At 44.8% G+C, this 144,179-nt stretch overlaps 3 protein-coding genes and 1 long non-coding RNA gene across 14 annotated transcripts; 2 read left to right on the forward strand and 2 right to left on the reverse strand.

Moving 5' to 3' along the window:
- Positions 1-8,330: 8,330 nt before the first annotated feature.
- Positions 8,331-40,195, reverse strand: POMGNT2 (protein O-linked mannose N-acetylglucosaminyltransferase 2 (beta 1,4-)). 8 transcript variants are annotated; one of them, XM_061373169.1, is made up of 5 exons: positions 40,128-40,195; positions 37,825-37,944; positions 19,572-19,646; positions 18,602-18,730; positions 8,331-10,631 (listed from the first exon to the last, which is right to left on the reverse strand). In XM_061373169.1, exon 5 carries the CDS (start codon positions 10,537-10,539, stop codon positions 8,803-8,805), a length of 1,737 nt encoding a protein of 578 aa, XP_061229153.1. In that variant the 5' UTR covers positions 10,540-10,631; positions 18,602-18,730; positions 19,572-19,646; positions 37,825-37,944; positions 40,128-40,195; the 3' UTR covers positions 8,331-8,802. The 8 variants fall into 8 exon arrangements, with proteins under 8 accessions (XP_061229153.1, XP_061229152.1, XP_061229155.1 ...); XM_061373168.1 differs by lacking the exon at positions 19,572-19,646; XM_061373171.1 differs by lacking the exons at positions 18,602-18,730; positions 19,572-19,646.
- A 33,783-nt stretch (positions 40,196-73,978) lies between these two features.
- Positions 73,979-83,419, forward strand: GGCT (gamma-glutamylcyclotransferase). Its single transcript, XM_061373176.1, has 4 exons — positions 73,979-74,131; positions 76,869-77,014; positions 80,062-80,197; positions 82,147-83,419. The coding sequence occupies exons 1-4, from the start codon at positions 73,979-73,981 to the stop codon at positions 82,294-82,296; spliced, it is 585 nt and encodes a 194-aa protein (XP_061229160.1). The 3' UTR covers positions 82,297-83,419.
- A 7,452-nt stretch (positions 83,420-90,871) lies between these two features.
- On the forward strand, positions 90,872-109,964 carry NOD1 (nucleotide binding oligomerization domain containing 1). 3 transcript variants are annotated; one of them, XM_061373179.1, is made up of 12 exons: positions 90,881-91,846; positions 93,710-93,884; positions 95,057-96,067; positions 96,254-96,860; positions 98,896-98,979; positions 99,988-100,071; positions 101,351-101,434; positions 103,318-103,401; positions 105,475-105,558; positions 106,160-106,243; positions 107,721-107,804; positions 109,237-109,964. In XM_061373179.1, exons 1-12 carry the CDS (start codon positions 91,631-91,633, stop codon positions 109,307-109,309), a joined length of 2,670 nt encoding a protein of 889 aa, XP_061229163.1. In that variant the 5' UTR covers positions 90,881-91,630; the 3' UTR covers positions 109,310-109,964. The 3 variants fall into 3 exon arrangements, with proteins under 3 accessions (XP_061229162.1, XP_061229163.1, XP_061229161.1); XM_061373177.1 differs by having other exon boundaries at positions 90,887-91,846; positions 95,057-96,860; positions 109,237-109,963; XM_061373178.1 differs by lacking the exon at positions 103,318-103,401 and having other exon boundaries at positions 90,872-91,846; positions 95,057-96,860.
- LOC133222961 (uncharacterized) lies at positions 106,238-113,557 on the reverse strand. 2 transcript variants are annotated; one of them, XR_009728423.1, is made up of 6 exons: positions 113,453-113,557; positions 110,772-110,913; positions 109,873-110,008; positions 107,130-107,290; positions 106,859-106,991; positions 106,238-106,358 (listed from the first exon to the last, which is right to left on the reverse strand). It is a non-coding gene; the product is annotated as an uncharacterized LOC133222961 (long non-coding RNA). The 2 variants fall into 2 exon arrangements; XR_009728424.1 differs by having other exon boundaries at positions 106,859-107,015.
- Between the last annotated feature and the right edge of the window lie 30,622 nt (positions 113,558-144,179).

A 144,179-nucleotide genomic window follows, 5' to 3' on the forward strand; every position in this document is an offset into this window, starting at 1 on the left:
TGCTTGGCAAAAGCCCAGTCCCAAAGCATCACGTTTTCCAGCACCGGGGTGGTGTGTGCTGCTGGGGCATCTGAAACACAAAGCCTGGGGACCAGCCTCATGCACTGCTCCAAGGGCATCTCTCTCCCAGAGCCTCTTCACCAAGGTAACTCCTGGTTTCCTCTATCTCCTGTCAGCCCCTTGGTCCTTCTCCTTGCTTGCTGCTGCTCTGCTGGCACCAGGGGGGTGGCTGATGAGAGCTGGCAGGAGCGTGGGCATCAGTCTGAAAGCTGGAGAGAAACGGGAGCGACGCAGCATTAATTATGATGGCTTGGGACCAGCTGGAGCTGCCGCACCGAGTTAACTGGGGAGAAAACAGCTCATGGCTCAGGGACGAGGTGGCCTGGGGGGGGGGGCTGAGCAGGGGGGATGCCAGATGAAAACCACCACTGCATGCCAGCCCCCTGCACTTCCCCAGCCTGGGCCCTGGAGCATCGCCCTGGTGTCACCACGGATGCAGCTCGGGTAGCGGGAAAAGGGAGGCAGCTCACTGGCCACAGTGCTTTCCTTTGAAGCCCAGCCATTGCGTGTGGGCTCCCAGGTTGGCAGGGAGCCCTTCTCAGCTAAAGCTGCCTTCTTAACTGAAGTGGGAAATTAATTACCCTGAGCTGCACCTCCGAGTGAATGATGGGCAGCAGCGCCTGGTCTCAAGCACCTAAATCAAGCTCAGCGAAGCAGCCCGGAGCCTCGTTGCTTAGTGTGCTACAGGACCATGGCTTTCAGTAGGCAGGACCTTAAGGGAAATACCCTGCATCAAGGTGCAAAACACCTGGAGCTCTTGGTAGCTCTGGGCTGGGGTAACAGCAGACGCACATCAAGTGGGGGCTTCTGCTGGAGATACCAGTGTGGTTGTTTCAACTCTTTAACTGAAAATGGACAAAACCTGTTAGTAAATGACACTGGGTTTATGCTTCTTGCTGCCTCTGCTTCGAGCTGTTGATTTACAGTTTAAGGGTAGTTTGCATTTTTGGAGCCTTTCCCTTTGGAATCATAAAAGGTCAGTCTAAAAGGGTGTGTTTCGAAGCTCTCTTGATTCCAAGGCAAGGTATGGGCCCTCCTGTGAGTCAGGCAGCTTCAGAGTTAAGCAATAAATGGGGCCCTTTCATAGCCACTTCCAGATTTTCCCTTCTACTCTAAATGCATGTAAAGGTAAGTGTGCTCCTAGGGCAGCCTATGCAGCAGGACCCCCTTATTTCACAGCCCCAACAAACCTGGCTCTGCCTGCACTCCTGTGCACTGATTTTGTGGCTCTCTGCTTTGGTCTTTTTCCCAGTAAGCAATTGCATTCAGGGGCCTGATTTGTGTTTATTCCTCTGCAACCTGCGTGGTTGTTTCCATGAAAGCCATCAAACCAGAACAGGGGAAAGCAGGGGAAAGCGCTCTGGAGCTGCAGCTGGATGCACTCACTGCACCTGGTTGGCTTCAGGCCTGTTTGCTTGCTCCTGAAGCTGTTGGTCACCCGATGGTGGTAATGTTTTCCTGCAGATTATATGGGATTGGGTGTAAGGGGTTGCTTTTCTTTCCACCAAGCAGATAAATGTTTGCAGGTAAATGGCTTATGTGGCTCAAAGCAGCACTGCTGCTCCACATGGATAATTTTGTGGGTTTGGTGTGTTTGTGTGTTTGTTTTCCTCCCTGAAATGTTATTGCTTTGAAAGAGCTGAGGAAGCAGAGATAAAATCCTTGCCTGGAACTGCCTGGTTGGTTTGTGTGCAGCACTAACCTAGGCGGCCCTCATCTGAGCTAGTGGTGAGGATGCATCAAAGTGGTCACTGATAGCATAGAACCACAGAATGGTTTGAGTTGGAAGCCACTGTAAAGCCCATCCAGTTCCAACCACTGCCATGGGCAGGGACACCTTCCACTAGAGCAGCTTGCGCCAAGTCCCATCCAGCCTGGCCTTGAACACTGCCAGGGATGCTCTGCTCTTGGTTTATATGAGATAAGGATTGGCTCAGCAGGAGCAGGGTAAGAACAGTGGCCACACAGGCAGCTGTGTCCATCACTGGCCTGGTGCTATATACCTGCCACCCTCACCTACACCACTGCTATATTGTGAGTGTAATCTGCCAGCTAGCCACCTCCTGAACCTGGGCCATAAGGAATCCTGTCTTTCTGAAGGAGAACACGCTTAACTTAGAAAGGTGATGGCACCCAGAAGAGGAACACACAGTATAGAGAAGGAAGACAACTGTTCCTTGATGGGTTTCTTTCTGCCTACAGGCTTTGCAGCACAGCTGTGGAGGAAAATGCTGCCCTGGGATTTGCACCAAATATTCTGTGCTGTAGGCAGGGACTCTCAGGTCAGCCCCATTGGTTTCCCAGCCCTTCCTCTAACCTGGCAAAAGGAAAATGGTCTAAATAACACACTTTAACCAGAAACTACCCTCTAACCCCAAAGCAATTGTTGATAGTTTCAAAGCTAGTTTTCAATGGGAACGTAGCACTGGATTTTTCAGTTAAAAAAGCGTTTTTCTCCTTAATAAGTGTTTTGGGGTTGTTTGATTCTTTCTGTTTGTTCACATTTGTTTTTTTGGGTTTTGGTTCATGTTTTGTGTTGTTTTGGGGGTTGGTTTTTTGCTGTCAGTGGGTTTTTGGTTTTTCTTCTGGTCCACACTCTGGCCAAGCTGGAGGAGGTGACTGCTACTGCTAACCAGAAAGCCATCAAAGGGAGGGAGGACAAAGGAACAGGGGCTGTCTAGGATGGAGAAGAGAGATGCTAAATGGGTAGGTTTGTCTGTGGGAGGGAGGACAAAGGAACAGGGGCTGTCTAGGGTGGAGAAGAGAGATGCTAAATGGGTAGGTTTGTCTGTGGATGCTGCATTAGGCATCCAGGGACACAGCTAACCCAGAAGGTAAATCAGGCAATTGGAGCGAGCCTGTTTGAATAAACACCAAACAAAGGGAGACTCAATTAAACTTTAAAGGCAACACGTTTTCAAATGGCAGGACTAAGCAGCGTTTAAAGGTGATGATCGCTGCCAAGTTATTTCAAGCAGACAGGAGGCTATTCCTGCCTCCTATGAACGTGCCAACAATTAATTTAGTAATCAGCACGCTCTGAAGGGACCATTTGAAAGGGTGACAAGGAGGGCCAGGCCTTCCATCAGTGTAAATTCACATTGGCTTGCTACATCGCAGCCAGCCCTGTGTTAGCAGAGGGTTTAGCTCAAGCCCCTTTTGGGGGGGATATGTTTCGGGGGGGAGGGTGACTTCACTAGCATAAGGGTGGTGATGTGCCTCATACACATGCAGATGGTGATGCTTCTCATACCACCCACAGCACAGATGGACTGTCAGTCATCACATTGAAAGCCATTCCAAGAGCATGCCTACCCCAAGTCCAGCAGGGAAAAATTAAGTCCTGTTTTATCCACTAAACCTACACTGCCTTACTCCACACAAACACCAAGAAGCAAAAATACTATAGAAATAAGTCTCCTATTTATAGAGCTCAGCAGATGAGATTTAACAATAAAGATGCTGAAGTCACCCTTTTGTTTAATATAAATTAAATGATGTTGTGCTTATAGAGTCCTTTTCATCCAGGGATCCTGGAGAGCAGCAACACCTTTGCTGTGCAGAGGACCAACTTCTGCCCTTAAAGAGGTTAAAGGCTTGAGTCAGAGCCCTGCAGTAAACGTGGCTCTGCCTCAGAGCCATCTACACCAACAGCCTGTGGGGTAGGGTTTTAAAACACATCATTTCCTAAGTGTCTTAACTGCGTGTGGGTCCAGTGTGGTGCTGCTGTCTTGGGACAAGCCATCCACATACCTGGAGCGGTGGGTATGCAGAGCCTTAGAGACAGGGGCAAAAAGATGGCCTGCAATGGAACTAAAAAGAGATACATAAAAATCAATAGACACCTGTGAAAAACACTCCTGTCACACATTTATCTTGAGTAACGTAGTTAGTTGTTAGAGACTAAGGTGGGGGAGCCAAAAAACGGCACTTTGTGTTATTCCTCATCAAATCTTCTAATAAATGGCTTGGTTTCTCCTGCAAACATATTTTCTAAGCTGTCTTTTAAAGGGTTTGTTTTTCCTATTTATTTTCCTTCCCTCCACAGCAGCTCTTAGAAGTCCCAAGTTATTGCTTTTAAGAATTATTATTTCTTTAAGAAAAGGATCTGTCCAAAAGAATCAGGGGAGAGGGGAAGAAGGAGACAGAAAAGTTGCAATCTGAACTCTGCAAAACCAGTTATTACCTATCACTTTCTGGAGGTGTAACACCTGCACCAGATGCTAGTCTAGATTGCAGCTAGCCCATCCCAGCCTGCCCCTACCACCCACAAGCAGAGCCAGAGGAGAAAGAAGCCAAGAGCAGAAGAAATCTATGGGGCTAGTGAGAAAAGGTGTGATAATTTTGCTAAGCCAAATCTAGGCAGTAATAATCTATGACAGGCACGGGTTTTCTGGATGGTGTTGAGGATTCTGCATCCTTTCAAGGGCTACCTGTGTGGCACAAGCGCTAGAGCATCCCAAGATGCCCCATGGGCTGTGCAGAGGGAGATGAGGAGGAGCTGGGTTACACCCAGATGAGGACATTGCTCCCAGGGCATCAGCATCCTCACTGCTTCTCGCTTGGCCAACAGCTCAGTGATGTCTTCATGTGGCTCATCCACCTCTAAGCCACTCACCCTCATGTAGAGGACAATTCCTGCTTGGAATAAGGGCTTAGAACGCACGCAGAGGATGTGGATAGTCACTTAGCAGGACAATCTCCAAAGGGCTCTTGCATCATCTGTGTATTTTCACAGAGAACATAGGATTTCGTTATTTCCCAGTGTGTGAGGTTCCTGAGAAGCTGTCGAGAAAGCACTCTAGAAACTTCCTGAGAGCTCCCCATGCAAATGCCACCTGCTAGGCTGCTTGGAACAAGTCCCTCCCACCACTCCATAGCCCTGGAGATGGTCTGACTGGCTTTTTAGCCCTCACTTTGTGCTACTCTCACCTGCTCGCTGCTCTTCCAGGCTATGCCTCCAGAGCAACCGGTCTTTCACTGCGTTGAGCAAGGGGCAGTCTATCTAAGTCTCAGCTCTCCACAGCCCTGATGGCTGCATGTCCTTCTGAAGAATCACACCCAAGCCATGTTGGAGCCTCTCCAGGAATGTTTCTATTCTTGGATATTGATTTTTGGGGTGAGTTTTGGCTATAAGATACAGAAAATAACAGTAGCGTGAATTGCTCTGGCTCTGTTAAGGTCACCACCACACTTGGGAAGTCCCATTGGGAACTGTTGCCATACAGCCTGCAGCTCCCTCTCCCATACTTCACACGTCCAAGCTGGTAAGTGCCCTGTCTGGTCCTTCATCCTCATACATGCGGGTAAGCAGCCCTCCTGCAGCAGCTGCCTGCTCCTTGCGCTTGGGCTAATTAAAAGGAGAGATGAAACTGCAGCCAGGGGAAATCCTCCTCCATGATCCATCTCTGAGAGCACGGCCAAGTCTGGCAGCAGCGAGTTGGAGACCAGCTTGCTATTAGCATCCTCCTCTGCCCCCAGAGGGTTTTGGATTTAATCCCAGCTTTTTCCCTTCTTCGAGGACAGTGGGCCCAGACAGCACCACAGAGCTAAATGTATTTGCCCTGGGAACAAAACCAAATGATGCAGTGGTTGAAGGTGCAAGTGTCTTGCACAGCACAACTTGTCAAACCCATCCCCATACGCTTGCCTTGGAAATGCAGTAACCAAGGTCCAGCCCTGCCTTCCAGCATGTGTGAGAGATGCAGCCCCAGCCCCTGCACACAGAGGGACCACATTCATTCCAGGATGAAACTATAAGCAATGACAGGCAGGCATTCCTTCTGATCAGTGAAGAAGTGGCACTGACAAAGTCCCAACGGGATCTTAACTGTGAAGGCTGGAGGCTGTGAGAGAGGATACTCATGTGAAGCATGGGAATCAAGCAGCCTGTGGGTCAGGGGAGGATCGGGGGCGAAAAATGGAACAGGCCTGCAGAGCATTGATGGCAGGTATTAAAAGGAAAGGAAAATTCACTACAGGAAGGTAATAGCACTCCAGAGCAGCTCCTGAGGTAGTATAAATCAGCATAACATTACCATGCCCAATTTATGACAGCTACAGGCTGGCCCACATCCTCTCAGTGCTGCATGCTCTAGCAGAGAAGGAATTCAGTCTAGCAGTGAGGCTCTGGTACAGACATTCTTACACTGGACAGGTGATGGAGGCAACCAGCAGCATCAGCATCACTGCTCCAGCGTTCAGCTACCTCAGCATTCAAAAAGGAAAACCCCTTTGTTTCCACCTCATAAAATACTCACAGCACTGATGAGGAAGACAGAACCTGAATACACACTTTTGGAAAGCACATTTGATTATCTTCTGGAAAAGAAGTGAGTTTCTGAATGCAAGAGACTGCTTCACACTGGAGTTCAGAGCGTGGAAACCCACGTGTATGATACTTCATTGCCCCTTAGCCAATTTTGTTGATTGGAATCATTAGGGTGTGAGAAGAAAATAGTCAATGTGCTGTAACCAATCTGCAAATGTTAGAAAACGTGCAATCACATGCAACTAATTTTAAGTGAAATGGGATGGGCTCCAAATTACGGGGCAAAGGATTGCTATGAAAGGCTGAGAGTAAGGCAAACAGGAAAGCAACACACAGAGCAATACCTGCCCAGTATGAAGGGTGCTTAGGAATAGGAAACCACAGGCAGCTCACGCACCCAAAGAACATTCCTTCTGAGAACTGATGCAAAATGGATGCTGACTCACTCAATACTGACCTTGTCAAGTGCCACCATTACCACCTTTGCAACATCCAGGAGGAGGATGGCCACTGGGATACCTTTGGCTTGAATGATGTGGGGATGCAACATAGCTGTAAACCCCTTCCGTGAGTGGGAGCTGATCAGCCAGTGAGGTCCTGGGGAGCTATAGATCCCTGTGCCTTCCCTAAACAGCCTGCTCTCATGTGTGTCACCTGCTGGTGAAGTTTTCCTTCACCTCTGATATATGTGGTATGTGAAGTGCAGCCACCTGGAGACACTGGGGCATAGCTTGAATACTCCCTTCAGCAAGAAGCCCATTTTGTCCTACAAAACAACAGTGGGAGTAATCACATGCACCTTTAAAATACCATGGCAAAGATTATTAGCTAGCAGGGCTACAATGACAAAGGAAACACAGACTTTGGGATTGTTGTTCTGTTCCTCTCCCTCCCCTTAAATCATAACCGTGTCTGAAACAAAGTGAGAACAGAAATGAATATTCAGAAGCAGCACTTGCCTGAAGGTCCAATGTTGTGCTGTGACGTTCCACTCATTTTTCAACCCTGTTTCTTGTCTGATTTGTACAGCAAGGTTTTTCTCCCCCCCTCTCTAGAACTCAACTTATAAACCTGCCTTTGGATGCTCATCCATCAGCCCATCACTCAAAAAGCAAGCCATTCATCGTACTGTTCAAGCATCCACCCAGACATTGGGAGGATGGTGCGAAATGGGAAGGGAAAGCAGAAAAAAGCACTTTTCCTGTGGCTTTAAGGCTGGTTATAAACTACAGAGGATGTGAACATCCATCAGGGAAACACCTCACGCTCCTGCCCCTTTTTCCCTCTCTTCCCCAAGAGCAGTAATTTTGACACAGAGCTGTTCTTCAAAGACAGCATCATTTAGGGTCTCCACCTAAAGGAGAACTGTGTGGGATGAGGTCCTAAGCAGTCAGTGTGTGACCCCAGCAATGAAGCCAGGTTCTGATCTCAGGGAAAAACTACTCCCCTCAATGGAGGGTCATCAGCCCAACCCCTGCCCAACGCCATGGCACCCACCTACCTGTCCCCTGCCTGACTCTGCTTCCTCGCACCAACATGCAGGAAAACCTGTGCACAGGAGGCTCCCCTTTGCGACCACCTGCCTGTTCCTGAGCAAATATGTAGCTGTTAGCAGCTATTATCAACAGATTATTCTGATCAAACACCAAAATAAAGGATTTCCTTGAGCAGGTTGCTGTAAGTGCTATCTCTTCCCCCATCGCCTCTTCCAAACCATCCCCTTCCTTTTCCACAGATCTGTACATAATTCACAAAATGAAAACACGTTAAAACCCTGTAAATAGTTTTATCTCCTCCATCCCTCCTATTTCCTATCTGCTACTCCAGCCTTTTGCTATTGGGGTGCAGTAAGGTCTAATTTTAAACATGATGTTGACACTGTAGTCTCACTCTCTTCAGCCAAAATGAAGAGTAAAAAGGCACCCATATACACAGTTTATCACAGCAATAGATAAATCTATCACAATAACAATTCTGACATAATAAAAAGCAGAATATATCGAGGGGGTTTACAGCAGTTTAATGAAGGCTCTCGTACCAAAACCTGAACTCAAAGTTACAGAGTTATTGAAAGAAAAATAACTTACAATGGAAAAGCTGATGAGAATTGCCCACCTAGCCATGGAATCAACTGTGGCTTAACGCTGTGCTTAAATACTCACCACACAATAGGAACGCATTTAAATCACGACCAAGGTACACACAATTCATTTCCATTGTTTTCAATTACATGTATGCAGCATGTAATTTAACCTCTGGAAGTTACTCTGAAGAACACAGAGGCTTCTTCTTTTTTAACACTCACTGGAAATAAATACCATTTAAAGAATACACATTGAGTGCAGTAAAATGGACACTTAGGCACTGGTACAGTCTGGTCCTTGTCAGCCCTCTACAAACTACAAGACAAGAAGTTTTAAACCACAGATGGGGTGGAGAGCAGGTTAGAGCTGTACAGGGAGTGCAGCAGGCTATGTACTGCACAAGAGCACATCTGCAAAAGGTCCCAGAAGGTTTTTGTTGAAGATGCAGCGTATCCACACCAGGTATATCGTGAAGGGTTTAATGTTTTCTGAGAAGGTATGATTCTGATGGGACAATATATAAGGCATGTAAGTGTTTTCCCCTTGCTCTTGTATCCACACTTCATATTTCACTTCTCTGACCTTGAGATACTTCAGGTTCCAGGGGATCTGCCACGATACGGCAAGTTTAGCTTCGCTCGTGCCCTGGACAGAGGCTTGACACTTGGCATCCCTCACTTTGCCAGGGTAGAGGCTACCAGACCATTTCTGCTTCTTGGGTCCAGGCTTAGACTTGACAGTCTGCCTGATCACGTGGATGAGAGAAGGGATGTTCACCTTCGTGTCCTGATAGGCACGGAACAGCCACTCGGGGTTGCGGCAGCAGAGGTGCCGTGGCACCTCTGTGTTCTTAATGATGCGCTCTTGCTCTGCTTTGTCCAGATGAGCAATCCCACCCTGGTCCCACGGTCTGTCCGGGTAGGTAACAGTGTCTTCCCTGTCAGTGTTCTGCCAGGCAATGTACTGAAGGTCCATGCCAGGAAGGGTTGCCAGGGTTTTGTAAGGGGTGTAGTGCTCAGGGTTGATAGCATAAGGAAAGAGCTCCACCACTGTGGCACCTCTTGGCAGGAAGAGAGACATGACTAACTGGGCCCCATGCATACTGACCAGCATGGACGCATTGCTGATCAACCGGACGATGTCAGAAAACGAATGCTCCTCCAGAGAGACAGTAATGGTTTTCATCTGAAACTCCTGAGCGAGAGCCAGGATTAGTTCTGCCTCATTTAGGATAAGTCTGTTGATTGTTCGGCTGAACACTACGATGTACTCCTCACTGGAGCTTTCCTCCATGCTGACGTTCAGCTTCTCCATCATGAATTTGGTGAACTGCCTGATCTCGTTACCAGAAACCAAGATGTTAGCCTTCGGCCCTTGTGGCTGGACAAATCCGTACTGGTACCAGGTGGTGATTTTGGACAGTCCCACATATGCTTTGGTAAAGCAGATGAGCCTGCCCAGGGTTTTAAGCTGCTCCCTGAGGAGCGGCTGCTTGTTACTCAGTAACTTGTAGAGGTCAAAGTGAACACCTTCACTCCACCCTTCCATGAAGAAGAGCCTTGCCTCTAGATCTAAATCAGAGAACTGCTGCATGGTGTAATAAATGGGGAGGAGGTCGTCATGAAAGACGTGCATCAGGTTGTCTGGGTTGAACCTGTTAGCGATCAGCGCCACGTCAGGCACGAAGACCGGCTTTGGCATGAATGTGAGCGCAGCAGCTGGCAGCTCCACGAAGTTGAAGTACTGGGTGTTGTGGTCTTCCACCGAGGAGAGGTCGAGCAGAGCCGGCTGGAACCTCCGGGAGCCCAGGTTGGGCAGCATGACCGAGGAGTTGCTGTGAAAGTAGATAAACTCCTCAGCCTCAGTAGAGTAGCAGAGGGACTCAAAGCGGCAGATGCGGTCAGTGTGCATCCTGCCAGTGCACACCATCCTGGTACCGTCCTCCACCAGTGCCTCCAGAGCCGCATGGTAGTCAATCTGAACCTGAGAGAGCTCCTGAGACTGACGTGTGAGGACCAGCTCCTCTTCGACCATGAAGGCATGCTCTCGCAGTTTGAAGTATTTCCACAGCACGGCAGCGAGGACAGACACGAGCAGGGCATTAAACACAGCTGCTATGTTCATTCTGTTGTTAGATCCTAGCAAGATGACAGGCGGGGAATGCAATGGAGAGGGAACACATCATTAATGCTCCTTGACATGGTGAGGGTGAAGACCTGTGGAAAATAAAACAAGAAAGGAACTGTTTCAACACTGGGTTGATTGGGTTTATAGCTCCACCATGAATTACATTTTATGGACTATTCAAGAGAGTTTCAGTAATTTTTCCCTCTTCCAGGGAACAAGGAAAAAGGGGAAAAGAGTGCCAGAACACAACCTGGTGTGTTCCCTGGGACTCTGGCTCACTGCTTTTTGCAGACCACTCCAAAAGTGAGAGGAAAGAGTGCCCTGCAATTACTGGGCCACTTGCACAGGGCTTGGGAGACTTTGTTCCTTGATCTGTCATAGGCCTTTTGCATAGCTGTGAGTATGCAACTCTGCCTCTTGCATTTATTGCACAGACAATAATAGCACAAGGAGCACTGCCAAGGACAGATTTTGCTACATTCCGTTTCAATACAAAATGTGAACTAGTGAAGGTAACGCTCAATTTGATTTTACTGGGGGGGGGGCCCAGTCCATAGGCACAGGTCTATGAACTGCCCTGTGAGAGACTCCCAAGTCACTCAAGTCACTTTGGCTCTAATCACATATGATCAAAGGCTAAGAACTGCCATTGTCTTCCAAAAGAAATACTGGTATGGGAGAGAGAAGAACTCTACTCTTTATGCGAGGAACTGATGTTTCATTAAAGCAATCAAACCTTCATTCATTGAGAATGAAGTGACTTGCACCAGCAGAGCCAGCCCTTACACAAATGGGAAGGCAATATATCTGAAGTGTTTCCACTGTTGCTGTTTTCCCATCCCAACCTGAGAATCTTCTCTATGCTGCTCCAAGGCCACCTTGTTTCTTTTTCCATTATGGGAAAGATCCTGCCATGACTTGCTTCCTGTGCAGAAACACTACTGGATTACATCAGAGTATTGATTGTATTTTCAGCTGTGAACTTCAATTCAGATATTGATTAACCTACAGTACTTACGGGCTTCAATTTTCATTATGCATCAAGGTCCACAGCTCGTCAGGCTGTGAGTAATTGCAGCCATGGGGAACTTTTGGAAGGGAAATTTCTGACTGGTATATACCTGGTTAGACTGTTTCTAGCTGCAGATTTTTAAAGGTAGCATTTTAAAGTCCCTTTGATGGAAGCATGCAGGGAGGGGAAAAAAAGCAGTGTCTCAAGCACATGCTTTGACATCCCAAGCAATAGTCCCTTAGCATTTTAACCCAGAGATGCTTGTTACCCTGTGGCACAGTGGAGGAAGACAGCAAAGCATGTTTAGGACCAGTGTGAGCACTTCCTATACCACCAAGGGAGTCATTTTCAAAACAGAGGTTGCAGCCTAAAAGCTTGATGCTGCAATCTGGTTCATACAGCCTGAAATTGAATGGAGAATCATTCATGGGATTCATTGAAGTTAGAAGGGATCCCTGCAGCTTGTGAGATCCCAACAGCCTGCAGGATCCCTGTTTTAGGAAGAAATGAAGGTATGTGGGAGACTGAATAATGTCAAAGAAGCGAGTGCTAGCCGTAAGCCACACAGATTTAAAGGTGGTCTCTGGAGATTTGAGCAACAAATTCATTTCAATTTCAGAGCAGCTCCAGCTACTCAAATAAACCAGAAATGAAGTCCACCTCCTCTGGCAAGTGGTCTAAAAAGCTGCCTCATTTAGGAGCTCCCTAAAAGCAAGCAGCAAATTAAAAAGGTGTTGTTCTCACTTCAACCATGGAAAAGGAAATGGGAAGGGACCCACAGTGGTCATCTAATTACCAGGGCAGGATCAGCTCTCACTAAACCACTCCCAAAAGATCTTTATCTCATTCTTAACACTTATGCATGTCCTGCAAGTTTCTAGCAATAAAGGCATGAAGGACTGTAATAAACCACTTCCTAACACTCACCCTTTGTTTCCACCACAGCAATTTAAGCCTGTTCTTGTCCCAGGTGCCACAGATATCCTGCACAGACAAATGATGGCTGTCACATCACCTCTCAATCTTTCCTTCCCTCTAACAAGGGATGACTGCTGCTCCTGATGGCTTTGCAACTCTCAAACATGGCTGTTCCATAGACAGCTTTGAATGCAAACCTACTGGGGACAGCAATACATCATTTGGTTAGACTCTGGTAATGCAAACAAACTGGTTTTCAGGAAAAGAAATTTTTGATGGGGCCAGATCTTCAGTTATTTTGTTGGTACCAGACTTCGAAAGCTTCATTTTACTTCTTTACTATCTTTGAAAGATGCCTAATGATACCACACACCCTCTCCACCACAGACCTCTCACCTTGTGAGCACAGCTTTAAATGACTTCTGCAGCATCCCCAGGGAGCGGACTGAGCCCAGGGACCCACGTGCGAAGCCTGCTAGTCAGTAGGAGAGGGAAACCTTTAACAGTTGAGTCCTCTGCCCCAAGCACACGCTTCAAATGAAGGCCAGTCTGCAGGCATTGTGGAAGTTAACTACTGCAGGTCAGACGAGTTCAACAGCCCAGGCAATGCAAGCTTCAAGAACGCTGCAGAGGGGGAAAACCACATGGCCTCTACTATTGCAGTGCAGCAGAAGGAGTGTGTACGTGTAGGTGTTTCAAAGGCATCAGAAGCCCACAAAAACACCACTTGATACCACCTGCATTTCACAGGCATCTCAGTGGTGGAGAGTTCTGCCGACCATTACAAACCCCTTGAGCTGAACAGGCCTCCTTGGAAACAGCCTGCTCTAATATTTCACCCCTGGTTTGTCCTCTCCCCTCCAGCCCCAAGGGAAGGGCATACGAGGCACTTCAGAGAGGCAGCCTGATGGATGCAGCTCATGTTCCCAGGTTAGCAATTTTCATTTCAGACTCTGCTACAGCAGTACCCACTAAATGGCTACCAATGAACAACGCTTTTAATAGAAATCACCTGTAAGGCTCTCCTCTGTCTCTTCCCTCACTGCACTTTCCCTCTTGCACTTAGCTCAAGAGAGTGCATGTACTTCAGCCAACCAGGTGTCAGGAACGAATGGTAAAAGCTAGCAATGCTAAAGGAATCCATCTACATGCCTGTTCCTCGTTGCCAATTTGTAATTCCTGGTTCATGCTGCTTGGCTGAAAGCTGCTTTTGATGGAAGTGAACAAGGGGATGTGGATAGGAAGGGGTGTCATAGGCAGAACTGAAAGGAGAATTCCACAGGTACTCGGGGAACTGTCTTAATCCTTTGCCAGTTTTCCCACATTTTATCATCCACCTTTTTTTAAATGTGGTGCTTTCAGTGAACACAGACCTTGCAGAACTAAAGTTTGGTGCTTCAGGGAGTGACAGAACACAAATAGCAACAAACCATCCCACTCTTTGCTTTTATATACCCAGGAGAGGCTGCACTAAGGGGGTAAAGGCAAACAGTCACTCTCCATGTCCCCTGGTTCCTCAATCCCCCAAGCTGAGATCAGTCATTAAGTGTTGTCACCAACAGAGGTCCTAAAATGGGCAACTTCCCCAGGAGGCCGCAGGTAACTCTGAAAGAGGCGAGAGCATTTAGACTTCCATCTGAAGAGATCTACTTCACAATAAAGGAAACTATCATTTGCAAATCTGCCTCACAAAATGGGTCTGGAGCTGCCACTCTCCTCCCGTGGTGCCATCTCAGAACATCTTAAGAACTGAAAGGCACTTGGAAAGTGTCAGGCCAGACCCACTGCTACTTTCCTTATGAGCAGACTCCTCTGTGCTGTTTCTTTCTACAAAGAGGTCAGCATCTAGGCTCTTCACACCCCCAGTTGCCCACAGATTATCCCCTTCCCACCCCTACCATGCTCACTTCCCAGTGACACTGGGATAACCACAGCTTTGCTCCACATGAGCAATACATCCCAGTTACCAGGGAAATTGCATGGACTGACTTTTTTTTACTCTCAGCTTTGAAATGCCAAAGCATCATCCTTCAGCAACAGAAGATGCAACAGCTGATAGACCAGAGCATAGCCAGAAGAGACATGCATGTAAAAGCATCACATTGCTTCTTGCTGTCAAGCTAGCAGAGGGCAACGATGCCCTATGGGAGGGAATGGGATGTGCCCTTGCTGACTCCTGACAGGAGCAGCACCCAGGGAAGGTGCAGGAGGGAGAAAGGGAGACAAAGGCAGCAGATTTCCCTGGCAGGGATGCTAGCAGGGCAGCTGAGGTGCAGCACTGCACGGTCAAAGATGGGGAGCTCAACACACACAGTGGCGTAAGGGCAGCTCAAGACTTTACAGTGGAAATAAGAGCACATCCTGAGGCTTGCAGCTGAGCCACAGTGGATGCTGCTCCAGAGGCTAAAAGCCTGTGGGAGGGACTCTATTTTTGGTCAGCTCCTCTTTGCTCTTTTGCCAAAAGCAATCACAGACATGAAGAGCTTACCCCTTCTTTTCCTCCTCCTCCACTTGCTTAGTAAAAAGGTCGCAGCTTCATCCTCCCAGCCCAGCTACTGCTTCTCTAACTAGCACTGACCACTGGTGAGCAGGTCAAGGCTTCAGCAGCACGCATCCCGTGCGCTCAGCAGGCACCTCTGGCAGAGACCTTGAGCATCCTGCAGCATCTATGGTACTCTCATGGACATTCGGACACTGTAGCGCCTTCTGGTCATCTGATGTTTTAAACATCCTCAGGAGTGGGAAAACAACAGGAAGCATCAACGGAGACACTGTTCTTGTTAACATGTCGAGGGCATCAGAGTGGGTGGGATGGGAGAGATTAATTTCTACTAATAAGCAGTTGGCATAAAGGGCTGTTTGGATTAATTTAAGAGACTAGTTCTGTTGTTCTTTTGTTTTAATTGTGAAGCTAGAGTAGGATGAATCACTGCTTTGAGGCTATTAATATAATGGACAATGCTTTAAATCTCTTCTCCATTTTAAAATTTACTATCTATTTAGGTAAGAAATTGGGAGAAAAGCTACAAAGCCCACACAATAAAACCCATGAACATTACTAAATCCCCCAAAGGAAGAGACCAACAGCTTGATTAGGGTGAAGAAGGGTCATGGAAGTGAACAGCGCATCTAATAGTGACCACCAAGTTCTGCAGGTATTAACAAAATGAGAAGTGCTGGTTTTGTCTACTTAGGCCTTACCAAGCGTTTATTACCAACTGCCCAAGCACTTTCCAAGCCAATGCTCAGCTTTCCAGAGCTAGAGCAGGATAAAAAATCCCCACAAAATGGGGAAAAAAAGCATGAAGGACACACACATCCAGAGAGCCTCACAGTTCTGTGCACAGAGGGAAATGCCTCCACATGGAAGCCAACTTGGGTTTGGCTCTGCTGACCAGCTCCCGTGCAGAGCCTGCCAGCTGTGGCAGCAGTATCCAAGCAGAACTGTCCTTGCACTTCCCAGGAAAGTGGTGCAACTGGAAGTGGACTGGAGCTGCTCCTGCCACAGGACAGGGAATGGGCAGGGAGCCCTTACCCTTCTCCTTATTACAGCAACACAGTGAGAGGGGTGGGAGCAGATGCTCCCTCCTCAAGGCCATTTTGCCCATGAGCACTCTCTACCCCCAGATCCATCTCTCACTACACTGGCTTTCCAGGACAAGCACAGGAAGATAAAAGCATGTAAACATGGCATTTCACATCCCCCCTACAAAATGTCTCCTGTTCTTCCTCCCATCCCTGATGCAAGAGGCTTAGCGAAGGATGCGGTATATGTAATACATGCAGTTTTAAATACCTACTTCATTCATGCTCAAAGCAGAAGTTGCTAGAAGGCAACTTTCCCAATTGGAAGGAGGGGGAGTTAGGATTCAGCAGCCAAGAACTGGCTTTTATTCTTATCTCTGTCACAGATTCCCACAGAACTATACAAGCAAGTCAATCCCCACAGCCCAAAAGGCTGTTATCATCTTATTCACTGATTTAATGAGATACATATATTTTCACAGTACATGCCACATTAAAGAAAGGATGGTACGCTGAATGAACATTTGCTTTGTAAAAAGCAACCAAGTGTAGAAGTGCTGACTTTTTAAGCAGGAAAAGAGCAGGTTCTTGAAGGAAGCAAACCCAATGCTTAAAGGCACAAATATCATTAACGAAGGCTGATCCAAAGGAGGGATATGAAAAATAAGAATACCTTAAATCTGCAGCCTTGAGAATGTTAAAAATAAAACTTTCTGCAGAAAAAAAAAAAATCAAAATATAGCAATATATTTGAAAAGCATCTGTGTCACAAAACCCTTAGGTATCTATAGACAGTTGAGATCAAAATTAGGTTTACCTTCAGTTTTTATGCTTTAATGTAAATGATGAATAGAAAGCAAAACCTCCTATACAAGACTACAACCAAAGAGCCTGAGGCTCTGTGCAATGGCCCCTACTGCAAACATACCTTCACGTACAGGAGGATACTGGTGGCCACAGGTCACCTACCAGTTGTGCTTATAGGTAGGAAATCTGAGTTTTCTTCCATTTAGTTTTAGAGTCTGTGAGCCCTGGAACAGGAAGAGATCCAACCTGACTTTCAAGCTGTCTAGCAGAACATTGATTTAATACTTGTGGATGCTGCTGTCCTGATCTTCCAAAAACAGGTAAAAAAATTCCAACACTAAGCAGTCAATGCATATAAGCTAGCCATAAAACTGAGCTAAAAGTATGAAACTAAACAGAATACTTCTTGGCCTTTTAAGGTCCCCATTTCCAAGATCTTTTCTCCATCCAGAATTGCATGCGGTTTGAAATCCTTTCCCCAGACAAAAAACTAACCCTCATCTCCATAAAAGTGCCCCAAATCAGATGCATTTCTAATAAACAAGCCTGAGGCGAGAGATGTACTGAAAAATGAGCTTAAAAAGAAAGAAAAAAGTATTTTTCTCAGCCCTCAAGTCTTTACCTTCTGACAGTCCCAAGCCTAAAGATGAAAACCTAATGTACTCAACCATGGCTAGACAGAAGGGGAAGCGTAACAGGGTTCATTCCAGCCAATCTTTGTTCACCCGAGTATCCCACTGAAACCTATCAGGTTATATTGGCATTAACAGCACTGATTTAGGAGTAAAAAGACCCTCCTTTTGCCTGGGCTCTTGCTTTTAGCCTGCAAGCAAGCTACCTTTGTCAGAAACAAAGACTTGTTAGAGAGCAGCATGTTCCTCTTACTTCAGTGGTCTACCTAAAGCAAAGATGGAGCTGGGTTAGCTTAAGGGAAAACTTAGTAATGCTGCAAAAGTAAATTTAAAAGGACATGATGTGAAATCCCAAAGTACTGAACAAGATGAACTTAGCCACTCCAATTATGCCTTTGGGCTTTAGCTGCCTTTTGTTATTCTCTGTATTTTATCTATCCTTTCTTTTCCTAATCTGACAGGAAGAGTACCTGTGTTATTTGGATACTGGGACTGGTGCTTAGCAGCGTTTACAGCCTGAGCTTTCCCTGCTTCCCATCAGCATGGTGCCTGAGACCATTCCTGTGTGCTGCAAATTCTAAGCAGGAGCTGAAATTGTTCGGAGCACAGAGCAGCCAATAAGGGCAGCAAAAATCCCTCCTTGGTTACCACAAGCTCTACATTAGCATGTTTTCAGCAAGGGTAAAGAAAATAAAGTAATCCCAAAGCAGCACCTGCCCGGTAAGAAATCCATCTCTGAAAAACCACAGAATTTAGTTCAGATCAAAGATGTTTTCCCCACGAGACTTTTGTTTAAAAATGATAAAGCAAAACACCAGTCAAACAAAGATGGACTACAAAGACGTGGGATTACAACTGAACTACTGACCTCCTTCCCACACATACACAGCCACAGGGGAGAGACTCCAAGTGAAGTTGGGGAGGGGGGCAAAGAGCATGGAGATAGCATCAAAAGCAAGGCAACAACCCCCTCCCCCTGAAGTACGCTGCAGCCAGGAGCGCTAACAGAACTGAATCCAGAGCCCTATGTGATCAGCACAGCAAACAGAGCACAGTTACAGGAACACTCAGCAGAGAAACACGGTTAATTCAGAGCACCTGCAACCTTTTCCATCTTGGAAGTACTACCACAGGTACATCAGTGCTCCAGCACATGCATGCATACCTGGTGTTGCTAAATAACAGCAAATGCTATCCGGCGCCTCTCTTTCACGGGTGAAAGAAAAAAGAAGACACCTTAAAGCTATGCTCTGCAGGGGAACAAACACTCTCCAGTCCTCTTCTTTCCCCACCACTATAAAGCAAAAGAAAGAGACGTACCTAACAGCTCTCAGCACAGTAACCCGTGCACCATCTGCAGACTGAACTACCTTTCTCCCCCAGGTCTGAGCATGCTCTGTCTGTCGGCAGTGTCCTGTCGCTCCAGCTGGCTCACCTCAATTTGTTAGCCTCCCGGAGGTCAGCCTTGCATGCAGGATGATTTGCTGCAGTATTCCTGCAAATCCCCAACGGGCGGCCACACTCGAACAACCAGCAGCGTGTGGCTTCACCAAGCTGAGCGTGCCTTGGGAGACAGGCAGCAAACTGGTTTTTAAGGGGGAGGGGGGGATGCATTCAGAAATCCTGCTTCTGAATGTCATCCCAAATACTTCATACAAAAGAACAAAACAATAGGAGAGAAAAGAAATAAAATGCCCCTTGCTAGAGGATGTGAAACCCAACCAGCATGCTTTCTAGCAATTCCCTTGGCACCAGGGAAGCGATTTCCCAGCTGTGATGGTCAGGAAAAGGCTCAGTATTGAACAAGGCTGTGAGTGCTCTCCTTCAGAGATCCAGGGAATGGTATTTTCAAAATGAAGTTACCTTTTTTCAGTGGAAACAAGTAATCCCTAAATACAAAGACACAGAAGGGAGCCAGGAGCTTACAAGAGTGCCCCTTACTGCATACAAGCTGAAGGTCACAAAGGCAAAAAGTGCCTCGCAGCAATCTCAGCAGAGCTTGAACTGTGAGGACTGAGCAGCTTCTTGAGGATGGCAAACCAAGCAGTACTGACTGGGAACATTTCCAGTCCTAATCCTACAACTGGATGTACACGAGATCAGAAGAGAAACCCAGTTCTGACCACAGCATGCACCAAAAAGCTCATAGCTGAAGTCTCACTACTCAACACAGTTATGAGGAGTGAGATCCCAGCCCTGTAGGGACATATCTGCAAGCAGATCACAAGCAAACATATAAGGCTTGCTGCAAATCTGTTTTGTATATTGGCAGGATACATCTTGATTACCTGGGAGGCTTCTTCCCTTTAAGTGAGACCTAGCAGGTGAAATAAGAATGATGACAAAGAGGTAAAGCTCTCTAACACCCACATGTACACCTCTCTATACATGTGTCTAGTCTATACATTTAGTCTATTTCAGTTGTAAGGGACCTACAACAATCATTGTAACTGTCATACTGATACTCCCAGATGAAGAGCAACCATTTTACATAAGGAAAAAGCAAAGAGAATCCCTAGGGTGTTACTCATGGCAGGAATTATCCTCACTACCAAAATGAAGAAGATCAAGTGGTTCTGCACTAAAAAAAAATGCAATTAGCTAAGATATGGGTATCAAAACCTCTCACCTAGGAGAGCCTGGCAGCATGTTACCTAAACTCTTGCTCTAAATACACATCACAGATAAGCGGGTATCTCCAGCTTCTTACCCTCCCTGAATCATGCTGGAAGTCATCTGAGGGAGGGGACAAATGGACTGCTGACTGGTACTGTTGACCTTATCTGCCATCACTCTGTCAAGGAATAACCCCTGCTTACTGTGTGACCCCAGCCCTAAAAAACCTTTTATTTCCAAGCAAGAAGGCAAAGCAGCCCTGCCAAATCAATCTGTGGTGAGAGGCTGAAGCCTTTGCAGGGCAATGAGAGGTGATATATTTTGAATCACAGGAGCAATAGAGCACAATACAAAATACTGATGAAAACAGGGTAGTCCTGAGGCAAAGATCTGGCAGAACTGGGGGGTGCACAGCAGTCCCAAGAACATGACTTGTCCTGTGCAGGATGTAAGGCTGCTAGCCTGAATACAGCCACCATCAGAGCTGAGAAATGTGGGTGTCATTCAGCATCACACGTGCTTCTAAACACAGTAATACCACAGAGTTTATAACCCTGCGTTTCTGACTGCCAGATACAAGCCAAATAGAGAAGAAAAATAAGCTGAAAGAAACAAAGAATAAACCCTAATAACATTCTGCAGAATCGACAAAAGATTCTTGACAAAGCTAGACCTTCAAAAATGAACCTGCCAACATGATGAATAAACACAACTGTTGTATCTCCTAAACTAGGGCATCACGGAAGTAAACCAGACATTTTCTCATCCCCTGCTCTGGAGTGATGCTTTAATACCTCTGCCTTCTTGGCACAGAACAAGCAAAATGGTTCTGGCCCACCTGGAAACACTAAAAACCACCAGGATTGACAGGACAAGGTGCCATCTACCTCAGTTCCCTCCTTTCCAGGCCTGTGCCACCTCTTCCCACCAACCCAAGGTGGACTTTGAACTACATCACGAGCCTATGCCTGTCCTGAGAAGATCTCAAAGGGATACTCAGTGCCCCCAGCCTGCCCTGGTGGGACAAAGGATATCCAGAGTCACCCTTCACTCTTTAGCTCATCTCATTGCCCTCTGGAAGCACTGAATGCAAAGGTGATGTCTTGTATGGAACAAGACAGCTGGTTTACCTCAATTCAAAAAGGTGAGGAGCAGAGTTAGATTTGTAGCTGACTTCACTTGAGAAAACACATCCTGACTGTGTTTTCCATGCTTTGGAAAGATCCACTGCACGGCCTAGCTTCCACTGATGCTCACAGGAGCCTTTCCACTGGCTCCATGGACCTCAGCTTATGGACTTTATCAGAGGGACCCCTGACAACCCAGAGATATCATGCCAGGCTCTTTACCTTAGTCCAACTTTGATTTTAAAGAAGAAGAAAGTACAATATTTAAAGACTGGTCTTCTATTTATGAATAAGCTTCTTCTCTACCCCTGGAATAAGGTATATGGATAGATTTCACAGGCACAGTTTATCACATCACATAGTGTTAGACAGTTTAATCAAAGTCCTGAAGAGGGTTCTATTGTCAATCTGCTACACCACAAAGTAACTGAACAAAACTACATCATTAAAGAGAGTAAAACCCCATAAACCAATAAATGCAGCAACTCTGAAATAACAACTACCTGTTACTTCTGCACCACAAGGCACTAAGTGTGGTGGTCCCAACCTGCTTTCAAACAGCACCACCATTTCACTGCACGTTGGTGAGGTTTGAATAGGTTGTTTTGGCTCAGAACTAAGACTTTGATAAATATTTAATTCTCCTCATAAAGCTGCAGCCTCCAAAAACAGCACCACAAAAGAAATACACTTAACATTTTTAGAACTCCTAAACCAGCACAAACAAAAGTCATTATGGTAGCAAAGAAGTCTGAATACATCCCTCTTGGTTTAGGCTGACAAAGAGCAGATAAATCATTATTTACTGAATCTTTGCCTTGCATATATATGTTGCAGGGGTGCCTGCATCACTCTGAATCACAGCATTTATTATTTATAGTCCCAGAAGAATGTTCTATAAGAAATTGTTCTTCCTGCAGTGCTTTTGAACCGAAAGTGCATCTCAGTTTGAGCACAAAAACATTTTATGCCTGAACTGACAAAGAAGTGTCCCTGTATTGAAAGACAAACAAGGAGATAAAGGAAGCACGGGGTTTCTGGACACCAAGACGGGGACTCCACACATAGAGGATGGCATTTTGCTTCTGCAGAAGCTAACATTAAAACTGATGCTGAAAGGGTCAGCACTTCAGCCAAAGTGAAAGTTCCTATGCAAGAATATACTGACAGGGAAGAGGTGTTTTTTGAAGAGTATCTCAATGGCCAAACCCCACTTTGCTCAAATGTTTCAAGCATGATATACTCCTAGGCTTAACAGATGTAGGACACAAGTTTTACATAAATAATAGGTTTACAAAGCATGATCAGACACATTTTACACACACACTCACTTAGGTTACATGTCTTTACATCAACCTGAAAAATTCATAGATACTATTCCCCACAGAAATGTGCACATTTTATACATGTAAAATACCTGTGATGGAAAAGCACACTAGCTATCCATATTTGTCATACGCTGAACTGATCACTCTAACAATCCCTCCATGCCCATCAGGAACCACCCTAGCAGCACTGCAGGGATATACCACCCTGTTCCTGCAGCTGTGTGCAATGTGTGTTCAGATGATCACATGAGAGACTCACCTCCTTGTTCCCAAGGCAGGAGATGGCTTCAGTAGCTGTTCTGACTCAAGCCACGTGTCACTTGTGCTCTTTCAGGTTTCCATTAACGACAGGTCAGCAGGGAGACAGAGAGAAACCAACTCCCTCTCCTACAGCTATGCCAACTGTGTACCTGCAAATGTAATTAGTGCCAATGTGTCTGTGAAGGAAGCAGAGATAATCCATGCTCATAAGAGCAGCCTGGTAAGTAAATGATGTTCACCTAGACTGACATGAGAAACCAAAGGTAAAACACTGCCTGTAAGACCCCTAGGTATTGCTCATGGCCTCACCACAGTGCTTCCCACAGCCTTGTTAACTGTTTTTGCCAGTAAGAGCATCTGCCCTCTCTCAGATGACACTTTAATATTAGGCCTTTATCACTACAGCAACACCTAAAGAAACACATCTCCCATTTTACAGAGGAAAACATTGGCAGTGTCAAGGGGATCAGGGTAGGACACACCACACCAGCACCCACAAATATAGTAGAAGCTTCCTGTGAAAAACCCACCAACAGTCAAACCCTCTTGTGTACCCCAAGGCAGTAGTCATCTCCAAGGACTCCAAGACTGAAGACAGGAGCCAGAGCCTCCAAGATCAAAGTTGACAGTTTAAACATGATAAAGGAGAGGGAGGATTAAGTTATCAGTTCTGTCTCTGTTGCTCTGAAAGGGCTGCTGGTTGAGCAGCCTAAACCTGACATGCTCTGCTCCCAGCACACCTTCCTCTCATCTCTTATCCCCATCCACACTTGCTGTGCAGAGGGCCATGCATACCCCTCCTGGAAGTCCTCCTGCAGCCACAACTTAACCTGAAGCTGGAGGTCCTGTCCACATGGTCTTGTCCTGAGAAGGGTGGAAGAAAAGGAAGAGAGCTCCTTTTGCTGTCTGAGGAGACAAACATGGTAATCACAACCAGCAAGTCTCATAGACATCTTATGAAATTAAAATGCGAGTACCACAGCAAAATACAGCTGCTATAAGGAAAAACATCCTCAAACGTGAACATCATTGAGGTACTAAGGTATGTAAAAGAAGAGAAATAACAGGAATACAAAATTTGCATTTTAGGCTAAACAACAGAAATGTCAGGCACTTTGACAGATCTGTATGGGTGAATGGCTAACAAGTGTGTGGGAGTATCCAAAGAACAAGGCTTAAGATGTCCAAGCATTTCATCGCCTTCACTGGATTATGCACCCGTTTGCACGTGGGCTGCAGTTGCTCAAGAACTGACGAGAACATGTCAATTCACAAGCAGAATTAAGCAGGACTGTTCCCCACAGCTGCCTTTGCCTTAAGCTTCTACTTTCTGGTACCCTCAGAGATTTTGTGCTTTCCTAAAAACCCTGAGAAGCAAACCCAACAAACCAAAGACCTAGTGCTTCATGGAAAGAACTCCACAAGGAAGGCGCAGCAGCATCTACAATCCTGATCTAAACAGCAGTTTCGATCCAAGTCGGAGTGTGTGTTTCAATTAGCCAGGCTCTGACAAATGCCCTGAGGTACCTAGCACAGCAGCATGACAAGAATGTAGTTCAGAGCCAAAGTAAAGGAGAAACTAAATCAAATCAGAGGAAATAAAAAAGGTCTACTGCCATTTTGAGTACCAAAATTGCAAACAGAGTGGTTTACCTTCAACACCTTCTTCAGCCACATCTGTGCAGCATAGCCTAGCATTTAAAGGGATGCAGCCAGCATACCACTCAACCCTATTCATGAGATAGTAGTGTAGTATTACCAACTGATAGGAGCACAGTATTTCTGGATACACCACCACCCCACACTGTAACCACTTAGACTGACACTAAGGGAGCACAAAACACAGAATCGTGGAATCACAGAATGGTTTAGGTTGGAAGACACCTTAAAGCTTGTCCATTTCCAACCCACTGCCATGGGCAGGGACACCTTCCACTAGACCAGATTGCTCAAAGCCCTGTCCAATCTGGCCCTGATCACTTCCAGGGATGGCGCAGCCACAGCTTCTCTGGGCAACATCCATGTTCTGGATGCCAATATTCACATGAAAACTCAGAACAGAGCACAAAGTCTCACTAATAATCCAAACTTACACCGGAGTTAAAAAATAGGGTGCTTCCTGACAGCACAGGCCCTAGGAGTGAAAAATGCCTGTTGGCCAATGTAAACACTTCCTTAAAACTGTTTTTCGATTAGTACTTAAATACCCTGGTCTCATTTTCCCTGTGGAAAAGAACAATTACTGTTGCCTATCATCTGATTACAGTATCATCAGAGGGCCCAGCAGAGCAGTTGTAACACATGGCAGTGGGCCAGGCACTTACTGTTTCAAATGTTGCTCTGAGGGCTACCACTGCTACTGACAGAAAAGCAGTATGAATCATCTTGCTCAGCTTCAATGTGATCCACTGCATGCAATAGGAAAAGTGTGACGAATCCACTGAGTTACTTGTACAAAACCATTCCAACTCCTCCAGGTGTCATACGCAACAATTCTGTTCAATAGCTACGAAGAACTTCTTCATGCCCTTGGCAGCTTGAGAATTCACAGAAGGACTATTGAATTTAGGCATATTTATCAAGGGCACAGCAGCAAGAGGAGGAGGTTCAAGACTGACTTGATTTATTTATATATATATATATACACACACACATATTTTTTTGCATAAGACTTGCTATTATATTTATTTGAATAGCAATATAAAAATAAGGTGGTTAATCTTTGTCTCATAAATCCCACCAATACATCAATGCATCATCTCCCTACACCCCCCCTTTTCAGCCATCCCCACCCCATGGAGGTTGCAATACCCCCATGAATAGCTGATATGACATTTAATACATACAGAAGGACACAAAAAGCAGAAAGTACCTTTTGGGATAGGAACATCTGCAAACCTACTAACACAGTTGTTATTCACTGGTGGCCCTTCAATGATGGGAGATTCCTTACCCAACCCTGCCACAGTAGCTCTCTTCTGTTTGCTTTCTTCCCACTGGCAAGACCTGCTGCCTCTGTTCAGTCAAATGCTGAGTCAAGTGTTTGGCAATGAGAATCTCTTCAAATAACTGAAGTGTAACTTGACTGTCACTGAGAGAAGAGCAACATCAGTTCGATAAACCAACTGCTGTTTAAAACAGCTCCACTTAAAAACATCTGTCCCTGTTCATTGTGTACAGGTCTGGATCCACGCACAGATATTTCCACCACTAGATTTCTGTTAGCACTGTTGCTGATGCAGCCATTCCCCACAAAAGCCATCTAGCCATTATGACAGCCCTGCAGCATTACCCAAGGACTGGAGGGTTGGAGCAAGTCTGAACCCTCTCACTTGCAAAGAACTCCCAAGATGAGCCACAGTAAAAACATATGTGCTGTCATACTCTTCATCCTCATAGAGGAAGGTTCTTGTGACCTTGGAGGAAAGACTAAAATGCAGATATTTATCAGGCATAGGCAGTGAGACCCACCCCAAGTCTGGAAGGGTCAGAGGTGGAGGACATACACCATCCCATGCAGAACCTTCCTGCCTTGGCTCATGCAATTCCGCCCTCTCCAAAGCTGAACAATGTGCTTATAATGAGTCCTGGAGGCTGACAGTCACAGTCTGTTGAGGTAGTCAACCCTTCTTCCCAGGAAATGGATTAAAGCTACAGCCACACAAAGCTCCTCTTGCAACAATGAAGCCTCAAATCTGCACATGTATTAATGCAGCAAGTACGTGAAAGGAGAAAGCACCCAAGTCTGGGGCTGAGGACTGGCTAGAAAAGAGCCCCTTGCTAAGGGGTTTAAGGGTACACAAAATAACCACCATTTCTTTAAGATTGAGGTGATGAAATATATTCATATAAATCCCCTCTTCTCTAATTTGCTTGAATATATACAATGCTTAAAGACAAGCATGTACCTAAGAGCCCTGCGCTTCAATATGACAGACATGCACAGAAATTAAGATTGACTAGACAAGTTTTTGTATAACTTGACTTTGTAACCCCTGTGCTAAATATATGTAGGTATATAATACATATGTATGACTACAACATTAATAGAAAAGATTACAATTAATACATAGACTATGTATCACTCTTAAGTTTATACCTGTATTAGAAGATGATTAATCAGTGGCTTTATAAATTTAATGACATTATTTTCAATAAGGTGGTAGCTTCCCAGCTGTAGCTTTATACCTTTGACACAATCTTAACACAATCAGAAGCCAAGATGCTGCAAAGCTGTATATAAATGTGTGTGAAGCTGTCCCAGATAACCTTACAGGAGAAGGGAAGGAGAGAGCAACCCCAATCTTCATTTTCTATTAACTCTCAGGTCTCTGCATGAGCATGAGTAATAACCTAAGTAGTAAAGTACAAACAGCCAGAAGCAAGGAGCAGTGGTAAGAACAAATCATTAAACAGTGATAAGCACCAAGGGCCCTAACTTAGCTAAGGGCAGTAAAAATGCACACGCAGAGGAAGCCATCTCATGTCTCCTCAAAATGAATCTGGTCATATAGTTTTAGTGCTGAGCAGGGGACTGCCTCAGTGCAACACCAGAGTGTCTATTAAAAAGGAAAGTATTTTATCTATGTGCTTAAAGGTCTGATAACCTACTCTCCCAGGTGTGTCTCTCCTCCTTCTAAAAGAGGAAACCACAAAGCAAATTAATCTTTGTGCACCTTTTCATTTTCCACCCCTCCTCCTCTTCCCTCCCTCCACTCTTCCCACCCATTGTGAAAGATCAGCAGGAAAATACTGAAATAAAAACTGAAATAAGCTCAAAACAGCAGAAACAGCCTAACTCTGGTTAGTGAGTTTATGATATGTGAGCTTATGATAGGGTGAGTCAGTCAAAAACAAAAGAGGTCATGAAACTGCTGACACACCTTTCTGGAGGGGCCTCTTTGTCCACGCAGGCATGGGTAAAAGGCTTATCTGCCCAGGAAAGAAATCCTGCAAAGTAATCTTGCCATTGCAAAGGGATTTTGATTCACAAACCACCACCATTTCACTCTATTTACATTCCAGGTGACCAGCTGGGAGAGGGGAAAGAAACAGCAAAGTAAAGCAGAAAGCAATTCACAACTAACTCATTCCCAGTGCATCCAAGGCTCATCAGTGACTGTCCCATCCAATGGACTGTGGTCATCCTGTAACTACATCTGACTGCCTGCTTGGCAAAACCCCAGCACATCCAGGAAATCCCTGATGATACGAAGCATTCCTCTTCAGAAGAGGGATCAGCAAACTAAGGAGGGCTTTTTCCTGGGACAAAAGAAGGGACAGAGCCAGATAGTTTCAGATTCCTTCAAGGCATTTGTAATTGCCAAGGTATTATACACAGACTGTGCTTAGGTGTTTTCACTGGTCATCAGTGACTCAAAATTCACATACTGCTTAAAACTACTCATGGGTTTCTGAGCTTAAAGAAATCAGCATCTAAAAACTCTCAGCTGGGCACCACTCTTAAACCACATTCACACTAGTGCACCACTGAAGGGAATCAAACCATCAAGAGTAAGTGTTATTCAGAGAAAGGTATGCAAAAATGGCCCACAAAACGTAATGAGTGTAATTCTAGCTCCAAAAGCAATGAAAAACTCAGAGCATGGCTTTAAGAAGAACATAGCAAAAACAGGCTGATTTTGAAGACAGGAAGCTTTGAGAACAGAGAGCAAAGCTAGTTACAAAGACTTCAGAAAGGAATCTTAAAAGACTGTATGTATCAGGGAGCATAACTTGATGAACAAGAAAGATCTGTGTGCAAGCCCACTTCATACAAGAGGAAGATAAAGCACAGCTAGTAGGAAACTCATAGTAACTCCTTAACTTCAAGCATCTAGGCAGCTCTAAGCTGAGGAAAGAGATAGTTCTCTGGAAGAGAAGTAGCCTATGCCAAATTTACACAAGGACTTCGAATCAAAGACCCAAATCCCAGAATTCAGCTCCTCTTTTCTCCTTGTGCAACAGAGCAGCAGGCAGGTCAGGCTTTAGAGACATCTTTCTCTGCTAATCACATAGTAACAGTTTAAAACAGATTTTATCACACCCAGTGTCACTGAAAAGCAAGAAAGACATGTGAAATTGAATTGTTCAGGTAAACCAGTAAAAAGATGGAAATTAACACCATATATGCAAAAGAATCTTTGCAACCAAAAAATGAAACAGTTTTTACTGAGAATCACATTTTCTCAATTGAACCTTGGCAGATTAGCTGGATGGCACAAACCCCACCCTTTTCACAGATACAGAAAACCCTTCTGTTATCAAACAAATTCTTATTCCTCTCATCTTTAACCCCAACCTCAATACATGCCATCTCCACACAAGAACCAAACAATCCCTATTTAACATCAAAATGCCTCTTGGACTCTTTTTAGATGTGTGGTCTTTAGAGCACCTAGCAGCTGAAGAAAGGGCTCCTGCATGAAACTGTGCAGAGATATACAGCTGTCAATACTTACCTTGATCTCTATTTCAGTTTTATAAGGCAGAGTCAAAGGCCAGGGCAGAGGAGCACACTTGCATGTGTGTTTTGAAAGGAAAAGGTGAAATATTTCACTATGGAAAAGGGAAACCTCAGTTGGTTCATATGTAAGAACTGTGCAGCACAGCCTCTCACGGGTATAACAAAGCAAGCTGTGGTGCACAGCAGCCAAATGGCAATGAAAGCTGCAGGCAGGATGGGAAAAGTTGGTGATGCTTTTCAGCTGTTGGTGGAAAAAGCTTTAACTGATGAAGGGGCAAATACTGAGCCCTGTGCTTACAAAGCCCTCCTAAGGAAAACTTCCAAGTTGAATCCAAACAGCCAGCTACACTTAAACACAGGTGTGTCTCTCTTCAAATATAAACAAAGCAAACAAAAAGACCAAAAGACTGAAGGACTGAAACAAAACCAAGGAAGAAAAACAAGTAAGATGGGAATAGAAGACAAAAAAGAAGACACACTTGGACAAAGGATGTACAGCAGAAGAATGTGCAGCCTTCAAAGACTGCTCCAGAGGAAGCAGACTGGGAGATTGTCTTTCTGATCTGTGCTTATCAGTTAAGCACCAAGGAATTCCCAAGGATGAGCCCGAGACCTCGCTGCAGTGTATGAAATGAACAAAACCACTTAAAACCCAGGAGATGGATGCGAGAATTACCATGCCAGCTGCAATGCTGTTAGACCAGTTGGAGATGCTATAAAATCAGTGCATCAGGAAAACTCAGCCCCCATCTCTCTTATAGAGTCTGAAGAATACAGGGAGAATGACATCTAATTCAGCACCCAAAAAAACCCACAAACCAATCAAAACATTTCCATCCATACACAAAACTGATGTCTTCCCCTCCCAGTCAGAATGCAAGCTAAAACCCATCAGGAAGACAACTTCACACCACCAGGAGCACATGGACAGCAACCAGAGCAGAGAATACACTGCCTCCTCAAAAACCACACATGCCATCACTCTTCAAGGAGAAAGGAACATGGCATGAAAATGAACTAAGGAAAGAAAACAGAGCCAAAAAGAGTGCATCCACTAAAGGACAACCAGGAATAGGAAACAGATGAAGAAAAGATCTAGATCATTCTGCCTCCTGCACACTGCCATCAGCAGACGGTAAAAAGTCCCAACCATTTTTAGCCACTTTTCCAAGAAGTTTTTCTTTCTCAGGCTGGCAGAGGACAAGGCAAGGTACAGAGCTTTGGTCCAGAGACTTCTGCACAGGAGGGAAAAGGGATGGATTGTAAATGACTGAAAATGTCTACATATTTCCCTGTTTGCAAGAGAAGACATGTTCTGCGCTCCCTTGTAACATCCTTCTAACGCTTCGACCCTTCTAGGCAGAGCTACTACACTATGTATTACCTACTACAGACAAGGTGCTGTTCTGCTCATGGTTAGCAGACACAGGCAGGGTGTGAAAAGTGAGAAGGGGAAGCGGACAGATGTACTGTAAGGTAGAAAATGGCAAACCATCAGGGTTTCCATCTCCATCAGTTCAGCTGTAGGGTCAAGGACAGTAACACAGAAGAGCAACACCTGCAGTATTTAGAGACTGCTCTTCCAGGTGACTGGAAAAGGCTCATTTCCTACTTCAAGCCATTAAAACAAATCAATCCTCCTTTCACAGTAAAGAGCTTTGCTTACCCCACACAGCATGATGCAGGGTAGTACACTCAATGGAAGCAAGGCTTGTGCTTAGATTGAAGCACATGCTTAACTCCTGGCTGGATCAGCACTTTTAACCACACATCCTTGTGGGCCAAGGATTTGCATTCTTACACATCTTGAAACTTCCCAGGACATGTAATTTATCATTCAGCCTGTGATAAAGCATGGCAACACCTTGCTTGTTTCTCTTGCTCTCAGTACACTGCACAAGGCAGAAATACAGATTTCTCCCCAGCAAGGTGGAGGACACTGATATCCTCTTTCCCTCCCTGATAATTTAACTACAGCATAACCTCACCAGGCTTGAACTGGAAAAAAACACTCAAAGGGAGAAAGGGAAAAAGCAAGGGGAAGGACGCTTTCTGCAGTAGAAACAAACAGCAAAATCCATTTGCAGATCACATATAAAAAGAACATCTATATTAAATGTCATCTCAGAAGAACCGTCAAGGATAAATCCATGTTCAGTTGAGGCATTTCAGCCTAAATATGGAAAACACACATTTCTCTGAGTTTATGAAGGGCTTAGTTTTATCAGTACTATTTACATACACTTGGTTCATTTTAGACATATTGCTTATACTGTACGCACACTATAAATACAAAATGCATAGCAGTGCATTTATGTGCCACAGAAACAAGATTTTAAACCAACAGACTTGAGTGCTCACTGATTATAAAAGACAACAGCTCCCTATATTTTTAACGTGTTTCTAAATTATATATGTGCTGTGTATCCCTCCAGACAAATGAACACTGATAAATTACGTTCTGTCTCTAGCCAGGCACTCCAAGTAATCTCCACCCTCCCACCTCCTCATCACATGAAATAAAGATGAAGCACCCGCACCCCGTCAGTCACACTGCAGATCCATTCAGCAGCCACCTCTACCTGAAACATGAGAATAGAAATGTCAAGATCTTCATCAGTCTCCAATGCCAGGAGCTGATTTTTTTGCTGCAATAGTCTCAGGCAACCCCTGAGATGATGCTGCCTGGTACATGCCCTTCGCAGCCAGCATTACACCAGACTGCATCCAACTCCACTCACAAGTTTCTCCCTGTGGGATTGCTCTGCTTCCTAACAGACTTTATCTGTTATGCCTGGACAAGGGATTTTGGCTGCATCCGTGGGCTGTGATACGTTTAACGAACAGCACAGTGGGCTCCATGACCTGGCTGCTCCCCAGCCATGTGCCTGCAGGAATGCCCCCTGGAGTACTAAGCCCACTGCATGTGCTTGAGTACACACATCCCGTTTCTGACCTGCTTCATTACCCTTTTCCCAGCAAGATCACCCAGAGTTAATTTAATGCATTTAAGGGCTGAAGACCAGCCTCACTTCCCTGCTGTGCTATCAGAGATGTCAGAGGCAGAGAATTTGTCCATATTCCATTTATGGGGTTTCTTCCAAAGTCCACTTCTTCTGACAGTATCTGAGCTGATGCTTGATCAGTATGAGAACGGTGCTCCATCCAACACAACCCATCACCACCACGGAGAGCCGCTGTACTCTCACACTGACCCTTGCATATCCCAGTTTCTCCTCTACTACAGCACAGGAGCTGGGTGATTTCCAAGTCTCCTTACCCGATACTCACAAAGTATGGAACTGCAGAAGATCAGGGGACAAAACGGTGGCTACTCTTTCCTGTGTTCAGACTCTGCTGGCCCAGTCAGCTTAACACAACATCTTTCTACAGCCACAGAAGGGTATGTAGTGTCCACAGGCCAGGATGCAGCACTGAGGAGACACAGCTGTAAGCAGAGGCGAGTAAATGCTTTCTAGCTTCTTCCTTAGCAAACTGCAACAAGAGGTCCCTGAGCTTGGGGACCGTCATCTTCAGCTTCAACCCCCCCATGGGAGAAAACTCTTTTCCTTTCCAGCTTCAACGCTCCCAATATAACCACCATGGTCTGAGAGGGAGAGAGGGCAGCGCCTGCTCTCAGAACCACACCTCAAGGTGCTGTTGCAGTGCAATCCTATCTCTGTTTACAAACAGGCTTCCTTCCAACCCATTCATAAGTACCTGTAACATGCTTTCTACCAGCACTATACGAACTAAAAACCTTTAAATTTCAAACACAAATGCCTCCTTTACTAATCTGGCCAATTAAAAAATGAAGAATGATAATAAGTTGTGAAATTTATCTTGTCACCAGCCTAATTACTACTCCAGGCTTCAAATTATGGCAGAAAAAATGAGGAACAAACCTGAACTGCTTATAGCTTGTTTGGATTCTGGTTTACAATGTAAGGCATTATTTTTATCCATGTGTGAGGAAATGCAATTGCACTGTGGACCTCTACATCAAAAGCCCTACTTTAATTAATTATTTGAGTATTAAACTAGCAAGAAAAGAATTACCGGAGTTATTTCAGAGTTGCTTATTGCTTTCATACATGTGATCTGTCTGCAAAAGTTAGTATTAATCTGCCAAAAATCTTAGTTCGTTTTACTACAGAATTATTATGGTATTAGGATTAGGATACTGGGATACTATAATTATTAGGATACCTAGTAGTTTCCTAATAAAAACAGAAAGGTTTTGAGATCTCCTTTCTAAAGAGGAACTGCTGAAGGATTGAGGAGTAAAGGACAAAGGAAAGGCTGCATTTTAAGTTAAGTCTGAGTATCTACGGATGGTCACAGAGGAAAGACAGAGAAAGACTGAAGTGAGGAGCCCAGTGTTAAAGAGAGAGTGGACTGTAAACCTTCCAAGTTTAATTACAGTACATTGGGTGCCCTTGGTTCACTCTTTCACCTTTCTTTCCTGAACAAGTCAACCATAGGTACCAGAAACACCACCAATCAAGAGCAATCAAGGGTACATTTTTAAAGCTAACTCTGCCCCTCTCTTCTTTCCCCCAAGCTTCCAACTTCCCATCTCAGGGCTGTCAGTAGTTGTCAGCACATCGTATGTGAACATACAATACAACTTGACAGGCAATACATCAGAAAACCTAGATGTGACAACGGCAAATTCCACCAGATGGTCCTGGATCATATCCATCCATAAAAAAAAAAAAAAAGGACAAAAATTGAAAGACAAAAACCCCACACCACAGAAAATCAGAACTTGTAGGAAAAAAAAGAAAAAGGGAAAATCTGGGATATGCACTGCTTCAGCCTTTGTTCTATCCATGATGGAAAAGGAGAGACACAACGGCTCCACCTCTTGTCCTAACTGGCTCGTCCTGTCATTGATATCAATGTATATATTTCATCCTCCTACCCTAAGAAAAGGCTTCTAAGTAAGGATGCCACTCTGTTAAAAGGCAGTATGTACTATATGTACTAGTAGTAACAGTGCTTGCTCCCAATGACTCTGGAGCCTGGTCTTGCTTCACCATCAACATGGTCTCCAAACCCAAGTGGGTAGTCCTGGGAGTAGCTGTGAACTTGGAGCACTTTCAAGACTCCCTGTTTGCCATCCTTCCCCTATTGCACTTATGGGCAGCACAGACTCTGTTTGGGTTCAGGCTGCCTACAAACCTCACCAGCCTTTGCAATGGCCCATCTGGGAGAGACCTCGGATTGTCTTGTCCGGTGTCAGCCACACAATCCTATGAAGGCAGGTCCAACACTGACTGTCCAGGCCTAACCTCAATGCAGGCAAAAACGCCTTTGATACATGCAAAGCTCAAACCACCTTCCAGCAGGTAGAGAGCACAATCTGCTCCCAATTCTGGTCTCAAGCCCATCCAAAACAGACAGCGGAGGCAGGCACGGGATCAGGACTCTGTGCCACTATCTGGGAGGTCAGCGCAGCCCCATGGCACAAAGCACCAGGCTGAGAAGCAGCTCTGGGGTAATTCACTGCCAGGAAAACACTGAAGCTGTCATTGTTCTTCAGGTGAGTGTCACCAGACTGGCCACAGCAGCTGGAACAAAAGTGACAGGCCTATGATACGTATCAAACCAGTGCCGGCTGCCACTGCTCAAACAAGACCTTCAGGGACACCATGCCTTGCTCCTGTTCTGCCCCTGCCTTTAATAGCTCTGTGCAGATGTACATGGTTTTCTCTGTGAAAATTGTGTGGAACTGGAAAGAAATACTGTGTACCCCTGTCCTCACAGTTACACATGTTCTGAAGTAAAAGGTATTCGGTCAACCGTATTTTAACTTGGTAAAATGAGCAGATATGAATGTGAATGCAGAGAGTGCATGCGGATGGTGAGTGACATGATGTTATTTTACCAAATATTTAATAGGATAGGATATTGCTTCAAAATTCTTTGCAAATCTGAGAACTTCTCTGAACACAAATCTGTGATGATGGTAGAAAGCAGATCTACTCCCTGCCAGTGCACAAGCTGCACTCCACAGTTTAGGACTGGAGAAATCTCTCTTCAGGCCATCATGGCACTGAGAAGCCAGAGAGAGCCTTTAACAAAGGAGTATATTTTATTATATAGAATATATTCTATTCTATTATAAATCCCTGTTTTCCTTCCCCTAAATAAAGATCCTTCCATTATAAACTCTCTTTTGCTGTTAAACAAAGCGCCCCCATTTCCTGAGCGAGAAACTCCTATAAGGGGGAATACTCCAGCGCACTGGTGTGGGACTGTGCACTCTAGTTGGACTGGGCTCCAGAGATGAAAAGGGCTCTTTTAGCAGAGGCTGATGGCTACTTGCTGACTTCTGAGGAAGCAGTTCATTGTCTCCATCCAATCCATTTTACAATTATCACCTTTAGCACAGAGAGGAAGCTACTTCTACACCACAGACCTGAGAACAAAAAGCTTACAAAAAAGTCAATTCTTCCTTCCTCCTCAGACTTCAATAAGGAATATCCCATTTTTTACTCTGCCTTTGTGGTTTTAACACAAAAGAAAAAGCCAGTGACATTTCCAAGTTTTGCTGTTGTGCACAAGTGGGGTTTCAAACACTGCAGAAGAACATAATTACATTTACAGACACTTTTGACTGGAAATTAAGTGTTGTGACAGCACATAATAGTCTCTTAGATATAAGAAAAACAGGCATTTACCTCCAAATGTGTTTTCTGATTAAACTTAAAATGGGCACCACCTTTTTAGTGGAGTGGCTTTTGACATCTCAAGGTTTTTCTATAAATACTAGACCACAACTTTTCAAAACCTGAACTTGCTCCAGAGAGAAGAAGAAACAGCTTGCTATTTAATTCCTCTCAGCAGAAATGCTGTAAAAGAGAAGGCACAAGAATAATATGTATATAACAAAATTGGTAAAATGTCACCTCCTCCCATTTTGATATTTAATTATATCTCATTAGAAAAGCAAAAATACTGCAAATCAAAGTCCAGGAGTCAGCTGATTATTTATTTATAGGCATTTATATAGCACTCATCACCATAGCAACAAGGAACCCTTTTTTCTTCTCCTTCAAAGCAAAAGTTGTAATTTTGAAATGTGATCCTTTGATGCTGCAGTGCAAATAGGTACTTATGTCCTATGCTGCAAACACTTAGGCAGGTGCTTAAAGTACATGAACAGACCTAAGTCAAAGGCATGGTGAAAGAGACAGAAGCAGAGAAAAGAAAAAGGAAAAGATCAGAGAAGCAAGTGAGAATAAGGAGAAAAGGGAAACAGTAAAGGGCTTTTGTACAAGAATTAACAATGCACTGGGTCCTACAATAAGCCATGATCTCGCTGGTGCTTTTTGCCTGTGAGTGACTGGTTCATGGAGCACAGTTCAGTTCAAGAGTAATCAACAAGTTCCCAATTTATGCTGAGGACACCGGTGAATACACTTGAGTAAGGATTTCTAAGAGGATACAAACAGATAGAGGATACAAATGAGGCTGCAGAGAGCTGCCTCCCTTTTGAAAGCAGAGAAGTCAGGAGCCTCATTTTGACTGCTACTCTCCTCTGATCCCCCAAGCAATTAGCCATTATCAAATTCCCACAGAATTAATAGACCTTTTTAAAAATGCCATCTGCTCACAAAACATCAAGTAAATGAGTAAATTAGAACACTGCTCCTGCATACACCTTACAGAACAAATTACTAGGTGTGTCATAAAACTGTACTCTTCCCACAATGCTCCCTCCCAGTGTGCATAAGCACAGGACTACTTTTCAGACCCTCAGACTGAAACTGGTTTTATCCTATTTCATCCGCTTGCTTCCCACCATCACATAGATTATACACATGCATGCACAGTGTAGTACTTCAGATCCTTTTAGATGTTAATGGTAACTGAAAGAAAAAAAGAAATCTTTGGCCTATTGTCACTCTGTTATATGAAAGATCTTAACATCAAGATTTCCTCAAGGCACAGGTATATGAAGTTATTACCTCCAACTGTGCATTTAGTTTGATCCTATCTTCTTCATAAACCAATACCATCCAAAGCAGCTGAGTAAGATGTGCTCAGTTGCTCCTAATCCAAACACACAAATCTTTACACAAGACCGGTGGTTATTTTGTAGTCTTTTTTTAAGCTGTATTCTAAAAAGAGAGAAGCTGCATGTATGACAGCAGGAAAAGTGACAAGCTCCTTATCTGGAAAAGCACAAGCAGGCACTGTTATCAGAGCAGAGCAGCTCTTTGAAAGTGGACTGATGAAGCTATTTCTGAAAACATCTAATAACATCACGGAGGAGAATCTGATCTCTGCAAAAGGTGAGCTGTGCAGCTCGATACTCCTGGGAGGCAGCTAATGAAACTGAAGCTTGTCAGACACAGGCTGCGTCCAGTAATTGGCTTTGAAAACTCACAGTTTAAATTCCACCACGCTGAGCTCAATGCCCTGCTCACAGCTTGCTCCAAATGCAGCCAGAGATGAGGGCTGTCTAGCATGACCAAATGTGAGCAGCCACCTCCCTGCTGCTTGTGCCACCAGGACCAGTATGAGTACTGAGAGGACAAAGAGAGAAACCTACTTTCTTCCAGCACCTTACACCTACCAGTTAACTTCAGGAAAGGGTGAGAAGGCAGTGGGAAGAAGGCAGAACGCTGCTGGAGCAGGTGGTGTGCTGATGGAGGAGGAGGGAACATGTTCTATCACAGAAGGTGAAGGTGAAGACCTAAAAGGAGAAAGAAGAGGGTTCCACGTCATTTATTTCACAAGCAGAAACACCAAACAATGCTACATCTCTGCACTGACTGTGCAAAGTCCCTTAGGAACAGCCACTGGCTCTCCCAGGAAGGTAGCCAGCAAAACAGGGGAAGTATCACCCATTTTCCCTGAAACTCCACTTACCCTTCCTAGCTCCCTCCTGCCCAAGCTTTACGGACCCATAGATCCATTCTACCCCTCACCATGAACCACATAACTGAATTGTGTGACCATCTTGACAACCAGAGAAATCATTGTCCCACAGCACAAGAAGGCAAATTGCTGTCTGCACAGCTGAGAACCTCTGATCTGGTCCTAGCTCTGTGGTTTAAACACTGTCCATTGCGCCACCTTCTTTACCATGATTCTTCCTGCCTCCCACTGCTTCCTAGAAAAATCTGCTCCTTCACAGCCTAGATAACACTCTGGAAAAGCCATTTTAAATAGAAAGACTTCTGCTGAGGGAAGTTATCTAGGGCTCTGCTTGTTTGAGCCTAAGAGTCTGTCTGAGCTCTAAGTCTTTGTGTTTTAAAACACATTGCTGTGTTAGAGCACAGGCCAAACAGATATAAATATGTTAAAACCTCTGGGGAACAGAAACTGGATGTCACAGGGAACTGCTCAAACCAATAGCACTTACAGAAGACTCTGAAGCAGCAATTTTTAGGAGAAGTGGGGTGAGAATAAGGGGATTGAAAACACGTAATTTGCAGATGACTGAATTAAACCTTGATAAGTTCCTAGTGAGCCACGAGTAAAGAGACTGGAAATCTAACTGGAAAAAGATATCCATATAGTCCATCCATTTCGTACATTGCTTAACAGAGATGGGCTCCAGGTAATTAGTCCCAAAACATTAACCAGGTACCTAGAGTGCATGTTCATGGCATGCTTCACAAGTGTGGGTGGCTGAACTTCAGCTTCGATGACAGCTAATTAAAGTGAGACTCCAAGTAAAGCTCTTATTCCACGACCATAACCCGCTCCGCATGCACTCCTGCAGCAAAGCAGACTGCAAAGCAGGTTTCCTGTATCCGCTCATGCATTTGGCATCTACCACGTTTTGGAAAATGACACTGCAAACTAAACACCCTCCTTTGCAGCTGATATGTTCTGCATAGGTCAGATTCGGCTGGGGGGGAGAAGATCCTCCCGGAGAATAAAAGCTCTGCTGGTTCTCAGCTAAGTCAAGGCTGGAGCCAACAAGCCAATCCATCGGTTCAAGTGTTTCGAGATGGCAATTAAAAGGAGCCGTCACAGTTTCATTACCAAAGTCAGCAGATTCTCCTGAATCAGCGGGCACCGTTTAAAAGTCAGCATTTGTCAATAGTTATCCAACTACGGTACTGGTGTGAAAACACCAATATGTTCCCTTGCCTTTACCAGTTGTTCAGACACAGTCATCATCCTCATCACCAGAGAAGAGTGTGCCTCTACACTTTAATGACTCTGTTCTCTCCCAAAGCAGCATCTATTATCTTAATAACCCATTAAAAAGTGGGGTTAATTGAGAGGGGCTGGAAGGAAGCAAGGAGACCGGTAAGTGTGACCTCGGAACATGCATGTTCAACGCACTCAGTGCTGACATACACAAGAGAAACTTTTCCACCATGCTTACTCAGCACACAGTAATTATAAGGGGCAGGATGCTACAGTTTCAGCATCTGTACCCACTGGGGCCAAGTACACCAGGACTGTTATGCTTTCAAAGTGGAAGACAGGCACCTAGGGGGGTTCCCAAGGCACTCAGCCATCAAGGAAAACTGTCAGGAGAACGCAATTCCATCTTGACTCGCCCTGCTAGCCTCTAAACCTGCACCGCGTCTTTGACCTCTAGGGAGGTTATTAGAGTTTTAATCGAGCGGCGCAGGCAGCAGCGCTACCCCGCACAGCACCGCCTGCCCCTGCTGCCTGCTTCGGAGAACGGCTTCCACTCCTATGGTGTCACCTCCGCTCTCTGCAAACCCCGGGGGAGGGGGATGCTCCGTGGGTTATTCCCCTCCTCACCCCCCGCACTGCGGACTCTCCGCCGATCACAACAGACACCGCCGGTGCCCCCCCGCCTCCATTCACCCACTTCCCCCTCTGAGAAGAGGCGGCAGCAGCCGGCCCCCACGAACCGCCCCCTGCGGGTGCCCGGCCCAGCCTCACCTGCCGCCCGCGGCTCCACGCCCGCCACCGCCCCCTCCGCTCCGCTCCGCTCCGCCCGGCCCCGCTGCCGCCACCACCTCCTCGCAGGCGGGCGCTGTCCGAGGGGCCGGGGCGGGGCGGCACCGCCTCCCCCTCTCTCCGGCGGCGGCGGGCGGTGATGGGGAGGAGGGCTGCCGGCCTACCCATGCCCCCCCCCCCCGCCGCCATGCTCGGGAGCGCGGCGGGCGCTGCGCACGCTCGGTGCCGACGCCGCGAAAGGCATCCTGGGAGTTGTAGTTTAGGGGTGCCCCTGAGGGTGGTCCCTTTGAGGTGCAGCGCCGCCGGTCCCAAACAGCGCTGCTCCCACCTCAGCGCCGCGGTTTCCCCTCGCAGCTTTCTCCCCAGGCTGCCCAGTCCTTGCCTCCTCACCCGGGCAATGCCCTTAGCCCCTCCGCGGCGCTCGGTCGGCTGCATTGCTCACACCCTGGTCCTCATCTCTTCCCCACATCTCCATCAATCACTGCTGCTTCCTCCTGCCACCTTCCCATCCTGACCTTCCCATGTCCCTCCCTCTCAGCTTTCCTCTGCCTGCAGCCTCCTCGCTTGCTGCCCGTGCCCCCCTGGCCTCTCGATTTCTTCCACGCAAAAGGTGACCATCCTTATCATTATCATGAGTACTTGGCTTCAAGTTCACCACAAAAACAGGCACCTGGCACCTGCATCTTCACTGCTCCTTCACGTCACGTCACGTTCACATGGTGGGGTTTGGCCAGAGCAGCCCTCAGGTTATTACGGCCTGAATAAATCACTGTGAACATGAAGCTGGTACAAGCAGGGGGGTTGGAACTGGATGATGTTAAGGTCCTTTCCAACCCTAAGTACTCTAAGAGGCTGAATGGACTGAGTACATGGACATGTGCGTGTACAGCACCTGTGCTTGACCCAGCCTCTCCCAAAGACAGCAGGGCTTTTCCCAGCCGCTGCACTGAAGCTTTCGATCTCCCGTGAGAGCTTTCCATTTCCACGCCCGCACAGCATTCTCGGTCAATGGGAAGGACAAATAACGGTTTGGCAGCATCTTTCACATTAGCTCGTGCTCGTACTCGTAATTAACTGCTCACAGAGTGACAGGACTGCTAAACATGTGCAGGAAACCGGTGTGAAAGTTTAACCGCTTAAATGTTTGCCCCTGAAGAGCTGAGGATCATTTGGGAGAAACCAAACTTCATCGCTTCAGCGCTCCTTCCTCCAGCTTCCTTTTCTGTCTTGCAGATTCCATAGCTAATGATCCAGAGAACTTGCGTAGTAAGGCATTCACACAAGAACAGAGGGTTTTCGGGAACGCTCATTGCAGCTCTAACTCAATTTCCTTATGGTCTCTATGAGTTTTAGCGTTGAGCTCCCATGGACTGGTAAAACAAATGTCAGGCTTCTGAGGTGTGTTTTCCAGAGTCTGATCAAGAGTTTTATGCTGATGAAATCTACTGCAACAGATCCCATCTACTCCGTTTCTCATAAGGGTTGTGAGTTATACTCCAGTGTCAGAGAAACTTCAGGATGCTGGACCTGTGTCCTTATAACTCAAGCAACAGTGCAAAATAATCATCACTGTTTCCATTAACATCTCTTGAAACAAAAAGTCACTTTTTCAACCGCATTTAGAGATCTCCATTAATTTCCCCAAAGCATTTGTGAGTAGAAATCTTGACTAGGATTTCATGAATACCTGTTGGCGTATTCACATCCATGTCATTTGCAGTGCTACTTTTCCTCCTTGTTATGAGATATTTAATGAACCAGTCAAGAAGGCAGACATTACAGTAATCTGAATTAGGTGGCCAGTCACATATCAGAGACGATGAATGACCAAAGGCACAGACACATGTGCTCGAGAACAAAAAGAACATCCATAAGCTCAAATGTGTTCCTATGCAATATTCATAGGATTGTGGTGATTTATCATTATGTCTGCTTCAGAATAGCCTGCAGTGGGAAAAGAGCATAATCTGATAAACTTTTCATGCAAAATAGCTCATTCATTATTACCGGAGTAACAAGTTTGTAGACCCACAGCTAAGCCTACCTCCTGTATGGGATGGATAGGGAAGTGTTCCCCTTAATTCAAGGTTTTACAGGGGATACCTAGTGAAAGCAGTTTGAATACGCTAACGGAAGAGACGGTCACTTCAGGTGCTCAGGAATAGCTGCCTAGTGCCATGCAGGCAGTTCAGGTTGCCCAAGACATCTGCACAAGGCTGGTAGATACCACATGTGACCTATAAGACAGTCTCGATCAGTGTAATGACAGATAGAGGCCTCGCCCGAACTTGAGTTTCAACATGATTCCACGCACTTACATTGCCTAAACCACTTTGGATGTGACTGTTCAGGAAATAGATCAACTTTTAGAGAGACAGGCAGAGGATGGGATCACAATCAGGAGCTAGAACAGTTGAGCCACCTTTTACAGCCCAATAAATGGACAGAACTGTATCTCCAACCTCAAGCAAACATTGAAGTGATTCCACCTGATAACTCCTCACCTCCCCTTCTGCACTTGGGTTATAGCTCTCTTTGTATGTGCAACCTCTTTGAATGGAAAAATATCAGAGGACTTGATGTTAGAATGCTGTCCCTCTGCTAGGGATGCTGGAAGCTGTCCCTCTTCTAGCAGAGCCAAGGATGCGCCTGCTCATGAACACCCAACACACTGGACTGCTGCACTCCAAGCCTTGCTCACCTGAAGTTACCTGGATCCACCAGCTTCTTTGTTGTGTGTTTCTGTGTGATGCTGCCTCAGGTCCTTTGTCTCTTTACCTAATGGCTCTGCTCTCCCTTGGTTTTCACTATATCTGTGTGTGCTGCACAAACAAACATTTGGTGGACCTTTGCACTCTTACCTTTCTATACCAGGACAGACAGAAGCATCCATATGAGATGTTGGCAGGATCTTGCTGGGATTAAGGGGGGATAAGGGAACGCACAAGCCCAGGGTTTGCTTGTGGTGTAGTCACAGCTCAGGAGAGCTGGTGGGCCAACCAGCCACTATGTACAACGGGATGAGTATCAGTGATTCAGGCATTGTAAAAGGTAATAAGCGACATCCATGGAGTGTGCTGCTGTCTGATCATCCTACCAAGGAGCACCGTTTCAGCCAAAAACATCAGTGAAGCCATTTGGGACTAAAGGCAGCATGTAGCTCTGCACATCGACTTGGCATACCCTAAATGTGGGCAGCGGAGAGAGCTGAACAAGGGGTTTTGAAAGTGCTACACGCCTCTCTTACCACTTAATGTAATTCACTAAAGAAATTATACATATTCATACCATCCTACCTCAGGTGCATTTGTGTGCAGGGGGGTGATGCTTTGTTGCCTCCAAAGAGCAAGATTTCATTAAACTGTCTCTCATTTGGAAAACGCAAGCAGTGACCCCACTCTCTGGAGTACCAGACAGCCAGTAATAGCTGTATCATCATTAGTCCCTACCCCTGGTATCACCTTTTCACATGCTGATGCTGAACACATGCAAGAGTAAGAAAAGAGATTATTAAAAACCTGCTGCTGAGCAACACTGCCACTGAAGTGACTCGAGCCTGAGAGGCGGTGAAGGCACTTGGTGTTCTGAAAGCACAGCTCTCATCTCAGTGCTTTGCTCCTTGAGGCCAAAGGCTGGGTAATTGCTGGTGTTGCCAAGGATGGTTAAGGCTTGGTTTTTTCTCTTTTGGCAGGTAAAACAAGGTGAAATGAGCACATGTGCTGTTAAGCAAGCAAGCAAACATGACTATTCTATAGACAGAGATAGGAAAAACATCTACAAATTAAAGCTATCCAGGAGTTTCATGCTGGTACTAGAATAAAGAGTCAGCAGCCCCTCAACGAGGGCACTGACCCCTGCTTTCTGCCACCACCAATTGGATCCCACTGAGCACAGAAACGAGCAGCATATAGCAATCAGTGCTAGTGCAACAGCAAAGGGACTGAGGTGGCTCTTTTCTAGCTCCTTGTGGAGTGGCGACAGCTCCGCTTGGATTTGGAGTGGTCTGCTTAGTTTGGAATGCAGGGCAGTTAGATAAGCAAATACCTCATTTATTTATCCCTTCATTTATTTAACAACATGGAACAGGCAAGCTACTGAGGGACTTGAGAAATAAGGAATTGTACCTGGTAACAACATCGCAGAGATTCATGTGTGGACTTTACGTAGGTATTCCTTTTACATAAAGACAAAGATCTGTACTAATACTGTGACTAAATATGAACCTCCACAGTAAAAAGAAGGAATAGGTAGTTCCTGGTGACAATGAATAAAAAAGTCAAGAAAATGGAGAAATTCAGTGACAGTCGGTATTAACAGATGTGCCAAAAGCTCGCGAACGCTCCCTTGTTTGATAAAGTGACTGTCTCATGAAATATTAGCAGCTATCCAAAACTGGAGAAGTGTGAAAATCTTGTTGCTGTGTAAATTATTGGAGGCACTCCTGCCAATTATAGACTTGCTGTGAGGAAGAGAGACATTGGTAATCATGGCAGGGACTGTGCTCGAGTGCCATGTGAATGTTCTTGGGCAATTATTCAAACCAACCATTTCTCGTCCGATGCATCACTCTTAGTATCTCACGTCATTCAGCGACTGAATTGATGATGCTCTGCTGTTTCTGGTGTTCTGTAATCCACTAGTATAACACAACAACGCTGTCATGCATTTAACTGCTGAGGTGGAGAGCTGTCCAGCAGAAAATGGGAGACTATGGGCCCAGATCCTGTAAGAAGCATTACAAAAGTCCTAAGAGACCAGTTCCTTCTGTACTGAGCAATGTCCAACCCAGAGGTGTTTTGGACGTGTCAGAAGCAAAGCTGGCCATTGCCACTGGCTGGGTGTGAGAAGGGGAATCAACTGAACACAGGGGGAATGAGACATGTTTGATTTGAAGATAGGCTGAGAAAGTTGGGGCTGTTCAGCCTGGAGAAGAGAAGGCTGCGTGGAGACCACATAGCAGCCTTTCAGTATCTGAAGGGGGCCTCTAGGGATGCTGGGGAGGGACTCTTCATTAGGGACTGTAGTGACAGGACAAGGGGTAACGGGTTCAAACTGAAACAGGGGAAGTTTAGATTGGATATAAGGAGGAAATTCTTTACTGTGAGGGTGGTGAGGCACTGGAATGGGTTGCCCAGGGAGGTTGTGAATGCTCCATCCCTGGCAGTGTTCAAGGCCAGGTTGGATGAGGACTTGGGTGCCATGGTTTAGTGTGAGGTATCCCTGCCCATGGCAGGGGCTTGGAACTGGATGATCTTAAGGTCCTTTCCAACCCTAACTCTTCTATGATTCTATGATCACTTTTCTTTCATATAGGATGGAAATGATACCTGCTAACCATCTCTTATCATTACAAGCCCTCCAACTTCAGTGCTTAGTGTCCCTTTCACTGAGAATGACCCCCACATTCAATGATGTTCCTGCCTCTCTGACTCAGTTTCCCCAGCACTGTGTGCCTTGACCTACCCTCTCACATCTGCTGCTCTCCATAGAGAGGGGCTCCTAACAGCCCAAATTCTTTCCTAGAATCACCAGAGAATCATGGAGTGGTTTGGGATGAAAGGGACCTTAAATCTCACCCAGTCCCAACCCCTGCCACGGGCAGGGACAGCTTCCACTAGAGCACCTTGCTCCAAGCCCCTTTGTCCAACCTGGCCTTGAACACTGCCAGGGATGGGGCAGGCACAGCTTCTCTGGGCACCCTGTTGCAATGTCTCACGGCCCTCATAGCGATCCTCCTGTCCTTGTTGGCAGGAATTACTCTAACATGGGGATGTGTCCTGCTTGCACGAGAACTCCTGTTGGTAAGAGACATCACTAAAAATGTGCCATCTGTGGACTGCTGTGACCCAAACTGTGACCACAAAATCTGGACCTTTGCTTTGACCTGGTACAGCTGGTCTTGCCTTCTTATTTATACATCATGAAGTATAATTTCTCAATTCACTTGTTCTTCTCTGGTTTTTCTAATATGCCCCATCTATTCCTTCCGCCTCTTCCTGCAAACTGAGCATGGATAAAGGCTGATTCCACTCTGTAGTCACAAGGGGATGGATTAAGGCTGCAGATCTGCATTCCTTAAGCACCAGATTTTGTAAACTAAATAAAATACCACTTACATGTTACAGCTAAAAATACCAGTGAGGCATCAGCTGGGTTTCAGTACCACGGGGCTTCCTGCTACTGTTTGAGAGACAAAACTAACACCAGTAAGTCATAACCTGAAATGGTAGTTATTCTGTAATAAAATAGCACTACAAAGTCTTCAGAGAGGATTAGTTTCCTTTTTTTCTGCATGCAACTTCTTTCCTTTATTCACGACCTCTTCTGGGACAGGCTTTTTAACAGTTCTTTCTGCCAGCTTGTGCTTAGCAGGATATTTGCTTTCCATTGTTTTCAAGCCTGTGTTGTGGCTCCCAAGTACCCATCTGTACCTCCGGAAGATTCCTCATAGCTTGCGGCTAGGGGGTATTTTAGGATGGAGGTGACCATGTCACTGTTTAGCTCAGGTGCTAAGGTTTAACCTACCAGAGTCTGAGGCTCACTGAGATGAGCCATCCTTTGGGAAGCTTCTCTTCAGCCATCTCTTCCAGGTCACCCATCTGAAATCCTGAGCGATTATTGCCATTAGTATGAAGACATCACATAGGAGAGAATATTTTCTGTTAGGAGTATTTATCCTGCAGATCATCCCCACTTCCTGGATCCTTCTGCATCTCTCATGAGCTATAGTGCCCTTCATTCACAAAGAGGTTTTGGGGGTGCATATCCTATTCTTAGGAAATCATTGTAGAGGTAAGGAAACCAGTGTTATGTCTTGCACCTCTATAGCAAGGGGAAGAGGTCTGGCCATAGAAGATAACCATTCCTGCTTCACTCGATCGTTGAGCTGTGTCAGCAGGCCAGCCTGTTGTGCTGTACCTGCTTTTTGTATGATGTGAGCTTTGTCCCAGTGTAGCAAAGCCTAATGCCTGTTAATGACACATGGCTATGAAAGTCAGGAGGTGCTCCCACCGCTTCTCCAGCAGATCCCATCTGTAGAGGAGGCTGGACTGGCTGCATCCAGCCTGAAAGAGTCCAGGTCTTTCACCTCATGTACCCAAAGCAACCATGAATCAAGTGCTCTTCTCCTCTGAGCAACCATGACTGAGACAAGAAACCATGTCCTGCTTTTATATACAATCCTGATGCAGGCCAGCCAGAATGCAAGCATGCCCACTGCTGATCCCTGCATTGCATTGCTTTGAAGTGGGAATGTGTGGTCGCTGTGAACTTACACACAACTTCCTAGACCTGTGCCCTCCTCAGCAGCAGCCCTAGGTACTGCAGAAGATGAAGAGTGAATTGGGAAGGCTAGGCCAGCTAACACACGTTTTGTTATTAAAGCTGGCTCCCCTTGTTGGATTCTGCCTGCCCCAGGGACTATGTTCCTAGGAGCTCCATTTTCGACTAACACCACCAAATAAATGAAAACAAGACAAAAAATAAGGCTCTGCTCCACTGGGAACACCAGACCTCCAGGTTGTAACATGAATTCAGCACCTGTCTGTTTACCGGAGGATTTACACATAGCATGCATGGGGAGTCTCCAGGGTGACAGCAACCGGGAACTCTGTTTTCTTTTTTCTCCCCCTCTCACCCTTTTATAAATTTTTCCTTATTTTTCTTTAATTTTCCCTTTCTTTTTTTTTTTTTCCTTGTAGCCAGAACCATGTGACATTTGTCCAGGTATTTTGGGCAGGGAATTTGGCTCCTTGCATTCATCTCATGGAAAGGCAAGAACGTCTCTCAGAGAGCATCATTCCCCTCCTCTCTCAAAGCACTGCTGTCTGCATGTGCCCTGTATCTCCTCTCCTGCACTTTATGATGACAGAAAAATCATCCCCAGCCAAAGCCTCTCTATCTCCTTGCAGCTCCACTCCCCTCTGAACCATAGCTGCCTTCCCCCTGCTCCCTCACTCAGATGATATATATCCCATCTCATTCATGTCATTAAAATGATTTCCATGCGGTCACCTTCTGCTCCACGCCCGAAGTGATGCAGAAAATGAAGCTCTTCCTTTTGTGCCATTTGGATTTAAACTGTAAATGTTAAACCTGTCCTCTCTCCTCGATCCTTTTATTTTCCACAGGCAGCACCACCGCAGTGGCAACTCCTAGCGATTGCATGAGACGTTCAGAAAGAAAGAGGAATCGCAAACACATTGACTCCTATGATGCTCCGATGAGCGAGGTGGATAATAACAAACACGTGGTACTCCAGGCACCCACTGGGCCTCTTTCCATTTTCTTCCCAGAAAACCTAAACAGCCTGCTGTGTGGGTGCAAAAAAGGTCGTCTCCAAAGAACATCTGCACATCAGCGTAGTGATTAGCTTACAGAGTAGCATCCAGTGGTGAAACAGCTTTAATCTTCCCTGCACAAAACTGATGTGTCACATGGAGGGATGCTCACACTGAAGTCAGGCCTGATGGCTGTCGCAACTTGTCAAACTTGTCATCAAAACTAGTTCCTTGCAGGTGAGTTTGGCAAAAGGCATTTGGGCTGTTTAAGGCAAAGTGCTGGACTTCTTTAGGAAGTGTAATTGGAATGACCGTGCTTCACAGGCAAGAATGCTGCCAAGAATGAGTAATCCTTTGTATGGGGTACGTACAATGCAGTAAATATGTGAAATAGTACTTTGGAAAATGCTTCTTTCACTTGGGCTTGATTTAAATGTGTGAATTCTTTGCAGCTTTCTAGTATTCCCCGGTCTTTACCATTGGATTTCTTTGTTATTGGTTGGAAAGAAGCTGCTGCCATATGGAGAGCTGGAACAGCCAAGAATTACATTCACCAGCAATGCACCATTGAAAGCATTTAGAAGCTGCCAATCTTCATGGTCTCAGACCAAAGCTAACCTCTGTAGCAGCACTATTAGGTTTCCTTTCTTCTTTTTCCAAGCCAGATGGTGTTGGCCTCTCTCTCTTGGGAAGAGCACCAGATGAGGGAGGCAATGAGGGGTTACTCCTGATGGCAATTCCTGTGCTACCCTAGATGAGGCTGGCGTCTGCAGCTATATTCCAGTTTAAGAGGAAGAATAATCTTCTGCACTTCTTCACTGTGCATGGTGCAGATCTGATGGGTCTCACCTGAGTACTGCAGCCGGGATGGAGGGCTGGAGGAGTCTTTGCTCCTTGGAGCGAATGATTGAGCTATTCCATAGAGAAGGCTATGCAACAAAAATAGATCCAAGTTTTTCACAGTGGCTAATGGCTTAAATACACAACTGCTTAAAGAAGCACTGGGCCATTTGTTCAGCCTCCCTTGCAATGTATCCTTTTACCCAGAGATGACCCCAGAATATGGCTGGGGAGTGAGATGGAACAGACTCTATAAAGAAGAAAATCATAGGATTAGCATTTTTGTCCTGGGGTTTAATAGAAATCTTTACTCAGTAAAGCCCAGGAGTGTAAATCCCACTGTAGCTGAAAAATGAAGTCCAATTTTGAGTAGAAATTCACCCCCCTTAGTGGTCTTCAGGACAAAGTATGTACATCCTATTTTCAGGCTGTTAGCAGCACACAGATCCCTCTGTACATGAATGAATTGAATTTAGAGCTCAAGCTCATGTCAGAGCGCTGCTGCAGGCCATGTTTGAAGATGACTTTATTAGTTCTGAAGCCAAAGATTAGCGAAAGAAAATCTGACCAGAGGAGAAACACTGAATGCTGACCCATTGTGAAAACTGGGAGGTGAATTGGATCTGGGCTCTCTTTAAAAGTCTAATTGTTATCAGAGTCAAATTGTAAATACAAGTTTTCCATATGGAAACCTTGAGCTGCATTCCCATCTTTGAATCTTAACTTGCAGTAGACTATACTCTTCTTCTGTTCCTTCTTAGGAGACATAGTGGTATTTAGCCTAGCAAAGAAGGTACACGGGAAACTCCTGTGAGCTATAACCACCTGATGGGAGTATTATAGACACATTTATGCTACAGATTCCTTCTTCAAATAGTAGATTTAATGTGTGAGTAGGACTGTTACGGTCCCAGCCTTTCAACTGTGGCTTTGGTGCTGGGATCATTAGCCCCTGGTAGGATTACCCACCAAACCAGCTTTAGTTCTCTGGTCAGCATGCAATGTGTTCACCGACAGTCTTCATCAGGGTGAAAGAAGGAATCACAGGCAGCACTCTGAGTCTAGGCAGCCACGGACAATAATGCCCCCTACTGCTACCTAAACAATTCCAGGGGCATGAGGTGTCTCAAACGGGCAGCAAAGGCAAAGAGAACAACAGATGCAGCTTGGACGTGCATAAGCAGCACAGACAGGCAGCTTGATGCTCCAGACAGTTAATTGAGTGGTTAGCACAGAGGAAAGTAACTGCTCAGAACAGTGAAGGTATTGTGAAAAGGCTGTTTCCAAGACATTATTCTTCAGGGTGAAGGAGCCCCAGTTAAACTCTCAGCATCCGTTTCAGCTGCCACAGAAGCCCATGGATTGTCCCATCCAGGCCAAGGGAACTGTGTGCATGGGAGCTGGCACAGCTCACACTGAAAGGCTCACAGACACACATCACAGCAGGTATTACAGACCCTGGTCACCTCACTGCCAGGGAAATTGAGCTGAAACAGCGGTGTGACACAGCTAAGACAGAATCACGTATGGGAGGCAAATGGCTCCCTTTCTAATTAGGGTTTATTTTATGCCTGAGTCCTGTTGCCAGCCCAGCAGTTATAATCCTTTACAGCCACATTCTGCCAGGAATTTCATTGCCTACAGACCACTACTTGTACCACGTTTACTGCAGTTCGGTGTCTGAAACTCAGATTGCTCTGCATTATGATGCACTAAACTGCTGGTGAGATGCAATCGACTCGGTGGCTCAGTGCAAGTTGCCATACCTCCATCCCTGCACCTTCAGCAAGCCTTAAATCATAGCTAGGAGCCAAACCTGGGTATGTATGAGCATGTAATTTGCTTGTCCCACATGTATCCATGCTCAAGGAGGGGAGGAACAGCCTCCTCACTACCACTGGAAAGCTGCTTGCTCTCCAGTGAGCACGACAAGGAAGGAGGGTCAAAATAGTCCTGTGGACTGGGAGCCTTAGGGCAACATAGGACCTGGCTCTGGTCCTACCTTAGGTGAGTTATTTCCTACTGTAGACACCGGTTATGTTTCCAGGCAGCTTCCTCCTCCCTCGAGGCTTGCTTAATAGTCAAAATGCTGCCCACTGTTTGCTGTGGCAGTCCTTCAGCATCAGGTGAAATCAGTGTGTGGAAAAACAGCAAGACACCTTAGGAAGCCTGAAGAGTGAGGTTGGGTTTTACTACCACTACCCTAAAACCATGTCTGAGTGTGCCCTCGGAAATGCATTCACACAGTGAAATCCAGTTTCCTTATCATGGGCAGTAAACACCGTGATGTTGAAACCCTTGGTGGCTTCTTATGCTTTTATCACTAGGATTTATGCCAGCAGAATAGGGTGGAAAGTGCATTCAACTGATTGCTGTATACCTGTCCTTCCATTCTCACCGGGCCCCATGAGGTTTACCTGGTACCCTTCTGCATGCACAAAGGAAATCTGCTTTTGATGGAAACTAATGTATGGGTAATTTGCTATAATAGCATGTGATAATTAGTATGTAGGGTTTATGGTGTATTACAACTGCATCTCAGTACACATGCACACAAATACACACATACTACATCAGTGTGTTAAATGCAGGCACCTCTAGGGCAGAATGTGATATAAACAAATCTAAGCAGAAGAGTTGGACATGGAACGAGGACTGCATAATGAATGCCTCAATTTACAGATCAACAACACAACACCTATTCCTCCCCAAACCCTGAGCAGAGTGCATATATTAAAGTCTCTTCTCTAATCTGTCTGCTTTTATATCACTGAATATATCAGGACTTTTTGGGGTTCCTCCTTTTTGAATTTCATAATCCAGGGCCTATTAGACCGTCACAGCTCGAAGATGCAGTCTGTGGCCCTGGCAGAGCAGGACATCTCATCACCCTCAGCTTTGAGCATCTGTAACCATGGCGACTTTGTGGCTGCAGCTTTCCCCAGGCTTCCTGTAACCTGGGGTAGGTAAAGCCACGCTTTTCTGCCTGCTGCAGATGCCACGTACAGGATCTCTTAGGATGCCTTTCTAATTACTATGTTCTCTTAATTACTGCTGTTGATTTCCCTGGTGAACTGCCTTTCTGGAGTTTTAGTGACTCATTGTGGAGCCAAGTGATACCTGCAGCATCTTCAGCCTGCGTTCAGGGGGATTCATCCCAGACCTCTGCACCTTCTCAAGGGCAGCTCTCACCCAAAATGTGATGCATCCCGGTGCTTTGAGCTCGTGGCTCCGGACCAAATGTGGTGTATTACAAGCACAGATTTCCTTCCCTTGGCTGCTGGCCTTGCCAGACCATGCTGTCTGAATCAGCCTCAGGGCTGCAGGCAGGTTACCTGCTCCCCTGTAGCATCTCATGGTAGGGAAGTGAAAGGTCTGCACATTGGTGACCCCAGGAGCAGTGAAGAGGTGACACATGTCAGGATACAAGGAGAAGGGAGGCCCTCATCACCCTTGTGGCCATTCAATCCCCTCCACAGCTGTCATGCACTCAAGTGCCTGTGGGACACGGTGCCAGACAAAAGGTGTCTTGGATGCGCTTAGAGGGCAGCTGTGGGGTGCCTGGCACACACACACTGATCCCTGGGGGTTTCAGGCAGCAATCTGTATGCTTGCAGTGTGTAAACCTCACCATCCCACTTCAAGAGGTTACTTAGGCAGTCATTGTCTTCATAAGAACACTCCTTTTCTGATTGCTTTGCTATGGAACAGTGTGCTGGGACCAAACAACTGTGGGTTTAACCATTTATTTGATAGATACGGTGCTGAGAGCTGTAATTTATCCCTTTAAAGGCAATCACTTCTCCTGGTGTGTTAAGCCCACCCCTGGGCAGAGGTGCAGGCAGCACAAGCCCTGCATGGGAGGGACACCACCAACATGAGCACATTTTACAGCCACACTGCATGGGGCTGAGCTACACCAGCTCAAGGGGCTGTGTCAGACTTGGGGAGGGGTGTCTTTATACCGGGGGGCTTGTCCTCAACTTGGCCTTCAGGCAATGGGAAGTTATCCTGCACCATAGGTTAACTGGCATTTAATGGAGCGCCTGTGTGTTATTCTGCTTTAACTGCACTATACACAAGCAGTAACAGCACTATTTCTTCTTTTACCTGGGCAGTCATATATCTTGTTTTCATTAAGTCATCCTTAGGTTAGCCGTCGCTGTAAGCCACTGAGGTACACTACTGATCACCATCAGATGTTTAGCACATGAAATAGCGCAGCGGAAAGCAATTGGGTCACCTCCTTGCCTTCATGAGCAGGCTCGGGTACGATGAAGGGGATCTGCAGTGTAAAGCTGCACCACGGAAAGAACACAAAGCACTTAGAATCATAGAATGGTTTGGGTTGGAAAGGACCTTCAGAGCATCCAGTTCCAACCCCCTGCCATGGGCAGGGACACCTCACACTAAACCATCTCACCCAAGGCTCTGTCCAACCTGGCCTTGAACACTGTCAGGGATGGAGCATTCACAACCTCCCTGGGCAACCCATTCCAGTGCCTCACCACCCTTACAATAAAGAACTTCTTCCTTATATCCAATCTAAACTTCCCCTGTTTCAGTTTTAACTCATTACCCCTTGTCCCTAATGAAGAGCCCCTCTCCAGCATCCTTATAAGCCCCTTCAGATACTGTTAATTAAGGACAAGCAATTTAAGACCAGTACTGCTGCATTCCTGACAGAGGGCAGCATTGAGGTTTTTAGACTTTGTAGCTCTTCGGTGAGAAAGAAAATGAAGGGAAACTGGTTTTCGGTCACAACAGAAGCAGCAATCATATTGCTGCTTGCTGCAACTGATACTCAAAGCATTCTAGGAGCAGACGACCCTGAAGCAGGGCTGCTAACATAGTCAGAGAAGGGGAAATGCTTACATACAAAGCACGAGCCAACCGACACTGCTTAGCTGTGCCTTCTGCAAGGACTTGGCAACCTCTTGCTGCTTGAGTACCAGCCTCGCAGGGGTAACGCAAGGACTGGTTTGCAAGAGAGCGAGCATCTCCTGCCTGCCCTTCTGTGCTCCCCCCGCCCACTGACATGCTCCTGCAACCTCCTGCTTATGCCTGGAGCCGTAAGAGCTGCATTTACCCACACAGCCGACCTCACACTTAGAGCAGATGTGATGGCAGCAAGCATTTGGATGAGAGAAGTGGAAAGGCCAGCTGGCAAGAGCCTGTGTGTGCACTGACTCCCTGGTAGAGCCTCTGCTATCATCCCCTGGGCTCCTTTGCTGGTCCTCCCTCCCCAAAAAGCTCTTTTATCCCTCTTTCAGCAGCACCATGACCCTTTGCACCAGCCACCAGCAAGCTTCTGTGTTGTACTTCATGGCTCCTAACTCCCCTCCTGGTAGCCCAGCTCATTGCTGCCTGCTAACCCGCTGCTCAGCCCTCTTTTCCCCTCACACCCTCAAACCCTACATGCATGTGGTACCCATGTCTGTGCTTGCTGCGGGTGTAGCCTTGCCAGAGGCCCCTGTCTTACCAAAAGACTCCGTTTCCTCTTGGTTTTTAACACAATTGGAGAGCTGCAAGCACATCCCTGCAGTGGCAGCAAGAGGGGATGATGCTGAAAGGCATCCTAGGGCAACGGCTGGGCTTGGACACAGTGCGAGCAGAAAGCTTTGAAGGAAGGATTTAGCTGGTGCAGTGCTCATGATGGGATAGGATAACATCCCCTGTCTTTGTCCTCTGTTAGAAACACAGCTCTCTCTCTTCTCCCTGCCAGCTGAATACCTGAGTAATGCATTTCATAATTAGAAAGCATCCTGGGTTTGAGAGCTCACAGCAAAGCATGTGTCTGGCTTCCTGGTGTCTACAGGCTGTTGCATCCCTGGGCTCTGGCTGCAGCTCTGTAACAGAAAGGAGGCAATGGCTGTATGTTATTGCTAGAAGAGTCTGATATAAGGAAAGCAAGTGCCCGGAAAACATAGGGTTAAGATACTTTTAACTTAACTTAGGTCTAAGAGAACAATGTGTTGCAAGTCTGTGGTGTGACAGCAGAATTTAGTAGTCTTACTAACAAGAATGAATTATTTCTTTCCATCCTTCTAATGAGTGAACTATTTCTTACCATCCTTCTAATTATCAGTTAGTTTGGAGACAGTGACTCCCGAACATCTGCTGGCTGAGGATACTCCGTGTCTGCCCATCCTGTTCTGCTTGCAGTAACTTTTGTATGAAGATCACACTGTCCTATATCTGCCAGCTATCAGAAACTTACAGATATGGCTGGTTTCAGCTGGGTTTGTGACTACTGGGGCATCCAACCGTGCCAAAGGGGAAAAGTGCACCATGAGGAAGACCACTTACTTCATCTTAAAGACCCCTGACCACCACCATCAGACGGCATTTTGCAAGCACCAAAAGGGAGGAGATTTATGATAATGAGCACCTAAACTAATTGTAATATCCCCACCGCTGTCAAGGGAACCTAATGAATATGCATGATTGTGTGTCATAAATATCCACTTGCTTAACCCCTCGGGGTGCAAGTTAGGAGGAGCGATCCCCCTTGCACCCAGTGCCGTAATAAATATCCCTGCTTTATAACTCCCTCTGAGCTGTAGAATCCTATTCCGTGCTTCAAATCTGTGCACCATGAACTTGAATGGACATTGTGAAACTTGCCCACATAGAAGGTATTTGTCAGTAAATGTGGATGTTTCCCAGCACTGGTTGGTGTGTGTGTGTGTTACCTGCTGCAATTCCACCGTCCTGGAGGCGTTTTCATTATAACTTTGGGAAAGAAGTGCAGCGTGTTCCATCGTTGCCCTCTCTCATTGATATTCATTCATTCTCTAGGGGGCTTAATGCTGCTGTCTGCATGGGGAGAAAATCTGAATAACAAGACAGGGAAATAATAGAAGAAGGAGGTGAAGCTTTTTAAACCCTTCTCTGAAGTGAAGACAAGGATTCATTTGTCCTGAGCCTTTGTACAGGGAGCCCTTGGCACAGCAACCATCAGAGCAGGTAGCAGGAGCAAGGCAGCTGGCTGGAACTATTCAAATAGCTTGGAATACCTCTATAAATCATGTCACCACTTCCCTCTGCAGGGGCTGAAGAGGAGGAGGAAAGAGGGATAAGAACAGCGAACGGATCAAACAAGCGACCTTCAGATGAGATGTCAGCCCCACAAAGATCCTTGGCAGGATGTGAGCTTCTCTGAGGGACCCTATAGTTGTTTTGTCTAAAACATGGCTGACCAGACCCAAATACTTATGTGCCTCTGGAATGGCTTTAAACATATTAAAGGAGCACAAGCCAAGCACAGGTTCAAAGGAGCACAAGTCCTGTAGACTCGCACGGTGATATGAGTATCCATGTCACTTGGAAATACTCCCCCCAGCACAGCCAAGGCAGGCTGATGGATATTGGCCTGCTGTCCCAGCAGGCAGGCATTGTGCAGCCTCTCCAAGGCAAAGGATATTTGGACAATGAAAGGGAAATGAGGGCAATCCTGCCTCACCAGTTCCCTCATTGCCTTCAGGAGGATGCAAGCCTCTGTATAGCTTTACTTGGAGGTCAGATTGGACCTGATGAGGCCAGGGTCTGCAGAGGGACATTCAGCTAAGCTGTCAGGAACTACCCTTGTGTAGTTCCTGCTTGAAAACAACTGGCACTAAACAGCTTGTTTGTTCACCAACTGAATAAATAGATATTTAGTAAAATAAAAGTTCTCATTCTAACAGATTGAAAAGCTTTTTCTTATCCAATACAAGGGAAGAGAACACCTTGCTAACCAGAAAGCAAAGCTGGGTCTGGTGGATGGTGTGAGGTGCACGTTGATTGGGATGCTCCTACAATCTTCACTGTGTTTCATCATCTTCATTCTCCTTTGCAGTCACAAGTACAGTAACATCTCTCCAGTTCATGATAGCAGTGGTAAACATGCATCTGACATGAACAATACATCCAGTTTTGGTGTATCTGTGATTTCTCCTTTTGATCATTCCTTTTATCTCTGTTTTGGTGCCCTGAACCTGCATAAGGGCACATCACACACACCATTTCAGCATCAGCTGCTGGGTTTATGAACCCCCTTCAAGGCGGTGCTTCTGGCTTATGTCAGGCAGGTTTGTGCCTTGAGTCAGCCCTGGGTGCAAGTAGAGTGCCAGAAACAGCATAAAATCTAAGTGACAGAGATCCTGCTTGCGATTTAAGTGTGTTAAGTCAGGTGTAAGCAATAGGTGCTGTCAACCATAGGATTTGTTGTACATGAACAGTAAAGCTAGGCATATTAAAGGCAGCCAATGTACACCCAGGAGTGCTCTCAAACACTTCAGTTACTCACTTGGCCATATGAGCAGTATAAGCACAAAGTAAGGAGGGTGACAATTTCATATGAACACCTTGAAGGTTGGTGTCAGTCTACCCAGGTATTCATCTCTCCCTCTGTCTCCTCAGGTCAGGTTTCTTAATGGTATCCTGTCCCACTGGTTCTCCTCCAAAGCTAAATACACTTTTTGGCCCCTTGGCATGACAGTCATCCTGCACCTCCTTACTTGTCTTGCCTTGCTCCTCACTCAGTCTTCTTCAGCTTTTCCCACTGGTTGTGCTGTTTTGGAGGAGGGAACCATTGGAATGGTTTTCCTCCTCCAAAGACTCACACCTAAAACCTCTCTCCAGAACGTCTCCATCTACCATTGGTGGCAGATTCCTTTAAATAAATCCAGGACAAAAAAACCCTCTCCTTAAAACAGCACATGTGCTCACTGAATACCTTGTGACAACAGACATGGCACTGTCCTCTCCTCTACCCCCTGTCATGGTCTGTGCTGTGAGCTCTCTGAGGAAGGGATTATCTCTGAAGTGGAAGAGGACAGGCCAGGGTACAGGACAGAACTGTGACAAAAGACATTAATCATCATAAACCAGGAACAGGGCTCCATGAAGCCACATATGCTTATAGTGCGGCTGACTTTGATTAATAGCCATGAGCACATAACCTGACCTCCCTGGGGTCGCTTCACATCAGTGCAAATGATTATCACCCCCAGGAAAATGAACCACTTCTCTATGGTTTCCAAGCTATTTATTTGCCCAGGACAAATTAAGTTCATCTTGTAGTGCATACATATAGCTTTTTCCATAAACCTCTACATGCAAAGTTCTACACATGAGGAACTGCCAGACAGGCATTTGACTTCTACCTGTTGAGCATGGTTAACTGCATTTTAGGAGCATGCCTATGTACCCTATAATGTTGTACCTTTCAGTTTGCTCTCTCCCTTCACCTCAATAATTCAACCCTGCCTTCCCAAGACGAATACAAAAGAGCTATCAAACATACAAGATCAGACAGAAGGAGGATGCTCCTTCTCGCACAGTAGGAGCAGATGTCTATGAGAAGGCTGTTGGGACTCGGCTACCACACACAGGTAAATCCTCTGCAATACCCTCTCAGTTTCTGCCATCTCAGGCCTTGGAGGCTTTTTGAGCCAGATGTCAGCTCCACTCTAATAGCCCCTAATGGATCTCTCTCTATTTGATGGCTTTCTGAGCACATGCATTTGCAGCAGGCAAATCCACAAGGTGCCTGTCTGCTTCTTTAAAGTCCAACAGCAGCTTGAACGCCAGAGTTTAATCTGGTTTAATCAGCTTGGCTCTCTCAGTAAGTTCCAGACCTGCACAGAGAAACCTTGTCCAAAAATGTCTTGGTTTAATTCTCTGGGGCATACTTAATTCTTTTATAAGCTGAGGTATATTTATGCAGTGCTACAATGCTTGGGGGGTTTCTTAGGGTTTATTTGTGCTTGCCTGCTCTTTAGGACTAAATTATTAGTTTTAGTGTAATGCTGAAAAATAAAAACATGAAATGCTCTAATGTTACTGCTTCAAATTTCTAATTCTGCATGTGAAAGCCCAAGAAGAGCCTGGATAGTAATAATGGTAATAATAATGATTATTAAAGTTGCAGGCACCCAGCCTTCGTCCTGTTTTGCACCAGGAGGTGCAGGTCCATTCTGGTAACATTAGAAACAGCACAAAGACTCTGTAGGGTATAATTTAAAATGTTATTCATTAAAGCTATCTCTGTACAGAGAGAATGGTACAGATGATCTTATGTCCCATTAGCTGGTGGGAACTGCAGGTGGTGGAACTGCACCTTCCATAAAGGGGATATTCCCCCACTTCAGTCACTGGAGCTACTATAGGATCTTCTTGCATGAACCAACTCTATTGATCATTTCCACTGCCAACAGAAAGGATGTCCCCATGAGAACTTGCTGCTGCACACCCAGATCACAGCATGGGCACAGACTTTTAGAATAACCTGACCTTATGAGGAAATTGCATCCATTCCTCCATACAGCTATAAGAAAAATCTAGAAGAAGAATCATAGGATCAACTAGGTTGGAAAAGACCTTTAGGATCATCAAGTCAAACCATTACCTCAGGACTGTCAAGACCACCATCAAAACATATCACTGAGGGCCTCATCTGCATGGTTTTGAGACCTCATAGCAGCCTTCCAGTAACTGAAGGGGGCCTATAGGGATGCTGGGGAGGGACTCTTCATTAGGGACTGTAGTGACAGGACAAGAGGTAATGGGTTAAAACTTAAGCAGGGGAAGTTTAGATTGGATCTAAGGAAGAAGCTCTTCACTGTTAGGGTGGTGAGGCACTGGAATGGGTTGCCCAAGGAAGTTGTGAATGCTCCATCCCTGGCAGTGTTCAAGGCCAGGTTGGACAGAGCCTTGGGTGACATGGTTTAGTGTGAGGTGTCCCTGCCCATGGCATGGGGGAGGAACTGGCTGATCTTAGGGTCCCTTCCAACCCTAACCATTCTGTGATTCTAAGTGACTGTTAGTGCCACCCCATCCTAATCACAAACCAAAAAACATGGAGAGAGAAAGTTGAGGCATTTAAGCAAAACCACAATTATTCCATTCTGGTCTCTTTCAAAACAGAGGCTTCCTGCTGTCACCTGGGAAGGTGAGACCTTCTGCTGACAAACGTGACACCTACTGCTGTCATATCTGCCCACAGGGGCTGTCCACATTCCAGCCACTAATCACCAAAGGTGATAGACTGGAAATTAAGGGACCACTCAAATGAAAAGTGCTCTCCTGAATTGCCAGGCTCCTCAGTGAGATATACTGAGACACACAGAGAGGCAGCTTTCAGAAATGATCAGAAATGAGGCCAGTGCAAGTTCTCTGTAGCTGACACAATACATACATTTACCAAAGAAACAAGTGGGAATAGAAGTAGAGCATGTCCAGGGTGAAGAACAGCGTGTCTGTGTTCGGCACATCACAGAGGTCACTAAGAATTGCTCTGTGTGAATGTATGACATCTGTCTTGCTGTCAAGAGCATGGAAAGGTGGTGTTATGAGAGGCAGCTTTCATTAAGCACCTCATATTTCTAAGATAAAAACCACAGAAAATACACAACAAATTTGTTGCACTCAGCTATTTCACCTCTTTTCCCTCCTCTTAAGTAATACCCAGCTCATCTCTTTTACCTGGAGACATCAATATGCTTTTCAAGTCAGGAGGGCAATTTTGCCTAATTCATCCCATGATGAAACAGAAAAAACAGGCAAGAAAGAGAACTGAAAGAAAATGGTGGCTTTTTAAAGCTTCTGCTAGAGATGTTCACAGTTATTCCTGTTTTCCAGAGCAAATGCAGTTGACTCCTAGGAACTGAGAGCCTGCTAACAAAGTGCTCTATTGAGACCATAAGAGAGATTATAGAATAGTTTGGGTTGGAAAGGAGCTTAAGCTCATCCAGTTCCAACCCCCTGCCATGGGCAGAGACACCTCACACTAAACCATGTCACCCAAGATTTATTCCTTTGAGGTCAAATTCTCTATGGTCTCAACTCCACCAACTGTAACTGAATTCTGTGGTCATGAATTTAACAAAGCTAAAATTCAAAGCCAAAACTCACTCATTCTTTGCAGAACCCTTTCATACATCGAAGCTAACGATGCAAACGGATTAGTGTGTGCAACAGATACATAGAACTGGTTTTCTTTAGTGATAGTTAAGGTTGTTTCCAGGCACAGTCTCTCCTTCCATGGTTGGAAATGAGATACAAAGGAAGAGTCTCATGTATTCTTCACATCTCTCTTTAACAAGAATAACTCTCCATAATTAGGAAATTCAGTTATTGACTTGGAAACCACTTCCTGCATTTTCCCACAAGCTCTTGGGAGCCTCTGCTGACCTCATGCCAATGGCACTTTAAAATATAAACCAACCCTACCCCTTCTAGGAAGGGACAGGAGATTTAAATCAGAACAGGGGCTGTGATGGGAGACAATATTGCATTAGCACAGAGACAACTACTTATGGTTTGGCAGCTTCTGATTAATACCAAACTTAGTCCACCTCCCAAGAAAGATATTTTCCAATTTGATTTCTATGGGGTTTGGCCAAGACCTACACTGTGTATAATGTGAATTACCCTTCTCATCCTAGGCTCTCAAATGTGAAATAAATAGGAATTAGGTTAAAAGTGGGAAGAACAGTCCCAGTTTTGCCTCTTTTTCTGCATGGAGAGGCTCAATGGGACTTTCAGGGGGTAAATAACTACCTGATGTTTTCTGATCTGATGTCCTTTTTGACAGTTTTGAGAGTAGTATCATGATATACTTGCAACATCCATTCTCCCATGCCTGACTGGCTTAGTAATCCTAACATTGTTCCATTGAGAAGCAGTAAAAATATACAAAAGCTGCAATTTCTCTGATCACCCCCACTGTTAAAATACCAAAAAGACCAAAATCTCCTATAGAAAACAAGAATAAAATAATTCCAGGGTTTCTATACTGCTGCTGCTCACTGAAATGTCTTTCTGATACCGGTTCAATAGTAACAGAATTGAGCAATATGCTCCACAGGAAAAGATAATGCAGAATCAATCTCTAAGCAATTTCAGGATCATCTTTGAATTTGATGTCCAGCTGATTAGTTTATATCATAATGGTTCCTTGGTCCTATTTTAAGCATCTTAGAGAAGAACACTTTGTAACCCAGTTAAAATGTTTCCTCCTTGGACAGGAATCAATATCCAGCAAGGCAGCAATGACCTTTCTCAGGTTTTGTTATACTCACTACAGGAGGGCTTAAAATCTCAATCCCAGGGAACCTACAGCAGAATTGAACAGGTTTTTAATAGTCCATCATAGCAAAAAGAACCTCTAACAATTCACCCAGCAAAGAGAAGATTACCTACTCCTCCTTCCTTCACCCAGATTCACCAAGTCTGGGTGGCTGTGCCTATTTGACTTGGTCTTGAGACAAGGCAACTCTCAACACCTGTGTGTCATAGAGGGAGGCAAGGCAAGGCATTCTTGAGAGCACATTTCTCCTGTGTCAGTGCTGCACAGTTTGGGGTGGAAAGGATGAAGAATTTCATTGCTCCACTGTCTTTAATTCTCTGTAGTCCCTTTGATCTTCACACAATCTCTGTTCTTGGAAATATAAGAAAATAGCTTGTATATATCCCATACACACATATACATATATATTTATATACACATATATGTATATATACACACACATATATTCTTCATATAGATATATATATTCCTGTGTGCACTGGGTCTCCTCACCTGTGAATACAGCTCAGACAGTGTTATGCTAGGTGCAATGCTTGACACATAGGCTTGAATCTTTGTTATCCTGGCTAGACATGTTATTAGTACACACCCAATAATACTAACACATATAATCCAAGCTATCCTTTTACTTCTCTTGTTAAAATGGTTATGCACAGACTTCCTGGTGGTCAGGCCTTTCTCTGTTGTTAATCCTTTTCCATGGCCTCCTGGGTCCTAAGGTTGATGGTGCCAGTCTTTAAAAGGGAAGGTTTAAAGTGAGTCACCAGTGTTCCAAGTGTTTTGTTGGGAGGTATAGACACAATATATGTGTGCACACAGAGCATCCATTCCTCCTTGCTTTGGTGCCCACTTGGAACTGCTTTTACACACTCTGGTTTTTGGTGGGCATTCATTCTTCCTTTACCGCCCCACAGGTTACTTACAACAACTACTTAGTTTCATTAAACTTTCCCTTAGGTTTGTTAGACTTTTACCACAAATGCCCAATCATACCACTGCAGAATCAGCATTAAGCCATAGCGGAAGGGCCCTGAGTGGAGCATCAGCTGCCTCTCAGATAATTTTCCAGTCCTAGCAAAAGCCAGTATAGGAACAAAAAATCAAAGCAAGCTGGAAGAGAGGGATTTGAGCCGAGTCAGGCATAAAGCAGCTCACAGTGACTTAAAGAATGGAAGAAATTAACTGCTTTTCTAATTTAATGGACCAAAAATTATCAATCTGGAATCATGTTTGCACAGTAAAGTGTTCACAAAGGGAATGTTTCTCATCCCTTTCCCTCTCTAAGACAGAATGAATCAGGACAATCTCCTGCAAACACTGCAGGAACAAAAATGGGGTTTTCCAGTCCTGATCAGTCAAGAACACTTCATCTGTGGCAGTAGAAAGAAAAGGAGTGCTGGAGAAAGCATCACACAACCTAGGACTTAGAGGGCTTCACAATCACTCTTGTTCAGTACCAACTGTTTTAAGTATCCACTGGATGGAAAGGGGAATTAAAAGGATGGTTTGGTCACTTGTTTGAGAGATAAAAGGGACATAGATTCATCTGTTCTCACCTGGTGTTCCAGGACAGGCACTGAGAAATGTGCTTGCTTAAATTAGAAACAGACAGACTCTGGTTGCTTTCCCCAATTGCAAGGGTGATTAAGTTCTCTGCTAATTAAATGGAATAGTAATTATTCTGCTCATTCTAATGTGCTCTCTAAAAACTACACCATTGTAGGTATTAGATCGATGAGTGCTTATAACATACTTCTCTTTTGCTGTTGGTGGTCAGAAGGAGCTCCTGGAGGCTCTGACATTGCATCCATCACTGCTCAGACCCACCTCTGTCAGGAGCCAGATGTACCTGGGCAGCAGAGAAGCAGCAAGCATCAGGCATCAAGGAACAGAGAAACCCGCAGGAAACCTGAAAAGAAGGAAGCTCATCGACCAGATAAAGTTCTCCTGTTCAGCTGGTGAATCTGGAAACAGCAAGACAACAGTATTGTCTCCACGGGGAGGCAAGTGTGCAAGTGCTATTGTAAAGTCAGCTTGTGACTTCAACTGCCTGGCCCATGCAGCTGCAGGGCTCACACGGGGGTTATCTGGGTGGCACCATTGTCCTTCACACGTTGTGCCTGGAACAAGCACCTGAGCAAGGGACAGCCATGGCTTGCCCCTGTCCTCCTCCTTGTCATCACTGACCCCACTGATGACCACAGGGCTGGGAGGGCAGAGGGGGGGATGCCAGCCACTTCCAGGGCATTACCCTCTTGCTCTTCATGCACTGAAGTGAACAGTACTGCTTTCACAATCCCCTGCTTATATCCTGGCTTGCATTACTTCCACAAGCCATCCCACACAAACCCATTCTTTCCTTTGGTAACACCACTCTGCCTTCACTGGGAGTTTGAGTGGAAATGGAATAACTATCTGGAAAAAACAACTTAATCCTTACAAGAGTTTGGTTATAACCACATTGCATAGTAGCAAGCTATTTAAAGCATAAGAGAAAACATCTGTCTTCTGCTTGGCTCCTGTATCTTATTCTGTGTTCCAGCCAAGGAGTGCCTGTTATCAGACTTAGTATTTTCCCATTAAGATGCTTTAATTAGGTGGGACAGCTAATTTAAATTAGCTCTAGGAATAGGTGTAACCCTCAAGAGAGCAAAGGACAATGACTGCAGTTAATTCAGAATGGTTTGAGGGGAGCTCTGCTTTAGGAAAGCCATTCATCCAGGTAAACCAAGACATCACTGGATGCACAACTGGTTATTTAAATGTGTGAGCTTTTGCTGGGGGTTTTGTTGCAGACGGTGCTTATTGCTCCTTTCTGGAGCTACAGCCACAGGGCTTTCATTTCCCCTATGATATGAAGCCAGCTGGATTTTTTGCCTGCCAAAAAATGATGGTTTTGACAACCCTGTACTACCTTCCTGCAATGTGAGAACTCGAAAGAATACCTCAGCTGTGTCTGTCCAGTGGTGGCATCCTGCATGTCCCCAGCCCTGAGACAGTCAGGCCATGAGCAATCCTTTCTATTGCTTCCTTTCTTTCACCACAGTGAGTGGCCATGATATATGAAAAACCAACATGCTGATGGCACATATCAGGGCTGGTTCCCCCAGCATGAAGCAGGGTGGAAGAGGAGATCAGAAGCCTAAAAAGAAGCAGGAAATCCAGGGCTGACACTACATAAAATCACCTGGTTCCTGATTCAGAATGGGCAAAGAGCCTTTCCAAGGAGGCAAGCTGGACTAGGGATACAGAAAACAGTATCAAATATGTTTTCTTTCTTCTTTACACAAGCAAGCTTCTATTGACAAAGGAGGGAAGTGGGGAAAACAAGGTCCAGATTTTGATCAGCTGTTGTGATTGTTCTAGCAATAAGCTTTGCATTTTAAATCCGTGATGTGTTTATCACTGCAGGAAGAACTTGTTCTACAGAACAGGTAGGGCCATCTGCACGTGTAGATAAATGTACAGATAACTGTTCTCTGCATTGAAACATGTCAGCAGGCTGGCCTGATACCTGGGAATAAAGGGTTAACACTTGTTTAAGCAGTCATTGTGCTTGGTGAAGCAGAACCGTAGGAGTCACAGCTGCTAGGCAGAACTGTAGTAGGTAAGATTCATAACTTGTGTGATGAACATTTAAGACATTCTTGTTTAAATAGTATCCATAGAAAGAAAAAGGAACAAAAGATAGCCAGAGTAACAAAATTTGCAAGCTTGACAAGTTTCTGCTTTAAGAGACATAAAACTGGCTTGTACCGAACCTGAGGTTTGGATAGGAGATAAAGCTCTATTGAGTCTGTGTGGAAGCAAGAGGTTACTTGTGGTGATGAAGAGGAACTACAGGCCTTCATCCTCATGATCCCGTAACAACCACCACCTGGAGGCACTGCGCAAGCGCATCAATGGGACAAGTGCCAGCAAACCAATTATAATACTAGACAAGAATAGGTTTTGCATATGTATTAGGCATGAAGCAATCTCATGTTTAGGTAATCATTATATGTAATATAAACAAACTGATAGGCAAAGGAAAGGTGTGCATGCCTTTGGAGAAGTGATCCCCATGCGTCTCAGTGCTGAATAAAGCATACCTACTTTACAACTTTAACGAGATGTGGAGTCTATCTGCATATCAGGCCTGTGGAAGGACTTTGACACTGGGTCAGGAAACAAGTGTTCACTGAAGAGTGAAATGTTCCAGCTAACCAAAACCTGCCAGCACCAGGTTGGAATCCTTATCACGAGCACAGATATGCCTCCAAACCCAACAAAATATAGCTGGTTTAGAAACAGCAGCAGCTTCTCATCCTTGCACAAACAGCTGCGGTTGGACACTGTTGGAAAGGCCACAACACATTCGCTTTGTGTTGACGTGAATCCTTCACATCAGATGTGAAGCAAGATCCCAAGCCAGTGACTTGGACTTCTTGAGCCCATGCTTCTCTTTTTTCCCTAGGAAATACCACTTTGAGCTTAACAAACATCACGCTGTCCAGAAAGACACACATGTAAACCAAATCACAGCAGATGAGGTTTGTTTCTGCATATCCAAAGCTCATCCACTTTCCTCCAGGGAGCACATCAGAACAGGGACATGAAAACAGGCTTGCAAAAGTCTCCACTAGCCACCCTACATTCATATTGTGTTGCATTCCCCACTCTCCACTCTGTCAAACGTACAACCCTATCAGCCCCATACGAGGTACCTCACTCACCACTTGAAGAACCCTAAAGAGCTGGCCAGCATTAATGTAAGGCTGATATATTATAACACCTTTTTCAGCATTTTTTCAGTAAATCAGGACTTTTGGGAGGATTTCTTTGTTGGTTTTTGGTTGTGGGTTTTTTTTCCTACCTCTTTTGTTTTCAAATGTTAATCTGCTGAAAAACCCAAGTGCTACCAAATACACCAGGAAGGCATCATCAAGCAAACAATTAAAGGAAGATATTAAAATAAGGCTTCTGGAATATGATGGGATTGATTTAAGAGGGTTACAGGAAGCTGCTGTTCCATGACAAATGATTTTCCTGAGAAAACCCAGTAAGTGAAACATAATCACATAAGGAAATTGGTCTTGAAATATTGCTAGCTCCAGGGTTTGGAAACTGTCAGTCTCCTGTGACCTTGTATTTAACATCTTTATTCACGATTTAGGAAAAGAAAAGGTAAAAAGCATAAACTAGTAGACAAGAAGGGCCTTCACCTGAAGCAGAAGTTGGCAATGTCAGGCTTGTCTAGTGCATGGGGAACTCAAATGAAAGATCTGATTAGAGAAGTCAAGTGAGATGGTGCAGGCTACATCAAAAAACAAGTCCAATGAGTCATTAAAGGGCAGGACAGAATGGAGGGGTGCAGAAAGGGAGAGCAAGGCAGGCAGAAGCAGAGCCAAAACTGAGCTTACTGATGTGATTTAGGGTCACATGAGAAGTAGACGTGGTGCCCACACGGTGCTAAGAGGTCTGGAAGCCCTTTGGTTCCCAAACACCGCTGCACGCAAGCATCAGCCCAGATCACCAAGAGCAGCAAACCAGGAGTGGAAGCGCAGGCGGTGCCTTCCCAACCCCTCCTGCTTGACATGAAAGCAGCTACAGAACATCACAAGGCACCTCCTAGAGCCGCCGGGAACAGCAGTCAGCCTCCAGGGCAGCTCTCACAGTGGCAGGCAGGTAGGAAAGCCTCGGGTGGAACTGGGTGATTTTAAGGTCCCTTCAACCCAAACCATTCTGTGATTCTATTATTTCATTCACAAGGAAATGCCAGGTCCCTGTTCCCTGGGACACAGAAAACTGTGCCCAGAAGATGAGCAAATCCAGGGAGGCTGCAGTGTGGAAACCTCAGGCTTGAATTCCATGGCCACAACAGAAGGGGTAACTCTTGCACTGAAAGCAAGTACAAACTGTTCCGTGCTGAATAACACCATAAGGTCCCGGAGGGGACATGTGCTGGAGGCAGCACCACCTCTTCCCATGTACAGCAGAATGAGGAGATGCTGAAAGCGGCCACAGCCTTCTCAGGCAGCAACTTTCCATCCACAGCTCCCTTCCGAAGCAGAAACACTGCCGGCAAAGCTGAAACTTAGCCCCGGGCTGAGTGGTACCCACGGGTTTCCAGCGTCGGGAGCTTCCCAGTGTCCCCCTGTGGGAATACCCAGGGATGGACAAAACCCCTCCGCTTTTCCTGCGATCTCTGACCGTCCCTGCAGCCTCCCCGTATTCCCCGTGGAGCGAGAGTGGCACCTGGTGGTCACATCCCCCCGCACCAGCCGCAACCTGGTTTTAGTGCTGCTGGTTTGAACGCTGCGGGCAGTGGCAATGACGGGGGAGCCCTTTGGGTACCGCAGTCCTGGTTAACCAGGCCCGTGAGAGCTGCTCCCTGCAGTGAGCCCTGAACCTCACTGCTCTTGGTGCCCCTGGGCGGGCAGGCAGCTCCAGTTCACAGTTTGTGCTCACAGCATGAACGCTGCATGAGCCTCCCTACCCACTCATTCTGCTCCTGTGAGTGGAAGGAAGGAAGCAATGAGGACCTGTTCTAGGTCTCATTCTGCTCCTGTGAGTGGAAGGAAGCAATGAGGACCTGTTCAAGCTGCTGGAAACAAGCATTAATTTTTTCCTGACTGCTAAAAGAATATATATATATACACACACACATATATATATATTCAGGGCTTCCAATGCAGGCAGAGATAAAATGAGCCTGTTTCCAACCAGCTCCCAAATGTGCATCCCTAGAGATGCTTAAGGCCACATGTGCCTTGGAAGAAAATGTTATTCTCCTTCTGTCTGTCTCTGAGACATTCTGTGCCTCAGTAAGATGTGACTTCTGTAACTCCCTGCACTCCTCAAACCCTGTGAATAATACATGTGCTCTGAGGTAGAACTACTGCCCCGGTGCTCCTCATTCACTGACTTGCTTGGCAAGCTGAATGTTTGATGCATAAGGGCTATTTCTGGGAGATGAACAGGAGAACAGTCCCCCACACAGCACTGAACCCGGGACAGGCTGTTCCACTGCGTTCAGAACTTGCTGCTCAGTGGTTTCTGCATGGCTGGAGGGCTTCATTAGAAATCAGAGACCTCTCAGAGGGGTTGTCTGTCCCCTTACCTCTGACAAACATCTGTCTCTGTCCTGGGCAAGGTCCTCGCTGTCTAAGAGCAGCTGTACTCAGGCTGCTGCCTTTCCCTATGTGAGACTTGTTTCTTTGCCCAGATGCCCCCTCTCCTAAAACCCACAGGAATGCATTGTCTCAGAGACTGGTACCTCTCTGCAGGCTCATTAGGAGCTACCCAACATGTTGAGCAGTCAGGAGGATGGGCAGTGAAGGATGTGCACACAGCGGTGTAAGCACATGATTTGATAGCATGGGCTGCACTTCCTTAGGAAAACAGTCTACAAAGTCTAGGGATGCATAAAACAAAATCCATCTCTCCATAGCTGCTGTTCTGCAAAGAAAAAGCTCATCACGGTCTGTACAGACCTGGGATCCAGGAGGTACGAGCAAAAGCATGACACAGATACGCACCCTCCTCCTTCCAGTGTCAGATTTGGAAGGGGAATTCACATGGCTATTCTTTTCCTTTGCCCCGGTTTTCACCCTGAATGGTACAGACCGTACACTGACATCTCAGGACCATATTGAGTGCGGAGCAGGGAGAGCTCGAGGCTGCCTCAGGAAAGGCCTAAAACTCACTTTGGTGTTGTCCAGAGCCAAAAAAACCCACATGTAGATACATGCACAGACGTAGCTCCTTTAATAGCTCATCTCTCCTAAATGATTGCACATACTGTTTGCAGAAACATGTGAAAACAGAACTGCAAAACAAATGATGGCTATTCCTCCTGGTCAGTGGTGTTACAAGCCCCATAGGTCAGTGGCTATTCCATCAGGCAAGGCAAGGAAGGAGACTGGGTTTCTGCAGGACATCATGGTCACTGTTCTGTACAGAAGGAACAAGCTGTTGCGGTTTAAGCCCAGCCGATAACTCAGAACCATGCAGTTGCTCACTCACTCCCTCCCTTCTTCCCCCCGACCCCTGTTCTCTGAGGTGTTTTCACCTTAACAGGTCATGAAGCAGCAGAAGTGTGAAAGCCCGCAGTACCACCAGAGACCTGCAGGATTGTACTCAAATTGCTACGGGAAAGGTCCTCTCATCCTCCTTCTTCTTCCAACCAGAAATACGATTTCAAAGCAAGGTTGTCTTTGAAAGAGCATCCAAGTGCCTTCCTACGCACATACACCCATTTGGCCACAATTTGAGTGTACATCACCAGAAAGACTTGCAAGGCTTTCTCTCCAGACCAAACTCCCGTTCTGCTTCGTGACTGTCCGCACTGTAGCCGCAGCATGCATCAGCAGACCTGCCTGGGGCTTTCTTGTCCCTTTTCTGGCCCATGGCACAACTGGTTTTCTTCCATCTCAGACCTAAGAGCATGAAAACAAAGAACAATCTAAGCTGTGCCACCTCACAGTGCTATGGTGAGAAGCTACAGGCAATGCAGAGGCTGATTCCTAAGGAGCATGAACACTGGCCTCTGCATCTTTATTAGCAATGAAAACTTTATCCTCTGTCTGACAGTAAGTTCCAAAGTTAATATTCTGCCTTTAAAGTATGCTTTGTATGCTCTGCAGATGCAGGAGGCCTCATTTCTATGAGCTGTTCAGTGCTCTGCAGTAGATATGACCATTTCACTGCCCACGGGCTCAGAGCATGCAGTGCACATTTGGGTGCTCGATCAATTACGGTTTTAATAAAGGCTTTCATTAAAAAGTGCTTAATCAAAGCTATTGGGATTAAAGGTTTGTATTTTCCAGGCAGTTTAAAGCAAAAGTTTACTGTGACACTGACACACACGAGCAGTGCTGGCCCTTCCAATTCAACTCTCAGATCTATCTTCCTCAATGTGCTCTTTCTAAATTGCTGTGGGCCACGCTGGGGAAGCAATGGGCTTCAGAAGTGCAAACTGATTGACTTGGTTTGATTAAATATTAACCTAAACAGCATAAATCAAGGTTTTACCCCAATACCATCTGAATGAGCATCATGCTGTATCTAGAACAAGCAAGAACGACATATACCATGCAGACCAAAGTGATGCTCCTGGAAATACTAGCTACTGCTCCTTGGTCATAGAATTAGCTTGGTATTCAGTAGACTATAAAAATAAAGCCTCTAAAAAACACTTTCATTTAAAAATGCCTTTTTGAGGGATTAATACTTAAAATTGTGAGTGGCAGTGTTTTAAACTGACTCTTCCCATGAATCTGACTGTAATTTGACTGTAAACTGCCTTTGCTAACAACGGCTTCCACATGCACAAAATCAGCCACGAGATCAAAGACTCAGGTTCTCCTTTGTCAATCCCCTGGCTTTCTTTGTAACATTGAAGTCTAGATTTGAATAGCATGAAAAAGGACACTAGTTTTAAGGGAAAACTTTCCCCTCCTTCAAAGTATTCATGCTTTTTGAATGGAAAATCATCACATCTGTTGCTGAAATTCTTAGTATTGGGATCCCCACTGTCTCACAGTCAGCTCTGCCTCTTCTCTTGAGACCAGCAGAAACTTAGTTCTATCTTTGAAACCTCCTGCTTGCTGACTGAAATTATCCAATAGTCCAGATACTGCTGGAGAAGGAGAGACACTTCTCATGGAGTTCACATTTCCTTAGGAAAAGGGGAGTAAAAGCATGTATGAGAAGATGTGTTCAGCTACTAGCTGTTGTAAAGAGTGAGAGTGAGGAACTCTTGCTATATAAGCCTATGAATTGTGAAACAAGTGAACACGTTCCCTCTCACACCAAAGTATTTATTCCTACCTAAGCAGAAACCAAGACAACTGCTGTTCAAGAAGGACTAGAGCCACATTGATCGCTTTATGTGTTTTATGATGAATCTGACTTTGCCCACGCCTTGTGTCAGGAAAACTAAAGCTGGGATCCAAACGCAGCACTGCGCCCATCATTAAAGGAAGGAATAGCTCCAGTTCTCCAGCTGCTTTCCCCTCCGTATTGCATATTGTGCAGGTGAGGACGTGCCCGAAGAGGCCAGATCTGATGCTGAATCCTGCATGAGCTGCCTCTGCTCAGCAGGCTGACACTGGCCAAGGGCTATTTTAACAGCACTAATGAATGGCGCCTCTCCATTAATTGTTATGCTGTTGTTAATTACAGCCTTCTGTGGCAGTTTTGCTGTATTATAAGTTTATATTGGTTCAACAGCTTATGGTTAGGGGTAGCTGCAATAAAGCTTCTTCCCATCTCATTTGAGCATTGCTTACATTAGGGTTGGAACTGCCTCTGTGCACAGGTCTGCAGTCCTGCTGGCCTGCACGTCTGCATCTTCTCGCCTTTTATTCATGCATATTAGCAGCTTACTCTGCTCTGAGCACTCCCAGCTGGGACAAGTTGCATTGTTTTACTTCTCAGGGAATGTATTTACAATTAATCACTGTTTAATTTCTCTCAGAGGCAGACAGGATACTCCCAAGTGAAATGCATTGGCTTGATTTGTGAGACCTCACTTGGAGTATTGTGTACAGTTCTGGTGTCCTCAACATAAAAAGGACATGGATCTGTTGGAACAAGTCCAGGGGAGGCCCATGAGGATGATCAGGGGCTGGAGCACCTCCCGTATGAAGATTGGTTGAGAAAGTTGGGGCTGTTCAGCCTGGAGAAGAGAAGGCTGCGTGGAGACCTCATAGCAGCCTTCCAGTACCTGAAGGGGGCCTATAGGGATGCTGGGGAGGGACTCTTCATTAGGGACTGTAGTGATAGGACAAAGGGTAACGAGTTCAAACTGAAACAGGGGAAGTTTAGATTGGATATAAGGAAGAAGTTCTTTACTGTGAGGGTGTTGAGGCACTGGAATGGGCTGCCCAGGGAAGTTGTGAATGCTCCATCCCTGGCAGTGTTCAAGGCCAGGTTGGACAGAGCCTTGGGTGATATGGTTTAGTGTGAGGTGTCCCTGCCCATGGCAGGGGGTTTGGAACTGGATGATCTTAAGGTCCTTTCCAACCCAAACTATTCTGTGATATGACTTTAGCAGGGGGGCTGTAACCCTTCCCAGTTCAGTATAACAGGCTACAGGCTCTGCTTATTGACAGTGTGTTCCCCCCCCACAGGAAGCAGCTGCCACCTGCTGCCATGGCTAATGCACTTTAAAACATTTCCTGCCCATGGTGTGGTGCTGAGGCTGCAGGGACCCAGGGCAGCTTGCTCCAAGCCCCTGTGTCCAACCTGGCCTTGAACACTGCCAGGGATGGGGCAGCCACAGCTTCTCTGGGCACCCTCATAGTGAAATATTTCTTCCTGCTGTCCAACCTCAATCTCCCCTCGGGCAGGTTAAAGCCATTCCCCGTGTTCTGTCCTTACAGGCCCTTGTCCCAAGCCCCTCTCCAGGTTTCCTGTAGCTGCTCGAAGGTCTCCCCAGGACGACGGGAACGCGCCTCGCTCTCCATCACTGCCCGCGGGGAGCGCGCACGCCACAACCCAAACCCACTGCCACCGCCATGCTGCGAACCGGCTCTCACGTGACTAGGGTAGCGGCGATGGGGGCGTGGCACCCGGTGACTCGCCAATGGCGAGCGGCGGGAAGGGGGGGGCTTAAAGCGGCAGCGCGGCGGGGCCGGGGTGGCAGCGCAGCGATGGAGTCGGGTACCGGTATCGGTACCGGGCAGGGGAAGAGCGGCTCCTCCTCTTCTTGCTTCCTGTACTACGCGTACGGCAGCAACTTGCTGCGGGAGCGGCTGCTGCTGAGCAACCCCTCGGCGGCGCTGTACGGCCTGGCACGCCTGCAGGTGTGTGTGGGGAGCGGGGCCTGGCTCTGGCTCTGCTGCGGGGGGTCCGGGGCTGCGGGACAGCCGATCCCTCCCACCGGTGATGGGGGGGGACCATCAGCGGTAGCGTCACTGGGCTGCCGGGCCCGCGCAAGTGGTGGCGTTAGTCCCGCCTCTGGGGGTATCTCCCTGCGTTTAGGCACGTCTGTCATGGTGTAGAGAGCTGTGAACCCGAGCGCGTTGAATTGCAGGTGGTAGCTGGGTTCATGGGATGAGTTTCTGGCACTTCTGAAAGGATGCTGTTTCACTTATAAACCAGGAGTCCTCCTTCCCGTCTGCTACACTAGGTACAAGTGCGAATCCTTTCCCGTGCTGTGTGTCGAGTGGGATGCAAGCTGCCCTCAGCAGATGGCTCCTTCCTATGCCCTGGCAGTTCTCCCCCTGCCTGGGGTTATTAAGTGACAGTACCTCAGTTTGGCTTTAGGAGACTTGGAAATAGGAGCTTATGGTTGTTAAGTTGATGCAGAGATTTGTACAACTGGAAGGATCCTTAGGGAAGCAGAACATCAATTGATACCACTTAAGGATGACTTGAACGTTCTCTTGGGGTAACTCATAGGAAATGATCTATGTGAGAGTGCATGAAGACGTTCCAAAAGCTTGTCATTAATAACCTCCCTGTAGTCAGGTACTTGGTGTCTCTTGGAACTATCAACCGGGCAACTGAGGCATGTTCCTATGAAGTGTGAGGTGCATAGAGGTATCACTGAGGAACTGAGCACATTGAGAGCCCAGCACCTTCCAGGATCAGATGTGGAAGGTGAGGAGGAAAGCAGTCACAGTAGTGTGTGCTTACCCTAGAATAAAAGAAAGCCCTATGCTTCGTCTTTCCTTTTGGGTTTTGGGTGGATTTTCAGGTGACACATTTGTCACACTGCAGGACAGCCAGGCATTTCTTTTTTGGCCAGCCTCTGATTGCCATGCTCCCTGTTAACACCAGGTGATTTTGCTCCCTTGCTTCGAGCTGGAAAGCCACTGAGGTTTGGGAGTGAGAAAGTGTGCAAAGGCTGGAGCTGATTTCTATTAATTGCCCTACGATAGGGCTGTGTTGGCTTTAAAAAGGAAAACCAACCTGTAAACAGAATATTTTTGCTGCTGAACTACAGTATTAAATTAACTTCCCTCTGGTTTTACTTCTTAAAGCTTTGTTAATCTTCAGCCAAAAGTTGTAAGGAATGGGATGCATAACATGCACGGAAAGGGTATTACACTGGTACTTAGAAGAAGGGCCAAAGACCAAGCTCTTGACCCAAGGAAGTATGTAGTGTGTTTGTTCCCTCTGCCCTGCGGTGCTTGCTGCGGTTGCTGCACAGCATAACATCAAGTTTCCTGCTTCTGGAACCAGAGTTAACCGCTCTGTTCCTGTGCGGTCTCTGTCCCCCTTTTTGGGTGTAACCTGATGGTTTATACACCCCCTTGCAGGTATTCAGTGTGGGTCAGGCCAGGAAAATGTCACTGAAAGGATAAAACAAAAATGGTTGCTGATCAGTGCTGTTCTGTGTGTGAGCCTCCAACTTGTGCAAACTTCTTTCGTGTATCTCGTAGGCAACATGTCTCAGAAAGCAAATGTTAATATGTACAAACATGTATTTCAAATTAAATTTCTAACTCAAAGAGGGTAAATATGAGAAATAAAGCTGTGGGGTTGTGAAGGTTTGGGTTTATTTTTGCTGTCATTGTGGTTAAGCAGGAAGTCTTCTGTAAAAGTTGTTGGTTTGGGGTTTCTTTTGCTTTCCCTTTTCTACTGCTAGGGAAGGATCCACAAACTGGCTAACAAGTAGGAGAGGAAAGGTAGTGTATGGAGCCAGATGGGAAATTACTCTGGTAAAATGCAAGAACCCATTACTCTCTTTTGTCTCTACAGTAATATGCGATATTACCTGTAAGAAAGAGATACTCCATTTCTAAAAGAAGGTTTCAACTTCAGGTGTTGTTTAAATAGTGTAGAATTGCAGAATAAACTCACTCAAGAAGGTGGGCTTATTGTTTATTCAAGGAATGCAGAATAAGCTCATTACACCATCATATAGAAATACCCAGGAACATTTCAGTGGAGTGATGGCACAAACACTGGAAAATGCACAGGATGGTGCATGAAGACAAGATCCAAAGTTCACCATCTTGTGGGCTTCTTTACCCCTGCTCTTTTCCTGGACCCTGCATGGTAGCATTTAAGTCTTGTAACTGCACCAGAAGCTGCACAGGGGTGGGCAGTAGGTGGGCATGCCTTTTGGGGAATGAGAAGAATGCAGTAGCCAGTTCCTTGCATCATGGCATACCTCAGCTGAGGGCCCTTTAGATTGCCTAATGGGAAGAACATCAGCAATCCTGTCACTGCCAACTTGGACAAAAGTCAAGCTGACTTCAGCGGTACTGTGTTTACTGCGCAATGGGGTGTGTGTGCTGCTCCTGATAAAGGGCTACTAAAAAGGCTTTCTTCTCATTAGCTCGTATTTAGGCCAGGCTATAGAGAGGTTTGCATTGATCCAAGTCTTGGCAGGCCAAGACTTTTATCAGCAGTGCTGTCTGCAAGATCTCTCTCCCCTTTGTCCTAAGGATGTTCTTTCTTATGGGGAAGTAAAAAAGGGTCCAACTGACTAGTTGCAGATTCTCCTTTAGCTGCCCCATTCATGTCAAGATTAGCCAACAGCCCTTGCCTTAAGTGGAAATTGATTCTCTGCATTGGTTTCATTTGCAGGATTTTAAGCTCGAGTTTGGCCATCATCAAGGCAGGACGAGTTCTGTCTGGCATGGAGGTACAGCTACCATTGTTCAGAGCCCTGGAGACGAAGTATGGGGAATAGTGTGGAAAATGAACACTAGCAATTTAAGTTCACTGGATAAGTAGGTGACTTAACTTTTGCTGTCTTCTACTTTAGAGAGCAATTGAAAAGTGGTAGTTTATTTTTGGTGAAGAGCTGTGTGGAAGCATTGGTGTGGGAATCAAAAAGGTGCTTTGGACTTTAATATGTGAATTTCAATTCATAGTACGTTTATTGACTTCTAATTCAACTGGGGTTAAAATGGCTTTGTTTTCAACATAGGGGTGTTTTCATAAGATGTGGACCTTGATTTGGAGCTGATACATTGGTCAGGCTCCTTTTTTTAACCCCTGACCTCACAATGTCCTGTCCCATAAATGACTCTTAACTCTTTATTTGTGGTGCAGGACTTCTCCCATTGCTTTAGGGAGAGTTTCCTTTGAGACTGATGTCAATTCCTATCTCTATACATGTGTAATCTCCAGATGTAGTGAAAAGGAAGGGCTGAGGACAAGGCTTTGCAGAAGAGAAGGGGATCTTTAATAAAGGTAGTGGGACCTTTTGAGGAGTTTTATTTTACATGTCTTCTAAGGAATCAGACTTTTGTGAACTCGAGGTATATCCAAGCAGTGAGCTGTTTCTCCCATTGAATGGGAGAGGCTGCCTTCACCATTGCAGTGCATGGTGGAGAATGTTCTGCCTGTGCCTGATAATTAAAACAAGTTTTGGGCAACCTGAGCAAGTTGCTCCCAGGCTGAAGTCTAGAGGACCACCTGGGCAAACAAATCCAGGTGTAGCATAATTTCTTGCAGGATTTAGAACTTAATCCCCAAAATTTTAGCTGGTGTCATGTGCTTATTGCAGCTTTTGGGACGCGCCTGCCCAGCACAATGCTTCTGGTGTACAAAGATAGTTTGTTCAGAGCCGTTCATCACCATCAGTTAAATCCAGTAAAAATCTGGGCTTGTGAGGCTAAGAAAGCAGGGCATGTTAAACCCACTGAAAGCACTACATTAATACAGTTCTCCTGCCTGCGGTACTGTTGCAGTTTTGGTTATGGCTGTACCATGCTGTGTAGACATGTCCTTATAACCTTGGCCATGGAACTTGGAAGTTCCAGCTTGCTTTTGATAGCCTACAGTGAACCTGAAATACAACAGAAACTGTTGCCCAAGTTCTGTTAGCACACCATGGGAATGGGAAGTCTCAGCACTCTCATGTCCTGGTTGGGAGTGTTAGTCCTAAGCAGGAGGGCATCTACTTGGTATGCTTATGGCTGGAGAGAGCATCACATATCCCTGCTTTATGATCTCCTGAGTTCCCCCTGTGTTGCATACACTAGCACTTACCTCCTGCCCCTATTTCTGCTGACCTTTACTTAAATTTCCCCATTTACCATGCTTTCCTAAAGCATAACTTTCACCAGTATAAAAAGCCTGTCTGGTAGCATCTGCTTTGATAGTAGCACTGTGTTTCCCCACTCTATGGGGATGTTGTTCTGTATTTCGGTTTCTAGAAGTTTTGTTTAAATACTGTAGAATTGCAGATCCCTGGCATTTCTTTGACAGGAGATAAACTTTAATGCTGGCTAAGATGTTAGAGACTTGAGTGCTGTAACGTCACCAGAAACTGCAGGATGGACACTAGCATTAAAGAATGGGGTTTTTTTCCAGCTGCCTCATTGATGTCACAAAGGTGAACTGGAAATGGAAGGAAATAGGATGTGTTCTTGGCTTTTAAAGCGTTAGTTGATAGTGTTCTTCTAAGGACTGCTCTAACCAACTCAAATGAGTTTGCATGTGTCCGTGCTGAGGGTCGTGGGACTCTCTGGCTGTGCACAAGCAGATATATTTGTAAGTTCTTCAAGTTATTTCCTGAAATACCCATGGATCACTAAAAAAACTAAAAAACTCACTGTTTCCTTCCTTCCTTTTTCTTTCTCCCCAGTCTGGATAAAAAGGTCTGTGCTTGTTATCCAGAAGCAGAGGAAGGAATGTATAATGGATGCTGTATGTAGTTAGGTGAATTACTAGTAAAACAATGTAATATACAGAAAAGAAATACGGGAGAGGAATCTTTTGCTTAGATGGCTGAAGTCTTTTTGGCTTCAAATGCGTTTTAATGCTGTCTTATGGTCAGATTTATTTTGTTGGGGGTTTTTGTCCTCTATTTCACACAGAGGTTACAGACTAAATCATGACTTTTCCTTATATATCATAGCAGTCGATCTCTCCTGTGAATTTTCCTTCACTGTACCGTTTTTCTTGCTCTTCACACCCAATTGACCGACTTTGCAGTCTTTGTGGACCCTGAATTTGTAGTCACCTACCAGTATCTACTTGCACTTAACCTAATTTCTCGCATAACATGGCCCATGTTGTGTATGTTAACTTGAAATGAAAGATAAGTTGTCAAAATGATATTCTGATGAGCAGCGTTAAAACCCATATTATCACTCACATCTAAAGCACATCTAAAGGTGGCTAAATGGCAAATGGTTAAAGTAGCCTTGGGTTTGAGTTTGGTCTTGTTTTCTTAAGACAGCATGGTTTTGCTAATGAAAAAATAACAAAATGGGCTTGCCCTGATCTGACTCTTTGTTGCTGTACAAGTCTGACACCAACTAAAAGGTGTCTTGGATTATTCTTTGGAACGTGCATTGCAAGAGTTGTACAAGTTTCCCCTTATTGAAATGTGACACAATGGGCAAGATACGACTTTACAGTTGCTTCATTGTCTGAGCAGAAGGTAATGACTGATATGTGCCTGGCTCATTAATTCTGATACTCTTGGTTGTGTTTCCCTTGTAGATTACAAGATTTGCGCTGTAATTAATTCACAAGGAGTATTCTCTACCTTTGCAGGTCATCTTTCTTACAGGGATAAAATTATATAAATGAATGCTCCTGCTGTTGTTGCTGCTCTAGAAATATTCTTGGATATGAAACAAGCCTGCACAGAAAGTACTGGAAGATGTTTTGCTTTACTTGTTTTTCTTTAAGTCTGTTAACAGTGCAGACCAGTGTCCTGCCTTGAATTCTGTTATGATAAATGCATATGTTTAATTGCACAATTTGTTTGAAAGATATACCTGTTACTTGGCATGAAAGGAATATACGTCCTTTACAGGCAAGAGGGAGTTGAAGCTGGCATTTATGTCCCAATAGAAGTTAATGTCCACACTCAAGCAGGAGAGGTACTGACCTGTCGGAGCTACCAGATGCAGGACTATGTCTGTGGTCCCCCTTCTCCTCAGTATAAAAAGGTAGGTATTGAATCACTGTAACTTTGAAAGAACTAATAAATATATAATGCAGTACTTATGTCCTATTTAATAAATATGTTAGTCATGCCTTCTATCCACTGTAAATAAAGGTATAACTTGATCCTTGTGCAATATGTCACTGTAATGATGCTCACAGAGGACTGCTAGCTCCTAAAGGCTTGCTAAAACAGTTTTACTCTTTGGCTTAGTTATGTCTTGCATGAAGACTCTATTTAACTTGTGAATTAGTTACGACTGACACAGGGATTTGTGAAAGATGCTGTTTGTAGATATGCAGCAATTCTCCTTTTGAAAAATTAATGCACTGCACTAAAAGGACAGAGGGAAGCTTCTATGGGGAGAATACAGCACCCGGGTTATAGTCTCAAGGGCACAGATTGTCTTGTGAAGTATCTCACTATCATTTAATACAGAAATCCATCTGCCTTCTTTTAAAAGAGGCATCATCAGTATATCATAGGACTTCCAGTGACACTGCAGAGCACTGCAGGCTTCCCACTTGATGGCTGGTGGGGCAGAAGTGTTTCAGCACTTCTGCAACACACTGGCTCTATAGAGACACATGATCCGGTCACGCAGCAGGCCTGACCTGCTTAGCTTGTGGGATCTGATGTGGGCCTAGCCTCAGGTGGAATGACAGCATGTCTGGAATTGTGCGGCTATTAGCAATTGTAGATAAACATCACTGTAACATGTTGACTTTTTCTACCAAAAGCAAAGCTTGAGCTTATTAAATCCCAAGTGTGCTGCTTCCTCTTAACTGAGGAAGTCACTGTTGTGAATCAGCCTCCGGGAGCATAGCAGGTGCCAGCTGCTGCAGGACTCTTGAAGAGAAAGCTTGCTTAGAAAGCAGGCTCTGCTACTTCACAAACCTCCCTGCCAACCCACTTCATGTCAGGACAGATCTTTAGGGCTTTTCAGGGAATTTCAATAGTCTGCTGCTGTGTGTCGGCTCTCACTATTATGCTGTAAAAGCAGACCTCCAGTAGTGGCAACTTTATCTAGCTAAACATTCCCTCCTCCTGTTGTCAAGGTCAGTTGTTAGTCCTCCTCTTCCCCCATGCCTCAAGCTTTTATTTGCTTAAGGAGGCTAAAAATTTAGTACAGGTGAAAGCATCAACACACAGTGATCAGCACCTATCTACTGATGTGCAGTTTCTGTGGCAAAGGTCATCCTTTCTAGACAACTCATCCTTGAATTTCCTGGATGTTGAATGCATGAAAGAATATTTACAATAGTGTCAGCTATTAAAACCTGCATATATATCTATTAATTGGGAACTTGCTGGTCTCTTTCAAGTGTGGGTTCCTACAGCTTCCTCTTTTCCTCTCACTGACACTATTCCCTAGCACCAATGCTTCGGTTTATTTTGTATGTAGAAACAAAGCTATGATAGCAAACCCTAAGGAATCTGTGCTTTTTCACTAAACTAAGTATCTGTTTCTGTTACTGCTGTAACCTGTCTAGGTAGCTGTTTGAACAGCTGAGTTTTAAAAGCAACTTCAATAATACAAACTGTTTCTCACTCAGAAGAGATACCAAGGCTGGCTAAAGGCATAGAAAGTAGTTCTTATCCTCACTCGAAAGAATGGAATAACTGAATTAACAGCTTAATTGTAGAGTCTTGTGTGATTATAGAGTACAACAGTGGAGATCGTGGATTACTTGTGTAAGTATTGAGATTTCAGAATCTGAGGGGTTTGTCTTAGTGTAGTTACCTGCCTTTTCAGAGTAATTTTGTTGATATTACTAAGGTCTTCAGTGGTCTTCCAGAAGCCTTTGGCTATCTTTAGGTACAAATGGCATTATTTGGGATTAATTCTCTTGTTACCTTAAGTAGTTCTTCCCATACAAGCAAGTTTGGAGGAGTCTGTTCTTCCTAACGCTATTATTGAAGGCTTTCTCTTTTTATTTCTTTTGACTATAGGTTATCTGTATGGGTGCAAAACAGAATGGCTTGCCATGTGACTATCAGAAGAAATTAGAAGCTATTGAGACTAACAACTATGCAGGGCCAGTACCAATCATGGAAAGAATTGAAGCTGCTATTAAAGAAAAGGAAAAAGACTCTGCATAGAATACCTCTGCACTTGCCTGGCCATTCACCTTCATTTAGGTATCTCTCATCACTCTGCTGATCAGCAGTTGATTTATTTATCCAGGAAAGATGAGTTTGCTCTGCATCTACATCAGACATAATTTGCAGTCTGGTGACACACTGACATTGGTAACTTCTTTGCTTTGTATAGCTTGAGTACCTGCTGAAGTTGTTGCAGATGTAGACATTCTGTAATTGTCATGCTGTGCTGCACACAGATCTGTGCTTCATGTCCCATTTACTGACCTTTCTAAAAGAAAAAGGCCATCTTGATGAGTATATCTGTTACCTTCTGAGGAGTAAGTGCTGCAGGATCAGGCCCTTTGTTCTTCAGTACTGTATACACTAGTGTCAAGACTTGGAAAGATTTGTTAGATGCAAAGTAGACTCAAACTCTAAACCAAGACTAAACTCTTTCCTCTGCTGCTTCTCTTGATGGTTTAAAAGCCAAGCTACCTAAAGCCATGGACTTCCTGTTTCTGTTTATATAGTTAACAAAGAAAAGTAATGGTATTTTTAAACTATTTCCATGTTTTTAAGTGTTAGTCCAAAAGGCAGCCCAGCCCTCAAGACAGCATTCAGCAAAGGATCTCATCCAAAGTCTAATGGCTGTCTACTTTCTATGCACATTAATAGGTTAGGTATAACCAATGAATTTTAAAGAATTCATCTTAGTTAGATTATTCTAAGGGGTTTTTAAATTACCATTTTGACTGGCTTGGTGCTATCGAAGCCTTGCTCTCACTTCCAGTGAAATCAGGAAGTCCCCTGTGACTCCTGCTGCATTTGTGTCATGGGTTTGCTTGTCTGTTAAACCCCAGATGAACAGACCTGGCCTCTTCCCCACCACAAGCTTTGACAATCCTTTGCAACACTGGAAGCTTTTGCAAGGCTTAGAGTACTTACCTTCATGGCACTTGGCAACCACTGTAGTTAACCTGTGGGGAGCAAGGCAAAACTGACACCCAGAAAGGTGTCAAACAACTGAACTTTGGTTTATCTTCTGTACAGTGTTTTGTTGCTGTTCTCTTAATGTACAGAGGGGTGTAAGAGATAACCAGTGTCACTGTGTGACTGCTTAAATAAACAAATGACAAAGTAACATGTCTTCTCTGCATAAACTGTTAGGTGTGTTTTCAGAGTTGGGCACTGTGTGTGCAGCAAAACACAGTACTTTGAGCATTGGCAGTGTCTAGTCTGAGTAAATAAAACTGCAGTTACCAAACCTCTCACTGTTCAGTGCATGCCTGAAGAGTACCAGTGTTGCACATGAAAGTTACATGGAAAGGTAACGGAAACTTCTGTTGGTTATTTGTGCGTTTTAGTGGATGTAATTTCAGTATGGAGGGCATGATCGTTAATTTGAAGTATTATTTTTCATATATAAAGAAATGTATTAAATAAATGGTATATAGAGGGTGGCTACAACAGAAACAGAGACTCCCTTTTTTACAAGGAGTCACAAGATGACTGGTAATGGGCAAAAGTCCCTCCTAGAGGGATTCTGACTGTACACAAGAGGAAGATGATTCATCAGCCATTGGAATAACTCCCCAAGGAAGTGCAGGATTCCCCAGCACTGGATACTTTGAAGATTAGGCTGATATTTAGTTTAGGTCATATTTGCTGAGAAGGGCTGGACCAGATGATCCTTGAGGTCCCTTCCAACCTGGGGTTCCATGATCAGCACCCATCCTGCTTTTCCCTTACCACACGCAGTTGGGCTTTTGAACTCTTAAATGCGTGTTTTACCCTTGCAAGAATCAACCTCCTGACAGCCTCCATGGGGGCTGTCGACAAGGTGCCTCCTGTTGAGGAAAACAGGGTCCCTGAGGGCCGGCGGAAGCTGCGTTCTCTGCGGCGGGACCCCCGGCAGCCCTCGGGGGAGGAGGCCTTCGCCATGCTGGTGTGGGAGGGAAAGCCGATGCCCGTGAGGGGAACAAGCCTTCGGCCATGCCGGTGTGGGGAGGGAAAGCCGCTGCCCGTGAGGGGAACAAGCCTTCGGCCATGCCGGTGTGGGGAGGGAAAGCCGGTGTCCGTGAGGGGAACAAGCCTTCGGCCATGCCGGTGTGGGGAAGGAATGTCGGAGCCCGTGAGGGGAACAAGCCTTCGGCCATGCCTGCGTGAGGAGGAGCCGCTCCCTGACAGAGCGGAGAGACCACGGGTGGGGCGGGAGCTCCTCCCCGGGGGGAAGCACCCATGGGCCGGCTCCTCCCCGTTGCCTGCGTCCCGTGGCCGCCGCGGTGAGTGCAGGGGAAGGGCCAGGGCCGGAGGAGGGTCGTGTGGGTGCTGCCCGCCCCGCTCCTCGGTCGCGATGGGCGGCTGGGTGTGAGGGGGGGTGGCCGCCATGTCGTGAGGGGCGGGCGGCGCGGAGGAGCGGGGAGGTCGGGGCAGGCAGGGGAGGCTGCAGGGGTAAGGCAAAGTTTGTGCGTTCTGTAAAGCAGAGTTTCTCTGTTACCTTCTTGCCCTGACGAGGTGGAAGGAGAAGAAGGAAGGGCTGCGCCGCGGCGGCTCCTGTTGGGCTCTGTGGCTTGGTGGAGTCGCCGAGCTCCCGAATTGGAAGTCTGGGGGCTTTTTTGTATTTCCATAGCAGGGGCTCCTTTCGCCTCGGAGGGGGAGGCTGCCGAGGGGCAGGCAGAGGGTGAGGAGCGGCCGGGACCCGCCGCCGTGTCCCCGGTGGGGAAGACAAGCGCCTTCCTACGAGATCCAGCAAGGCTAATGCATAGTTAGTTCCAGATGCTGGCCCGTGGTGCAGCTTTCCCGAAGGAAAAGCTGGCACCGGTGGTTAACTCTGTCTCACCTGGGGTAACCGGGCAGTTCCCCCTCGGGACCCCGTTTTGCTGGGTCGATGGATGTCAAGGCACAAGCGAGCGGTGGTGGTGGGCAGGTGGAGTGGCTGTAGCTGATGAGGTTGGCTGTTGGTGACCACCAGAACGGTGCCTGACAGCGTTAGGAGAGCTGTGAGGATGCCAGTCCATCAGTGGCAACTTCAGGTGTGGTATTTGCTGCAGGTTGAATGGAAAGGTAGTATATGATAGTAGAAAAGCAGTTCCAGCTTTTAGGTTCACCAGTGAATTGTTCCCTTCCTCCTCCATCTCTTAATAAAATCCCTGAGATTTCTCCCATTGAAGGAATTTTCCTTTGCTTTTTAGTAGTGGGTCCTTGTTTACTGAACTTTCCTCACCAGAACGGAATTATCCAGAATGTTTTTTGACAGGGGCTTGCTAATTCTTCCAAACATTGTATACAAAGTTCTGTTTCTTTAAGCTTTTAGGAAATGTAGCAGCAAAACTGTGAGGGATTTGGGTATTTTTGTAAAAGCCCGTGCCTTTTAAGCAAAAGCTTGTTGGTTTACTGCATGGAGGCAGAAGTAATCCCTTCTGTTTTCATGTACCTCTGTGGCTCTTCAGACAGCTAAGGATGGCTATAAAAGCTTATGCTATTGTCAGAGAGGGGGGGATCGCTGAAAGATGCTGATCTTGGTGACCCCAGAGTGAAAAATCACAGCAGCTGTAATGGATTTACAGCAGTGTGATGTTAATGTATGGGTCCCAGGGCACTGATTGACATACATAGCATCAATGATGATAGTTAGACAGAGATTGTAAATGGAGACTCTGAACAAGCTCTACCAATGCACCATTTCTGCTGTAAAAAGGCTGGGTTTTTAGTACCTCTGGGAAATACATGGAATCACTGTTCATCAAGACATACAGACCTTTTGCATAGTGTTGTGTGTCCTTTTGCTCCTGTTTTCTACACATTTTTTTACTGTTCTTGAACTGTGTAAAATAGTTTTAAGTTCTTTTAAAAGTGAGAGCTGCTGTGTGGAAATCCATTCTGCCTTGTTCAGTTGTTACAGACCGGCTGCTGTGGCACACATGAAATACTACGTAGAAAATCAGTTTCTTGCTATGACTGGGAGAAAGCATTGAGTTTACGTTGGCCTGACTGAGTCTGATTTACCATTGTTAATGAGAAAGCATGGCAAAGTCTGCAGTTCTCTTGCTTGTAATGACCTGCAGTGGGGTGGCTGGCACTGTAAACCAGCTTTCCTCGGGAAGCAAATCTGACTTGGAGACACAGAGCACAGAGTTTCATTTTAAACAGGGCACTATTTTCATACAGCCACCTCTCAAAGAGTAATTTCATTTAGAATACTACAGGTGGAAGGCTATGTCATTAGGGGCTCCCTCGCCCTGGGCTGGCCCTGGGATCTGTGTGTGTGCGATGGCTGTTAAGTGCTGTAAAAGTCCTGAAGGTGTTCCAGGTACTGGCTGTGGTTAACCAGTTCCGTGCCTTAGGACTCTGTTTCACAGGCAGTTTAGGGGAACAGTTTTTGTCAGAATAGCAAGACTACAGAAGAAGTGGTATTCACTGAGTTTTCAGCTCTTCAGGAATATTCTAGTTTGGTCTTAAACCAGCTGCTTTAAAAGACAGTGAATTAATTTGCTCCTTGTATTGCCTCCACTGCTTCATCCTACTCACTCTTTTTGGGAGCAGCTGTCTCGATTAGGAGTAAATTCCCCAGTTTACCCCAAAGTGGAAATGTTTTTTAGCTATTCTTTAAGATTCTTCAGTCCTTTGTCTACAGCATTTACATTTGGTGAGACCTTGTTGTGATAAAGGAGCAAATTTTTCACTGCCAGAGCACTTGCACTTGAAGGTGAACAGGCATAGCAGTTTTGTTAGAAGAAGAGCAAGATTTTAGTGAAAAGAGGATGTGAGAAGGGCAATGCCAGGAAAGATATAAATGTACATATGCTTGCACAATGCTGAGAACAGAGAAGTCAGAAGAACCACCAGATGAAAGTGCCAGTGCCTTCATGCCGAGGCCATCAGCACCACTGCAGCTTGTTGACGTGGATTATACAAAACCTTGCTGTAAGCACTGATACTTTAGTGTACTTCTTACTATGACAAATTTGATTTCTCTTTTTCCCCTCCTAATGCCTGGCCTTACCACCATCTTGCTTCTTTGTATTCCTTTGCATTTCTCAGTTATACAGGCTTACACTATGCATCTCTTGCCACATTTGCTGTTGCTTCTCACATCGCTTCAGTCTCCACTGGGTTTCATTTGGCCAGGGCCATGTCTTCTCCCTCTTCTTGGCCTTTACAAGTGATGAGTGAGCTCTCTGTTCTCTGGTTCTTTGTAATTCCTGGTAGTCTCTGTCTGTCTTGTTAGTGGTGTTTTACGAAGGATTGTAAGAGCCTTAAGATGGCTTTCGGAAAAATGATTGCATTCATAAGCCCTTTCAGAAATGAAACAGTTCATAGAATCATAGAATCATAAACAGTGGATGTTCTTAGACCTCACATCAATGTATGTCTCTGTCTTTTCTAATAGCTTTATAATGACTGATGCCACATCAGTCATAAGAATTGCACTAAAATTAAATCTAGCATCTGGAGTGCCCAAAATAAGGCAATGAACGCCATATGCACTATAAGCAAGGAGATGCTTTCAGCACATGTTTAAAAGCTGCAGAAGCATTTACCTTTAAACATACCAGATGTGTAACCCAGCATTGTAAAACTAACAGATCGTTTAACAAGAGACTTGGTACTTTGTAACCTTGGGGATCCCGCATTGAAAAGACATTAAAGCATAATGGAAGTGCAGCTCTTCCCAGGAAGAGGTGTGATGGACTTGCAAATAAGTTGGAGACCTCATGATTCAACACCTTGGCCTTATGTTTAAAAAAACACCAACAAAAAAATGCCCTAGCAAACCAGAACCGTATACATCAGAATTGTATGGCAGTGTGTTACTCTGACAGAACAAGCTCGTTTCTCATGCTGATCAGGACTTTTAGGTGCTGTTGTACCAAGAATTGCTACTGTAGGAAATTTTTGTGTTTACTTTTGTCTGAGTAGGACCTGAAGTTTCCTCATGGAGCTAATAACACTTCACTACAAACATGCATGTACCTGCCTTGTTCTTAACTACATGTGGCAGGAAGTCTTTCTGTTCCAGCACCATTTAAGGTGTTCAGCCTCTCATCTGATGTGGCATTTTCTTAGTCTGTGGATGGTGGAAATTTCCATTGTTTCTTATTAAGAGACTGATGAAAATTACTGTTTTCTCCAGTACTGAGTGACGTGCGTTTTTTTGCTTTAAAGTCAATATTGCCACTGAAAATACCACTGAGTACGTCATGTGCACAGAATTCATATTGCCAGCTCTGACTTCCCTGCCTGACATTTTTGCTCTCTTCCCTTTTCTCCCCTGATGCTTAACCTTACTTTATATTCTTTTAGATTGCAGCGTTATATCTCCACTCTCTTGCACCGCAGGCATTTTGGGACCTTCTGATCTTTCCATATTGTCCATGTCCTTTTCCTGTATTTCCGTTTTGTTTCTTTTTTTTTCTTTTCTTACCCTCTTTGTAGATGGATCTGAAGGAGTGAAAATACTTCATTTGCTTTGTACACATAACAGCACTTTGGTTCATTATTATGGTTTACTCAGTGTTCCTCAGTCCTCACAAAGCAGGAAGAAAGAAAATATATTAGGATAATGTGGTCCTAGGAAAACCAAAGCAAGCAGGGGAATGTTGGGTGTTAAGATCTGTTAAGATCTCTGTTGCCTGTGTTTTAAGTTGACTGTCTCTTTAACTAAAAGCTTGCTAAAGCTTTAGAGTAAATGATGTTTTCAACATTGTTTGGCCTTCATGATAGAGTTAATTTATGGAATGAACTTTCTCGAACAAAGAGATGTGCCACTGTGACTTCTAGGAAGCTCAGTGACTCAGAAATCAGCCACTTCATCTGGTGGGTCATGTGAATGGTGTAATGAAAGGTTGATTTGTCTGAGTAGATGCAGTCACTTATGTGGTAAGAAAGTCAGATCACTTGGTTACATTCCCTTTGGTTTAGGGAGTATTTCAGTTTTGGAGCTAGTTGGGAATTTGCATGGTCTCAGCTTAGTCTTTGGAAGGCTCAGCTCTTAAATGCAGTTGTCTGTATCTGTACGGGTTAGCAACCACAAGTTAGCACTGATTGGTCTCCTGAAATCAGAGGAACTAAGCTGGTTTGCCCTGTCATAGAATAGTTAGGGTTGGAAAGGACCTTAAGATCATCAAGTTCCAACCCCCCTGCCATGGGCAGGGACATCTCACTCTAAACCATATCACCCAAGGCCTCGTCCAACCTGTCATTTGTTGTAAGCATAGATAGGTAGCATCACTAAAATGCAGGAGTATAAAACCTGTGTCCTTCTCCAGCATCAAGCAGGAGAAGCTAAACTGATGCAGGCTGCAGCTTCTGGTATGGAAACCCCATAGAAATGAGCTTGTTCCAGCAGCAGGTCACCTAGAAGAATCTATGAGCTGGCAGGGCTCAGTTCTAGCTTGTCAGGGCAGTGCAGGGAGTGTTTGGAAAGTTTGCCATCATTGTAAATGTCTTGGGAAACTCTGTGAATTTTGTAGCAGCAGAGCTGGCACCTTTACAGAATTGTTGAACAAGAACTTTGTGTTCTGTTTTTGTTCATATGACAGTGATCAGAACTAAACATTCTTCCAAATAACCCTTGTCCTGCTGAAAGCAGCGCATTTTACCTGTTACTGGATGGTGCCAGTAATTTGTGTTCATCATGCAAATTCTCATTGTCTATGTGGTGGTGATTCAGTTCTGATCTTGCAAAAACCTGCTTTTTGCATGGGAAATTGTATGTGCAAGTTTCACACCTAAATTAACTTATTGTTGGATTATAATTACAATATAACTTCATGCCTGATGTATTAACTGCAATTAAACCAAAACAACTTTAGTAATGCAATAGAGAGCGGACCAGTCTGATCCCAATCCCTATTTCTTTATGCCTTGTAAAAAAAAAAAGGGGAATAAATGGCCATCTACAAAGAGCTCCCAAGAGCTGGTGTAGAAAACCAGAGCATACACAGCATATGTATTTATAGACAAGGAGAGAGCATTCATGCTGAAGAGTATGGTTTCTAAACAACATCTCTATAGCAGTGAGAGGGTTTCCTGATCCCGTAGCTGCCAGTTAGTGGTCACGTTGTGTCTCTAGGTGTATATACAGGGGCTGAGGTGAGGTGTTCAAGCCTAAGTGTTTGCACAGGCTTTAAACTGATATCTTCATTACAAGCTGCACTGGGTGCAGTCTCTTCCCTTTAAGAAGATGGAGGTGATTGGATGCCCAGTCCGGTAGTGGATAGGAACTGTGATGCCATCTTCCAGATCTAGTTCATCACATGGGGAAACAGTCTGTGAATTCAGTTATTCTGTGCAGTTCCTGCTCAAGGCAAGGTCCGTGTTTTTTGTGTGAATCAATAGATGGGATCTTGTATATTTGCAGTCACCTAATTTCAGTTCTTTCAGTACCACAGTTACTTTTCAGATTCTGAAAAACTGTTTTTAACTTTTATGGCTACTCTCTTGAATTTGATAAGATTAACCAAACTAAACCCATGCAATTGTATTTTCCCTGCTTTACATGCTGTCTGAACGAATAGCTTTAGAAGGTGTGAAGTGCCCTGTGCCCTAAATGGTGTATTAGCTCTGAAATCAGCAGCGTAGTTTTCACTGTTAGCATCATTTTACTCTTGGCCTTCGCATCAGAAACATCTGATCAGTGGTTTTCCCACAGTCTCACTACTGCCTCTCAAACCTTCTGTCCTGAAGCTAAATGCTTTTTCCTAGTTTAGCTAAAACTGTGTCAAGATTTCACAAGGCCTCACTTACAGGGACAGATAATGTATTGGCAACACTTTATACAGAGTCTGTTGTTGTAATGCAGAAAAAGCAAAGTGAACTGCTGGTAGACATTAATCCCCCCTACCAAATTAATTGCTATGAAATACAATTTTATTCCATTTACTTCCGTGCCCAAATATATTTGGACAGATGCCCTGCTTTGCTATTGAAACATGCAAAGCTAATAAAAAATACTAAATTATGCACTAAGAATATGCAGTTAGTAAAGCGGATGCTAGCATTGGTGTTTGAGGCAAGCTACAGTGAAGTGCTGGTACAGAAGGGATACTGCCTGCTGTAGATACTTTCTTTTCCAAAGCCTGAACAAATAAATGGAACTACCTGAGGAAGAAACCTCTTACTGAAGTTGGCCATGATATTACACAGAACTTACTAGTATTTTTTTATGGCAAATTGAAGGCTGTATCTTCATAGGATAAGGTTTAAATTGAGGTTCTATGCAATTATTCTTTACAGGCTTGGTAACTTGAAGGACAGATTGCGTGTTTCCCCAAAGTTAACTCCAAGGTGACTCCTCACTGCACATGGACAGTGATGAAGCTAGGTGGATCAGCTTCTTGCTCTCTCAACTATGGAAGGCCAGCTTTGTGCTAACTTGGAGATTTCTGTGGAAAAACCTCAAGGAGCAAGTCCTCCATCCTTCATTGCTTTGCTGAAGGTATACAGAGAACTCCTGGTCAGTAGAATCCGAAACACGCAGTGTTTGATTGACAACTTGATTGAGAATGACTACTTCTCCACTGAAGATGCAGAGATTGTCGTCCAATTTCCAACTCAAGCAGATAAGGTAATCTTTTTATTGCACTAGCCAGGGTAAACCTTTTCTTGCTTTCAGTTTATCACTGGGGTTTATGGGTTTATCTGGCAATTTCATGCCTAGTGTCTTTTCTAATCTTTCTTATATTGGAATTTCCTCACCCCATTCCTTCTGGACAGGGATTCCCAGCACATCTCTTTACAGCATGGTTGGCACTGCTTGTGATGCCCGTTGGCAGCTGTCAGAATGAGCAGGGTGATAACTGCTGCTCTGTCTCCAGTAGCTGCAGCTTTGTCCTCTGGTAAGACATGGCCACGGTAGCTGTTAGAGCACAGCTTGCTACATGCAAGCCTTCGTTACTGTGCAGAGCATTGCAAGGATGCTATGGGACATCATCCTGCTTTAGAGGAGGAGAGCTGGAAATATTTTAAGCTTAATGATTGTCCATGTGCACACCCTCCCTTCTCTTTAAACACCTATGTACATTGTAAATGTCTATATGGAAAACTGATACATCGTGGCACATTTGGGTTCTTGATTTGTCTTTGGACATAAGCAGCAAAAATCATTTCCTGGTCTTTTGATAGGAGAAAATTATCACATGTGCACAGCTGCTCTTTGCATCATCGCTTAAAACAAATCCCTAATTTCTTTCCCTGAAAAAGCAGTCATGCAGCTTCAGAATAGTGTCACAGAGCCATAAAACATTCAAAGACCTTGGACTTCACTAACAGTACAGATTTTCATGAAATAATCATTCTTGCTGGCAAGTTGAAATGGTGACACAGTGCTCACTCTGTGTATAGGGTCAGAGCTGAATAAATGCACGCTGTATAATCATCTGCATTTCTTATTGTTCAGCATAATATACAGGATTGTTGTAACAAAGCTGAGGGGGAGGCCATGCATCAGGAGTCTAAGCAGAGACAGCAGGCCACAGTAGTTTAAGTGAATTGGACTCTGGGGAAGCCTCTCTGGAAGGCATAACGTTGCTTTTTAGAGCATACAAATTGGAAAAAAATACTGTGTTTATGCTGGGCTGCATGTTCCTTGCCCTGCTTTAAGCTCACAAGAGACCACAGTCTCTCTAAACACTTTGTCTAATTTAGAACTGGACATTCTTCATTATGAATGGATGAACTGAATTCTCCATTAATGTCTAGCAAGAGGATCCAGACATTCAAAATGGATCCCCAGATGATTGCTGTGTTTTGCAGAGGGTTTTGTACTGGGGTTGCCCTGTCCTAGTTGCACAAACATCTCGCTCTGCCTTGCCTTCAGAGGTAAGGCTTGGTCTTGAACTTCTCCAGCCACTGCCTCATAGCCATTAGTTTTGGTAAATGTTGCAGGCAGCAAGTGCATTGTACTGAGAGAACCTGCAGAATTGAGCTGCTGTGTTAGAAGGAAGGGTTATAGGTTTTGGGGTCTGCATTAAGGTCCAGAGAGACATCTGCCTATCCTGCTCTGGATCTGGCTGGATCCTGAGGTACATCTAAATGTGACTGGAGTATTTAGAAACCAGAGGGTGAATTTAGGGCGCTGGGAAACCACCCTTTTTTAATTTTAACCCACATGGGATTTAAAATATACTATCTAGTCAAGCTGAGGAAGCCCTTTGGGTCCCCTCTTGAGGAGCAGTATTTATTCATTTTGTTTCTGGTTAGCATATGATCTAGCTAAAAGTTCAGTCCTTAACTTGCAGAGCCAATTTTCTTGCAACATCCAAATACAAATAGCAAGTGAGGTTTGTGATGGTTCAACTTCAGAGCTAGATTTTGAATTCACATGGTTGAAGCACCCATTTGGATTTTCCAGTTCAGAAAGTAAAGTAATCCACAAGTGTAACTGATAAAATGCTGTGTATCAACGATCTTTCATGTGGTGTTTCTTCAGGTTCGCAAGATTCTAGACTTGGTTCAAAGCAAGGGAGAAGAAGTTTCAGAATATTTCATCTGTGTCCTGCAGAAAGTCACTGATGCTTACTATGAACTTCAGCCTTGGCTGGATGAAATAGGTTATGAGCCTTCAGAGAGTATTTGTAGTAAACCTGTGGTAAATACAGATCCAGGTAAGGCCATGCGTCTATACTCCTTCCCTTAGAACTATCTTGCTATGTAGGAAGGTCTAACCAGGTGGCATGAAAGTGGGAGTCTAGGCAAGCACAGCCAGTGCATGCTGTGGTAACCAGATAATTAAAAGGCACACTGTATGACACAACAGTCAGTCACATTGATATATTACATCCTGCTTTGCTGAACTCAAATTCTTTCTGCATTTGTTTGTGGATATGTAGCATAACGGCATAACCGTCTTGTGCCAGCTGTAGTGATTTTCTGGGCCTCTACTACAATTTATTAGCAACACTGTGATGTGTTGCCAATGGAATAGCCAGTATTTCAGGATGAGGACAGTCAAGCAATGAGGCAGGTTGCCCAGAGAGGCTGTGCAGTTTCCATACTTAGATGTTTTCAAGAGCCAACTTGATAAAGCCCAGAGTAACCTCATCTGTTCTTGTAAATAACCCTGCTCTAAGCAGGAAGTAGGTCTGGAGACCTCCTGAAGTTCCCTCCAGCCTGAATTATTCTGTGATCCTAAACAAATTAGACCAAAAGTCAGAGTTAAAGTATTGCAGAAATAAATGTTTTCTTCTTCAGAGGTTTTTTCATACTATATAAATACAAGAATTATTTTGCCCCATCTGAAGCAAAGTTTCGGTTGCAGTAAGAACACAAACCAATGTGTAAAAAAAAAAAGATCTTTTGAAATGCTTGGCACCTGGTTTCTAAAATGCATGCCTTCTATTTACAGTAATAAAAATTAACAAACAACTTAGGAAAGAATAACCACCTTCTTGATAGATCTCTCAGGTAGAATATGAATAGTGAAAAGACAGATGCCAAAACTAAACAGTGACCAACAAGATTTGCAGAGAGTAAAACAGCCTAACAAAGTGTCAGGGTCTTGGCTTTGAGTCTCAACTGAAAGATGGCAGCCCCTTAAACCAATGCAGTGTCAATATTAGCTTTCAAGAAATGGTGGCTCACACATTACCTTTCATTAGCACCTGAATTTCCCAAGATAGTGATAATGGCAGCACAAATAGAAGTAATCTGCCAAAGAACCTATTTTACATTAGAATTACATTTGCTTATTACACCTCTCAGTTCCCAAAGAGGTGGCTCATTGTATACATAAGCTTTTAATAATACTCTTTTTAATAATAGTTCACTGTCTTTTTAGTTAGCAGGTATTGCCAGAAACTCAGATATGAACTGGGACGGGACTCCAAGTTTGTTATGTCGTATGCTCAGAGGGAAGAGATGCTATTGGAAGAAATCTACTCCAACAGTATTATGGAGCTGGTCAGTTTTACCAATGAGAGTCTAGGCCAAGTGCATCAATTAGAAGCCCTTTTTGATGACACAGTTGGTCTAATTAATGAAGATGGAGAGACTATTTATGTCTTCGGTGATGCAGGAATTGGAAAGTCCATCTTGCTGCAAAAGATACAAAGCCTTTGGGCCAGAAAAGAATTGGACATAGGGGCCAAATTTTTCTTCCGTTTCCGATGCAGGATGTTCAGTTGCTTTAAGGAAGATGAAGCCATATGTTTGAAAGACCTACTCTTCAAATATAATTGCTACCCAGACCAGGATCCCACAGAGGTGTTCCATCACATCTTGCAATTCCCTCATACAGTTCTTTTCACATTTGATGGCTTTGATGAGATATATTCCAGTTTTGATCTCAGTGGCATGCCCGAGATGTGTTCACCCAGTGAAGCCGTCCACCCCCTGGTGCTGCTGGTAAGCCTTCTCAGAGGAAAGCTGCTTAAGGGATCCAAGAAAGTTCTTACAGCGAGGACAGGAACTGAAATCCAAAGAAACATCATTAGAAAGAAAGTGTTGCTTCGTGGTTTCTCCAGCAATAACCTGAAGGACTACACTGCTATGTTTTTCAAAGATGAGGGGCAGCGAACACTGGTACTGAACCAGCTGGAAGCTAACCCCAATCTCTGCAGTTTGTGTACAGTGCCTTTATTTTGTTGGATTATTTTTAAATGCTATGAACACTTCCATTCCATGTTTGACAGCCACGAGCTTCCAGGCTGTTCTGTTACGTTGACAGATGTGTTTTTGCTCATGATTGAAGTCCATCTGAACCGGTCTGTGAAAACAAGTTTGCTGAAGAACAACACCAGGAGCCAAGCAGAGGTGTTCAAATCACGAAAGGAAACTCTTCTGGCTTTGGGTAAAATGGCATACAAGGGGATGGAGAACTCTTTCTTTATCTTTGAACAGGAGGAGGTCTCATCAGTGAACATCTCTGAAGGAGATTTGCAATTGGGCTTTCTCAGGACAGTTAAAGGTTACAGTGGCTGTGACGATCAGTTTACTTACGAGTTCTTGCACCTAACCCTTCAGTGTTTTTTCGCAGCTTTGTTCCTGGTTATTGAAGAGAAAGTGAGTGCCAAGGAGTTACTTCGGTTTTTCAATGAGTGCTCCTCCACTGAGACTGTCCAGCCTACTTGCCTTCGTATTCCTTGGCTGAAGAAACAACTAGCAGGGGAGGATCCTTTCCGAAATAATGAACACTTTCATTTTACCAACCTGTTTCTTTGTGGCCTGCTTTCTAGATCCAAGCAGAAGCTCTTCAGACATTTGGTTTTGCCTGCAGTCATTAAGAGGAAGAGAAAGATACTCATCACATACTTTGGGGAGAGCATGAAATCCCACCTGAAAGGCCTCACTCGGTCCAGGCTTCCACAGTACAATCAGATCCAGGTCCAACCCAACTTTGTTTGGATGCTGAGGTGCCTCTACGAGACTCAGAGCGAGAAAGTGGGGAAGTTGGCTGCCAAACGCATGCACGCCAATTACATCAAGCTCACATACTGCAATGCCTACTCTGCTGACTGCAGTGCTATTTCCTTTGTTGTGCATCACTTTCAAAAGCGCCTGGCTCTGGATCTGGACAACAACAACATCAATGACTACGGAGTGAAACAGCTGCTGCCTTGTTTCAGCAAGCTTGCAGTGATCAGGTGGGAGTCTGTGCAAGCAGGTCTTTGCTTACCCTTGGTTTGTTACACAAGCCGCTGGGCTGGAGGAATTGATCTCAAAAGTGGAGAAGGATGAGGATTCTCACTGCTTCTGGAAATGAAAGTGTCGTATTTTCTGAACTCTTTGTTCAGGAGCAGGGACAAGCTGTGATTTTGGAAACCCAAATGGAAAGGGTGATAAGAAGTCCTTAGAAGCCAGGACTGTTTAAACCTGTAGGTTCAGTTAGCTCCACCTCAAATTGTTTTTTCTCAAAAGAGGATTTTTATGGGAGAAAGTGCATAAGGGAAAAGAAACAGAAGTGCTTCCTCCATTACCTCAAGATTGCCTGAGCCTGTCTTTGTCCTTGCTCATATGGGGTAAGAGAGGATCTGCTGTTCACAATAACCCTTGATCAAAAGCTCTGAATTTCTTGCTTTTACATCTTTCCAAGATGTCTGGCTTTCACAGAATAAAAGCTAACATGCAGTACTCCATGAAGGATGTAGCTGATGTCTTTAGATGTGGTGTTTCCCTGAGGTGATGTGGAGAGAGGACATGGCTGGTGATCACAGAGAACTAACTCCACCTCTAACATCACAAGCCACATTGTTCCACCTGTAGTCCTTTGAGGTTGTGCCATGTAGGTATACCTTATTTGTCCAAAGGTTTAGGTGCAGAGGAGCAGGAACTTCAAATATATTAAAGCTCTTTCAGCCTCATGAGTTTGTTGGGGGGGGATAGGATTGTTTGGTTTTTGCTTGTTTGCTTTTATAAATGGATTTATTCTTCATGGTTGGCTTGTTTTCCTCTAGGACTAAATCAGAACAAGTGACACTTTTTCCAGTTAGTTGCAAATCAACTGACCTCCCAAGAGAAAGCAGTAAGGAAACCTGGGGGAAAATGCTGAAGTATGTAAGACAAACATAGAAGAAAATGAAAGACTTTCATTCTTTATCTCTATCATATGATCATGCCCATCCACATTGTGATATTAACACCATCCCCAGCACCAAACCAGTCTGTTAGGCTGCCTTTTTGTCTTTATGGCTCTTCTGATGTTAGGACTTTGATTTCTAATGAGGAATTTCTCCAAATCAGGAAATGTTGTTTCTAACAGCTTAACCATCCCTTTCAAAGAAGCAGACTGTTCTGGTCTGTAGAAATCAGCCCTGATTTCTCCTGTGTGCTAGTGCATTCTAAAGCAACCAAGTTACTAACCGGCAATAGCCAGGGAGGCTTTTGGTAATAAGGGGCTCTCAGCTGTGAATGCTGAACTTCAGAGTTTGTGTAGAAACTAAAGCTGGTCAGAATGTTTTTACAGGGACAGCTTTACCCAGAAAAATGTGATTCATCACAATTTGAATGCTTCCTGGGAGCCTGCCCATTTAGGCAAGGTGAAAAAGCTAGAGAAGCTAAAATCAAACCAACACAAGAAGGAAAAGAGCCCCCAAAGAAATAAACCCATGAAAAGAAGTACTTTTATTCTGTGAATGACTGACATTGATTTGTTTCATATCTAGTTGGTACAATAAAATTAGAAACATCTAGGATACCCATGGGATTGCATGGCCAGGACTTTTCTCAGCCTTTATTCAGGGAAGCCTGAATGTGTGGTGACTTCTAAGGTGCCTGGATTTCACTAGGTACTCGGAGAGAAGGTTGCAGGAAGAGGAGTTAGGAAAGCTTGGTTTTGGTAGGGTGTCAAGCAGAATTCCTTCCTTGCAGTCACAGTAAGCATGGGAGGAGGATGAGGTGATTGTTTCTGGGTTCTGATTTAACTCCATTTTATTGTTTTCAGCTCTGCAGACAGCTTCTAGAGCATTACCTTGGAGATTTGGGGCTTTTTGTTTTCTCTTGGTTTTGAAGTGAGCTGTATGAAACTGAGCTCATGTTTCCCATAATGGCCTTTAATATATGGCATAAGGGCCTGTTGAAGTATTGAAGACCTCTACGCATAGAGCTGTTCATTAACTCATGAGTGATGAACACTTGTAATCTGTATCGATTCAAACTTTCTTTTTGTTCCTTTCATTCCAGGCTCAGTGTAAATCAGGTTACAGATCATGGAGTAAGGATCTTGTATGAAGAACTCTCCAAGTACCAGATTGTGTCTTTCTTGGGGTATGTACCAGCTGGGAGCAAAACACTAGATACTGATACTAGAAAATAAAAGTGGCATGCTGACAGTACTGACACTGCAAAGGTGGGGTGGAAACCACAGCTACCTCCTCGTTTACTGAACACATGCAAAGCAGCATTTTGTGTCAGAAATGACTCAGCTGCTGTCCTTAACAGTTCACTTGGGAAAAGGCCCACAGCTTCCTCTCCCATTGCACTGCACCACAGGGTGGCCTTCCACTGACAGCAAGCCCTTCTATAACACACTGCAGACCACTGTCAGGTTACTGAACTCTGTGGGCATGCTGGTTTTATGCCTAAAGCCTTATGCTAGCTGTGGAGGGCGGAGAGACAGAGCACAAGCAAGAGTGTGAGCTTCATAGCTAGAGCCTTCTGTTTGCTCTGCTGTAAACTGATTTATTTCAACTGTGCAAAGCAGATACAGCTTGGTAGAGACTAGTATCAGAACCATACAGTTTAAAGGCATAATATTCATGGTACCAATTTCTTTAATCTTAATTAGTTCTTAATCAAGTTGAAGCTGGAAAGCATGTTAGCTCTGACTCCCTGCTTCTTGGTTAAGTAGCTACATAAAAATGACTTTTTGAAGGTAAATATGAATAGGAAGAACTGCCTTTTTCCTCCAGTGCCCTAATGCAAGTACATCTGCTCAGGTATCTGATCTTCAGTAATATTTGCAAGGGGATTTTATGACTTTTAAAAGACCAAAAATACATTCTTCTGCTGTTTTCTCTTCTTGTTTGCCTGGAGAGACCGTTTATTAAAATTTATGTAGTATCTATTTTCCCATGATTTGGAGTCTGGTCTCCTTGTATTTTATATCTAGCCCTTCACAATATTAATTGTATATAAAAATAGAAATGCAAGTAACTGTGGATGTGTACAAAGGCATACAAAAAAGACAGATGCTATGTGTTCTTATAGAGCATTCAGGTTGTAAATATTAACAGCAGGAATAACCTGTTTTTACCAATGTGATTTTTCTTTAAGCTTATACAACAATCAAATCACTGATGTTGGAGCCAAATACGTTGCAAAACTAATTGAGGAGTGTTCAAGCCTTGAATACGTGAAGTATGTTGGATTTTTTTCCTTTCTTTTTCTACAGTATCTTAATTAATGCAACTTGAAAGAGGAGGGAGAGTGGGAAAAGGGCAAAAATTATGATTCAAGTAACATATAACTTAGATTGAAGTTGTATCTGATTTCACAGTCATCTGGCAGTGAATGGTAGCAAGAAACCCTGCTCACTGCAAGGGAGTTTGACCAGATGACCTTTGAAAGTCCCAACCCAAACTATACTATGATTCTATGATTGAAAGTCTGTACTAGAATATAGGAACAAGCAGAAAGAGAGTATGAGACCTGTTCTTTACCTAATTCAGTCTGAGCACCTGAGTGAGGCCAGTGGTGCATGAATCTTGCTGCCCCTTGCAATAGGCAAATTCACTTGGATTTAGTACCAAGCTGCTTTATATCTTGTCTTTTATGAGCCATTGGAGTCAGGCTGTGCTGGTGTCATACTTCAGCTCTGGAATTCCCAGAATTCACTTGGTGAGTTGTTCCGTTTAATTCCTGGAACTTCCCCAGGTAAGAGTATCTGGCCATGCACAACACTAGTTTGACATAAAGGTCAATCTGATCATTAACCAATGGTGTAATTGTGACCATAGCAGAAAGTAAATGTAACTACAGCAACGTCAGCTGTACTTGGTATGAATGTAGAAACCAGGAGCCAGGGACTCTTGGGTTGTGGTCCAGTTCTGAAACCCCCCCAGTAGCCACACCTTTTCCATTTGAAATATTTGTGGAGTTTTGAAACCAAAGAGCACTTTGTTTCTTTCACTGCTTTGACACAGTGCCTTGCTTATTTCATCTACCTTTCACAAGAAAGCCTTTTGGAAGATGGTTATTTTCAGGGTGCATAGTTACCCCAGAGATACAGGTACTCTGTTTCCTATGGCATCATGAAACACTCTGCATTGTAATTCATGTGCTCTGTACCAACTGCTGATATTATGAACTGTATTAAAAACTAGGCAGAGGTCCTTGTCTTGAGGATTGGTTCCTAAAGCTCATTTCTGACATACTGAGCACCAAATGCAAGATTCTACTGTAATACTTCGGTTTGGAGGGCTGACATGCAAAGTATGTAAAAGACAGCATAAAATTATGTATTTTAATCAAAGGTTAAATGACTGTGGTATTTTTTTACTCTAGGTTAACCTTTGATAACTGCAGCTAGCCTTCAGAATTAATCAGCATTAAATACTTGTATTGCTTTCGGAGGTGGTGTTCTAATAACTGTACAGTTGTAAGTGATGCACCTCATCAATTCATGTTTTTTGTGCAGAATAGGAGCGAACAAGATAACCAGTGAAGGAGGGAAGTGCCTTGCCCAGGCCATCCAGAAGAGCAAGACAATGTTTGAAATTGGGTAAGTTCAGTGCTAAGGAGCACAGCTCAGGGCTTGATCTTAGCAATGCATCTGTAGGATTCCTTCTTTTAGTCTTGCCTTCTCTCCTGCTATTCCTTCCCCCCCCCCGTGGTGGCTTTAGAACAAACCAATGCAGAAGTATAGTCATGTTTTCCACTCAGAGGGAGAAGGAGAGCTGCTTTATTGTTCTCCAGTTCACATAATGTTTGGTTTGGGTTTTGTTTTGTCCCTGCTCTGACAGAAACTTAAAGGAGGTACAAACTAGCAAGAGGAGAGTATGTAAAGATAGCCACTTTCCTTATGGCAACACAGCTTTTGTAGAGATACTTGGTCATTGTGAAGTCTGGGCGGTATTGTGACTATTGATAATGTACCTCATTATGGAGTGTCAGTGTTACAGTTGTCAAACCTTCTGCATCAAGTCCTGATAAAGTTGTGAGAGAATAAAATAGAATTCCCATCATCTTTCTCCCTAGTCCCTAACTGGAGACTCTGCTGTTATTGGAGAGAGGTCTGAATGTACTCAAATAAACCCTTAGTCCCTGACCACTTTCTCAGGAGTGGTGCTAGACTTTAGGATTTCATTTATATTTTAATCTATCCCCCCTGCCCCTGGCAACTCAGTTTCTCCTTCCACCCTACAGGAGAACATATCTTTCAGAATCAAACACTCAAATACATGGAATTAAAACCTTTTTGGCCATTGTGAATGTCACAGAAACACCTGAAATAGGAAAATCAGATTTGAACAGTCAGATCTGGGCTTTTAGTTTTGTTGTTCTACAACATTTCACAAATATAGTCACCAGCAGGCACACTTCCATTATCGCATAGCTGGGTCTGCTGTGCTGTACGTGCTGTAATTTCAGTGAAGGACTCCTATTTTCTCCTGTGGAGGAAACGATCTCTCCAAATGGATTTAGGATGGCTTGGACAGTAATGTTTAAACAGATCTATTCAGCATTTACATAACAAACTGTCAAGGACAAGGAAATTCTGGGGAACTTACTGGAAGTGGATTTGTTTAGATACCACACAGCTCAATTGATTTGATAAGAGCTGCCAACTAATTACCCATCAAGCTGAGTGTGGCTCTGAGTCATCAAGCCATGATCCCTGGAAAAAAAACCCTTATTACCTCAGCAGAGGCTCGTTCAAACCTCATAATATAGGGTGAGTTGTCAAAGCGGTTGGTCTGCACAGAAAAGATTTTACCAGATACTGCTATTAGATGTTGTCCAAATCTCTGCAGCTTTTACCACGTTACCTTCCCTTAACCCTTTGTGTTACCAAGGATTGTTTTGCCATTGGAAATACTATTCCTTACAGATGCGTGGAAGAGCCCAGGGTCATACTGTCCCCGTGAGATTCTGATTACCCCTTTTCTCTTGGCCACTGGTGACAGGAGATACCATTGGGGTATAACACTGAAGGAGCTGTGACTATTCTAAAGGAGGAGGGAAGCTTGAGAGGGGGAAGAAACACTGAGCAGGGCAATGGTAGGATTTAGGACTTGGTCTGTTTCTCACAGCAGCTCACTGTAGAGGACCACAAGACTCCTTTACCCCATAACGATGCAGGGCTGCAGAGGGTTTGCCCAATGCAGCAAGGTGATCCCAAAAGCACTTCTCCAGCAGCAGGCTGTCTCCTAGAGCTGCTTCTGTGCTGTAGCCTTAGGGTGCTGATGAGTCAGCAGAGGCTGCTGGTGTGTTGTGCAGGGAGTGGAACATGTCTGGCTCAGCCAGGAGGTACCTTCCAGGTTTCTCACAAGCCTGAAAGACTATGAAGTCATCAGTGGGTAGGGGAGGGAAAAGGGGAGAATGCAATGCCATGGGGCACTAGGGCAGCACACCTCCTATCTCATGGTTTCCTCTCTTCACCAGGATGTGGGGTAATCAAGTTGGAGACGAAGGAGCAAAGGCATTTGCAGAGGCCCTGAGGAACCACCCCAGGTTAACAAACGTAAGGTAAAGCACCATCAGAGCTGGGCAGCTCATTGTAGTGCCAGTTGTCCCATTGTGCTTTGAAGCAATGATTCTTCCTACCAAGTGTTAGCTTGGAATGCCATCTGGTATTGCAGCCTTCTCTGTGTAACCAACAGGCTCCTGGTGGAAGCAGGAGGCCAGATTGAATCAAAAAGCCCTGTGAAGCCGTTAAGCAAGTTAAGACTATTTCAGGGCTGGCATCCTTTCCTCTGTTTGCACCTCCTCCCCTTGTGCTGCACAGAGTTGCTGGCATTTGGGAAAGCACATGGGCAGTGGGTGCCATTTTGATCTGGGAGCATTAGCAGAAGGATACACCAGCTGTCATAGAATCAGGATCCCAGTGGGCTCAATGCTAACAGCTTCTGTTGTGAAGGTGTAACAGTACTTTCACCAAAGTAATTTTGAGGAGATATTGGCTAAGGACTGGGGCATTCTTAAATTGAGGATCATCAGGCTCATCATGACTGCAGTAATGCTAAGACCCCCCACATTCAGTGCTGATGAGATGTAGTTCTTACTGGAGTTCAGCAATTCATCTCAAGCCAGCCTTCTGGAAGCCATGGGTGAAGCTGGTAGCACAGCAGTGTGAAATAGCCCATCCCCTGCCAGACTTTCAAGTGCTGGCTAGGGATTTAAAGATGCATATTGTAGCATCTGCTGCTGTTTTGGAGTCCATCCACACAGCTGGTTCATGGTGATCGTTTCAGTTTGTTTCCCAGTTCCACTGGCCTCCACTGTGAGGGAGCAGACAAGCCTCTTTGGTTTCCCCACAAGGTGGCACATGGCACTGGGGAGTTCGGGATCTCTGGAGAGCTTATTGCTGCCGCTTCAGATACAGGGATTTTGGAGCTGGTGCCTTGTCTTCCTTTCTGTGAGTGGAGAGTCGGGCTTAAAAAATTAAAAGCTGAACAGATGCAGTGACCTAGATCTATTTAAACGTCAAAGCTCTCTGAAATAGCCATCTTCCCATAATGGCAGGATCCATCCAGACGCATCAGACTTGAAAGGAAACATTGTGAACCTGAACCAGAGCTGAGTGATTCTCATCTGAGAATCAAAATCTGCTGACGAATGTGTTTGCAACAATAAGGAGGGGTAACTGTGCTGTTAGACCTAGGTTTTGGGGGCACCTGTGCAGGGTGAAGCCTCTGCTCTGCAGTGTACTTGGCTCTTGGGTTCATTTCTTACCTTCCAGTGGTTAACCTTGCTTCATGACTTGGATTCATAGTTAGCACCAGTGGTACCATTATGAGAGGATTAAGGGAAGATAGTCCTTACTACATCAGTTTACTTCAGCATATTTGTCATTTTTAGGCTCAGTCATGATGGACTGAGAATATCTAATTTCAGCTGAAGCTAGGAGAGACTTGTGCTAACGTATATTTGTGCCATTGCCCTACTTGATGTCCCTTTTCTCCTCTTTTTGAGATGTTGCATTATTTTCAGGTTCTGGGCTGGCTTTTGGGGGGGGGGGGAATGATTTTTGAACTCTCAGAGCCTGGAACATAATTTTAACTGGATGATTTTGCCAATGTCTATTCAAAGAATGAAGGGCAGACTAAGAAATATTTGTGGTTTGTAATGGAAAGCAAAATCTCTCCCTGCACAACAGAAGGGGTTATGTTTGGAAGAATAATGAGATATTCAGGTGTCTGAAGGACTTAAAGGACAATATGCTCTATTCATATCAGGACTTGGGATGACAAAGCCATGTAAAAACCCATGTACTGCTAAGCACAAGTCTTTGTCCTTGTTAAAAGCCTTTGCTCTCAAAACCACTGGGTGCAGCTCTGCTCTCAGTCCCCAGAGTACAACTTGCTGACAGCAAGCCTTATGGCCTGCATGACAGACCTGCACTCATGCTGCAGCCTGTGAACTGTTCTCACTTGTGACAGTCATAAGGACTTGCTGGTTCACAAAGTATGTGGGCCTTTGAAACACCCAGGTGCTGAACTGTACAACTGGGAAACAGATCATCCAGGATACGCACTAGTATTTGGTAGTAGAAGGGCCACGTGATGCCGTTTCTTACACACTTGTATCTTTACTTCCTAGTCTTGCATTCAATGGCATCACAACAGAAGGAGGCAAAAGCATTGCTGAAGCTATGCAACACAACAACTCTGTGGAAATCTTCTGGTAATTGACAGTGTGGTCTGCTTCTCCTCCTCCTCTTTCTCCATAGAAAGATGCAGCCTAATTTATTTCCTTCAATCCCATTGCTTCCTCCTACTCTCCCTACCTCCTTCTCTTCCTCCCCTCATGTGCTATGCTTTCACTACCAGCAAGCTGTAAGATGTATCCCTTTGGAATAATGGGGACATGAGTAATGGATCAGCAGTGCTTGTCCTCTAGCCCACATTCCAATGTTCCAGTGTCATGCTTCGCTCTGCTCCCTCCATCTGGCTTTCCCCATCTTCTCCCACTTCCATGATATGAAGTCAGTTTTTGCACCTCTTCAGTGTGGTCTCTACCTCTCTGTATTTTTCTGCTACACCTCATCCACCTTTTAGCCACTAGAACATCATCAGGACATTGCTCTAAGACCTGATACTCCTGTTTCTTTTACCTCCAGGGCTTCTCTTCAGCATCTCTTTGTGTCCAGACTTTAGAAATTGCTCAGGGCAAGAACACCACACCCCCCTTTGGCTGTCTAAAGCTAAGTCAGAGACAAGCTGGTAATGCAGGGGGCTGAAAAATAATGATAACATCCTAAGTGAACATTTTCTCTCCCCTTTAGGTTGACTAAAAATGAGTTGGATGATGAGGCAGCAATGAGTTTTGCAGAGATGCTGAAGGTCAACAAGAAACTGGTGCATTTGTGGTAAGTTACATTCCACAGAAGCACAGGCTCTTTGGCAGTCACTGCATTAAAGCTTCACCTTCCAAATCTATGTAGGTCACAGTAAGCTTTCTGTGTATGGTCTGGATGCAGCTGACTGGTTGTAGACAGTTATAATGGAAAGTTAATAAAGCTGCTGTCTGGTGTTTTGAACCTGCTTTCATACAGGCACAGGTTGAAGCTGTTTATGGGTCCTGGTAACTTTCAAACTACTGATTGATTTCAGAGGTCAGAGGTGCCATGTACTTGTAGCCTCTTCTGAAACCAGTAGAAGCTCTGCTGCCCATCACCCTGAAAACAAAAAGGGATGGGAAGAGCTTGACTTGTTTGTGCAGAGCTGCAGATACATTTCGCTGAGCAATTTGGTTTGAATTCATATTAAAACCTTTCCCATCCAAAGGAGGCCTAGTAACCTTAGGTACATGCCTTTACCAGGGCTTGGGGTTTCTGCCAGTAGGCAAATTTGTATCCTAATTTGTTGGTTATATCAGTGGGTACCTCCAGAAAATAGTGACCCATAGAGATAGTTGGACCTGAGGCACAGTTAAAGGTAACTGAAAGCATCTACTGGATCCCTTTGCATTTTGATTAATTTACCAAATGCAGAAAGTCCTTTAATGGGAATGCCTCCCTGCTTCCTTCTCTCTCCCCCACTAAGGGATTGTTCAATTCATTCCAATTTTCCTGAATCCCGTGGGATTCATGCAGTCGGTCACATGGAGAGGAATAGCTATAGGGCACACACCATGGCAGTCTGAAAGGTGAGTGTTGACTTAAGGCTAGGGGGATGAGTATTTTTATACTCATGCAGATGAGAGAGCTTTGTTTTAGCTAGGGGATGGTCTGCAGTCTGCAGTGTAGGAGTTACCTATTGCTCCCATCAGCTGTGCTACTTGAGTCTTGTATCGTTTCTGTCCCTCAGCTCAGATAGGACCTATGTTGTAGCTGCTAAGGTGGCTTCTCTGGGACTTGCACCTACTCACACCAGAGTCAAATTCAGTGCCTCATTCTTTCAGAGGTCTTGCTGATCTGATAACCAAGACAGGAGCAGATCATAACTGCTAAATCACTGTGCATACACAGATTCTGTACCCAGAATTGTCTGTACATCACTTATGTCTCAAAGCACTCTTCATAAGAAACCAGCGCTAAGAGGTTTGTGTGTCTCAGAGAGTCCAAATATACCAGCAGTGAAAGGTTCTTAGCAGGAATTTGTCAGCTATGTAATTAAACTCAGCATTTGTGGAATGCAACCACAAGCAAGATTAAAAGGAAAAGACTAATACCCTGAGCTCTGTTTCTGGAAGTGCACGTGGGGTGTTCGACCAACACTGTGTGCCATCCTCACAGGCAGGAATCACACCCGTTGTGGTGTGGCAAACAGGCAGTTGTGTGTAGGTTGTGCACGTGCTGTAAACTAGTCTGTATGTTAGTTTGACATGAAGTGCTTTCTTTTTAGGCTTATCCAGAATCAGATTACAGCCAAAGGGGTGAAGTACCTCAGCGAAGCTCTCAAGGAGAACACAGCTATTAAAGAAATCTGGTAAAGATCCCTTCCTCAAAGGCTCACTTTGTAAACTCTCCCTTTAAAACGCTTTTGGCATTGCTTCTTTCCACCCTAAAAAACTCAGAGCAAGTTTATGCGAGGCAGGGGTTGTAGTCCCAGCAGTGGGTTTCAGACAGGTAAAAAGCCTCTGTCACTGAAACCCTTCCCTGTGTGTTACGAGTGTCATGCAGTTTTGTGAGTTCACATCTGTCTGTACCACTGATGCACACAATGTGTGCGTTTGCAGAACTTGGGCCCGAATTCATAGACCAAGTCCTGCTTGTTCTGATTCATCTTTAAACCTTGGACCATGTTCATGCTTTTCAGGAGCTAACTCCCAACAAGCAGGAGACGGTTCTGTTTAATTAGCATTACAAACGTGCTTCATGGAATTTGTGCATGGATTTCCTGTGGGCAGTGCTCCAAGCACGCTCAAAGTGCTAAGCTACAAGAAGATTAACTTTCTGTAACATTTGCTTGTAGATTAGGTGGGCATCACAGAGTCACGCATGTGCACTGGCAGGCACAAAGCCAAATCCCACATTCCTGCCCTCACCTCAGGGAGCTCAGAAGTCAGTAGGAGAGGGCTGGGTTTAGCACCACTGCTGTATTATTGAACATGAAATTCATTTTTAAAGATACATATTTGTTTTAGGGCAAGGACACTGAATTCTTGCTTAGGAAGATGATGACTCAGTATCTGACTAGTGGGGTCCCTGGGGATGCGGAAGAGATGCTTTTTTCAGAGGCCACTGTCAGGTTTCGCCTACAGACGAGGCATCAAGTTCCACTTGAATCGTTCTGAACCTTCAGACTGAAATCTGCCTCTTGATTCTTGCCTGAATTTTCAGAGGTGTTCAATAACCCCAAGAATTCCCTCAGTCTAAATGGCTTAACACATCTCAGCTCTTACCCAGGCTGCTCGGTTCCAGGGGTGTAGATTAACTTGGTGATGCCAGACTTGAAAATTTTGGCCTTAAATCTTTTCACCTTATTAATGCCCAAGTACTTAAAGAGTTTTCTTCCCATGTTGTTATGGAAGACACAAGATGCTCTGAAGACTATTTCAGTTTCTTAAAACTAGCTCACTGCATGGTAAGAACCTTAAGTCAGCTACCTGCTGCTTGCTGAAATGCAAACAGCTGAGTATCTGACACCCATTTCAGTTCAGTGAAGTTTAGGTCTTGGGTCAGTTTTATTTCTGAAGATGAAGCCCTGTTATTCATACATGTTCCTGCCAGTCTGAGGCCAGTTCCCAGCTGTGTGCCCAGGAGCAGCACGCAGCTCATCTGGCTTGTAAACCTGCAATCTCTGCTCCAAAGCCTTGGAAATACATATATATATATATATATATATGTATATACACACACAATTAGATGGGCAATGGTCACTACCTTACTCTCACATCCCTTTTATTTTTCCCCTCCAGTCTGAATGGGAACCTCATAAGCCAAGAAGAGGCCAAAGCTTTTGAAGATGAAGAACGGATCATTTGCTTTTGAATGAGGACTTCTCCATGTCGACAAGCTTTGCGTTACAAAGGTTACTCCTACACTTGGGCTGCAGGGTTTATAAAGGCATAAATCTGCAGTGCTCATGGCAGGAGAGAGATACACCATTAGCTGCCTTTTTATGGCTGTGCTGCACTCCCTCACCTCCATCCTTTACCCTGCCTGTTATTCTGAATCCTTTTGGTGAGTGGGAAGCTGCTGGGTAAATAATTAATGTCTGTATGGTGCTTTGAAGGTGAAATGCAAAGTGTTACCAGACCAAATCCACTGGCAGGTGTATGCATTTTGGTAACTGAGGTTTAGGTTTATTCTGTACACTGATGTATATATTCCCTAACTTATTTATATAGATAAATATATACACACACATATATATATGCAAAAAAGGGTGCAAATGCACAAACTCCGTGAGCTCACAGTATTATCTGCTGCATAACTGAAAATGAACAGCTTTACTGGAAACAGAATCTATCTATAATGGTTGAATGGTATCAATGTTTTCAACATGAATACCTGCTCCTGCCTAGAAATTAGGCCTGTATTTCCGCACTGACCTCAGACAGCATGGTAGACACTGCTTATTTTGGGGGAAGAAATTGATCCATCAGGCTCAGATTACTTTCAGTAGCCTTTTCTGTACTGAAGCTAATACGTTTTCTTCTATACAACCAGAAATCCTTATTGCCATCACTGTAAAACATAAACTTGGCAGTAAAACACTTGCTGAATGCTTCCTGAGGACTGCACAGAAACTGCTACCTCCTGTTTTCCACAGTGTTTGTTCTGGGGAGGGGGTCTGGAGGCAAATTAATTAGCAGGCTGTTCATTGCCTTGGCTCGGGGCCTAGACACCATGCTGGTGGGCAATACACCAATATGAAGTTGCCTAGCTTCAGTGGGGAGAAAGGATGATTGAAAATCAATTGTGTCAAACAGAAATCCCTTCTCTTAGCAACATGTAAGCACAGAGAAGGAGTGAGATTTGCTTGGGAAGCTTTTATTCTGTGCTTGAATGGGTGGAAAATGCAACGCAAAGGACAGGTAGCAATGATAAGGACCAGCAAGAAAACATTATCCTCCCCCAATAATTGGGGAGCATAACTTTAGATGCCCTTAAAAGAAGCCAGTTTGCAAAGGAGGTACAATTGTTACCTCCCCCTATCCCATGTTACTTTGAGAAGCAGTTCTCCAGTTGCTGACTAACCCACAAAACCTTGGTAGGCTGGAAGAAGAATCTCCAGTTAAAATGCCACACCAAGGAGCCCTCACCTTCCCATCTGCCCCATGAAACAAAACATCAATAAAGGCTTGCTTTGCGGGTCAGAATTCCTCCAGTTCCTACAAGGCAGCAGGCACTTCCCTGTCCCTGTTTCTCTTCCTTCAGCTCTGTAACACATTTTAAACTATTCATAAAGCTCCCCAGAAAACCTGCAGTTTACAGAAAACCAGCTCACTGCCCATCACTTCCCAGTGCCTCTTCCTCCCTGTCCATGGGATCAGCACTGATGTTTCACAGGGAGACAGATGAGGCCTTTAGACCACACCAGAGGACACTCAGCTAACCTGAACCATTTCTGCACCTGGGCCATTTGCTTACTGAAACAAAAGGGCATATGGTTACAGATGAGCTGGATTCCAGCTGCTCAGACATCTGCCAAAGCAAGGCCTTTACAGCAGCTCTAACAAACCAGACACCCATGACACAAAACGTCATTCCTGTTCTACCAAGCTGCCTTTACAGAGGGAAGGGCTTTCACCAGCACTGTCACTTGCCTGTGTTGGAGGGCACTCTGCTCTAATCACTGAATTATTTGCTCATTTTCTAGGTAGAAAAATACAGTTTAAAACTCCAACCCTTGCCTTCACTTTACCAATAAACTAAAGCAGCACAAAGTGCCCCTAACAGCTCCTTCCACGCTACCAAGTGCAGACACTTCTGCCCCTTATTTTGGTTTAGGGCAGCCTCTGGAGCTATTTGTAGCACAACCACCTCAACCCTGTTGTAAATCCTGGTACATGCCAAGCCAGGCACCCAGGGCAGTGTTCGGGGACAAGAGCATCTACATGGCTGCAGCAGCTAAACACAGCCTTGCTCAGAGCAAGCAGTGGCAGTTGGTGATCCCAGCTTTACATGGACAGGGTTTGGCACTGTTTATGGTGCCAGTGACTGTGCCAACTGCAGCCCCTTGGTTCAGAGGTGGTTCTGGGCTGTGAGCACAGCTCAGTCTGGCACTGACAAGGCTGAGGGGCTTCACAGTGCTCCCAGCTCAGCCAGGGCAGAGGCTGCTTCATGCAGCACATCACAGCTTCGGAAATCACACCTGGGGAGCAGCTGGAGCTTCCTTGTCTATTGGTACACCTTGTCTATTGGCATACCTTGTGTATTGATCCACCTTGTCTATTGGCACAGCATTTGGGGCTAGAATTCATCCTTCCTAGTCTTACCAGACCATTTGTAGAGCCCAGCGGAGCAGCACATCTGCAGTGAGAGCCTTGTTTACTCAGAGACAACCCTCTTTAAGACTTGCCGTTTGCTGAGGGCTCCTCTGTACACAGCTTTGGTTTTTCTACTTGTCCAGTGCAATTATAAAGAGCTTTTTAAAGCACTGGCCAGACCGCCTGTGAGGGATGCTTTGCTGAAGCCCCATCAAGCTAAATCAAGACAGGACTGTGACAGCCCAACTAATTCTGGCTGCAGGTGAGGAGCTGCCACTGTCCACAAGGGACCTTTCCAGCAGCAGTGCCAACCCAGTTAGGGGCAGCAAGGGAAATACTCTACTTACCTGCTTCTTCCCAGTCTCTTAGGGACACGTGGCTGCCATGCTGCCTGCAGGAGGTCCATCACTTCCATTTGGATGGTGCAAGCTCTGTGCAGTTACTGGTGCCACCCAGAACCTGGGGACAGCCCAGGAGACTCAGACCTCGCAGCCCAGAGCAAATGAAGCTGTGGAGTGTTCACGCTCCTGTTACCTGCCAGGCTCCCTAATCCTGAGTTTAGGTGAGGATAATCCTGCCTGGGTGGCTTGTGAAGAGGAAAACTGTGCCTTTTAAGAGCCACCCAGGTCTGCTGAGGCAGGCAGTGGGTGAGGAGACCCCACTGCTGCATGGTCCCATGGTGGTTGTGCTCCTTGGTGACACAGCCTGACTGAGCTCAGGCAGAGGTTTGGTGTTTTCCATCTTAAAGCAGCAACTAGGATGGGAAGGGGAGGGATGCCTTTGTTGAAATTCAAAGGTGTGTTCAAAGCAGTCTGTAACCAGGGTGAAAAGGAAGAGCAGGGCAGGGCAAAAGCATAGCTCAAGAAATAACGGAGCAGATGGGGACCGAGCACCTGCAGCTTCCACCGAGCTCAGCTGAGGACCCATCCCCGTGCTCTTAGTACCTGCCTCCTCTGTGCTGGGGCCTTTACGAGCAGTGACTCATCCTGCGTCAGCTGAGGGTGGGCTCTGAGCAATTATTGATGTGGAACCCTCCTCCCTGCCCCTGCACATCCCTGATCTCATCCCCTTGTGAAACAGATGCTGCATTAAGTGAAGGCTGGAGAGCACTGTCTCGCTTGGCTGTTGCTGAGGCTCCTTGTCCAGAGGCAGCCTGGCCAGGAGGTGACTGTGCAGCACCTTGCAAGCGGTGTCCTCTGGGGCCTTGTGTGGCTTTGGACCCCTCTCCCTGCAGGGTGGGATGGAGCTGGGAACCTGCTCAGCTGCAGACACCCCAGGGTTGCTCACAGAGATCAGCAGGCTCCAGCGCTTGGGTCTTGTAGCCTCAAGAAGGAGAATGAGACCTTGCAGCACAGGCATTCAAAAGCCAGTGATAAAACACCCCCATTGAGCTCCAGCTGCTGCAGGGGACTCTCCCCTCCCTCCCTCCTTGCTCTCTGCTGCAGGCTCTGTGTTTTCCTCCCTTCCTGCTAATAGCAATGCAGCATCCAGAAGCCAGCCCGGACCAGCTGCTGTACCAAGCAGCAGCCTGGCCAGAGGCACGCTCAGGAGCAGCATCACCATCCCGCACTGACAGCCCCCAGGGACAGCCTGGGGCAGGCGCTGCTGCCTCGATCACCCCCCAGGACAAGGCAAGCATCCCAGGGCAGAGAACCAAGAGATGCCACTATAAACTGCACAGATGAAATCCTGTACCTACCGAACCAGAACGATTTCCAGCAGATTTCCACGATGCAAAGCCAAACGTGGCTCTAAGTAATTACCATTTGCTTCCGTGATATGGCTCCAGATTGAGGAGAAAAACACGGGAATTACTGGCAGTGAAAGAATTCAGGCTTCCCAGAAGGCGACCAGGGAAGGGGGGTGGAAGTTACACCAGCGAGAGATACGAACACGTTCCTCAGTAATTACATCCAACTGTCTCCCGGTGCAGGCTTGAATAATTCATGCATTAAAATTAGCATCTCCTGCAGAGGAAGCTGTGAGGGTCGTGACTGTCACCGAGCCCCAGCAACGGGCTCAGCTACCCTCAGCCACTCCCAGAAGTGGAGCAAGGACGGACAGACCCCCAGCCTCAGAACAACCTGTGCCGTAAATCCCCTCATCCCACTCCACCAGCAGCTATTCCCAGCCTGGCTGGGAGAAGCGGGTGGCTGGGTTGACACATATGGACCACATGGACATGAGGAACAACATTTCCTGCCTGGAGAATGAACCCCTTTCCCACAGCTCTGCAGGGGAAGTAAAAGCACCCCTTTCTCCCCGCAAGCAGACTTACCCCATGCACCATCCAGCACCTGTGTGTCCTCAGTAGCACATGGTGGCTGTGCTCCCATTCCTACCTCACTTTTAGCCCCCCGGTGGCTGTGGGCAGAGACTCCCCCCTCCAGCAACACATCCCTGCAGGAGCCTCCTCCCAGCTCTTTAGGGACAGATGAGAGCGCTGGTAGGAAATCCGTGGTTACACCGGCTGGGAGTCAGCTTGAAAGATGAAACTGAAGCGTTCTGGGAGGAAGCTGGGGCAGAGGAAACAGAGGAGTGTATGGAGCTAGCGTGGTGCCAGGCCCTTGGTGATGAGAAAGGGCTGTTTGACACCCCCTTCTCCTCCCTTTCTAAACCACCCTTGAGTCTCCCACCCCCAGGCCTGGCAGCTTTAACTGATGCTCACCTCGAAGGCCATCGCCTCTGCTGAGGATCCCCAGAGGACACCAACCAGGAACTCCTCTCCTCCAGCCACCCGGGCACAACAGCGGTTCCATCAGCTCTGCTCTGCCCGGGCCAGCCCGGTGGGACACAGCCACCAGATGCACGGATCCACAGACCCGGGTTTGCTGGATACATGGAGAGGGAAGGGGGCTCTGAGCAGAGCCGGGGGCTGGCCCAGAGGGGCTGCAGGGAGGCACACAGCACCTTGCTTCTCCATGTACACCCCAGGCATTGCTTTCCCCTCCTCTGCTTCGGCGCTGTCTGCAGCACAGACGTGAAGCAGAGCCCCCTCACAGGGATGCCTCTCTCCCTCGCAACATAAATCAGCTGGAAGTGTGAAGGAAGCTGTGCTTCAAAAGATTTATTACATACATTTGTACATATCTGACAGGGATGGAATGTTAAACACACAACCTAGGATCGATACAAAAATACTCTCATTCATGATTACGTCCTGGCAAACCACTGGGAAGAGACCCTTGGAACAACTGAGGTCAGCTTGCAACATACTGCTCAATGCAGAAACCAAAACCAGAACAACAGGAAAACCCCAAACTGGACAGGTTTTACATTGGACATTGCAGATTACATTCTGATTTCTGGGAATGAAGGAAGACATCTTGTCCAGTACCGCTGCACATCCAGGGGGCATTGCAGACGCTAGCATGGAGTTCCCCCTAACTCGTTGTGGGCAGGATGAGCTCTGTGGGAAGAGGCATAAAGGGGGATATACACCCTCCTGCCTACCAGCAGGGTAGGAAGAGCCAGAATGGGATTCACAATCAAGTGATAAGGATGCTGCTGCACCACCCCCCATTCAGTGTGATGCTGCAGCTTGTACAAGTAGGTTCCTTAAAACATCCCCTCTACAGCTGAGCCACCTCCTTTCCTCCTTGAGGTTAAACTGCTTTGGCAATGTCAGCCAGGAGAGAGCTCCTGACTGTACAGTAATGAATACTTCATCTCAATAAACACAGAACCATGCTTTGATGCCTCTTCCATGAGCATTTCCCATCTCCAGAGCTTGGGATCTGTCATGTTGAAAAGTGTTTACCATTAAATATAACAAATTAGCAAGGAAAGGGGCAGATGTGAGGGAAAACAAGAGGAACCGGATCCAGCAACAGACGATGCTCCTGTGACGTCGGGTTCCTTACACTTGAAACTCTGCCAGAATTAAGCAAATCCCACTTAGCATTGCAAAACCTCTGCCAAAGCACACCCAAGGGCAGAAGTTGCTCAAACAGACCGATGTAGATGAAAAGGTGCCACAAAGACCAGCTAGAGGGCTTGCTGCCTTCCACTGCTTGTACAGGGGCAGCTTACATCAAAGACACAACCAAGTGCAACCTGTTTGGGGTGCAAGGATATTCCTGCTGTGGTTTACCTAAGCAATAGTGAGGTCGTTTTACAGTTTATCCCATCGCCAGCTCCGAGGGACTTAACTGAGGAATGATGCAGCAGCTTGGGAAGCCAGGGAACGGTGCCATAAGGTAACCAAATGCAACCTGGGACAACTGCAGCGGGAGGACTGGGGAATTTCTTTAACCATAGGCTAAAACATCTTCAACCCAGTATCAGGAGCAGGTGGATGGAGAAATCCAAGTCCTACATCCAGGAAACAAACCCTGGACACGGTTCTGCTGTGGGCTTCTCAGGCAGAGCATTCTGAATGACAAGAGGTTAAGGGGTACGAGCTGACGACACTGCTGCAGGAACACACGTTAGGCTGGGTTGTAGCTAACCCATAACAAGCCCTCCTTCTTCCAGCTACCACCTCTTACATTACTTTTGCTGATGCCAATGCAAAGCCTGCCCAAAGACTGAGGGAATATGGCCTAAAATGTACCATGACTTCAGCTAGGAAGAGGAGAAACAGACAGTAAAATGACTTCTAAGCTTGGAAGGGTGGAAGGTGAACCAGAAAATACAGCACTCAAAGAGTGAGCTCATCCTCCACTGGCAAAGGTGGGGTGGAAGGTTCCATAGTAGCAGTGCTACACTCCCAGGTGTTGTATGGGATATGGTTATATACAATCTAACTCATAGCTACCTCCACTAGGAGGTCTCCTGGCAGGAAACTCCCTCTGTACAGCAACATCAGCAGGCACAAAACAGCAACAGCAAATCTGCACACAAATACCCTCTGTCAATATGGGAAAGCAGCTAAAACTCACAGAAACTCAGAGCCATCATGGCCTACAGCAAAAATAACATCTGCCTTGTTGCTGTTTATGCAGAGATAGTAACATTCAAGTGAGGAGCTTCCTGCTTTTGGTGGAACACATAAGAAATGGATGGAGTTTCTGAAGCCCCCACACGGAAAAGGCAGCACACTAAAAGCATCCATAAGCACATTTTATGTGCCAGACATTTTCCATCCAGAAACACCATGGATCCACATTTCTGAATAGAAATCACCTTGCCCATATTTGCTGAGGTTTTGTCTTTGGGAAGGTGTCAGTTTTACCAGTGCTAGCAAAGGCTCAATTAAAAAGCCAATGCCCCTAACATAAAGAACTAGGATAAATGTGTAACTCAGGATTAGCTCATAAACCCCCCTTTTACATCATAAAAGGGAAAAGAAGAGGTCACTGGTATCCACCCACACCTCTGTGCATCTCCTACACGTTTCCCATTTCAAGACACTGCGGTACCCTTACCCTTGACTATGAAAGTAAAACTGATTACAATTAAGACCATCTGGTTTAGGCTTAATTCTTCCCACAAATTGCAGTGTGCTTTGCATTTCGGCTTTTATGTCTCCCATATGAACATAACACATGGAAAGCAAATTAGCTCCCTCCTTTGAAAAGGAAGTGTTGGTAGGGATACACTGATTTGTTATGAGAGAAAGGACAGTGCGTGCCCTGTGGGAACAGTGGCATGGCTCTCTTGGTGTTGTATGGGATATGGTTATATACAATCCAACTCATAGCTACCTCCACTACGAACTCCAAAACACAAGTTGCTACTCAAGATATACAGGTATGGTACAAGTTCAGAAACATCTCACGTTTCAAGACAGTGTTGAGCCTACTCTTCCCCTCCTGGCAAGCAGCATGTTAATGGCAGACCTGAGTATGGGAATTGTTTCACACCCTTATATACTTAGGGAAGATATAGGGCAGATGACAGGAAACACTCTGAAACAGCACAGAATTGGCAACCTCAAGATATTTACAGGCAAAGAAGCGCATGGCTCCGTAACGTCAGTTATTGCTTCTTGTGGACAAGTGTGGTATTCCTTGATTGAGACATGGGACTTGTTCAGTGTTGATTTCCCCCTTCTGAAGCACAAGGACTCAGAACCACTGCGAGGATGTTTGTAACACGAAGGTGTTGCCTGTGACTACAGCTGTGCCTGCAGCATGGTCATCACCAACAGAGCTGGTGAAACAAAGTTTAGGCTGTTGACTTTCTGCAGGCGTTTTCAAACACAAGCATCACTCTCATGCTTCCATAGGCTTGGTCTGTACTACAGCTTTTAACACAAGAACATCTCCCACAGCCTTTCAGAAGAGATTTATGGATACCAAGAGTGCCAAACTAGGCTCTAAGGCTGACCTTGTATCAGTTCCTCAAACAATGCAAGGTACTGCTGGCTCTGCTGTGCTCATTGAAGCAGCAACACACACTTGCCTGCAAAGCCATTGTGAGTGCTAGTGGCGTGCTTTTCAAACCCCGGTCCTAAATGTAGGACAGCAGAGATAACTGCTGGCTCTTTAAACCAGATACTTGCATCTGAATACAGAAAGTGAAGGGTTTTGAGACAAACCCAAACAGTTAAATGAACCAGAAATAGGAGCCACTAAAACTGAGCCTAAGCTGTAAACAGATTTATATCATTCACCTACTTAAACCCCAAGCCAAAGGCTATCTATGACCTTGGAGCACAGGACACCAAAACAATTACCTACCACCCTACCCCCCCCTTTATATTATTACAGGTGAGTTTCTGTAGGCATGAAGCCAACAGCAAACATTAAATCAATGCAAATGCAAAAGCTTTACTTCCAGAAGATAGCAGGAATTCAGAACAGTGGAAAAGTGGGCCTGCAGGCAACACCACTATGGGAGCACTACAGGTGCTGTAATTCCTCATCCTCTCCCCCCTCCCATGACAATACAAGGCAACACAAATATTCTTGGCTAAAAAGGAACCTGTACAGGGAGTGACTGTACATGTGGTGTGCCTACAGAATTCAAAGTGTGACAAAATGATTCTGCTCCCACTGAAAAAGAGACTATACCAGGGGCCCGCAGTTACAGGTTCAGCTGAAACCAGTGATGCAAGCCCCAGAGCGCAGGAACTCCACTGGCAATGATGACTGTTACCTAGTTTGGACTCTTTGAGACCTGCAGCATAACAAAGGCATTTCACAGAGCAATGTTCGGAAGAACACGTTATCCGGGCAGGAATTGCTCTGTAAGCAAGACAGAGTTCAGTAACGTGCACTGCACTTCTCTCCGGATAGCAGCAGTTGCTCCTCGTGCTTTGTCCTTTTTTCTATAAATCACAGGAGCAACAGAGAGAAAAATGTACTTCAACACCAAAAAAAGAAAAAAGCAGAATTATTTCTGTACAGGAAAAAACGGTTGAAGTGTGTGCAATTTATTTTAACTCCTGAAACCCACTGAAATGCTGTCGCTAATAAATATTCATAAACTCTTCCCTGTGCTGTGAAACTCAGGAGCTACTGCGTTATGTCTAGATATAAAAAGGATGCTTCTAAGCCCTGCCAGCTGTTCCAGTTTGTCGTCTTCTTTGAACTGTGATACTTTATGGGAACTAACCCTTACCCACAGCTTCACTTGGTGTATGACCCCCCCAAAGCCATCCTGTTTTGTGCAGCCCTGGTTTACACCAACACAGTAAAACAACAATAAATTAAACAAACGCAGGTACAGTAAAAAACCAAAAGGAAACAAAACCCAGCCCACGCTGTCAAATGCTGGTCTCCCCATGAAGAGCCCAAGGACTCGGATGCGAAGTACTACAGACCCCATCATCAAGTAAAACCACACTGAAACCCAGAAACAGAACCTTGGTGTGTTTTAGCACTGAAACACAAATCCCACCTCAGTGTTACCTCACCCATGCCCTATAGAAACCTCTTGCTGTGCCCCCCTCTGCAGTTGTTCATTTCCACATTGGGAGGCAGCCTGGAGATGATAGTAGTACAATAAAAAATACCCGTTAAACAAATTACCTTGAACTGGCAGCACTTAAAACTGGTTAATTCATTTTTTCCCTAGTTAAAAAGAAGTTGCATAGCTGTAAGGTTTTGCTTTGCTGCAATTTGTTGGTGTGGTGGTTGGTTTTTACTCACAAGCAGTAAAAGAGAAGTTGTAGTTATTTAAATAGCAACACAATGTGCAGATTTCAACCATCCCTAGAGCTGGATCAATAGAAATGAGTTGCCTGTCTTGGTTTTACTCTTTGGACTGCATTGTGACCAACGTTTAGTTACAAAAATCTGAAATACAGTATTCCTATGCGGAGAAGTTGATGTTTTCTGCTCTTAAGAAAAGTGAGGAACACAAACCAGGGTGTGAATTCAGTCAATGAAGGTCACACTGTTAGGTTAGATTGAGTTTGCCATTTTACTGTTCTTCAGCCAACAAGAAGGTGAAAACGTTCCCACCCAAAACCAGGGCCGTCTTCCCGCAAGGGTCTCCGATAGCACGGATCGAACATCTCCCCTTCCACGTGAGGCACGCGTCCGATAACCCGCTTCTTCACAGAACCAGAAGTGAGGCTGGAATGAGGAACTTTGGCCTTGGGTACGAAATCCTGTCAGGAACGTCCGTGGGGAGTCGATTGTTCCAGGATGTGCAGCATTTTCAGAACCCCTGGGTGTCCTTGGCGTGAGTGTTCGGTGCACCCAGCGCTACCGGCAAGGAACCGGCTCCTGCAATGCCTTCTCCGTGTCGCCGTCCATCTTTGCCTTTTTCAGCCACAAAGAGCTGGGAGTCTCAAGCCAGGCACGCTGTGTTCAGCAAAGGAACCTCACACCTCCTGTGGTTTCTGATCAGTGGAAGCAGCTGTTGAGAAAGCAGAAGGCAAGGGACCATCATTTTGGCTGTTTCGGTGTATAACGCACTCAGACAGCACAAGCACAACCCCTGCGTATTTTCCTTCCCCTTTTCCCTAAGCCCCCAGTTATCACCATCTCTGCTGTGGAAAGTAAATAGAATTTAACATGATGCTCACCATGAGCATGCACAGAGATGAGCGTGCTCAAAACCATCGTGTGGGCTTCTGCCACAGTTCAGTTGTTGGGGGCAATACAGGAAACGTGTGTATTGAGTTTGGATAACACCGCCCTGAGGTTAAACCCATTATCCCTGTGGCAGAACACTTGCCTTCAGGTTTCCTTTGCTACCCCTGCAACAAGCATAGCGCTGCAGTGTGACCTCTAATGCAGGCTCATGAAGCAAGATCAAACCAATGTATAAATAAATACCAATGATGAACTCTTCAGGTTTTTATCTTGCTTTTCATTTCCATCAGAACAACAAAACCAAACCCTAAGCCACCATTCCTCTAAGAACTCTCTGAGACTGTTGCTGTCTTTTGTAATGCTCAGGTGCAACAGTTTAATGGAAGAGGATGCTTTTGAACTAGGCAACTAAAAGAATAAACCTATCCTTTAAACCTTTGGCACTGATTGCAGATACGCAATCATTCACGCAACATGAGACATAAGATAGAAAAATGTGAACCTCTGTGAGATGGGATGGATAGAAATATGTTCACATTTTAATTTATTTCTCCATTTTGAGCATTCTGGGATGTATTAACATGGAAGTGGTTTTGAAGATACCTTCTTTCAACTTTCTCATACGATTCCAAAAGCCTCCCGTTAGAAATAGATGCCAGTACTCACGGAACAAGCCAAAATGACACAATTGTATTATTTTGATTTTGCTTCATTTCCATGGAAAAAAATACTCTTTAAGAGTTAATGCTAAAGCTTTATTGGCACAGACTTGCCACTTTCCAGTACTAAAACTGGAATACACCGTTTCAGACCATGCCATATAAGGGTGCAGAAACCTTTTCCATATTGCAATGCACATCAATACTTGCTGATTAATATTGCAGTTCCCAGACACAGTAGCACATTCACAAATTGAAAGCACCAGCATAAAGAGTGATTTCAGATGATCAAGATATTTATTGTTGAAATGTACATATCTAAAAATAAGCATTACCTAAAACCATGAATCTTGTCTTAATCCGATGGATGCTCAGGGCAAGATCTGTTTACTTCAAACCATTCATCTATGCAGCTGTTGGATACAAGACAAAAATGAAAACAACTGACATTAATATCCTAGTAACATTCAGCAGTCAGATATGAATATACATTGGTTTCTCAATTTCATGACTAGGAAGACTGTGTATTACACAAATAATACATGTATATACACACATCAGTGGAAACTTTAATAACCCCAAACTGCAGTAATATTCGGGTATTAAACACTGTTGAAAAACTGAATTTCCTAAGTGTTCAACTTTTCTAAGGAAGCATTTTACAAGTTACTATCCAACCTTTATACACAGGTTACACTTCACTCCTATCACTATCACCTTGCCTCTATCATTCACTGACAATATAGGTTTACAAGGTGTCCCCTCCTCTTCCCTCCAAAGTCTCTTGGGATCTGACAAAACTGAAGCACACACAACCCATGGTGTGCACTCCTTCCCCATACAGGTGATTTTGCCTCATTTCTCCTATGGGCTTTTCATGCAAGCATAAGACAACAGTAGGAAAACTGACAGCAAATACATTGGTGGGGACACAGAAAGATACCATTCTAAAGACATCTTTAGAGTTGCTGCTGTTGTTTCTTTGGTTTGGAATGTAAAAAAGAACTACATTTTAGTGCTCCTTTAAGCACCCCTTAGAGGGGTTACCCACGCTTTCTGGAATTTTATATGCATCCTGAGAAATACTTGCCCTTTATGGTATATGCAGAGGCAAGGCAGCCGTGCTATGGTATCTCCTTGCTGCAGGTCTTCCAGGCATATTGCACACTCCCCAGCATCTTTACTCAGCACATCCTCTAAGGGAAGAGCACAAAGTTACAGTGGTTAAAAAGCAGACAAGCAGACCACTCTAAGCAATCCATTCTTTATTGAGAACATCAAGAACAGTCCCAGAAGATACTTCTTGTCCTGCAGAAAGCCCTGTCAAGGTGAGGCTAAGTCACACACCAGCTGATTGAGTATTCCTGATGGGAGACCTCTTAGCAGCTCAGATCTAAATAAGGTTATGATTCAGTGTCTTGCCTGAATACCACAGCTGTAGCTCAAAACAAGATCCTGTAGGAAGAACCCATACAGAGAAGAAGGGTACCAATCCCAAGAGTCACTATCCCTTTGGAGCTTATACTCTCCCACATTATCCACACCCCACCATGCAGAGAGCCCTGGTGTGAGCCTGGAAACCTGAGCTCTAGACCATGCAGCCACACGCTGTGCTGCTGGCACCAGGAACTAAGCACTGGGCAAGCTGGGTGCTCCATACAGAGGCAGTGTGTAATGCCTCCGGGGCTTTGAGGGTTCAGGCTGGGTGGACTTTTCCCAGCTGTACCTTCCTTCTTCCCCATGCTCAGGATTCCCCATGGAGGCTAAGATCAAGCCTGAACAGAACATCCCTCTGGACAGGACACTGCAGGTGATTAACTAGGTAAAGATCAGCTCAGCTTCTGAACACTTGGCCTATCATTTGCTTTTTCTACCCTTCTACTCATCTCTCTTCTAGACTTCTGGCTTTCTTTGACCAGCTTTGCTGGTACTTGTGTTTCACACCTTCAACCTCCTCTTCTCACCATGTCAGCATGCTCTACCACATCCCCTCCACCTTTTCCTCAATGTAAAGCATAACAACTATTAGTAACAGGCGTAGGAGTTTTCTATCAGGGAAAGATGAATGTTGTAGAGCTCCAATGACCCTAAATTCCCAGAGAAACTCATTTTTCTGCAGCATTCCCAAGTCCCATTAGAGAGGAGGAGAAAGTAAGTTAGTAGGAATGCACACGAATTGGCTTTCACAAAGGAGTTTCTGGGAAAACACATTCTTTGTAATAAAAACCTTTTCTTGGACACGTCTCTTAGCCAGAATGAACTTGGTCCTAGCACAAAGCAAACCAGGAGATCATGTAAGGCCCTGTTTGCCAGAGGCAGGTTAAAAGGCCCAGTCAGACTTCCCAAGGGACCATGTAGCAGCTAAGCTGGCGATCTGGGGCAGACCAGGAAGATGCACACATGGCAAAGTCAAGCCCATGTGTTCAAATTGACAAAGTTTCCTGGGAAAAGCTTTCCCTTCTTAGCCAAAAGGAGCCTAAAGGGACTCTTTATGGGGGTACAGTTCCCAGGTAAGACTGAGAAGCCACCAGCTCTCCACTGTTCTCTTCAGTGGCTCAAACTCTCATCACTACGGCATTCCAAACACATGGAAAATGACAAGCAGACAACTAAAAGGCTCTCCTGGCAGCAGCAGAGTGAAATGAAATGAGGTTTACCTTGCTTCCCTTAGAATGCCAGCAAGCTGCCTTGCGGGTGCTTGGGTTTCTAAATCAGCCCCTATTTCAGGCTCTGCTATACTCATTGGTTATGCTAAAGATACTGCATAATGCCACATGTGTGGCATCTTCACGAGGATACATGAAGAACATCTAACATCAGGTGAACTGTTGAAGAAAGCATTCAAAACAAAAGAATAAGCAATGTATATGCAGCACCATGAAGGGAAAACAAAGGTATTTTACACATGGAAACGCTGTTGACAGGCACCATGGTAAGACATTGCTTCTATGAGCAGCTGTAAGCTCCCGGGAACATTGCCCAGCAGACAAAGCAATTTAAAATAACACAAAAATCTTATAAACTCTCGTATGTTGCTACAAAATCCTGACACGAAGAACTTGCCCAGAAGTGGGTGCTAAGAAGGAATGAAGCTTCCTTGAGGGTTTGTTTGGTGGTGCTGTTCTGTTCTGGTTTTAAATTCAAATACACTTTAATATCTGACACCAAGAAGCCAAGACTCTCCAGAAGGCATTGTCCTGCTATAAAGATACCCATTTCTGCCCAAGATGCTAACCTTTGACTCAACACTACCCTCCTAGACCACCTCTCTGCACAAGCATTTTCTCTCATGAGTATATCTATTCTCTCCCCAAAGTAAGGCTGCAGGAAGAAGCACCAGAGGATTCTTACTGAAAGTCGCTTTTTCCATGGAGTCACATCACCAGCTCAGCAGCTGGTACCCAAAACCAAACTGGCTCTATGATGGCACCAGTGAATTAAACCCCAGCTTCCCTCTCTCAGCACTTTCAAGAGGCAAGCGTTTAGTCAAGTTTGGATGAAAAACTTACAAAAGCTGTTCAAGAAAAATACAGTTTCTAACAGAAAACATTCCTGTGCAACTGCTCTCCCATCATTCTCTATTGTACGTGCCTGGCTTATCCTGTGCCTGCCAGACTGAACAGCACTTGGGTCTGAACTCCCGCTGGGCCATTTAACAAGGTTCTGTATGGAGCAGCCTCCTGGCTAACATCAGGGCAAGGTGCCAGTCTGAACATTTGTATCTCCCACCAGCCAGGGCATAAGCATCTGAGACTCCTTTTGTTCCCTCCTGCACTCCCGTGCGCTGCCCAACTGCCATTACCCTCCCTTTGCCAACACTAGCCCGGCTGCACAAGTCCCAGGCAAAGAGCTTGCCACCCGCCCTGGCTTCATCCCAGGCTTTTCCATCAGGAGCTGCCAGGCACACACTAGATTTGCCTAGTCATGCCAGAGGGAGCTGGTGTGAATGCTGACATCGATGGGGCCTTAGAGATGTGGTGGAGTTCTGCCACCCTGCAGAAGAGATTTTGCTATCTGTAAGGCTTCTATGGTGCTCTTCCCCTGAAATAACAAGAGGTCAGCGCTCTCTGCTTCTTGTATGAACCTCACAAATCCCACCAGGCTCTTATGCAAGAGAAAAGCATAAATACTGCAGGAATTGGTACAAAACACACAACTGCTATAAACACCCAGGTGCACCTTGGCACTGCACATGAACAGACTCCAACCCTGTGTGGTTATCCTCATAAGCGATTACACATGCACAGTGACAACAGCAAAACCAAATCCTTCACACACCCGTGACTCTTGGAGCCTGACTCCCTTTGGACCACTTGAAGAGATTCAGATCATCAGTCCCAAACAGGAAAAGGAATAAAAACCTGTTAGACCTGGATCTGTTCAGAGGTTGTTCTGTACTTGTTTCATGCAGCACTCTCCTGCACCAACACTGGCTTATACTGGATGGAAGTCAGTTTGAGGGCCATTTAACACCACCTTCTGAACACATCTGTTAGGGAAAAATGTGCAAATCATTTTGCACAGAGCCACTGCAGTCTGACCAACTTTGGCTGTTCCCCTGTACTTCCCTGCAGCAGTGATTCAGCACATACATGGTATTCTTCTTCCCTTGAAGGAAAAAAAGGAACAGTTTGAGATTTCCTCACTGTTATGATTAAAACATGTGTACGAGTGTATTACCTAAATGGAAGTGAGAAGAGGAAATAAGCAGAGGCCACACTTCTGCTTCACCCACACAATGGCACATACACAAACCCTCACACCACACCCCCCACATCCATCTGCCTTGCACCAAATCGGAGGTAAACACTCCTCCGCCTTCCCAGCTATTTGCACAAGTACTCACTAGCCAAAGACTGCTGTCAACAATGAAATCTGGCATAAAAAGCATAGTATTTCCTTCCTATGTCTGCTCAAATACTTCCTCCTCCCCTCCTCTCTCCCTGGTTAATACTACTCCTGTTTTAACTTTCGGTTGTCAATCATTTCTCCTCCTAAAATTCTGCCTGTACCTTATCTTCTGCACAGCAAGTTCCATTCCACTTCTGCATTTATAGCAGAACAGGTAGTATTGAACTAAATTGCAGCTATCCTGGTGATTTTGCACATACTTTACCAATTAAAACCTTTTTCTAGAGCTCGGGAAGAATATATCTGACTGTTGAACCAACTCAGCCATGGTTAAAATGATAGGCAACGCCTGTGATGAAATAGTCTGTCTTTAAACTAACGACTGCAAAAGCACATGCAATACACACCTTATGGATCAAACCATTAAAATCTGTGCCACTGCTGTTTGGTTTTCTTTATAGAACATGGATAGCTTTAGGCCTAGGTGGAAGCTGCCACCACAGCTAACTTAACAGCAAAAGACATCACAGAAGGGCACCCTTTCAGGACTATGACTGACACTTAGCTGGAACATAGCTTCTGAGCAGTATCTTAGCAGCACTGAAATTGGTAAAACAAGCCATAAAAGGTTAAAAATACTGATGGATGGTACATATTACCATATAACTGTTACATGTTCATTAAGTTTTGCTGCTGATTACTATAAATGCTCTTAATTTAGTAGTAGAGAAAGTCTTTGCTTATTTCTCAAAGGAGTACGTCAAGCTCTAGACACCTAGAGGCCAACCTGTTTCTTCACACATAAAGCATGAACTCACCCATATTGCAGAATCTATTCTGTAGCGTTACTGGTATCACCTTCTGGGACGATGCAAAGCTTTTCCTTACAGCGTTAACAAAAACAAGTAGACAAGAAGGACCTGCGTGTTCCACAGGTAAAACTGTTTGGTAGCCAGCAAGTACATGTGTATGTGATTAACATATTCTGATTAAATGTTACTGACTTGATTTACTAAATCTTTCCAGCTTCTGCCACATCTGTTTTTCTCCCTCTCCATTCCTTTCCACCTGCTTCCTACTATTCCCTCCTCCTCTTCATACCCGTTTTCCACAAAGCATCATTCTCTCTAGCCTTGCTTTTTCTACCACTCATCCTACCCCCCATCATCTCATTTCATTTACCCTTGCAATGCAGGCATTTGAGAAATGAGGAAGAGATTAACACTATTAGCCAGTATCTGATATGAATAATACGGCCAGCCTTCTTACTAGGAGTTAATATCCTTGGGAGAAGTAAGACACTGGAATGGAAGGAAAAGGGACCATTATGCAGGCTGTACTTTTCTCATACAGCTCAGTAATTGTCTTTGCAACCTGGTACTGGTTGCACACAAAAGCTTTCTCTTCTAGTCCATCCTAAGGACTAAGAAAGCAAGCAGTTTCTTTGGCATTCCAGTTGGTTTTGCTGGCTGCCATGAGGAACGTCCTTGGTTCAACACGCTCCAGCTAGGGACCATTCTTGGATGACCAGGTCAGTTCTCTGCTGCTGCTGGGAACAGAGGCAGGAAGAAGACACTCTGCAGGCCAGCTGATCCTATAGTGCAGAACTTGTTCTCAGAGCTTTCCAAGCCATGGGGCCTGTCAGCAGATTGAGCACAGCAGAGCTAGAGACATTCGCTCGGTTCACCTATGGAGACTGCACCTTTACAGCCAGAAGGTAACCTTATGATAATGCAAGCAAGCTCCTCTAGATGAGATTTGTAACATCTAGTGTTTTTACCTGAGCCACAACCACGTGGTTTTCAGGATTCACAATACCAGAAAGCTGAGCACACAGAAATTCAGAATTCAGCTCTTCTGACTGACTTCAACCCAAACCCCCTTTTATACTGCTGAAAAACCTAATACCCATATGCTAACCAAAAAAAGCATGTTACAACTTTTTGTGTGCTTCCAATAGGCCCAAAAGCCCCAAACACCATTGCACAGCTTGCGTGGCAATACCTAGAACCTCAGAGGTCTAAAACGCCTTCCCCAGCACAATACATAAAACTATAATCTCTCTAAAGCAAACCAACCAGCTGCAGCAAGTGTGGCACTTCATCAAACACTAACAAAGCATTTAGTGGATTTGGGGGGAGGATGGCTTTTGGTATCTCACTCTTCACCCCTTGCATCATGGCAGCCTGTTATAATTCCCTGTTCAAAGTCTAAGCGTTATCCTTGTCTTCCCCTTCCCTCCCACCTCACTCAGTGTTGGTCCAAGACTGAGATTCTATATACAAACAGATAGCCATCATGAAAGACTTCCTCTACAAACACTGCCTGCGGTCTTTGGTGCTTCCTCCTCTTAAAACACAAAGGTAAAGGGGACACAAGGCAAAGAGAAAGTCACACAAGAGAAAACATGGAGAGAATAAGGCCCAAGTGGCAATTCTTGTACCACGACCCCACGCTGTGCTGCAGGGAGGTGGCTGCTGAGGTTTCCTTGTTTCTCAGCTAACCTGACGTTTGCAGAACTGGGTTTAGGTTTCTGTGGGACAGTTTCCACTTTGAGAAGCTGATTCTGAGAAACAGCCGGCTGCTTCCTGTTCGGGCGGATAGCGATGAGATGTACGGCAGAGAAAACACACTCTTTACTCAACAAAGATAAAAACTGAACTGGTAGCAATAGAAATACGCTTTAGGAAGCAGGATGAGGATAAAAGCCTGTATTAAACCAGTTACCCTGATACAATTCTAATTAGGTGAGCTAAATAATATAGAGGGGAGAAGGATTTGTGCACTGAGGGAAAACAGTTCTCCTGAAGAGGTTTCCTTCAGTGGTCACAATGGAAATCTATCTGCAACTTTAAAATACCCGGTGGCAATACAAGGTACAATTCTCCACAAAAAAATGTAAATCCCAAGTTTAAATGACACAGCTTTCATCCAATGGCCACTTAAGGTATCTTGATTAGGGAAAAAGTCAAGTTTGTATCCCAGGACTCCCAATGAAGAGCTCAGCTTTGATAAAAAGGCCAACTATTCTGAGAAACAAAGCTCTTCACTTCTAAGCAACATCCACAGCCGCTCCTATCCCATCCTGATCAGCGTACCAACTTTCTCAGTCCATACTTATATTCCTAGTAAATAGCATTGGGGTGAAAGAAACTATCTCACATAAGATAAAATCTATCTACTCAATCAGACACGAAACAACTTGTGCTCCTGTGTCTCCAGATTTATTGCCAGAGTGACTATGCGTTTCCACAGCAACTCAAGATTTGCTCTCAATTCAAATACCTGACTCCAAACTTCTGGTCAAGCTACAGTCTTTCCACCTTCTGTTTAACCAATCTGCTTTCAGTTTGTGTTGCCTTTGAACGTTAAATCATCTCAAGATAGCTGAACAGCTTCTTCCTGTTGCATTGCCTTCTGAAGGTAAGTTCGTTCACCACGTTTGCAAGTACCGTGTGCTTAAACCGTCAAATTTTAGCCTAGCTACAGGCCAAAAGCTGCACTTGCTCACAAATGAACCACAAACAGCCTTGTCCTCGAGAACATGATTTAAACAGGCTTTATGCCAGCCTTACCCATTCTGTGTTAAGTCCTCATTCCAACTGAATGGATGTATATTTGTGTTTTGAATGACCCAAGGGGTAACTTGCTCTTGAACTGTCTTCCTTGGCGTACTGTGTTTGTCCCAGGGCTAGAAACATTACTCCTGGGAGATGAAAATACATCTCACCAGGAGGCACTGTAGGTGAAAACACCCTGAATGCAGAAGTACCAAGCAAGTGCCCCACAGCAAAACCCCATCACAAATGGTGAACCCCAGCACCGGCAGTCTGAAACAGAAGCTGTTCATTGCAGCACAGGGAACAAGGAAGCTGCCTTTAGGCTGTTTTCTTGGGTTTTAATTTTTCATGTTTTAATTACACGACCTCTCAGATTTTCAGGAATTACTCTTGAATGTCAGGAGTTAAATCAGCACATAAAGGGGCAAACCCTCAAGAAACAAACCAGCAGCAAAATAAGACTCCTTAGGAAAGAGTGTAAGGAACTATCCACTGGGGAATGCCTCCTCCTTGGCTCTGCTGGCTAAGAATGATTTATACTTCTCAAGGCTGAGAGTTTACCATCAAAGAGTTTCTTGCACCACAAATATGCTATGAAAGAAGGAGTGGTTGAGTAAATGCCCAGGGGCAACCAGCATGTATTGCTGACAAAGAATCTGCTGCAGCCGGGATTGTTTCTTACACTGAGTTGGAAATAACTGGGATGAAAGAAGCATGCAGAAGAAAGCAAGAAAGAAGAATATCAGAGTGGGATCCATGCATGCAGATCCTTTGTAATTTTTATTCTTTGCTAAACAATGCTTCTTATCTTTGAGGGGTAAACCAAAGCAAAATATTTAAGGACTAGTTGTATGTATCTGCCTATCTGTACGTGCACTGAGAAACCGCTGTGAGAGATGGAGAAAAAGAAATCAGTTTAGGCACGTGGAGAATTTCAGCTTGCAATCCAGAGATCCAGTCCAAGCCATGTGGCTGAACCATACAGTTTCCCCCTGAACAACAGGCAGAAATCAAGTCTTAGCAAGTGGGGCACACTCAAGAAAAATGAGAGGTCTCAGGTCCAGTTCGCCTTGGGCAGCAGTTTGTGTTCCTTACCAATGGTTTAGAAGCCAACAAACCACAACAATAAATGCCACAAAACAAACAAATAAAACCCCCTCAAAAAACCAAAACCAAACCAAAAAACCCCCAAAGCACCACCACAACCAACCAGCCATGAAACCCCAGCAGTGTTTATCTACAGAAGCTTCTTCTGTAGTAAATCACTTGGGAATCTGAGATAATGACTTAATGAAGCAAAGATAGCACTGTGGTCAGGAGGAGGGTGAAGAATTCATTTCATATACCTTGCAGAAACGGTCTTCTTCAAAGACCTTTATGGTCACAAGGAAGACTTAACTACGGTGATTTAAGTCTGTTAAAATGAGCACCTTTTCCACATCAAGAGTGGATGTCTGGATGCGATCACCTACAGTGTTCACAAAGACTGGGGAAGTCAAGCAGAGTGAGGATGTGGCAGAGTACGCACAACAGAAGACGGTTGCCTCTGATCAAGCTGAAATAAACTGGAAAATACCTTGCAAGTGCAGGATGTTGATGTGTTACAAAAGGATCCCCACTGAGATTAGGCAATTCCTCTTGCTTTGTCAGCTTTTTTAAGTGACTGAGCTGATTTTATCCCCAATACAAAAGGGGACCAAAAAGACTGCCAAATACAGTTCTTCAAAATGGCAAGGCTTCAGCCACTGACCATCACCAAGACTGTGGTCAGAAGCCAAAGAAACTGCTTTGTCATGATTTCCAATTAAGAAGTTTCATTGTAGTAATGGTCTGCAATGAACTGACAGCATGATGGGGACACGCTGGCCTAAAGAAATCTGTGAGAACTCTCATCTAACACAACACAGGCGAAGCAGGCACATTAGAAACCTTCATGGAAGGAAAGAGTAAGGCAATAGTGTCACTGAAGAGCAGAGACAGAGAGAGAATGAAGAGAAGCAGCTCAGATGCAGTTAGCTATCCTTCTACTCTGGACAACATGGGGTACTTTAGCAGTGACTTGTTCTGAAGTTGGCTGCGAGATCTGATTCAGGGTTTTGCTCGCTTCGTCCTTTTCCAAGTTCCTATTCCAGGCTTCCTACAGGTGCCCTGAGCACAATGGTTTGCCAAGTCTTTTTTCCAGCCTTTTTAACACTGGCCAAATAACTGACTCACTTCTTTGCAAGCCTGCAGAGAGGAGTTTGGTTTGATCTGATGCAAAACGAATGCATCAGGAGCACTGAGGAAGATGGCAAGAAAGATGAAACTATGAGCCTAAGCTCAAAACAGGAGAAGGGGAGAAAAAACAGGTGTGTCTGACTAAGACACCATTCTTAGGGAACATACAATGCATTACTGAGCAACACACAATGAAGACACTGGTGCCAAAACACAGCGTGCCTTATTAACCCCAGTGCCAGGTGTTAGGCCTACAGGGTGCTTTTCCCAGCAGGCTTGAGATCAGCCTTCTCCAAGTTAAAACTGCCTGTCTGGTGTCAACGTGCACACACAGGACAGGGGTATGAATCACTGCATAACCTTTACTTGCCTGTCTATTCTGCGCACAGCAGACAGACTGCTTTTTACAAGCTATTCCTATTTTAAATGCAATTATCCTTGCGATATGGATGGAATGCAAAACACATCGGAATGCAAAAAAGCTCTGATACCATCAAATATCGAGTCGGAGCTTTCAAAGTTATCTCAATTGCTCTGCTTTACATGAACCCATAATCCAGTATTATAATTTATTCCTGTGCTAACAGGTACCTACAGGTTTTTACTTATCCCAGTAAGACACTACGTATATGTGTCTTTAAGAGGAGAAAAAACCTGAAACATCAAACCCCATCAATAAATCTTCCTTTATATTTAAAAGCAAACAGCATCAATTTCTTGATCCTAGCAATTAAGTCTAATAAGATACACACATAATTCCAACCATATTCATCAATCACAACTGTTTACAAGTATTAACAGAAAAAGATTAACATGGGAGATATGTTAAAAAACCCACTCAAAACAGAACAGTAGCCCCCAAAGACAGCTCTCCAGTATTTGTTCAAAGCTTTATGCACAGTCTGGCAGTATATTTCTACAATCATATTAACGCCTTACTTTTCTCCTCATTTTTTGATTTTACAGGCTATCAAGACTATTGGACACCAACATGACAAGGCATTTCAGGTAATAAAACCATAGAATCAAACTGACTTCCTTGGAACTAGGGAGAAAAAAGGAAGGTAAAAGCAGGAATCAAACAATTCCTCCCCCATCTCTTCATTCCAAGCAAATAAACATTATTTATGGGCTAAAAACTATCAATGAATACTACATTATCGCTTAGCTACATGAAAGCTATCCAATACTTGCTGTTACACATGACGAGCTAATGAAACTGCACACAAGGAGGGGACAAAGAACATGGTCAAAATGAAGACAACTTGATAGGGGTAAAACATTAGTTATCTGAGCTTTTCATGAGGAAACTCTAACAAGATTTCATCAGTGTCAATACAGTGCAGCAATAAATCTAGCAATAGTGCTGTTTTTCATGTTTCAGCTGTTAGAACTCTGGGTCGTTTCTGGAGCTGAACAAATCTGTGTCCACGGGAGACAAAGTTAGGCAAACTTCGGGAGCCAGGAGGTTCCTCCAGGGAGGATACAACAGGCAAGTCTAGTACTTTGTACCTACGTCAGTATATATAGGCGATGCAATTCACGTCAATAGGCAATTTACAGCCCTGTTCTAGAATCACTATTCTTTCTCCTACATAAGCAGTAATAACAATATGATAGAGTACTCTCACTTCTAAACTGGGGATTAACAGTGTTTTCACCCAGCTTGCTTCTGAAGGGTTAAGATGAAACCCCTTGCAAAAGCTGGACTGACTTCCTTTAATGTTGAAGGGTTGAGTCTGCAACTCGGAAGCACAAGACTTCAACTAATCCAAGGGTAGCAGGTTTGAAAGCAAGATTTTAAGCTGAATTAAAAGTAGAACGACAGCTGACATTTCAAGGCAATCCTTCTGATTGTTCTGCTCGTGGGGCAGTTTCGAGGCAAGGAGTGCCTCATAGTCTTCTATTGCTTTAGGACAGACATCCTGATCTGTGAATAATCTGTTCTAGTTCCTGCAAAACAGTGAGGAATTTCGGGGAGGAAATACCATAAAATTCCTACACAGACCACTCGATCTCAGTGAGATGTAGTTTGGCATACTTTTAAAGAAGATTTCAAGTGGTTTTATTTCAAAACCCAGCCTTTGAAACCTATCCTCTAAGATTAGGAAAAGCGGTATTTTTCCAAGCATTTTGTTTCTACAGAGCAACTGCAAACAAAGGAGAGTTTGCTGCTAAAAGACAAGTAAAATGTGACAGTTTTAGAAGTATCAGCTTTAAAGATTGCAGAATTCCCTTACAAAAGTAGGAACAGTTTCTCCTGAAGCCAAATTCCCAGCAGTCACAAGACTGCAGCAGTTGCAGATACGATTTATGACATCCTCCGAATGACCTCTCAAAGCTAAAGACTGATTAAGTGTAAGACGTGGAAGGTAGCTCCTGTCTGCCCGCATTACACGATGCAGAGTCACAGCACAGTGAGCATTTGCTACCTAGCAAACAGGACTGTCCCTCAGCTTCCCGCTGCACGCAGCACTGCACTGCCATTATGGAAAAGGAACAACATACGGACGAGCATATCAGGTCCTCTTTTAACCCAACCTGAGTCACTCCTTTTGTCAGCTGCAGATGTTCTTTGCAGGTGTATCTGTAATTTTCTAGGGCAAGATTTGTCATTTGACTTTAGCAGCATTCTCAGTATCAAAGCAAGACAAGGGCAGGACCTGAGGTTAGGAGTAACTGATAAGGAAAAGAAACAACTTGAGCTATTCAGCACATGAATGATCCTATTTTCCCTACTTCAGAAACAAGCAGGCTTGTTCTATAGCTGTCAAAGGCTTTACTGCACTTATCAAGCGCTGCATAAAAAATATTCTCATGTCACACATGTGCATTTATATAAAGGCCATTCCAATGTATTGAGAAAAAATTTGTTGTCCTGCTCTCAAGAACTGAATTAAGAATGAGCTGACATTGCAGCTATTTTGGCCAGGAGTGATTTGCAATGACTCCTTCACAGGAAGTCCGGTCTAGCAGATTTAGGCCTGGCTCAAGGGAAAGCAGGCAGAGAACCACGACCAAATACCCTTCTGCCCAAAGGTTCATTAAGAGAGGAAATCACATTCACAATGAATTGGAGGAAAGTTTAAGATATGAATGGATGTGATCTCTGCAGTGTGTCCTCCTCAGCAGGATCCAAGCATGTCAACTTCATTACAGCAAGAGAATTCAGCATAATGTATTGAGCATCCCCAGCCTGCACCATGACAGTGAGCTGTCCTAGCTTCTTTAAAATCTATGCCTCCCTCTCTCTCACGTGAGAGTAAAATCAAAAGCAATATTGCTACCTCAAACACCACCATTAAACCTCTGAGAGTCTGTCATACCAAGACACATGGGGCAGCCTGCAGTTCTGGGAGCTGCTGCTCCAGACGTTCAAAGCACTTCCCTCTTAGTCACACTATGTTCCTGTTTCAGGAGCTTTCTTCACAGACACACCACTGGAAATACACAGCTCGGTTTTCTGACCCCATAGCAAAGGGCTGACAGTTTGTGGATGTGGAGGAGAGATAAGAGGCTGTGGACTCTAGAAGTGCTGCAACTCCACACTATCACAGCCTGAGCCAGTTCAGCCACCGACTGAGGCTGCAATGGGGTCACTGAAGCAGCCCCTACCCCTGGTAGGTCCACGCTGCGGTTGAGTGTGGTTTTATTTAGTGACATTCATCAGCATTACTCTTTAAAATGCACAAACTCCCTCCTAACAAACCCGAAACGTTACAGGCTGCTTTTGCAGTGATACTCTTCTGTGAGGTACCAAAGGCTGCTGAGGAGAGATTTGGGATGGTTGGAAGGAAATACAGCTTTACTGAACAAAAGGGAGGAAGAGCTAGAGTTTGCTACTGTTCCTCCTGCCAGTCTGGTTCTGATGAGTAGCCATCCATGGAAAACACTGGTGATCACCAGTGAAAGTTTCCTCCTTGTTCAAACGTTACCAGCAGTTCCCAAAGGGAGGAAGTACAAACCAATCAACTTGATTTTAATCAAGTTCTTCAAACACAAATCCCTCTTTAAATTGTGACAATTGTTTGCTAGACAAGCTGTGGATGATATTGTATCAATTCACAGAATAACAGCTGTCCAGACGTCTGAGAATGAAATACTATTTACTATGGTGATGCCTTACTGTCACCACATTAACATCTTGAAGTTCAACAGACGTACACCAGTCCTCGTTATTTTGAGAGCTACTTAAGAAAACACTTTTAAAGCATCAGGGAAACTGAATGAACCTCCTACATAGTCTGGAGGATGTTCATGAGTACACAAGATCAGAACAAGAGTAGATGTCACTATTTCAACTGCAAGCACAGGGTAAGTGTCTGTTTATTTGTCTTGTTAAGCTACCTTCTAAAGCATGCTCTTCTCTCTCCCTAGCATCCCTGAGGGCACAAGCAAGAAGCTTGAAACTTTCAGCCAAGAATCTTGTTAAACTCCACAAATGGAAGAATTAAGAGATTCTATGGAGAATTTTATACTTCGGATACAGCGGAATGAAAGAACTGGTTTGCCTTTGCATTATTTTGTGCTGCTTTGCCGGAAGTCTAGTCCTATTAAAGGATGAGGACAAGGAGGAAGGCTTAAGCTTTTCCAGGCAGACTGGCAAGATGCCCTTTTGCAAGGTCTTTTAGGGTATGATCTCTCTGGCAGAGAAGTGAGCTTGGAGCTCACCATTCTTTTTATTCCAGACTGAAGTTTTGAGGGCATCAGTCAAAACAGTCCACAGCATCAGCCCTGCTGGGTAAAATACTCTTCCCCCTTCTTTTGTGCACAGAAGTGACCAAGGAAATCAAGTCACTGCTGTGGGCTGAACTTTCTGAACACGAATACGTGAATCTGAACACCAGATTCATGTATTTCAGTGGTCAAAGTGTTTGGTTAAGGTATGCTATTTTTATCCCTTCTACTGAGCAATATAAACTGAGTCAGTTCCAGCACAGGTAGCTTGTGCCAAAGATGCTGAAACAGCCACCAATCAATGCAGCTTACAGTTTGTGTTAGGAAAAAGCTTAGTTCAGTCCCATTCACAAAGAATGGTTCAAAAAGACTTTTATTTAGTCTTTTAGGTTACTTATGCCAACTTTCAGGTCTCCACTTTGGATCAAAACGCCTGTGTTAATATTGCTGTCATTTAGATGTCAGCTCCTCTAGCAAGATTATTGCTCATACAGATTCCAGCTCAGGATTCTGACACTCAGTGCAGGCCTCTGCATGTAGCAGTACCAGCATTCCTCTCTCTCCTCACAAGACAAAACTGAGCCAAATACCTCAAAGTGATTTAAAATAAAGCGCATTTAAATCCTCATGACAAAACCCTGCTTTGCATCCTTGCGAATCTGAATGGGTTGCAGTGTTGTGGCCCAAATCACTTCAATTTCAGTCAGACAGCAGGGGAATATTTGGCCAAGCTGTGCGTGGTGTTAGATTCAAACACCCTAGAAGACAAACTAAGTTGCTGGGCAGGAAGAGCACAGTTTCATTCACGTTTTCCCTTCTAGTACCCTTCTAGTTCTCAATATTCTGCCTGTGACAGCCTTTCAACACACTAATCCTCCATTCAAAATGGAGCTACATACACTTTAAATACAAAATCCTATAGGTAATCCTTTCTATCTGTAATGTTTGATCCCCTGCTCTGTTTTGGTGTGACAGGACTCAAAAAATTCACTTACTGTAAGTGAATTTAAAAAGAATAATTGCAAAGTTACTACCTCAAGTAAGGAAAAAGCCACCCAGCAGCTTATGCACCGGATGTCTCAACGTTCTCCTTCTCTGAAATCACACTAGCGAAAGCTTTTCCCCTTAAAATGAACATGGTAAACATGCTAGCCAATAATCAGACCCACTGCATATCTGAGTTAAACACGGAGTGGTCTGAGTGAAAGCAGCACTGATGTCAAAGCATCAGCAGCACCTCTCAGCAAGCGGCTTTGAGGAGACCCGCATAGAAGGCTTCCAGTAGAACAGCGTTCCAGCACTAAGTGCTGACTTGATGAAACCCAAAATATTCCACAGGAATGTGCTAATTCAGTCAAAACCTTTGAAAGAGGACAGGCCGGCTCGCCGAGCCAGCCAACCAGTCTAGTGAGCTGACTGGCTCTCCTCGGGGTCACTGGCTTCCCCATCTGGGCAGGAGCCAGGCTGCTAGTCCCTGCTCTCCGAGAGGCCCTTTAATAACAATGACAATAATAATGATAAAGTGTTACAAAGTGTTCTGAGAAACAAAGGAGTTGTTAAAATGAAAACCAGAATTACTTCAGAACCAACTGCAAGGTTAGCTCAAGAGGAACTGGTTGCATTTGGTGCGGAGCATCTGAAACTGGTGCCTTTAAAGTCACAAATCTCTCCTGTACCCTCTAAAGTTTGACAAAACACCTTCCAGTGAAAAAAGGCATCAATACTGTATAACAGCAAAAAAAGAACAATAATTATATTCACCAGATAGGTCATCAGCAAGCAGTTAAAGGCACATTGCTTCCAAAGAACAAGTAAATGCCCCTGGCTTACCAAAACACAGGGCTATCTTGTAAGCAAGATCTTTCACAGCATAATCCCTAAGTGGTTTCCCTGTATAACTCACCATGGCAAACTTCAGTGAGCTGGTACAAGGTGCCTCATTAAACACTCTGGAGAAGCTCATAGGAATATGTATGGCTTATTGGAATATAGCACTGGCAAAAAAGAAAGAGTAAATAATCTGTTAACCAGCAAGTACCTAACTTTCTCCATACAACTGGCTTTTGGCAGCTGGTGGATAACCAGTGCATGGGATCTACTCTGGCTTCTCAGCAACTCAGCAAGTAACAGTATGAAGACAGTTTTTAATTGCTAAGAAAAGCGAGGCTTTTTAAGACAGTAATACCAAACCCCATAATGGCTTTGCACAATTCTATTCACTTAACCAGCTTTTGTATACCAAAATGCCTGGATATTGGTTCATGCGTGAACACAAGTAGTTTTACAGATGCGGAACAAAGTTCCACAGTAAAAAAGAAAGAGGTCTTTTTACGTGCCAAATTGAGTCAGCAATGAGATCTCTGTTGCAGGCAAGTCATATGACTGTGGAAGAATAAGGCTAATAAAATGTACTGATTTATTTATATGAAAATCAGCACAACTTCCAGCACAGAACTGGACAAAATTGTGACCAGTTCCTTTCAGAAAAGACATGTAAATCAGACAGCTGCCAGAGTTTGCAGTTCACTGACCCTTCCTACTGCCAAAAGCAAAGCACAAAGGTAGCTCAGAAAGCAATTAAGACGTTGGCTGAGAAGACTCATTAATTCTTTGCAAACTTAAAATCACAACTGAACAGTCTTATGAGATCTCTCTGGGGAAGGCTGCATGCCTTGGACTCACTTTTGAAAACAATGGTTTGTCTTCTCAAGATGACAAAACACATACTTGCTCCCTGCTGTTTCTCAGAACAACTAAATACATTGACAGTATCATGAGGAAGCACATCTAGAACCAAACTAGACATAAGCACAGTTCAATCCAACTGCTAACTTAACATCTGCTGAGATAGTCTAAGGCTCCCTTCAGCTACTGAGGCTAAGGTTTCCTTCAACTACTTGCAAGCAAAATTGAGATGCCCTTCTTATGGCTTATGACAAAAAAGTAGATCTTCTCATCATGTCAAAACCATACGAGGGAAAAAACCTCCACATATAGACATTCACATGCAATTCTGGGCCTGTAATCACAGCAGCATTAAGTTACCAAACTGGTGGTTAATTCTCCTTCGTGAGCCTCATTAAAGGACCATAATAATACCACAAAGTCACTCCTGAGCACTGTACAACTCTGAAGCTACAGCCTCCATTTCTTTGTGCTGCAGTAAGTTAAATAACCAGATACAGGCTATCATTTAAGCTTTAGTCCTTGACTCCACGCACTAACCAACTGGAGTTAGAAGGATCAATGCACACTTCTATTAAGTGTTTATGAGACCATACTTCTAAGCAAGTCTTTCTCAAACCATCCTATGTAATTCAGCTACTTTTGCTTTCAAGCTTATGTAACTATTTCCTACAATGAGTTTCTGAGGCGTTCTATCCACTAGATGCAATTCTAAATTAAGAAATGACATGTTGCTGCTAATAACTTGGATGGCGCTTTCTGAAACTGCTTTTGTCACGTTGCAGATGATCCAGAGAGTGGCTTCAGGTGCCACTCTCACCTTTTACTTCTGCTCATTTATACAGAAGCTTGCTGATTTAACAGACTGCTCAAAGGTAACAAGATGGCCCAAAGCAGTGCACCAGCTGAGAGAAACAGTACAGGAAAAAAAAACCAATCAAAACCAGAGTGTGAACCCAGCACCATTGTGATACAAATGAACATCACCAGCAACACTGAGAGGTTACACTATGCAACTGCTGTGTCTTTGGGAAAAAAAGGTTACTCAGCTGAGTGTGCTCATATGTACATGTAGGAAGCAGCAGGGGCAAAGGATTTCTGTCAGTCATCTCAATTTGTGCACATCCCATCAGCTGGGTTACTGCCAGAGCTTGCTCTTTGCCAGCTTGCCTCCTCCTGCTCCACCCTAACTGAACCCAAGTGCATTATCCGCCCCTGACTGAGGCGATAGCCTGCTTCTCTCTAATGTTTAGCATCCCTCAGTACGCAGATGTCTATCAACTCGTTCTGGAAAATGCTCAGTCCTAAATGAAAAAAAGACAAAACAGAGAGACACAAAGCCCCCCTCTGTTAAATGAAGTCCAACCTTCTCAAAGAGATGTATGCTAACGCCAGGAAGACAAAAAAGCAGCAATAAAAACCCCAAACAAAACAAACCCAAACTTTTCCTGAGTGCTGTGCTTTGAGATGGATTTCACAACGCTATGATCTCAAATTATTTTTGCCATTAAGGGCCAGTGTTTTGCTATCCGGACAAAGAACAAGGTGGGATTTATTCCAATAAAAAGATCCAGTGTAGGATACCCTAAGAGCAAGGAGTCAGGAGGGTCAAAGAGCTCATAACCCTGCAGGTTATTTATGCAATAACTTGTTGGAAGGGACTTCTAGAGGTCCTCTGGTCCAGCCCCTTGTCCAAAGCAGAACCAAGTTAAACTAAGTTGCTCATGGCCTTGTTCAATCGATTTCTGATCATTTCCAAGGATGGAGGTTGCACAACCTCTTCAGGTGCCTGCTACTGTGTTTGACCACCCTTCATTATCCAGCGTTCACATTCAGTTCTCACATATTCCACATCTGATGATCTGTAAGCAATAACCTCATTCAGGAGTCACTGTTACATTTCCTGACGGTAGGGCAGCTCTGCAAAATTAGGCACTAAGATTTCAGTCAAATTTTCTAATTCCTGGTTTTCTGAAACCTTTTTGTGTGCTTGCCACAGAACTGTCAGCTTAAGCAACAGCGATAGAAAGGCTTAATACCAACAGTAGCAAAAGTCACATTTGCCTTGCATGAAAGACTGCCTATAAGGAGAGCATCATAGTAGGGAAAAACCAGAGCTACCACAGGTGATTCATTTGACATGGGCAAGCTTCAATAAAATAACCAAACCATACATATCTACCAATCCTTATGAAGTATCACATATGCAATCAGCTAAGGGAGAAAGTTCTTCAGCTCCTTCAAGAAAGGGTCTTTTCCTTGAATGACATGCAGATGCACAGCACAAGTCCTTAACTATGCCCCCAGAAGGAGACTTGATTCACCTACTTCACTACTTGATGTCATTAGATGAGAGGATGTTCAAGCCACACCTATCTCAAGTAGACATTAAATGCACGCTGACCAACATCCAATCTTGTGGCCAAAGAACGGAATAAACACACTCAAACAACATTTTCATATCTGCAGAACAAGTCAACAGCATAATCTATACTGGCATGCAATATAAAACCCACCAAGTTCTTAGGAATTAATATGAAAAACAAAACCAGAAGCAAAAAGCCACTGAACAATTTACCCACCTTATTAAATAACAAATTATTACCACTATCATGTTTAAAATTAGCAATTATCAGCTTACTTCTTCCTTACCATTGTAGGTTATCCTCGGTTTTGTCAGACACATCACAAGATGTAAATCCATTTCGTCAGAAGATACAAATTTTGAACATACAGGGCACTTGAATCCTATGGAAAATAAAGAGATGTAAGTTTGAGTACACTCAACCATGTTGCAAATATGTATATTCAAGCCAAAAACCTGTTCTGCATACATCAATAGAATGAATATGTGTCTGGCAGCTTTTCAGTTTTGACCTGGCATTTCTTACATTAATATAATACCCTTGATTTCAAAAGATCTCAAACCAGACAATTGTTTCTGCAAATTAATCTGTTGCCAATTGCAAACATGTCAGCACCTCTTGAATGCCAACTTCCCCAATGACCCTAAGAACAGTTAAGACAGGAGCAAGAGGATAATATGACTCTACTGAAAGAGAAACTAAAAATGTCTGGGGAACATAACCATTCAAATCTGAACTTGGGCAGGAACCCTGAGTTAACATCTTAAACGGAATAGCACCGAAACTTTAACAAAGGATCTCAGTTTTACATCTCATCATGCAAGCTCCAGCACCTTTTACCAGTCTGGGGCACAGTGAAAACATTAACTCAGGGGTGTTACCTCACCTACTGAATCACTGATATTTCCTGTAGAGCTGAATTGACTTGACACATCTCATCCTAACCAAGCATGACCTTGTTGAGCTCTCGAGGTAACAGCCTGAGCCAATATGGGGTAAAGAATAATTAAGAAGTCTGGACTGTGATGCAACTGCACACTGGTTCATGACAAAACCATTTAATACTTTATGTCATTACTGAAGACAGCAGTGTTTCAGTTAAAGGACAAGGTAGTTGGGCAAGTTTTACAGTTCACAGAAGTCTGACTGATTGTGATATCCTGAATAATTAACACACAATTGTTAAGGCCACCAACAGGAATCTTGTGTAACAGTTGTTCAAGAATATATCTACAGGACAAGATGTGGCAAAAATATCTAAATCCATGCTCAGTGCAAAGGACCAACTTCTCTGATGCTGTTGAAAAGTAGTAAGGCAAGCACATATAAAAGACCACTGCACCTTCCACCAACATCCACATCTGGGCCTGCTCCCCCATGTTTTAGTTTGTTGCCCCTTACTTTTGTACTTCTAACCTTGCGAGTCCACAATGAGCCGAATCAGTCAAGGATGGCAAGCGACTTGGTGCTGCTCTTTCAACGTTACTGTTGCCTGACACTTTTGATCTTTACTGTTAATTATTAGCCAGATGTAAATCAAGCAACTAACCTGAAGCATTAGAGCTTGATAGAAGTAATACACTTCATTTGTTAAGACAATGAGCTTTATTTCTTCAGTGCTGCTAAATAGGAAGCAAGTCAAAGCAGACAACTGGTAACACCCATGAGGAACTCTTGAGCAGCAGCTGAACATGTACTGGAAACCACTTCCTGAGATAAAGTACAGTTCTGATTCTTCCCATTTTAGCAATAAGCAGTTCATATCTAGTTCTGCTGCTGTCAGTCTTACACTTCAGTTTAAATACTGTTCTTCTCTCCTTGTTTTTCATCCTCCTCCCAACCCACATCTTTACAGGTACAACCATAGGTTAATAAGGATACACCAGCCAAACACATCTTTTGGAGAAAACAAGCTGAAAGGATTAATTTACTTGCAGAGAGCTTTGTCAGTGACCCTTCAGCCACTGTGTGGCTCCTTCCCCCAGGCTGCATCTCACCATGACTAAGATCAAAACTAGTACCTCAATCCTCCAAACACCCAGACCCACTCCTAACTGTTTTGTTACGGCCTTCCTCAAAAACTGACCTGGGGGAAGTTTTCTCTCAACCTTTATCAGCCTAATGCAGCCGACTACTCTTAAGTCTAGTCAAAACCTACTAAGACCCATGCATTATTCTCATTTATGTGCTTCTGTAAGGCATAATCAACAACACATTTGGATATTGAAAAGCACGTAACTTCCTTATGCGTTGCAGACTGAGTCCTGCTGTGCCAGAACAGTTTGCATTAGAGCAAGTTAACATCTATGTTCATGGCTCATTAGTTAAGCACCAGGACAATCATTAACAGGTTCCCTCTGCTTCTCTGCTTTCTGGACAGAACCCCTCCACCTTATTCCCTAGGGTCATCAGGACATCTAATTGGGACTGACAAGAAGCAGAGAAAACCATCACTAGATCTTCAGATTTATTAACTGC

The sequence above is a fragment of the Neopsephotus bourkii genome, unplaced genomic scaffold (assembly GCF_033783945.1).
Source record: "Neopsephotus bourkii isolate Nb327-2 ecotype Australia unplaced genomic scaffold, CSIRO-AGI_Nbou_v1 NB_1629, whole genome shotgun sequence".
NCBI classification, from domain to species: domain Eukaryota; kingdom Metazoa; phylum Chordata; class Aves; order Psittaciformes; family Psittacidae; genus Neopsephotus; species Neopsephotus bourkii.

Coding starts and splice junctions, on each gene's coding strand:
- POMGNT2 (XM_061373171.1), bottom strand. CDS start 10,539: ATGAACATAGCAGCTGTGTTTAATGCCCTGCTCGTGTCTGTCCTCGCT.
- NOD1 (XM_061373177.1), top strand. CDS start 91,631: ATGGAAGGCCAGCTTTGTGCTAACTTGGAGATTTCTGTGGAAAAACCT. Junction 93,885..95,056: donor TGTGGTAAATACAGATCCAG/GTAAGGCCATGC, acceptor CTGTCTTTTTAG/TTAGCAGGTATTGCCAGAAA. Junction 106,244..107,720: donor AAGAAACTGGTGCATTTGTG/GTAAGTTACATT, acceptor CTTTCTTTTTAG/GCTTATCCAGAATCAGATTA.
- GGCT (XM_061373176.1), top strand. CDS start 73,979: ATGGAGTCGGGTACCGGTATCGGTACCGGGCAGGGGAAGAGCGGCTCC. Junction 74,132..76,868: donor ACGGCCTGGCACGCCTGCAG/GTGTGTGTGGGG, acceptor TTTCATTTGCAG/GATTTTAAGCTCGAGTTTGG. Junction 77,015..80,061: donor AATTTAAGTTCACTGGATAA/GTAGGTGACTTA, acceptor CGTCCTTTACAG/GCAAGAGGGAGTTGAAGCTG.